General features: G+C 47.2%; 5 protein-coding genes across 8 annotated transcripts; all 5 read right to left on the bottom strand.

Annotated features, from left to right (window-relative positions):
* Positions 1-15,334: 15,334 nt before the first annotated feature.
* MRPL23 (mitochondrial ribosomal protein L23) lies at positions 15,335-27,020 on the bottom strand. 2 transcript variants are annotated; one of them, XM_065682762.1, is made up of 5 exons: positions 26,914-27,020; positions 26,600-26,722; positions 25,775-25,857; positions 23,845-23,918; positions 15,335-15,683 (listed from the first exon to the last, which is right to left on the bottom strand). In XM_065682762.1, exons 1-5 carry the CDS (start codon positions 26,940-26,942, stop codon positions 15,525-15,527), a joined length of 468 nt encoding a protein of 155 aa, XP_065538834.1. In that variant the 5' UTR covers positions 26,943-27,020; the 3' UTR covers positions 15,335-15,524. The 2 variants fall into 2 exon arrangements, with proteins under 2 accessions (XP_065538834.1, XP_065538835.1); XM_065682763.1 differs by lacking the exons at positions 26,600-26,722; positions 26,914-27,020 and adding an exon at positions 26,479-26,587.
* A 2,185-nt stretch (positions 27,021-29,205) lies between these two features.
* On the bottom strand, positions 29,206-55,904 carry TNNT3 (troponin T3, fast skeletal type). The gene is made up of 12 exons (XM_065685798.1): positions 55,885-55,904; positions 54,720-54,733; positions 43,496-43,507; positions 38,793-38,811; positions 37,942-37,987; positions 37,051-37,167; positions 36,646-36,723; positions 36,271-36,384; positions 35,957-36,066; positions 34,993-35,083; positions 32,050-32,090; positions 29,206-29,574 (listed from the first exon to the last, which is right to left on the bottom strand). The coding sequence occupies exons 1-12, from the start codon at positions 55,902-55,904 to the stop codon at positions 29,526-29,528; spliced, it is 711 nt and encodes a 236-aa protein (XP_065541870.1). The 3' UTR covers positions 29,206-29,525.
* A 15,571-nt stretch (positions 55,905-71,475) lies between these two features.
* LSP1 (lymphocyte specific protein 1) lies at positions 71,476-122,866 on the bottom strand. Of its 2 annotated transcripts, none has more exons than XM_065682760.1 (11): positions 122,704-122,866; positions 96,444-96,596; positions 93,008-93,097; positions 89,730-89,925; positions 88,615-88,740; positions 85,392-85,435; positions 85,134-85,215; positions 84,628-84,768; positions 83,758-83,838; positions 82,733-82,844; positions 71,476-72,860 (listed from the first exon to the last, which is right to left on the bottom strand). In XM_065682760.1, the coding sequence occupies exons 1-10, from the start codon at positions 122,781-122,783 to the stop codon at positions 82,758-82,760; spliced, it is 1,080 nt and encodes a 359-aa protein (XP_065538832.1). In that variant the 5' UTR covers positions 122,784-122,866; the 3' UTR covers positions 71,476-72,860; positions 82,733-82,757. The 2 variants fall into 2 exon arrangements, with proteins under 2 accessions (XP_065538832.1, XP_065538833.1); XM_065682761.1 differs by lacking the exon at positions 122,704-122,866 and adding an exon at positions 109,372-109,636.
* A 786-nt stretch (positions 122,867-123,652) lies between these two features.
* TNNI2 (troponin I2, fast skeletal type) lies at positions 123,653-128,735 on the bottom strand. 2 transcript variants are annotated; one of them, XM_065685687.1, is made up of 7 exons: positions 128,647-128,735; positions 126,873-126,902; positions 125,355-125,396; positions 124,959-125,087; positions 124,507-124,596; positions 124,196-124,372; positions 123,653-123,886 (listed from the first exon to the last, which is right to left on the bottom strand). In XM_065685687.1, exons 4-7 carry the CDS (start codon positions 125,079-125,081, stop codon positions 123,788-123,790), a joined length of 489 nt encoding a protein of 162 aa, XP_065541759.1. In that variant the 5' UTR covers positions 125,082-125,087; positions 125,355-125,396; positions 126,873-126,902; positions 128,647-128,735; the 3' UTR covers positions 123,653-123,787. The 2 variants fall into 2 exon arrangements, with proteins under 2 accessions (XP_065541759.1, XP_065541758.1); XM_065685686.1 differs by lacking the exons at positions 126,873-126,902; positions 128,647-128,735 and adding an exon at positions 125,609-125,860.
* A 7,588-nt stretch (positions 128,736-136,323) lies between these two features.
* Positions 136,324-141,277, bottom strand: SYT8 (synaptotagmin 8). Its single transcript, XM_065685685.1, has 10 exons — positions 141,066-141,277; positions 139,688-139,760; positions 139,329-139,463; positions 138,809-138,966; positions 138,568-138,663; positions 138,159-138,326; positions 137,776-137,943; positions 137,464-137,581; positions 136,943-137,076; positions 136,324-136,852 (listed from the first exon to the last, which is right to left on the bottom strand). The coding sequence occupies exons 3-10, from the start codon at positions 139,444-139,446 to the stop codon at positions 136,619-136,621; spliced, it is 1,194 nt and encodes a 397-aa protein (XP_065541757.1). The 5' UTR covers positions 139,447-139,463; positions 139,688-139,760; positions 141,066-141,277; the 3' UTR covers positions 136,324-136,618.
* Between the last annotated feature and the right edge of the window lie 543 nt (positions 141,278-141,820).

Below are 141,820 nucleotides of genomic sequence, written 5' to 3'. Positions count from 1 at the left end.
GCTCTGTGTGTAGAGTGTGGACAAGGAGGACAAGAGGTCCACCAAAAGCTGAGCTGCAGCAGGAGCCAAATGAATGCCAGCTTGAAACACAAGCCAGGATATCAGCTCCTCTTCTCTGTTGTTGCTGTGAAAAGATATTTGAGCCAAGGAGGTACCAAGAACCATGGGAGTATTCAGACACAGAGCCAACAGGCAAAAGGAGGAGATGGAAAACTCTGATGAAGCTCACTGAATAAAGACATGAAGTATACTGGAGAAAGGGCAAGCTTGAGTGGATTGGAAATAAGCATTTCTCTATTAACACCTCACAAGACACTACATTAAGATGTGGAGTTGTCCACAGGTAAAAATCGGGGAATGACAGATTAAAATCCTTCCCTTCATGATAAGGGCAAAATCGTAACAGCAGCAGTACTACTAGCCTTGTGGTTATCTGTAACATATGGAGTCTAGATAGAATGGTGTGGGAGGAGAGAAAATGAATTCATTTTGCATATAGGTCCAGCCAGCAGAATTATGTCCACTACCTTTACTTTGAAGAAGCCATCTACAAGGAGAAGACAGTGCAGAGCATTACCATAACAGGAATAAGAAAAACCATTGGGGATGTTTTCTTTTTGTTGTTCCTCCTTTCTCATCACATGCCTTTGCAGTTACTGTTTGCTCAGTGGCAGAATTCCTAGCAAGTACTGTCAGTGATGTAGAACAGGAGGGTTATTCACACAGAGATTTCTTTGAAAGAAGCTAGACTCCACACTGGAATTGCCTGTCACATTCCACATGGGGACTAGCATGTTCAGCACATGTTCTTGGCAAACTCAAGTCTGGAAGTTTTGCCAACAAAAGAGGTACTAAGGTACCAGATGTTACCATGCACCAGAGTCAGGAGAACTCAGTTCTTTGATCCATCTCACCCATCTAGATCACACTGCGACACACCGTGCTTCACAATGTCTTCCTCCCCTCACCACACATCCCATTTTCTGCTTGGTTACATGCTTTGCTCCTGCATCCCTTCTCTGCTAGTTTATATGAGGAACAGATTAGTTAAAGCAACACACTGAAACAATCCGGCAACTTGTTCACCTAACCCCAGAGACCTGACTAATAAAAGAGAGCTAACTGAAAACTCTGAAGACAGACATGTAAGAAAGATCACAGCGTTTCTTACCCAACCTTTCTCCTGGGATCAGAGTATGGTTGTGAAACATCAAAATTCCGTTTTCTTCCTTCCTTCTCTAAGTTTGTGTCTGAGGGCTTAATTTTTATTGGAATGGTGTTGCAAACAAGCCAGCTGGGGGCTTCAGGAAATGTCTCTATCCTTTATCCTTCACAAGTGAGTCCAAACATTCTCCAGTTGGTCTTTGGAAGTCACCTGAAGCAAGGGGCGCTAGCTCTGATATGGACATGGTTAAAAGCTACAAGAAGCTCCCTAGGCTGGAATGGCACCTACAGGCTTAACGTATTTAGATTAATCAAGATTCAGTCAAAGGCTTATTGGCACTCTCAGTCTGTGTGCCTGCATTACAAATAGCAAGAGAGATTTCTGGGAAGGTTTAGTCAAGGCCTTAGCATAACTTGCAGCTACAGTACAAAAATACATAAACCATATAAGGTTACACACTTCATTAAATGTTAGCAATATGCTTAAAACTAAAACTATGGCATGCACTTTATATACAATTTTGATTGTCTATAATCCGTGTCAACACAGCTGTGCTACAGACCTCCTAAGTCACTGTTAGCAAGTCCATCTGCTTCACTGAACTGTGTCTAGTTCTCAAATAATGGCAATTTCTGTAACATTTTATGATTCCTGACTGTGAAAACTGCCTCTTGCGTGAGCCAATGTCAAAATCTGACTAATGTTGCAAACTGTGTGGTGCAATGTGATTTTGTTGGCAGTTGGAGAAACATAAAAATGTTAAGACACTTCGCAAAAGTTTCAAAAAGGAGTCACTGAATAAATCTTTTAATCTCAAGTAGCACGTACTTCATTACATCAGCATTTTTCAAGGAATGTTCCTATTGTCAATGAAAATTAGCTCCAAGAATTTGAAAGCTTGAGGACTTAACAAGGGAACCAGAATCCCAGAATTATGGCTTTTGTGTCAAGCACTCTGTAAAAAATGACTTCTGAAAAGCTGGCTCTTCCTCTTTACAAACACGAGCCTTCACTACCCCAAGAAGACCAAAGCAGATAATCTTTACAGGAAGATTTTTCATAGTTCTCAGCTAGAGAAATGTCATCATGGCCATCTGTTTGGCTGTGTACTATAGCCATGGAAACTTCAATGGAAAAGAGAGGACAAAACAACTTCCATCATCAGTGATGGGACTAGTTTTGGGACCCTAACTCCCAGGCTAGGCTTCCTACACATTCTACAACAGTGTTCGTAACAGTGCTCAGGTTTTTTGTGTTTTCCTCAACAATAATCCAAGTTATTAAGAATATTTAGCTCTACGAAAACTTTGATGAGCTGGTGACAAGTTGCTCCTGAGCAGAAGATATATCAAATATCAAATTCTTATATCAAAATAAGTTTTCAGAACTTTGTGACTGACAAGCACATTGGCCAACCTTTTCCTCCCCTGACTTCATTCAAACGTTATCATTTGCTTTCGGAATATTCTAGCAAGTCCCAAACCAGACCTGGTTTTCCCAGGGATAGAGAAAAGCTGTACCAAAATATTGCATGGAAGCAGGTTGCAACTTGCCTTATAGAAAAGTTAGCATTTCTTCGTAACAACAAGATCTTTAAATAACTGTCACTTAAGACCACGTAGCTGCCAACTCTGAAAAGTATCCTTCATATTACAAACTAAAAAACAAATCCAACCTATTCACAGACTCAGCAGTGGCTGTGGACATTTGTCCCCCCTGATAACACAGGCACTTGCCAGTGCTGTAGGTGTGCTTTCAGAGACAGTGTGTTGCACAAGTTACTGTGTGCTTTTTAGATTTCACTCTGTTTCTGACAGGAAGCATAGACATTTATACCCTCAGCAGGCTTCTCAGTTATTATTTCAAGTAAAATGAATAATATCTGGCCAGCTCACTGCTCAAATGAGACAATCGAGAAAAGCAACATGCGTGAGTCAGCAACTAGGGCTATTGCTCATAAGTGGGTATTAAGTTTACATCTGAGACCAGCGTAATGAATACACTGAGGTCTGTCTTCCTGTGCCATGCACACAGTGGGCTGATCATTACTAAAAAGGCCTTTCAGTTCTCCTTTCGGTGTAAAGGCCAAGACAATGCTACAAGGGCTTCACAGCTTGGGAGGAGGTACCTTCACCCACAAAGCACCTCTGGTGAGAGGGTGTTTCTGTTGCCTCACCACTCTTTTCCTATTACTCCACTGCTTCATCCTTTCATGGAAAACAATCCCCCCACCACAGCCCTCCACTTTTCTCCTTAAGAAAAACAGGGGCAGAGCAGCCAGAGCAGAGGCCCTCTTCTGTCCTTCATCCACCTGGCTACTGCAGGGAGGCATTCCAGCCTTCAAGCTGTGCTGCGACCAGCGTTGTGCTCAGAGCAGGAGAGCAGAGGTCTTGCTTCCTGGCTCAGCTGTCAGGTGTGCTGACATAGCCCTTCACTACATCTGCTTTGTTGCACTCCAGTTCCCAAACACACACACACACACACACACAAACTAGACCATTAAAAAGGGATAATTCAGGGAAGAAAAAGTTTAAATGTCCACTTCTCTTCTGCTCTTCTACTTTCTCCACCTTCCCCCCATGGGAATAAACCCATCTATAATTTTCCCTACACTGACACTTGGGATACCCAAGGCAAACACTTCCTAGTCAGCTGGGGAGATACCTGCATGACAGCTACCATACAAGAGGAAAAGATCATGCACCGAAATCCATCACAAGATATAAAGCCACCTCTCCAAAAGGCTTTCACAGTTCTCAGAAAGACAATGTACTTGGATTAACTGGAAAGACCTTGACCTGGATGCAACGGCCCAGTGGTACTGCTCAGTCTGGGATCTGAAAGAGGCAGAGGCAGCACTCCAAGAGGACTGCACTGCGAGCCAAGATACACACTGAGACTTGGGACCTGTTTTAATTATTGTTTCATTTCTTTCACTGCTCAGGAACATGTAACAAGCTGAAATGTGCGTTGTGCCTGTAAACATTTACTTTCTTTTGGTCTTGTGCAATGCTATGTCTCATTCTCTTGGATGGTGCCTGGAATGCAGGAATAGCCATAACGCATCAGGCGAGTGACTGTCGACTCAACTGTCCATCTCCGACAGTGACCAGCACAAGCTGCTTCAAAGGAAGTTGCTAGAAACCGCACATCAGGCAATTGTGGATTAGATTGCCTGAAGGAAGCTTCTCCTTTCTGCCATGCGATTTGTGTTCAACTCATGCCCTAAAAAGCAGGAAAGCCTGCTTCTCCATCCGATAATTATTTTTTCCCATGCCAATTCAAGCACTTGGGGTGCTTTCCAGTGATGCATCTGCCAGTTCCTTTTGGTGGTGTGCTACACAGAGTTGCAAGGTTAACTATGCCCTGTAGAGAGGACCACATACCTGTCACAGTCACATACGAGGGGCTGTGGTTGCCGTAAGCCTGACATCACACAGACACAGAAGTCTGGGTCAGTCTCAGTGCGCTCTTCACAGACCACAGATGCACCCTGGCCCTTTGTACCCACACCCTGTGAGCACAAGCCGCTGGTGATCTACCCCTTCTGCTCACAAGCACAGTTGTTTTTGCACAGCGCAAGAGAAGGGGCATGCACACCATCAACAACTTGTGATGTTCTCCAGGCCTTCAGCAGAGAAATTATCTCGCAATTTGGCAAACCTCACCAGATGCACAAGAGGCCGGCAGGGGCAAGAGCAGAGTCGGCCACTCCGGGAGCACGCCGGCCTCTCCCACCCCTCCGGCAAGGCTGTCTGCCTCACACTGAAAAGGAAGAGAACCTTTGCCCCTTCTTCTTGGGTCCGAACGAGCATCTGCAGGACTGAAACCAATCAAAGCCAGCTGTGAAAAATGAAGGGGGGGGTGCAAGGCAGGGAAACGCTGATTATTATGACTAGGAAAAACACTATTAAAAAAAATAAAGAAAAGGGAAAAACTGATCCCATATGGGAGGCAAATGAAATACAAATTCAAAACAGGCCATTACGCAGTGTCTGTTGTAAGGCTCCTGTGCTGGGGGCTGCATTCACGTGTCAAGATGCAGTGCTCCTGGGACCTCTGGTGAAACCCGTCTGCTCTGTGGTGAGGTTAGTGTTACCTTGGAGCATCCCGAGCTGTGACCAGCACTGGGGCCATTGATTAGACAGCCTCTGCAGACTAACCAAGAAGGTATTCAACAACCCTGCAGACACACACACAGAATAACCTCAGGTCTGCCAGACCTAATCATTCCACCAGCCATTTTCTGCCTCAGCCGCTTATTCCAGGCAATTTTGCTGCTGGCCCCTCGCTCCTTTCAAGATGAGTTATTGCCCTCCTCTGCTCCCACAGGGTCGCCCACATGGCCGCCCTTTTATCGTTCCCCTTTTCACTCCATAATTCCCCTTCTTCAGCAGATCATCTCCATCACCTACTCCATCTACCTACCTAACATGTGCCCTTCAAGCTGTTCCTGAGCTACAGCCAAGCCCCTGCAGCCAGGCTCTCCCAGGCAAAACACCTTCAGCAATGAGGAGGCTTTTGGGTTGCAGGTGGCAAGCACAGTCCAAGCTCTGTCCCCTTTCACATTCCCAGAAGGGAAGAAAATGCCCACCTTGTACCACCTATACTGTGAGGCTCACTTATGATGTTATTGGACCATCAGGGCTCAAAGCCAGTTGTCTTCTCCTTCTCAGGTGTTTCTTCCACTGCTCTTGAAGCATAAGGAGAGTCAGTGCAATGGGGGCTTGTTTCTTTAGTGGTTGCGCTGATGAACACGCATCCACAGAAGGAAAAACTGGAGTACAGCAACATGACTTCCCTTGTCTAGGGGCTGTGCTCCCCAGTGTTAAAAGACTCTCCAGATCTCAAGGGACAGATGGTTAATGGGTGGGTGGCTCACCCTGTCTGCCCTGCTCTTGTGATTCTGTCAAGGATTCACAATATTTGGTACTTTTTTTTTTAAGGCCCCTGCCCATATGTGAGTCTCAAGTGTCTATTTAAAAGACGAAGTCATTTCTCGCATACTGTAATGGAGAGAAAACAAAAATATGAACTTCAGAGTTTAAACCACAGAAAGAAAAAGAGTCCTTTTAAGAAAATCCGCAGCAACCTCTCCCATTATAATCCAGTCTCACATTTTTGGAGTCCAGCTCAGCTGTAGTAAAATCCCTGTATCTGCTAATGTGAGGGCAGAAGGCACTTCAGCCATTCAGAGGCACAGCTCTATGGACAACCCTGTCTGTCTTCTTTGCCCACCCCATGCCAAGGTCTGGGCAACTTGGACCTGCTTTTTGAGAACCACCTCTCTAGTGTCTGGACTTGGGAGAGAAGCAGGAAGAGAGGAGGCCCTGAAGACACTCCATGTCTCAGTACTAGAGTGTTCCACAACACACCCAGGGCCACAGCCAAATCCATTAGACTGCAGCACTCCCAGATCCTACTCAACAGTCTTCATAATTCCTCCTCTCAAGCCAAGAAAAACAGAGCAAGCAGAAAACAAATAACAGTGGGCAAGCAGGAGTATTTGTCCCTTACTACAATGGCGTTAAGCAATCAGAGAGGTAGAGCTGATGAACCTTTAATTACTTGTGCAATAAGAACCTCTGTTTCCAGCATTCCTTGGCAGGCAGGAAGTGGCTGGAGCAGTCAGGGACCTGTTATGCTCTCCTCTCCACAGGCTTGAAACTGACATGAAGGCCCCTCACCCAGCTGGTCACAAGTTGCAAGACACTCCAAAGAGAGGTTGTTTATAGCTATTAAAAGCAGTTAAAACAAAATACAATAAAAATAAGCAGCTCTTTTACTGAGGCATCGTTACTGAACAGCCATGGCTCTACAGCTGAGGTGTTCAAAGCACCCTTACTACTTTTTCCAGACAGTTAAAAGAGTGATTGAAAAATCCACAACAAATTATCAAACCGGCCTTCAACCTCAGTATGTCAATATTGTGTGTAGTGTGTCATACTCAATTACAGAAGGAATTGAGGGGGCACTTTTCACTAAGGACCCCGAGATGTTAGCCAGAAAGACAAGTGGGGGCAGAGGAAAGGGACCACCCCTAGATTATTTCTGTGACACAAAATGAAGGCAGAAAGAGAGGTCAAGGAATGACTCAGGTTTAGCTGAATACAGTTTGGAAGTAAAGTTCGCTCTCCTAATTCCCAGGCCACATTACTGACCTTTCTTTGTGAGGCAGGGGAGAAAGCAAGTCTTTCACAACACACGGCTGAAGAATGCAGAAGGTGCTCTACCTTCCCACCAGGTCTAACACACAACTAGACATACTGCAGCTGAAACAGCTGCCAAGCTTGCCATCTTTCCAAGCTTCATCTCGGCTGGGATTCTGCAACACCACAGAGGCTGATCCAGGGTTCAGAATAAGAAACCCTGCAAGAGACAGCTTGCAGGCTATTTCACTTCCTAAGGAAAAACGTCTCTTCCTATCCCCACCTCCATCTGCTGGAGTCAGCTTGTGCCTTGACGCACGTGGCACTGACAACTTCCCAAAACTCTTGTTCTTGTAATATTACCATTAGCTCTTTGATATCTTGGTTATCCACAGAAACAGCCAGAGTGTGTCTGCATCCAGCACAGTTCTTGGCCCTGACATTTTGTGGCAAGGAATTGCACAACACTAATCTAACCCAATGTCGAGTGAAAATATTTCTGTGTCAGTTTCTATCTTGCCCTCTTTTTCGTTTCATTGACAGTCTCCACTCACATATATCATAACAGGATGTACTTCTGGGTAGCCCATCTCTAATCATGCTGTCTCTCGCTTCTCCCTTCTTTTAGAATTAGTATTTATAGGCTTTTCAACCTCTTTTCACAAGAGGCCTCTTTTTGTTTCCTTAACTAAAATCACAGCTGGCTCTTGAACTACTCTTCCTCTTGGAGACAAAATGGCCAAAACAACATGGTATCTCCCAGTATTTAAGGGATCCTTTACAACACAGAAAAATGTCCTGGGACTGCTGAGCAGCTTTCCTGTCAGTTAAAACAGGAAGTAAAGAGATAAAGGGAGGCAGTTCCCTCTGCCAATTGAAATTTCTCTGTTCTGCATTAGAGCAGTACAGAACTGACTTACTAGAAAATAGCAGCTTCAAATACAAGACTGAGGGTGTATGAGGGTATAGCAGTTCCTGTCCTCTGTCACCACTCAAAAAGAAAACTCCAAATGACAGAACACCACATAGCTCCAAAGTCTGCTCTAGTTGAATTACCCATCAACTATTCCCTTGACCTCCCTCACACTTGCATATCATGCATGACATCACATGCACCACTCTCACTGTCCAGAACCTAGAGGAATACCATTGAAAGAAGTATCCCCAGAAAGAAGTATCCCCAGAGATGTGGCCATCTGTTAATCTACAGACATTCACCCACCCTTGCACAGCATCCTTAGTTTTCTCCCTACTGTCCTTTCCTATTTGTTTCAGCATCGTAAGACATGAGGAAGATACAGCTGGACAAAGTTGCCTCATCCACTCAGATGCCAGCAAGAAGAAGTAATGCAGATCTCCCTCTCCTTCTGCTGGATCTCCAGCCGGGTCACAATCACTATTAAGGCCAGCTGGGGAAACTGAAGCATTCAGAAGTTGACTGAGTCATCTAAAGCAACAAAGATCAGCAGTATGCTGCCACACAGCTCTGGAAAAGTCCCCTTTAAAACACTAAATCCCTGGAAGGAAGGACGGCACTGGCTCATCATGAGAGTATTTTAATGGCACGGACGAAATCATCCCAAACTTCAGGGACAGTTTGTTCAGAAGGGTTAACAGAGAGGTGGTGGAGAGAGTAGGAACATCTTTGGTTTGAAAGCAACCAGAGAGATCCCACAGGCAAACTGGGTGCCACTGCTGCCTTAGATGGCTACTCAAGAGCTTCAACATCAAGCCTTAGGGTTTCTCAGGCCTCATCATGCTCACCCTGTAGAGATTTGCCAGATCAGCCCTTAAAAGCAGGACCCATCTTTGAAGTCCATGGGCCAGCTATGTCTGCATAACCAGTAGCAACATCAGGCCCAACAAGCATTGGGCAAAGAAGTGAAAGAAATAGCCTGCAAACTCTTTCACCTCTGTTTCAAAAGGCTTGGAAGTTCCTCCCCTTCTCTTCCCCTAGCCCCTTCCATAAAAGCTTCGCATGCAGAGCAGCGTCTCTTGGGTCCCTCATTCTCTTGAGCAAAGTAAACAGACCTCCCGTGCAGCAACAAATGAACAACAAGTAGAGGGGGAAGGAAAAAAGAAAAAAATCTCACTGCCAACTTGAAGAATTTTTTTTTCAGCATGCTTAATTTTTAAAACAAAAAGTTAAAATGTGCAAGCTTTGCCCCAAGGGTGACCCTGCACAAAGCTTTCTGGCAGCTCCAGTGTCCTCCATTCCCCCTGCACATCACCACAGACAGCCCATCTTCCCCCACGCTCTTCCCCTGACGCACGCGCACACATACGAAGCCCTAAGAATCCTGGCACCCGGACGGCTTTTTCTTTTTCAAGCATGCCAAAACAAGCTAAGCTCCTAAATCCCTTTTAGAATCTGGCCTCGTGTGGAAATGTGTTTGCCTCCATCCTATGTTTATTTTCTTTTGTTTTCAGGTTTGTTAGCCCAAGGGCAAATGTTGTCCCTAGCACCAGTCTTGGGGTTGGGGGTTTTTTTTTTGGTATTTATCTTTCAATCAAGTGTTCCTCCTTGCAAGGATAAACAGGATGTTTAGAGACTCTGGGTATGACGATCAGTCTTTGACAGCTGTTGTGACACACCACACACTGGGTCTGCCATGTATGTAAGCACTGGCACGGCTCAATCTGCAGCAGGCTCTCTTCATTTGAGGATGTAGACTACATGACTTAAGAGGCCTTCGGCAGTTCCATGTTTTCAGCACAGGCTTAAGAGAAACATGCCAGATGACCCAGAACAACTCCCTGGCCAATCCCAACACTAAAGAGGGTATCACCTGCCCACTCCACAGCCCCTCCATTTCTAGTCAGCTCCTGTCACTTGCTCAGCTGCATTAAACTATGCTCTCCCTCCAAATTTTAATTTTCCAGGTACGTCCATACAAACAGTCAACATACTTTCTAAACCATGCTGATTCATCACAGAGGGTTTCCCAAGCCTTTTCTGAGGAAAGGAGGTTTTCCAAGCCTTGAATCACTGACACTGATCTAACTCCTAAACCAAGAACTTTGGAAAATGAAATGTAGATAGCACCAAGGACCAGATTTACCTACCTAGAATACCATGTGTGACCTCAAAATGTTCTCCTAAGTCCCAGTTGCCACAAAACAAAATGCAGTGCCTAATTTTGCACTGCACAAATTCTCCGAAATTTTAATCAATTTTCATTTGCAGCATTTAGTAAAGCCACAAAAAGTCACCAGACTGATAATTAGGACTGGTTTGTAATTAAGAGCAACTAGTTTTGTACCAGGTCCTAGTTACTATGTTCTTATGCCACAGAGTAACTGTGGTACCTCTCCTCACTTCTGTAAGCTGGGTGTGTCCACAGCAGCAGCACACACTTTGATAAGCCAACAATATACACAAAGAGCCAAATTCTGTCTAAACAGCCATAAATCACTCTGTAAGAAATGGCTCAGCCAGGATGTCCTCTCAGCTAGTCTAAAACCTTTTGCATTTAAAGAAAATAATGTTTATGAGAATTACCTCTCTTCTCTACAAACACAAAATTCCTAAACAGCAATGCTTAGTTTTACCCGTTACAACCACTTCAAGAAATACACAGGACAGATGACAACGTGTTGCTGACCTTCATGCTGTTTGGGCCCTGATTATTCAAGGAAACTTACTTCGTCCTGCAACGCTTGTCAAGTTCAAGCCTTGAAAACCATCCCATGTAATATTCAACCACAAGCTTCCAGCCTACGCACAGAAACTACGACATGAAATTTTATGATCTGTGTTATTCAGGAGGTCAAAAGGGATTATCACAATGCTCCTTTTTGGCTGTGGTACCTATCAGCGTTGGCATATAAGCCACCCTAGAAAGCCATTCTCAGACAACTGTTTTAAATTGGACTCTGAAGCAGTCCTTGAATTCCACTTCAGGAGAAAGCAGCATTGTCAAGATAACAGTTTTACTGCTTTCAGTCCTCCTAGCAAAAATAGTGCTTGCTTTGTGTACCTCGCCCTGTTTCAAACACTAAGAAGCAACAGTCTGCCCTACAACCTGAAAGCTCAAGTAAGTGAAATAATTTTCCTGAAATAAGAAATTCATAACTTTGATATAATTAGAATAACTTGGATGGAGTGGGAATTCCCCAGCCATGAAGACATTTTCCACAGCAAGATGGTCTTGAATAAAGTAAGCAAAATTTTCCTACTGTTTCATTCATTCAGAAGTGCCAACAACAGTGATCAACAGTGGATCAAATTGTTGAATATCTCCTTCTGTCACCAGCTGCATAATTTGGGGGTCCCAGTATGGAAGCAAGTACCAGAAACTCTGGATTACCCATTCTCAGGCATGTTCAGCCATGAAGGCAAGCCACCTACCTGCCCTGTGATTTGGCTTTCCTTTGCTCAGGTAAGGAATACTCACTAAATGTAACAGCATATATCTTTCCTGGAATCCATCACATAGGTGTACTTCTTTCTACAGTGTATTTTATTTAGCCTTTTCTCATTTAACCACCAGCAGCCTCTGTATGGTGCACAGGACTCTACAACTAGCCACTTACATGTGAAACCACCACAGCTTTGTGTCTAACCACTTCACCAGCTGAGCTGCACTATGTGCCTTCCTACTTCAAGCAAACTGTGAAGACAAACATTTGCATTCTCTGAGGTCAGGTAGCAAGGATCAGGTGACAAGCAGTTACAAGACACAGTAATTTAGTCATCTGCAGACACCCACAGACTTTTATGTGACCCACTTCAACCACCAAGGAACCTGTCTCTAGCACCCAAATGCGCATGGCCTACAACACAAAACTCATTTCAAAGATGTAGTTGGAAGAGCCACTGGCTCAGTCACTTCACTGTCTCTTCAATTCATTCAGGTTTGTTTTAAAAATAAGAAACATGGGCAAACAAAAAAGCAACTGCGTGCTCCCTCTGAAGTGCACTGGTATTGCTGGGACAACGCTCACTGCAGCCAGATGCCTTTCTCCACCAGTGGCCAACACAGTCAGTTGCGCATCAGCTAACTGTTCCAGCTCGTTACTGTCTTTGGGGGGTTGCACACGTTCAGAGGGGAAAGAAACTGCGTCACTGTCTCCCTTGCACGTCAGAGAAGCCGGCAGCTGCAGAGCTGTGCACGCCAAGTGCAGGACGTGGCTTCTCCTGCACCACAGTGAACATCAGCCTCTTCACCACATCATTACTTTGGGCCTTGGAGAAGTTATTCACACATATATCCAACCCTTGGCCCACAGGTATGACTGCTGACATGGCCAAGGACAGCTCGACACGTCTGGTAGCAGGGCTAGATGTGACCTCATAGGATCTGCTGATCCCTTGTGTCAACCAAAATAAGTATCAGAATGTGCTGGAAGGAGCACAATTTAGTGAAGGAAACTACACAATTCTGAGTCCTCATCCTAGTTTTACCACTCACTTGCTGTACTTCTCTCTGGTACATGATACAACCTTTTCCTTTCATATTCAAGTATCATCTTCATTATCTTCTACCCTACCTGTAGAGTTGAGGGGGATGGGATTTGTTAAGCAATGAAGCACCAGATCATATTAAGCACTGGCACTTCCTCAGAAACACTAGCCAACAAGGAACTGGGAAAGACTCAAGATCTTTTTAATCTCACTTCATGGCAATCAGGAGTATTAAAGCAAAATAATGGACTTTCGAGTTTTCTTTTTTTAATCTTAATTTCACAGGAGTACTATTTTAGAGGTAGCTGGTAACGCTGCTCTCTTAAGCAGCTTGAATACCTGCCAGAATGTGGTTGCAACAACTTCATATAGATATGGGTATACTCATCTCTATTTGTTCCCTTTTGTGCCACTCCAGGCAGAAACCTGTCTTGAACATGAGCTAGAAATTAATAACCCACAGAGAAATAACAGAATAGCAAAGCATGATAGATCTATCCAGGGCTTTCAATACTCACTCAGCCTGGAGCATATCTGGGACTACAAATAAACTCCTCTCAGCTTGCGTCCTCAACGCCAGTACAGAGGCTGGTGACTCCAGCTTCTCAAGAGGACTGTTAACAGGGAAGGCAAGAGAGGCTGATGATCAATGTACCTCTTGCTGTTATGCCTAATACATGGAATATGGCTTCATTTATCCAGAACTATCACATACCTGACTGTTTGCTTGGTCAAAGCTGACTAGCCAGTTAGGAAGATATATGGCAGCACTAGATGAATTCTTTTCATTTTATCTTCACCATGGTGAAGAGGATGGAGTTACCTATATTGGGGGTGAACACAAAGTGAAGAAAAAAGAGCAAACTCCATATTATATTGTAGGAACAAAGCCCAGGCCCCAGTTTGGATCAGCTTCACACTGACCTGGAAGTTTGGGAAACAGCCCCTTTAAAAAAAATACATATAAAAAATGAGGGGAAGCAAAGAAGGATGTGTACCACAGAGGAGAAAACCTTGCGCTTAGACAAATTCAGTCATCCTACTTTAAACCTGCAGGCCAGCTCCTAATTTAACATGGAGTTTCACATGTCACTACAAAACTCTGGAAGTGTTGGCTCTGCAGATATGCCAAACATATGAACTGTTTTCAGTGAACTCAGTATTTTTCCACATCTACTTATTGTAACTCTGCTGGCAGGCTGGGAGTAGCAAATCCTCCCTTATCTCCCTCCCCTCCAAGAGCATCTCTCTGTTTAAGCATTGGCTAACTCTGTTCATGCATGATCCCTCCTGGAAACTGGACAAAAAGGGGGGGTGGGAGCATCACTGGGGTTGTAAGCACAAACCACAGGAGATGGACTGTCATGCAGGAGGGAAGTAGCAGGGGGAAAGAGGTGACTAATGAACAGAAGGGGGTGCGTAAAATCCTACTTGGATTGCCTCTCTGGGGAACAGCTGTTTCCTTGTAAACATCTTGCTAGCTGTCCAAACAAGAAGTTCAGACACGGAACAATAAAGGAGAGCACCCGGGTAGAAGTGTTCAAGACATGGGCTCATTCACTACCCTGCCAATTGCTCCAAATGGCAGAATTCAAAAGCCGGGGAAACATTAGCTGTATGTTTAACCCTGCATGTGCTTGTGTTATAGCCAGTGGCCTGCAGAAACACATCTTTCTGCCTCTGTGGTGAAGTCCTTCCTAATCCTCCTCTTCCTCCACCATTTCTGACACAACAGCAGAGCACACTGCTTGACCAAGGCAAAGAGGAAATACCCTCATCAGAGTAAGGACAAATTGCCGCAGAGCCAAGAAATTGAAAACCTGAACGTGGCAGCCCTGAAGGCCTAGAAAAGTTATACCACTGCCCTGGCATCAGCAACTTGGAAGTAGAGGGAACTGCACCAGAAAAAGTCAAAAGAGTCTTTTTACTAGAACTGAGCACAAAGCAGCCTACACTGGCAGAAGCATTTCTATGCCAATACAACTGTGTCCACACAGAGCTCTTGCCAGCACTGCAAGGTAGCTGCGGACAGGGGAAGGAATAGTAGTACAACAACATTCCTACATGCAGCTGGCCACAGAAGGCAACTACCTGCACTGCACCACAGCAAGCAAAGACCATGCACCACCTCTGTCTGTTCCTTGAAGCTTCTGGGGATCAAATGCACAGGTGCCTGGCCACAAGCCTATCTTACAAACCCTGCCTCCAAAACATCACAAAATCATTAAATGAGTGCAATCAGATCACACACACATCTCCAGGAAAGAAGGGGTGTCCTGGTTTCAGCTTAACCACAACAAGGGGTCACTTTGCAAGGAAGTTAATACATAGGATGGTAGGACACAATAACTGACAAATAGGGAATCCTATGTCCTGAGCCTGTAGTCCAGTTCTCTACGCCTTCATGTCCACCTCTGACTGACCTATACATTTTATCCATTCTACAGAATGCAACTACACTTACCCTGGGAAATTAAATGACTCCTACTCAAAACAACACATAGAAGCAGGAACAAAGTAAGCAAAATGACACTCTCATAGTCAGAAACAACGAGCAATTCCACATTTTAGAAATTGTCCACAAGTTCACAGGAAAGACCTGACGCAGTCAGATTTATTTTACCTTTTTTATTTCTTTACGGCCATTTTGTCGTAGTCGTGCACAAACAGCCAGGAAAAAAGACATGCTAGCAAGGGCTGCTCTAGAATAAACATTCAGTCACTACAAGAAGAAAAGAGTGCAAGTCTGCTGATCAAAATCCCTCTGAGCCTAAAGAAAGGCAGCTGGCTTGTTGCATCAAAGTCAAAACCAGTCGGGAACTCCACCTCGTCTGGGGTCACCTTCCTGCCTCTGCTTCTCTCTCTCCATATATTTATTTCTGAAGTCATCACGAGAGCGAGTTTCTTCATCTTCTTCTTTCTCTGGAAATAGGTTGGGAAACTGAAAGGTTTGTCCTTGGCCCTAAAGAGAAAACAAATGGTCAGAGAAACATTCCAGCCTTTCTGCAGTACCTATGATGAATGTACTTACAATGGAAGACCACCCTGAAGTTTCAACTAGTGCAAAATGGTACCTCCTAACCTCCCAAGACCTCTTTCTACCCCTCTCCCCCAAATACACATATATCCCTCCACCTCCCCAAGCTATCTTTCAGTCTCTCCTCTTTGTGTGCTAATTAAGACACTGGCATCTTTTTTTTGTTTGTTTTACACATGAATGGTCAGGAGACTGACACCTCTTCAAAGACTTTGTACCAGCTCAGAGATGTTGTATGAGTCATACAGTAAAAGCAAGATGAGCAAAATAGGTGATCTTGTTAAAGTAACACCACCAGGGAAATACATGGTGGAGCAGGCATTCATTATGTTAACACTCAGGGTATGAGCAGCAGTTATAGTTGTTTAGATCTCAGCTAAGGATAAGAGAGAACAGTCCTAGCAGCTGTTATTGTAGGGTGCAATGTGGGAATACAGAATAACAGATATCAGAGGTCTCTTATCAAGAGGAATAAAGATTATAGTGTAAAACAATTACAGTGGGAACAATCTGTCTAATACATCACTAATGAGATTAAAGTGATTACATCTGCATCAGTCATTCTGCCTAACAGACAAGTAATTTTAGTGAAACATCATCATCAGATCTATGTCTCCCACTTGAAAAATAAACACTTGCTTGGTCTCTGTTTTTTATCTAACAGCAGGAAATCATTATTCTGTGGCAATGTCCTATCCCATTAACATTACCTACCTACTTTTTAGTAGTGTTTGCACTAAGCACAACTTCATTAAACTCAGCAATAACAGTCCTTCTATTCTATATGGGTCTTTGCATAAAACTTACAACTGATAATTCTTAAGTCTAAAATTACTCTCCAAAACACATACAAACATTTCCATACATTAACTTCTTTGGCAGAATACCGCATACAGAAATCTTAAAAAAAAGCATTTAACTGCTTCAGATGAAAACAGTTGGGGGGGTGGGTTTTTGTCGGTATTGTTTTGTTTTTCAGATTAGCCATTCCTTGCATTTGTGCAATAAATGCAATCAAACAAGAGGCCCAGCTTTGAAGTAGTTCCATAAAGGACATGAAAGGAGCCCTTCCACAACACAGCTACCTATACTACATTTTGGGATCAGAAATGTGACATGATTAAATAAAAAAAAAAAACCCATCACCATGTCCCTGACCCAGCTGAATGTGCGCTATGTTTCATTTAGCCAAATACACTCGACCTGGTAATTTACAGGTGTGAAAGAATTTAAACCTCAAGCACACACTTTGGAAAGAAAAAAAAAAAAAAAGACTTATCCCAGTTGAGCTTATCCAGACTGGAATCTAGGAAATACCAACTCATACCCAGCAATGCTCTGGTTGTTTTCGTAGTGCATATTTCTTGGGGGTTTCCTCAGAGCCTGACCATACTACAAAAACAACAAGGGAGCTGCTGTATACATTACTCTTTCCTTGAATCTAGCCTGGATAAGATCAACTGGAACAAATCAAGGTTTTCCTTTCCATGGTGTACACTCTGAGGTTTCAACTCTTTTGTACCTTTAAATTACCAACAGGTATGTTTATATTAGCTGTCCTATGGCAATTAAAGTGTAGTTCCATTTCTAGGCACAGAAACTGGCCTTATCAATGTCCTTGAGCAATCCCAAAGCCATAGCCTACTGAAACCCTTCCTGTAGTAGGATCAGCAGCAAGCACCCTTGAGGCCAAGCACTGCCCAAGATTTTAGCACACTGAAGCATTTGGAAAAGAATCTGTTTATATTACAAAAAATTACTGTGTTTTAACTGCACTTTGAGTGGGTCACTCAGCCCTGTGGTATCTACAGGACAGACAGGGCTGATTCTAAGGACTTGTCTGCCCTGGAGAGGAAGCCATTTTAGTTGAATAAGTCAGAAAACAATTCAGGCTAACATGGTAGGCATACCACCTACACTGAAAACTTGAGAACTATTTATGTTGGTAACAGTGTAGTAAGGGACTGTTCTTGTTATGCAGCACTTCCATTCTGGTATGCTTCCAGGACCAATGCACTTCCCTTATTGGAGAATGAAGGAAAGCTGTCCCTAAAGCATACTAACAACATCCATGGTAATTCACTAAGCATTGCAAAACAGTTATTATTTTTAAAAGGTGGGGGAGGGAGAAGGCAAAACAATAAAAAAAAGATATGCACAGAGGCTTTAGCAAACCCAGACAAACCTCTCAGCTGTTTATCAAAGTGCTCACAGTTCCCATATCAAGGCTGGTGAAAGTCAAATATTGAGCTGAAAATGTCAATCTGTATCTGGAGTCTTTTAATAAATCAAAATCAGCACAGACAAGTTGGCTCTTTCCAGCTCTTGTTTTGTGAAGAAATTCTGACTTTGGCTGGCAGCCAGACACAGCTCAAAACAGCCAAGACATAACACCCTGAGAACTGAAGGTTGATAAATCTTAAGTAACAATACTATGCAGTAATACTGCACTGTAAGACTCTGGAGTGATGAAAGCTGTATGAAAAATAGCTGTTGTGCATGCTCAGTAGCTAATTTTCAGAAGAAGCCTGGATCTTGGGTATTTCAAAATTTCAAAAATACCAAAAGGCATCAACTTACATAAAGGACTGTGAGTCTGTCCAAGCATATTTACATTCAGTGCATTTTCCACACGATGCCAGAGGCTATGAGGTTCAAGCTCATATGCCATCTTCTCAAAAAATGCCTTCCAAAAGAATGGAGGGATTACCACTCCTTTACTTTGTGCTTTTTCTTACACATCTTCTAGGTAAACAGCAACCATTTGACAACCATGATAAATGCATCCTCAGAATGAAATCCTAACTGAAATAAAGCAAACAACTTTCTACTTAGTTCATCAGGGTCTTATCTGTTTTGCAAACTGCTAGAACATGAAATTCTGGCATATTCTATCAGAAAGCAAAATTCTGGCTTATTCATAAACCTTGGATTTGTTCACTGTTTTACCTTCTGTAAGCCATTTAACTCTTTTTAATTACTGAATTACTGAAATTCACATAAATTGAAATAAGCTCTAAAAAGGCTAGGGTTTGGTCCTCCCTTAAGAGTTTCTGCCAGCATAATCACCTTAGTTAGAAGCACACATAAAGCAGGAGAAAATATTAGTATCTTCCTACCTGACATATCTGTGCTAAAAGAAAATCCTGTGAAAAAAGACAGACACTGGCAAAAAAATCGTTTTGCTCAGATAATTTAGTCTGTCTTGGAACTGCATGCTGCACTTCCAGCAAAAGATCTTTTTCATCAATGTGAGGTGATACAGTGATACCCAGGAATTTGTCAGGATAAGCTCTACCACCACATGCTCTTAGATATAAGTGAGCCCTCACAATGTTAAAAAGAAGAAAAATAAAAACCAACCAAAGCAAGTCAGAGAGGTTATATTGAAACACCTAAAAAATAAAGGCAATGTGATGATTCTACACATTGCTATTCTCAATGTAGAGTCTTCCCAGAAACTTCCCTTTTCCCTACAAGTTCTACAGTTATGTACAAGTGAGATGTGTGGTCTAATGTTTAGATAACAGAAATGGGAGACATTAAACTTCTACTCCTGCACAACTCTAATCCTCACTTCAGCATTACCCAAATGTAAAACTGATTTATATACAAGGCCTTAGGAGGATTCACATGTTAAATGCTAACAGCTTTTGAGATAAAAAGTGACCTAAGCATTAAACATGTATTTTCCCCTTAGATTTCAAGCCTCTGTCACTAGAAAGGGTAAAACCACACCTTGTTCTCTGACTTTGTAGAAGTTATCACATGGAGTGGTACAAATTGCCTTCATTCATTTTAATGAGAGGTTAAGTGACCATAATTAGGCCTATGTAGTCAAGTGGTAGCCTTCCCACAGCTGAGCCTCAGGTCAGTAAATTGCTGGAAGGATTACCCAGCACAAACTCACTTATACTTCTCTGACCTTTGCTTCCCTTGAAAAGTTTAGGGATGGAAGGTCAGCACAGATATTATTCTGTAGGAATGATGCAGCAAACACTGATCATGTAAACAACTGGGAGATCTTCTGCTTACTTAGATAATTGAAGCACTTACTACTGTCCTTCAGAATTAGGAAAAGCAATGTTTATAGTATTGTTAACAAAAAATGTTGGACTCCCAACAGCACGGGATTCAGTCCAGCAGTTGCAGCAAATATAGCTAAGTTTAATAATTCAGTGCATTTGAACAATTCTCCTACTGTTGCAGTGGTAACATCTGATATTAAAATATGCTGCAAAGAGAACAGAAAGCAACTTCAAAAATCCACACAGGAATGGGACGGTGTATGGAGCATCCAAGTCTCCTATGAATTCACTACATGTCACAAAAAAATCACATCTGATGTGCAAACAGGTTAACTACTATAAATGTACTGGACACTCTACACAGGGTTTGAGGAGAAAGCATTTACAAAAGTGTTCCCACCAGTGCCATCATTCATGCAGCTAAATAGGTGTTAGTCCTAATGTTGACAAGGTCAGACTCCCTTTTACAGCCATCTCCATTAGATTTCTCAAAACAGGTTTAATTAAAAATAGGTCTGGATTCCAGAGGCCTGTCTACAGTTGTGCTCCCACGGGTGCTAAAACCTGTTGAGCTAAACCAGCAAGAACACTAAAGGAGGAGGAGGGGAGGGGATGTTGTTGTTTTTTAATTTCCCTGATGTTGATGCAACTATAAAGTTTCCCATTGGTTTTCTTTTCTCCTTTTTTCTTTAAGTAACATTAGGATAATTGTAACTGTATTGGAGTCAGGAGAGAGGCTGGAGGTTGCTGTTATTACGTTCATTTCATCTACTCTGCAAAGATACATAGCTTTGTTTTTAATTACAAAAAATAAAACAATGGAAAAGAGTAGCATTTGATACCCAAGGCTGTAAGTCTCCAAAACTTAAACCTTTCTCACTAAATTCCAAAAGGGGAAAAAAGGAAGACAGGCTCTGGAATAGCAAGATATTGTTGATCCACAGCCTTCTATGATTTGAGGTATTTTTTTAGAGTGAAAATATTATGCTTGGACAGACCATATATTTGTCCAGTTACTGCCTGAGAATAAAGTAAACAGCTCTGAATCTCCAAGAAATAGTATTTGGAAAAGAGAGGACAACAATTCTTACATGTGGAACAGCTGGGGCACTGATCTGACACCTAAGGGTATGTTGACTATGACTTCATACACCTTCCACCTTTGAGACACTTGCAGTAAGTTAATGGATATGTACGCTGCACTGGAACACATAAGGTGATGTTTTATAAAGCAGGGAAGCAAAACTGAAGAATATACTCAATTTCATTCAGGTAAAGCTCACAACTGCTACCAAGTCACACTGGGAAAAGCAATACTTCCACCTAGTGGGCAAATCAAAGAACAACTCAGGACCTTCCAAAAAACGTCCTTATTTTTCCAGTCATAAGCAGTTTTAACTTGAAACTGGATTAATGAAAGAAAACACAGCTGGTAAAAATGGTGGGAAAGCCCAGCTACTCTGACTCACGACAGATGCAAACTAATTCTCATGAAAATAAGGATTTTACAGTGGTTACCAAAGACTTTCCTAAATTAGACAGATATTCATAATGGACTGCATGGGGCCTGTTACAATCTAAATCACACCATGAATGAGAATGAAGGCAAAACCTTCAATTTCAGAAATTACACTGGGTTTCTGGCCTCACCCAGTGTTTAAAGCTGGTGTGAACACAGAACTGGGAGCTCATTGTCTGAGACAGAGCCAGCGATGAAAAGCAAAGAACAAAAGGAGAAAGGGGTGGGGAGGGAAGACACACACAAACCTAAATGTTAAAGGAATTACAGGCACCAACAGCAATAGGAAAAAAGAGAGCAAAGAGACCAGGAATGAGGTGAGGGGGAAATGCACAGACCAACATTAAATGACAAGAGTTTAGTAAACAGTCACAATTTCCTCACTTGCAATGAAATACACCACCAAAAGGTGGTCCCTTGATCCCATTAATAGGGCAGATGGAAAACATGGCCATGTCAACTTATGCTGACACTATACTATAGGGCAATGAAGTCAGGGACATTTGCTGTCCTGTATACCAAAAGTAGTCAGCCACAGTACCACAGCGCTCTGTGTGCTGCCCAGCAGACAAAATGAGAGGCTGGAGTGACTGCTTCCAGTACGAAGCTAGTTTGAGTAATTCTCCACTCCACTGTGGAGCTACCTTTAAGGTAATGGCAACTATTCTAGGATCAGAGGTTTGACGTAAAGGTACTGTGAATGGCTTGCTCCACAGTGCAGCTGCATTTTGCTTCCCACTCTTTCCCCATGAGTATCTGCGGGTTGCAGACTACCTCCTTAACTCAGCAGACAAAAGAGACATGAGCGAATAAAAGCAAAGTCACTAGCAAGAGGCCAAGACAATGGAAAGTGCCTGCATCCATCTACTAATGACACTTGAAGAAAGCCACTTTAAAGATGCAGCATCACTCCTGGCATATAATTCTTCAGCCATGTTCTCAATGAATCTTTCATACCTGATCTTTGGCAGACAAAAACCTAGCACAATCTATGTGGGAGAATTTTCCCATCAAAACAGAATCTTCCTTGAAAAAGGAATGTGTTTCTTAGCCATCATAATGCAAAACCCTCAGACACATGAGGTTGCCTTTAACATCACCACAGAAACATGGAGCTTAGTCCTTACCTAAATACAACACTGTTACTTTCTATTAATATTGTACTTTATACTGTTCTTTTAAAGGAAAGGGCTGTCTAGAAAAACACACTTCTCACTTCTGTTTCCAGAATCATAGACTTGATATGCATTTCTCTAAATCCTCTCAGAGCTGAAACTACATAGCTATCATGAAGAAATTCTAGTTTTGCCTTAAGCGGAGCCTTCTGCAACATCAAGTTACTATTTTGATTTAGAGCACTAATTTTAATAAAAATTTTCAGTTTTCAATTCTTATTGAATAGGTGAGCAGCAAACACAAAAATGTATGTACAAGTGTTAGTATACCACCAGAATGCTGTACTTCCTTCTTAAAAATGTCCTTAATAAAGCACTATGCGTGTCAAACAAACTTTTGTAAACAAATTACTCATGTTCTGCTCTGATTATAGCCACATACATATTCTCATAAAACAAACATTCTCTTGTCATTTTCCATGGCCCAGATATCCATATACATATGAGGTAAACCACTTCTGTTTTCACTCCCATTCTCAGAAGGGGCTTAGAGAAAAAACTTCTAAGCACATTTAAACTTTGAAAAATCATAAAGTCATCAGATTTTCCATTGTCCGTGCCTCTTTAGTTTAAGCCCAAGTCCACATGAAGTCTTTAAGATTACAGTGTTCTCCCCATACTGAATCCTTGTCCCAGGATGGAGTAATACTGAGGTTGTATTGTCAACAGCAATTTTGAGCTTATGGTTTTACAACCATAAATAGCATTCCTTTAATGTAATTTTGGCTATGTGAAGGGGGTTTCTGTCAGTGGCTGAATTTCTTTTTCACATAGAGACAGGTAAACCCAAGAGAAGTCTAAGCTATAATATGCTCCTGTTATGAAAGAAACTCGTAAGAACATGAAGCTCCTTTTCCACTGGGCAACCAACATAAGTTTCAGAACCTGGTTTAGCCACAATGCATGCTTGTTAAACATGACTAAGAGCTCTCCAAGGAATATGCCTTAGTCTTCTCTGAAATCCAAAAGCTTTAATAAGAAGTTTGCTACCCTTACAATATATTCTTTCACTTACTGGATGTTTCAGTAATCAACCACACAAGTCGTGAACCTTCCAGCACACAAGAGTACAGGGTCAGCATGAAACTCACTGGCAAAGCAGCACCATATGACATCAGACCATAACTTACACACAGACCTCAAACAAATACAGGACTTGAAAACTAACCATTTGTTTGAATTTGATTTTTAGACTAAATCATTTAAATGTCCTTATACATTCTGGAACATATTAAAGAAAATGTCATTATTAGAGGACTGGCAGAAATATTCAGCCAGACAAACAATTTATTGAATATTACTTCCAGATTGGCTAGATAACAGTCCCTTCCCTTTTTCCCCCACAAGCATTCCTGTTAACTCACCAGCTGTACATAGGCAACCTTATAATCTGGCTTCTTCACTCTTTGATTCTTGTGATTTCTCTTGCTGTTGGAACCTGCAGAAATTAAAAGAATCCCACCTTTTACTTCCCTGGATTTCCAAGCTTCCCAAAGCTAGGCCAAGCTGAAGGGAGGACTTCACTACTTCTGATTTACTGTTAAGAGGAATACTCTTTCTTCAGTACCAGTACAGCAACACAATCACTTAAGTGTGGCATCAACAGACTCAGGCTGCTGACAGCCATTGTGCCTTCACATTACACAAAGTCTGCAAAGAAGCAAGGAGGTAAGTCTCCTGCTCTCTAAGTAGGGGGCCTGGAGGGATAAAGAGTCCTTGCAACATCAACAGCTTCATGAAAACAAGCAGGAAATGATCACTAAACAGCTTCAAACTTGTCAATTTTTACTACTCAGCTGATGAGCTGGATCTACTGTTTATACCCCAGGAAATGACACTCCACATCCGAACAAACCAAGGTATTTCAACCTTCTGCAAGTATGCTGGTCACAGCTAAGTGGGAAGTTAAACTTATTCTCTGCATGTTAGGCAGACACTAAAGCTCTCAAATTATTAGACATTTAAACCACCTTTCATTTTTTATCCCTGAATATGTACATTCTACAATCACTTCCATTAGCAGTGTCGGATGAAACTGTTGTAAGAAACATGTTGTAACATTAATGTTTTCCAATGCTGTTTAGACCTTTGTGTTTGTTATTTAAGACTTTACTTAATTCTGGTGGTTTGTTTTTTTTCCACATAAGCATATTACAGATAATCTTTCTGTTTGCTTTTTCTCCTTTTGTATATTCTGAGTTCTACAATCTTATTTTAAAGCTTCTTCTTTCATTCTCCATTTTTCATTATTACAGTTTTTTTCCCTATCCCTTTCTTAACATCATCCCTACTCTTCCCATTATAAACACATCAAGCCTTTGCTAGTCACTGCATGAAAAAAAACAACCCACCCATCAAAGATGCCCTCACCAACAAGTCATTCTCCATTTGATCCACACACTGCCTGGTGATCAAAATGTAAAAAACCCGCGAAAAGTATATTCCTGACTTTGCACCGCATCCAAGCTGCAGTCAGAGAAACTCTGGAGATGGAAGCATTCATATGTAAAGATGACATTACATAAATTTAGCTTATTTCAGTTAGAGTTAGATCCCTCTCCTCCAAGTCAGAGTTCAGCATAACTTAAACTAGGAGTATTCTTTCTTTTTCTCTCGGGCTGGTTTTGCTGTGTTTGGTTTTGTTGTGGGCTTGTTTCGGTTGGGATTTTTGTAGGAATGGCACAGGGCAACACCATAAGTGGATGCATACAGGTCTGTAGTAGAAATGTGGTGACAAGTGATGAAAAACTGGAAGTTTTTCAAGATGTTTTTATGACAGTATCTACTGGTCTAACAGAGTATTTTTCTTTGCTCTACAAACTGCCTTTTTTTAGACCATAACACCTCCTCTGTGTGCATGCCAGGTAATCTCAACTCAGTTGGGGGTTCTTTTTAAGGCTATGGGGGAAATTAAATTTAATTACTGATTTTATTAAGACACATGAAGCAGTTCCTTCTGAAGTGAGACACCCACTGGTCTTCAAGGAGAAACAGTACCAACTACAAAAGCATGCAGCACAAGCTAGGCAAGTGTCAGGATGAAAAAGCTTTTAAAAATTCAGATTATTTTTTTTTTTAACTAAATTTATGTCATAATCTGACCAAAGCATTCAAGTATGAAGTGGTGCATTTTCATTCAAATGGAGAAATAAACAATTATACTGATGGACATCATCAGCTAAGCACCTGGAACCACAGTTTGTTGAGATCTAATGGACCTTTGGATAGTAAAAGTCTGTTCTGGCTGTGCACGGACGTTGTGGTCATCCCTTTGCACCACTCAACTGCACTTACCGTACTGTATCCTGGTCCTCACAGCAGCTACTGGCACATTGTATATTTTTTCAAGGTAATTCTTGACATCTGTTCTCGTCATTCTAGGCAATGCAAAAATATTTTGGGAAAAGAAGGAAAAGTATAAATATTTAAATAAAACACAACAGAGCCAGAGTATTTACAGAGTGGTTAATATTCTGGAATAAATACATCTTCTCCTTTTAAGAAAGGTAGCTCTAGTGCACAAAAGTATACACAACATAGATCGCACACTGCTACAGCAATTCATTATCCATAAACTGGAACAATAAATATTTTATCCCCTGTAGCCTCAACAGTCAAAATCCCAGATATATTCCTTGTTCAGCAAGAATAGGTAGCCTTTCTCACTGTCTGACCCTAGAACCCTTTCTAATCTTCTGAATAGCAGTTTCCAATCTTTCCAAGACCTGCCACAGGCCTGTGGATTTTGGTGTGTGCAACCAGACTGGTCAGGCTGAAAAAGTCCTCAGAAATACCTGGACATCACCTTGTTTCCTATGGATCTTCTTCCTAAGCCCACCCCTGGGTAGGCTGAGCCCCATTAACTCTCCGGAAGAGGCGCAAAGCAACGCTCGTAGTTAAATCAGTAAACCCAGGCTCTCTAAAAGTTGTCTCTGAGGCAGAAGACCCTTCCCCAGGCCCAAAGGGTGCTCTCTGGCACCTCATCTTCCCACCCCTACCAAGACAAGCTGCAGCCCAAAGGGCAGTGTGCGGGGACGGGTGTCACTGCGGGGAGGGTGTGTGATCCTCTGTACCCCGCGGCAGGCCCGGAGCCATGCGGTGCCCCGTCCCCGCACTCACTCCATGGAGATGCGGAACTGGACGGTGTCCTCGGGCTGCGGCACGCCGGGCCGCACCGCCAGCATGAAGAAGTTGGGCCGGAAGATCCGAAGCTGCGGGCCGCCCAGCTGGAACAGCGGGTACCTACGGCGACACGACTCCAGTGACCGACCGACCCACCGGCACCCCCCGCAGAGGCGGCCGGCCAGCCGGCCTCCCCCCGGCTCGGCCTCCCCCCAGCCCGGCCCGGCCTCCCCCACCACGGCCCGGCCCGGCCCGGCCCGGCCCGGCCCGGCCTCCCTCCACCACAACCCGGCCCGGCCAGCTCTGCTCACACGGCCCTCTTGGCGCCTATCTTTGCCATGGCTGAGGCTCGGCCCGATAGCGGTGCGGCGCCAGAGAGGCTCCCGGCTGGGCAGTGTCGGCCGCTCTCGCCCCCTGCTGGAGCGGAGGAGCGCGGTGAGGGCTGCGTGGAGGGGCTGTGGGGGAGCCCGGGGTGTCTGACCCCCTCATGGCGGTCCCCTCCTCCTAAGTGCCCCTCACAAAGATAGCTCGACCCGGGACCGCCGGCCCCTGGGCCCACTGGAAAGGGAATACAGCTTTAGGGCAGAGGAGGATCCCTCAGAGGAGCCGCAAGGGCGGGGAGGTGGGAGGTAGCACCTGCACAGTGGTCCCCATGTGGGACTCGGCAGCGGTGGCTGCGTTTGTGGAGGTCTTTTCCTCGTGTGAGACCCCAGCAGGGGTGCTGCGGCCAGCTCGGGGGGTTCCCAGCACAGAACAAGCATGAGGCTGTTAGAGGAGGGCCACGGAAATGGTGGGAGGGCTGGGATGCCTCCTCTGCAAAGAAAGGCAGAGCTGGTGTTGGTCAGCATGGGTAAGAGAAGGTGCTGGGGAGACCTGGTGGTGGCCTGAAAGGGGGCTTAACCAGAGAGAGGCTTTTTACCAGGGGCTGTCGTGACAGGACAGGGGGCAGAGGTTTTAAAATGAGGGGAGGTTTAGATCAGACACAAGGAGATAACTTTCTGTGATGGGGGGGTGGGGGGTGTGGGGTGATCAGAGAAGCTGTGGATGGCCCATCACACTGGAAATGTTCAAAGCCAGGTTGGATACAGCTTTGAGTAACCTGGTCTAGTGGAAGGTGTCATAGAATCATAAAATCAGCTAGGCCGGAAAAGACCTTTGCGAGCATCAAGTCCATCTGTTCCCCAGCACTGCCAAGGCCACACCAACCCGTGTCACTGGGGGCCTCATCTACACGGTGTGTGAACGCTTCCAGGACGGTGATTTCACCATGTCCTGGGCAGCCTGTGCCAATGCCTCACCACCCTCTCGGTGAAGAAATTTTTCCTCATATCCAGCCTAAACCTCCCCTGGCGCAGCTTGAGGCTGTTACTTCTTATCCTATCGCTTGTAACGTAGGAGAAGAGACTGACCCCCACCCCGCTGCAACCTCCTTTCAGGTAGCTATAGAGAGTGGTAAGGTCCCCCTGAGCCTCCTCCTCTCCAGACTAAACACCCCCAGTTCCCTCAGTTGCTCCTCATAAGATTCATTCTCCAGACCCTTCACCAGCTTTGTTGCCCTTTTCTGGACCCGCTCCAGCACCTCAATGTCTCTCTTGCAGTGAGGGGGCCCAGAACTGAACACAGGATTTGAGGTGTGGCCTCACCAGTGCTGAGTACAGGGGGACAATCCCTGTCCTGGCTCTGCTGGCTGTGCTGTTTCTGATACAGGCCGGGGTGCTGTTGTCCTTCTTGGCTGCCTGGGCACAAGCTGGCTCATGTTCAGCGACCGCCAGTCAGCACCCTCAGGTCCTTTTCCACCAAGCAGCTTTCCAGCCACTCTTCCCCAAGCCTGTAGCATTGCAAAACTGTCCCTGCCAGTGGTACAGGGGTTGGAACTAGATGATCCTATGAGTATATGATGGTGTAGCCTGCGCTAACAGAGAGACAGAGTGTGAACATAGGCACCAGAAGCAGCCACAAGTTTGGGAACATGAGGAAAACATTTTGGAAACATGATGGAAACCCTGGTGGACTTCCCTCCAAGAGGGCATTTCAAGGATTGGGAAAAGGCAAGAGGTCCTACAGAACAGCTCGCATCCCAAATGTAATAACATCCATTTGTGTTTTGACATCTACACTGAATTAACCAGGTAATTCACACTTTAGTATTGGGCTTTAATATTATATGTAGGTTAATAGCCTTGATAAATGTTTTGATACAAATATTTGAATTAATCATTCTCTGTATTCTACTGTGACTTGTCTGCATTTAAGAAATGCTGTGCGCTGAAGACTACCACTTCTATGGATTTGGCTCCTTATTCACGATTCTTTGATTCCCTCCATCACTTGAACTTTTAAGTCAATTTCAGTGGTATTCGGCATCCAGATTACAAGCTCCCCCAGAACAGCCAGCTTGTATGGTGGCTGTAAAATAGGCGCCCAGTCCTGGGTCTTTGTTGGTGATACTGAGCCTCATTCCCAGTTGTAGAGCTGGATCAAATGATATTAAAGGATTTGGAGCAACTCCCAAATCCTTACAAAATGGGATGCCATTAAATAAAGTGTGAAACACCATTCCAGAAGGCTGTCATTGGAGTAGGTACTAGTTGTGCTTTATTTACAAAATCCAGAGATTTGTACACAGCAATCTACAGGACAGCATAGGGATGGTATCAGGAGGATAAAGGACATGCTCAGCAGAAATTGAAGATGCCAGCAAGGAGTCATTTCAGTTCCACAGGGAACCTGCTTCCTTTTGACTGAGGAAGCCGACAGACCCCTCCAGGAAGAAAAAGAAGAGAAGCAGCAGCAATAGCCAATGCAGGCTGATGTTGTGATTTTTGTTAGCGTTGATGCGTAGGAATACAAGTAATTGGTGAAGGAAGAAAGAGGAGACCAGCAGGGTTTTGGCACTCCACTAAGGGCCATCCTGCCTGGTTCTTTACTTCCAGCGCCCGCCAACCTTGCCCTTGGGTGGTCCTGCCTTCTTGCTGATATAATACAAAAGGAAAGAAAAACACGTCAGCATGATGGAAGCGGTGGGACTCTGTGACCACTTGTGCATTTCTGACTCTTAGATTAGGTTCGAGCTGCTTTCAGTTCTCACATGTTGGGCACATTTGCCATAGAGCATGCCCTGAGAAAAATACTGTTGCTATTGTAGGAAGAGACTCCTCCTCAAGCTTTCAGTGAAAGGCTAGGTTGTGCATGCCTGAAAGAGATGAACCCTTCCAGATTCCTGCATTATCACGAGAGAAGTCTATGTGGTCTTGAAACTAAATGGCTGGACTATCCAGCCACAGACTTGATGTGTCCTGAATTCAAATCTGCTGTTTTAGGATTTAGGGCTTTTTCTGGATAAAATTTCCTCATTATCAGGAAGCCCTGGACAAATTTCCCAGATGTTCTAGTCATCTAGTAGTGGAGGCAAAAAGCCGAGCAATAATTTAAATATGACTAAGAATTGCTTTGCTCTGGTAAAGGCAGAATGGCTTCTTCCTTATACAGAGCAAGAGCCTCCAAAACAGTCCAAACAACTTTTTAGGCCTCCCCTTATATCAGTGTCCCCATCTTGCTCATGACGTGTGTGGGATCAGTCCACCTACACCCCACACACAAAGCACCTGGGGCAAACTCTCCATATAGTACCTTCCTGCACACAGAAGGGCAATCCTACATGCAAGCCACTTACCTTCTGACCAAGAAGCAGGCATGCCTGGAGTCAAAGAGGGGCCAGGCATGAAGTTAGTTGAGTTAGATTCTGCACTGGCTCCCATGGGCAGCACCTTGGCTTCGGGGGCTCAGCACACCACCAAACCTTTCCATCTCACACACATGATGATGAGGCTGCTTCTTGAACCAAAGCTCATGCAAACTGAGGGCAGCTCTTTGACATGGCAGAGAAGGGGGTTGGGGCACAAGGTGGTAGAGCCTTGCTATCAGCAGAGAGGCCTTCTTCAAAACCACTCTTTCCTCCAGGAAGCAGAAAAAAGATATGGACAACACATCTGGGGAGATTTTTGTGGGCCTGCCCCATGAATTGGTTCAAGAGCACTAGCCATATTTACAGAAGGATGTAGCACAGTGACACAGACATACATATAGTGGATACTTTACCTTTTGACTAAGTTAGACTTGGTCGATTTGAAAAATTGACCTTTTACATGCCAGAGAGCAGAGCATTTTCTGCTTCTCTTAAATTCATCTCAGTGTCCCATTTGCCAGCCTTTCTGCAGGTTCAAAACCCAGTATAGACTTGTGTAGCTCCTCAAATGAAGGCAGAGTCCTTTTATCTCCACAAGCACCTGTGATGTTTGATGTTATGCCTAACCTTTTAGAGTGTGCTTAAGGAGACTTAATAAAGTCTGAAGCAAAGGATCACTTGATCCTCGTATAACACATTCAGCAGGCGCTGCTTTGGAATGATAGCATCTAGTGTGGATACAAATTTAAGTACACAGAAATCTCATGAACTGTGGGCTTCTCAGTGTAACCTTTTCAAATTATGTCCTAAGATAATATCATGTCTTTCGGGGGAATAAACATGCAGTAATGGTGCAGTCTGTTGTGCATGGTATGGTAGTGCCCCTCAGAAGAGCAGCAGCACCCAGACAAACCATGATATCCTTCTGCAGCTGCACATTCTGGTGATGTTTATCAGCCTACGGCTGTTTACAGAAAATAACATGGGAAGGTCAAGCTGTATGTTTGGCATCTACAGACAACTGAGGCCCCAGCCCTACATTCATCTGATAAGCCAGGGTGGCTTGGGGAAGTGGGAAGGCAATGTCTGGTCACTCCTGTCATCCGAAGATGTCTCCAAAGAACACCACTTCTTTCCTGACATGACTTTTCTAAGGCGATACAGAAGCACGGTGAAGATCACCACTGGAGAGCTCTCTTCTCTTGCTTCCCTGCTCTTCCTTCTCTGTGTCTGCTGGTTTTCTACACCCCTAGCCCTGAGGCTTGGTCTAGCCCTGGTCTCTCCTAAGTCCACTGTAGAATAGTTACAGATACACAACTCAAAAATCTAATGAAATAGAAGTCTTGTGGGGGAGGAAAGTGAGGGAAAGATGATGAGTGACAAGAACACACAACAGTAATCCCATTATGTTAGTCTTGTTACACACCATTCCTTATAATCTTAGCAACCACTTGTTTATGCTTTGTAAACAAAGGTTGTATTCCCTCACGTATTCAAAGCACCTCAGTCAGGTGTTTGAAAACCCCAGCAATAAGCAGATGGAAATCTTGCAGACATGGTATGAAGAAACATTATTTTTCTTGTTAGCTGTTACATTCACTTCAGTTTCCCCTTCATTTTCTCAATGTGAGGCAGGATGGTAGTTGCCCTTCCATCTCTAGCCTCATTTCATTGCAATAAGAAAATGTCGGTGTTGAGGCTGAAGCGACTACTTTGAACACTGAGAAGATATGCCCAAGCCAGGAGCTTGGAAGGTACTTACTGCTTCTGAGCCTGATCGATCCGGTTCCTGAGGGTGACAATCTGCAAACAACATACATGACCAGGGTTTTTAGAGATAAAGAAACCTTGTTCCCTCATGGAGAGGGGAGTTTTACCTGCTGAAATGCTGGAAACAGGTGGCTGAGGTAGAGATTAATACTTCCTCGGAAATAAAAGCTCACCCTTGCTTGAAGGAGAGAATGTTGCTTCTTGGCAATAAATCTGCAAACCAATTTGATATATCCAGGGAAAGAGGAACTAGAGTTTTATAACCCTTTTAGAAGAGTTCTGACATATACAAATTAATCTCCTATGAACTCTTATGTCAAACTGCAGGCAAGCAAACTGGAATGAGTGTCACCCTGGCCAACTGGAAAGCTCTTGGATGGCTCCATCACCTTACCTTCTCACTGTTCTCCTACTCCTACACATTAGGAAGTGTATAAGCTCAAAGAGCTTCAGTGATTTTTGGATGGAGACCTCAAGAATGGAAGATAGGTTTCAGTTACCAGCTTCCCAGCAGCTCATTTAATAAGAAAAGATGACTTTAGAAAAGGGTCTAAAGAAGAAAATATTCAAGAAGAGCTTCAGCAACCACAAAGGAAAAGGTTGAAGTGAGGGCTCTGAAGACCTTCCCCAGATCTGTTGATGACTGAAAGCCACTAGAGAGTCTGTCCTACAAGATGGAACATCTTTTAGTTTAGCCGTGAGTAAATTTCATATTCCAGCCTGATGCATGGGAAAGTAAACACGTACCTTGCACAAGATGAACACCTTATGGTCCAACTTACCACTTCAGTCCTGGCCCATAGCCCTGGACTCACTACTGAAAATCCTAGGACTGTCCCAGTGGAGGTACTGGAAAAGCCCACAAGAACTAGGGTGTGATAGAGAGTTCTCTTTTGCCCCTCAAACTTCTCATTTGTAACTGAGTCAGGGTTCTGCCTAGCTTTCCTGGGGTTGAAAAACACACTTGCCAAGACATATGCTTTGCTTCTGCTTTTGGCTCTACAAGTCCAAGAACTGATGACCCAACATCTGAGTATTTGAAGTGATGCTTGACATTCTCAAGTCCAAAACAAGTAAAACCAAAAGTCGTACATTCCAATTGGCCTGACATCCAGTCTTTCGTGGCTCGTTTCTTTCCGTGGCAAACAGAAACAAAGTAAGAGACTGAAACATTAGGGGAAACAAGACAACATAAGGAATGAAGGATTAGCATATCACCTGCTTTTGTACTTACTCATGAAAGTTTTAATATCTGCTGCAGTGGTTTAAATTATTGTTTGCAACCAAGTTTTTCTCCCAAGTGTGGAGGAGGACCAGCGGTCACCAGTTTGACCCAAGGACTTAAGACTTACCTTCAGTGATAACTTTGTGATAGTGACTATAACACTAACTCTCCAATGAAGCACCAAAGAGCAACAGGCACTAGAGCTAAAGAACAGCTCCACTCCTGTGTGTCCCAGTTCCTTCCTTTGTCTCTCCCTTGCATACTTGCTTGTATCTCTTTCATTCTCTTTGCTCTTCTCACTTATCTTTCTCCTCACTTTTTTTCCCTGACATCATCTTCCCTTTGGTTTTCTCACACTTTTTTTTCTCCCAACTCAGCAGTGCATTTTCCTTCTACTTTGCCCATTCTTTGTATTTTCTCCCCTTGCTTTTCATCAGCAGCCACACAGCTTTTTTTTTTATGCAGAGGCTTCATTACCATAGCATGTAAATATTCCCTGGCATTTCTTTAATTCCTGTTTTCCCACACCCAATTGACTGTTACCAGTATTTGGGATCTGGATAAGCATGTGCCGCAAGGTGGAAAATCCTTCCAAAGCCCACACCATTCTTTTCTGTGAAATCCAAGCCTCTGCGTGTATCCCAGGTACATCAAGGTGGTTTCCCCATGCACGCAATACCAGAGGTTTGGATAGGGTATTATTTTAGATATGGTCTGAGTGGGTTGCATACTCTGTTCTTTAGCCACATCCTTGTTGGACCCTGACTCTTTTCCTGAATCACCACTTCATCTCTTTTAAATGAATGGAAGGGGAGAGAAAAAGGAAGGGAGAGACACAAGATCCAGTTTTCTCTTTTCTCTCTACACTTGAAGCCAAGCACCAGTTTCTGCCTGGCACCGGGCCTCTGACCATGCGGCAGTCTCATGCATTTGGTAGCCTTTGCTGCTGCAGTTACACAGGCAAGTTCATTGTACTTACAATTTGGAAAGCTCCTGCAGCCTGCAACGCATTGTTAAAAGCTAAGAGAGATTGAGAGAGTTACAATGGTGTTGTTCATTCTCTGTCAGTATGTGTCTGTGTGATTGAGAATTAAAAGGAGAGTGAGACCGAGATCCAGTAGGATTTCTCAGCCACTGAATCCTGATGTAGGTGAGTGCAGCCCTGTCCTGTGACTGTGAAGGAAATACATCCACTTTCTGTTACCATATGACACTTCAGCCAGATGCTCCTGTCTGGAGACAGTTTTCGGTGACTCCAGAGAGCTCAAGTCCACAAGGAATCTGTCTGGGATGGGAATAAAACTTGCAACGTTCAAGTGTGAAAGCAAAGATGGATTTAAAAATATTACTTTGCAATAGGGAGAAGTGATTTGAGAGTCATTGAATTTTCAGGCCACTGTTACCTATAGATAAACAAAAATGAACAAGATATGTTTGAGCAGAGAATGGGGAGTCCATTTTCCATTTGGATTGCCTTTGCATGGGGCACTGAAAACCTTGAGAGTGATTTATTCAATTTTAGCCTAAAATGTGAAATCCAGACCAACTATGTATGTGAGGGGAATGCAGTTCCAGGTGTCTTGCTGCTTAAATACGGGAAAAGGGCATTGGAGACCCAAATGATGTCACCAGATGGCTTTTGCTAGAGGAGTCCCAGAAATGTTTACATTTTGGACCCAGAGCCATTAGCAAAATGGCTTATCAACTCACCTCATATTTTTTCCTCTTGATCTGTTCTGTAAAGTCATACTTTTCAGTCTCCAGCTGGTATAACCAGTCCCACAGTTCCTTAGCCTTGTCCCTGTGTGTTTACGGGGAAAGGAAGATAGGAAAAATACATCACATCATATATTTTCTATAGTTTTTATGGCACTAGTAATGAGGCTTTTTAGGTTTTATTCGATGTAATTCACATATCTGCCTGCAAATCCTTTCCATCTCTGAGAGCTACTCACCATTTTCTCAGTCACATTTTTCTCACCTTCTCACCTTTTACACTTGCACTGCTGCATGAGTCACACACTAACATATTTCCTATAGATTTAATTTCCTCTATAACTCTTAATGAAAGAAAAGAGTCCACGTGGATCAGATGAGAAGGAAAGAGGACTCTGAAGGCCACTCAGATGAGCAGAGCAGCTGCCATTGTTCAATCTCATCTGTTTCAGGGCTGAGGTAAGCCAGCCTCATTTTCAGGTATATGTAAACTTCAATGTGTGTAATTCAGACTATCACCTGATGACTGCTCTGTCTGCAGCAGAGCAATCAGTTCCCAAGCCTCCAGCCTTAGTAGAAATATGTACTCATAACTTAGCAGCAATAATTCCCGCCTGGGAATGCTGCAGATACCAATCTATACGTTTGTTCAGCTAAACTCAGAATTGGTTTTAAAGTTTGGACCTAGTTGCATAAGTGAATAATTCTAATTAGCAGGAGAGGCTAACTGAGCGACACCAGGAGCATGGCTAGGTGGCTACCAAACCATTTCAGGAATTCCCACATCTCCATTTCCCCACCATTCTCCAGATCAAGTAAGAGCAAAACTTCACATTGTTCCTGATGAATTTCATGGAAGACACTCTCCTGTATGTCCTCTTTTCACTAGGGAAGTCTCCATGACCATAAGACCGAATTTCAGTGGATTACATTCAGTAAGTTAGGATAAGCATGTTACCTCAGCTTGTCTTCGCTAAGATGGTCGATGTTCAAGGGCTTGCGCCTCTCTGCCAGGACCTTCTTCTTTGTCTCTCTAGCTGTTTGCTTCTTTCCTCTCTTCTGATCAGCCTATTTTCAGAACATCAATTAATGTCAGACTGCAGAAATTCAGTCTGAATGAAACAATCTCAGTGACAGAGCATGTAAGACAATGTGCTAGGGATCCAGAAGAAGGGAATTTGAGCTCTTTTCTCAAATTGTAATAAAGACTGTTCCCAGTCAACCCTGTGGTTTAACTATGCCATATTTCTTCCTCCAATCCATGCTTTTTACCTTAGCCAGGTAGCTGCTGTATGTGGCACCCATGGAGGACAGAGCCTTTTTCTTCTTGAGATCATCCTCAGCTTTTCTTTTGGCATCTTCTTCCTCTCTCCGTGCCTTTTCCTCCTGTGGAGTGCAACACACAAAAGCAGCAAGTTACCCTAAGGGAGGGTAACTGTGCAACTTTCACAGCAGCCACTTTCACTGCAGCGAATGTGATCAGGTAAGCATGTTAATGAAAACTGGCTGCTCCTGTTTCCTGCACTTGCTTTAAGGGTGGTCATTTCTTCTTTCGACTGAGACAGGCAGAACCTGTAGGTTTTTCTCTCTCTAGAGATCACCTTCAATTTGATGCTGAGACAAGGAGAGAGATGCAAAGACGCTTACCGCAAGCCTTGCCTGACGCTCCTTCTCCTTCTCAGCCCGGATTCTCTGTTGCTCTGCTCTTTCAGCTCTACGCTTCTCCTGCAAGAGGCAGTGGCAGAGGCATTGAGTCATTATTGCTGCTTTATCTGCCTCCAGTATTATGCCCCACCGCCCAGAGCTTTGATCTGTTAGAAAGTGAGCCACCTGCTCCCTAGCCAGAACATGCAGAAGGGTCCCCTGTGCAATTCCCAGGTGTAAAACAAGAGGCTGAGAGAGGAAACGTCGGGGGAGGAGCCATTTGTTGTTGACTAGAGCAGTCAGTTCTGTACATAGCAATACAGCTTTCTGCCAAACTCTGATTGTGGACTAATGGATTCTCACCTACAGAGGATTTCTCAGTTTAGTACAGGGAAATGGCAGACTCACAATTCTCTCCTTGAGGGCAACCAGCTCTTCCTCTTCCTTTCTCCTGGCTTCAAAGTGGCTGTCAATCAAGGCTTGTAGTTCAATCAGGTCTTTGTTCTGCCTTTTCTTTTGGATGTCCTAGAAGAGCAAGAAAATGCATTAAGCAAGCCCATATTGCTCTGTGAACATGCCCTGGACATTCCTAGCATCCTGCCTACACAGAGAAACAAAAGCAGAAAATGTCTGCTGATATCCATGGAAAACCATAGGATTAGCTTAAACAGTTGTTGATGAAGGTCAGAGACAGTCAGAAGCCCAGAAGGGAACAGAATCTGTATCTCCCATCACACCATATTTTATCCCTGGCTTTGCTTAGCTACCTCCTCTTTGCTTTGAGATATGAATCTTACCTAGATATGTTCCTGCATTTTTGGCAAAGCAGATATTTCTGTGGAGATGTTCAACACCAGAGTATCTATCAACTTTCTAGGAAGGTACTTGGATCTCTGTCTATTATTGTCATTTTAGGTAGTATTTCACAGAAACAGATGTGCATACGCCTGTTCTATTTCAGTGTGTAACTTTCAGACCATTTACAACAACGGGACAGGGAATCTGAGATCTCCTAAACCACTGACTTTCTCCTTTCTTCATAAGTTAGCTTAGAATATTCAAGGAAAACAAAAAAGAAATACATGACTTTAGCTTAATCACATTATCAACATATCCATCCGGAGAGTTTCAGGGAGAAGAGAGTAGTTTTTCACTGAAAACAGGTGGCAAAGCATTCATGCTTTTGTCCTTGACTTTATCCTCAGCAATATCCACTACAAGATGAGTTATGCAGGTTTGCACACATGTGTATAGCTCAGGTACAGACAGACAAACACAGCCAGTTTCAAGAATACTCACATCAAAATCTACTTTCTCACCCTCTGGTATTTTAGGAGCAGTTAGTCTGCAGAGAGTTAAAACCAAAACAAACAAAAAAGAAAGAAAAAAAAAGAGAAGGATTTGAATCTTAAAGAACAGGTGGGGTTTTAAATAGCACATCCTGCCCTGTCCTGCCCTCAGGAATGATGTTGACAAAGAGGAATGTTGATGGAGATACAGGGGGGTTAAACAGCAAGTCAATGGAAAACTACTCCAGGACAGCACTGAGGATCATTGTCCTTCCTGGAAGGTCAGGCAGGGCAGGGAGTTACCCCTAAAAATGCTTCTCATTCCCAAAGCCTACGGTCATTCCCTACCACACAGAAAGACATTGGTCCACAAGGCTGTCAGCACAGTGCTGCACCCTCCATTCTGGGCAGCTGGCAGAGTGGGAAGGGAAGGTGCTGGGGCCCAGAGTTAGAAGGTCCATTAGGAAACCTTAGTTAAACTCAGGTCATCCCACCCAGCATTTGCAACCCTCTTCCTACTGTCAGCAGTCCTGGACAGATAGGTGTTTTCCCAGCCATAGCCTCTCACGGAAGATTTGCTGTTGTGTCACCTGCTGTGGGACTGCTGTATCTTGGTCAGTTCACGAGTCCTCTGACTCTGTCAAGAGCTGGTCTCAAGACCCTGGCTGGTAAGTACTGCTAAGGCATCCTCTGGTTGAAGCAGACGTCCTGGAAGGGCATGCAGCAACAGCTGGATGTTGCACAAGGGAGGTTTGGATAAAGGCTTCTAGTGGCCATTTGCTTAAATAGGCAATCTAAGGGTTTCTGCTAGATAAGAAAAATGATTCCAAGGTTTTCAAACTCTCTGCCCCTCATACTTACTTTATTCTAGGCCTCTCCTCTGTATTTGGAAACATGGCCCAAAACAGGAAGGGAAAAAGAAGGAGAACAGTTAGAACAACAGACATCACACCAGCTGCTAAAGTTAAAAGGAGGGAAGGGAAATTTAACCTCAGGGGAAACATCCCAGAGAAACTGGTTAAATCTCAAGCACTTCCAAAAGAAATACACACACTCGCATACCCCTTTTGCTAGGAGTGAATCTGTTTTTACCCTTGAAACAGAATTTGGCAGAAAAGAATCAAGAGACTGTATAAAAGTCCCAAACATAGGATCTGGAAAGCAATGGTTTCATGTAAATATAAAATTATTTTTCTCAAACCACCCTGACAAAAGCTGTAAGGAGGACAGCTGGGCTAGAGGGTAGAAGAAAAAGTTGCCTCTTCCAAGTCAGCACTTCTTTTGCTAACGTTAACCTGAGTTAACAGTTGTGCCAATGATAACTAGGCTCTCACAGTTTTGATCAAGCACCTTACTTGTAGGCCGGGAGGGAAAAAGCTTCATGACACACATTTTCCCCAAGTTCATTGACTCCCAGGATAGCTTAGGGCACACATCCCTGAGGTACCTTGGTGCCATAGGGATGTTGCTTATTCTTCTGCACTGTGTGATGCTCCTCAAACCCAGCTTGGAAAGGCCATCCTCTCTTAGCAGGCACCCTCTCCTGCTGAGGCACATGCAAAATTCCCATAGGCATTAATGGGAATGATCTTTGCATCTCCAAGAGAGGTATAATGCCCTGATACATGCACTAAACCATCACACAGACTGTCAGCTTGGGCCCTCTGGCAGTCAGCAGTGTTCCCCTGCAACAAGTGACCTTTCCCTGGCTCTCATAAGTGTGCTGTCTTATGAGTTACTTGCTTAACATTTGTGCTGTGATCAATTCCCCTCCCTATTATGCTTTTTAAACTTTAGTTATTAACTCCAGTGTAATGCCAGTAAGTTCAGCACTGTTATTCTCACTAACAGAAGTAAATTAAACCTGTGTGTTTATTCTGGCCCAGTCTCACAGGGACCCAGGTTGACTTTCATAACCACACACTATGTTTGAACTTTCAGGATGCTGCTGGATCCTACAATACAAGACTCTCCCTGTGCTGGTTCAGTGAGAGGAACTGAGGTAAAAAGCTCACTGCCTATTGAATCTGGTAAAAAAAGAAAACAAACCAAAACCAAACCCAGCAGCATTTTTAAGTAAAGGTAAAAGCAGCCTCCCTCAGAAGTGCGTACATGAGCCCTGCTATCCATATCATGATACAGAAAGCTATACTTTTCAAATGTTTATTTGCATCCAGCTATTTCGGGATTGATGGAGGAAATTGGGAATAACAAATGGAACAGAGTAGGATAAAGTAAAAGAAAACATTGTAGGAAAAAATAGCAAAAACTGATAATGGAAAATATTTGGTGGAGACCTCAGTTATAAGGATGTTGGATAATAAAAAATTAGAAAGTGCCTGGAAATGAGTTATTGGGATAATTAAGAGAAAAGAATTTAGAGATGCTTAAAAGAGATCAGAACCCAACCTTTCCTTTCTTTCACACTTTCCCACATCAATGTCAGGAATGAAATTTTGGGGGGTAGACTTTCCTCATTTACTGCGAGATCACTGCCTACCAGAACAGATCTCAGTTGAGGCCTTTAGATGCTAGAGCAATGCTAATAAAATAAACAACACGTAATTAAAAGAGTGGTGTAGACCACTCATATAAAGGAAGTCACAAACCACTCCTGAAAAAAATACCTTTAGCCAACAGCATACATGTATATTTCTCCAGTTATTTTTCAAATTGTTTTGCTTTTAAATAGCCAGTGAGCTTCTTGACACATTAGTTTAATTGTTTTCTATCTGGAGAAAGGAAAATTAATTACAATTAACCAGTGTATCAGGGATGTTATTCACACAGGATTCCCTTCCTTCATGTTATACCCAGATAATTCTCATAAACATTCCTGTTTAAGTTAAAGCTGCCAGTTAGTTACACTTCAGAGAGAGGGGGGAGGAAAAATTAAGTAGACAGGAAATGGCTGCGTTTGTTTGTTGACCTTGGTTGCCAGGATCAACACCTGTCTGTCAATAACTGTGTGAATTTGGTTTCAGCTGCCACCAAATCAGCACTCTGAGCTTAATTAAACCAACAAACAATTGTAAAAATAAAAGGAAAAATTAAGGTTAGTTTTGTTCTTGAAATAAAAAATTGTAGTTAGAATATTTAAAGGGACCTCCAGAAAACCAGAAAAGGGGACAACAAAGAAATAGAAGCCATTATTAAAACATTAAGAGCAATGAATCTTTCCATTGCAGTGCATGACCCAGCATCGGTCCATACTGTATGCATCAAAAGCAGCTCAGGGATGTGATTTATTTTGAAATGCCCCTTCTTTCAAGACACTGAGTCAAGGAACTGAGCCAAAAAATTTTGACAAGCAGGAATTGTCATGGCAAATTCCTGTTCCTGTGGTGGATTTTGACTGACATTCCAGTCATTCTGCCGATGCACCATGGGGCTGTGACAAAATCCCCACATACAACCCTGCCAAAAGAAGGCAAGAGCCACTGGAAATCCAAGTACATTGCCCTGGTGATTAGAGAGTCTCTGAGTTTCTGGTTTCCAAAAGGGTTAGCACAGGAAGAGTACACACCACCATAAATACAATCTTGGTTTCTCCTGCCCTGTCTATGAAATATTCACACGGTGCTCCCCTTTTCTGTGAATCCATCTGAACTGCCTTTACTTGGTTCAGAAATCCCTAAACACCCTCCCTTAATCCCACTTCTCAGAAGTAACATATCTAACTCACACTGTCTCCTTGGGGGAGGGCGGAAAAATCAATATGTTATTAAAAATAAAAGGAAGGAAATAAAGAGAAAAAGAAGGAGAGAAAGGGGCTCAGAAAAGGTCCTCAGGGTATTTCCCTAAGAAAAAAGCCTGTAAAATGAGAAAGAAAAATAAAAAAGGAATGAACAAAAAGAAAAAATCTACAAAAAAGCTACAAAACAAAACAAACAAAACAAGGAAACAAGAAAATGCAGAGTAGTTTCACGTGGCGATGGGCTTTGTCTTTCGAAACAGCTGGCCAGGTGTTGTAGGGGTTGGTGCAGTCAGAACACAACTGAGCTTTTTCAAAGGCCTGTAAAAGTCTGTGAGCATCTTTCTATACATTTAAACTGGTTTTGAATTTGGTCCACAGGTTCTCAGTTGTCTTGCCCGCCTACAGGAGCAAAACTGACTTTGCAAACATTTAGATTTGGTCCTTTCACATGAGTCCTGTCCCCACCCATGTGCTCCAGTGGCCATTCAACCAGGTATTATGAACACACTCTATTATGCCCATGGCCTGCCCCACCAGTCTGAACAAATTTATTCATGTGCTTGATGTTGAGCACAATTTTAAATGCATGGCTGAAGCAGAAGTTTAAATATCTGTACATTCAGGCCTGAAGACTATGACCTCCCAAAGTTTAGTGAGGAAGGCACATCTGTGCAGGGCTAATCTCCATTTTCAAGTAAGTGCCGTGATTTAAAAGACTTTCCTGATTTTGTGTGTATAGAGAAGGTTTGCAGCTGAGAGCTATGACACAACGGGTCCTAGCTAAAAGACAAGTCCAGAGCAAGCTTCTAGAGCTTGGTTTTCACCATTACTATCCTAATAAGAATGTACAAGCTTCTTTATACAACAGTGACCCCCCTGAGAGTGATTGGATATGCACAGTGAGCAATTCTTTGTGGCAGAGATGTTTTGGCCCAGTTCCTGAGTTCAAACTCAAGTGAGAAACAAATACAAAAGTAGGAGTGAGATGTTAGAAAGATTACTTTGTTGTCCTAAGACAACACTGAACTACCATCATAGTATTCGCCGCCTTCATCAGCTGTAGGTTGAAGGATAAAAGCAAAAGAGAAGCACAATAGTGAATCCATGACAAGCACTGTTCTCCTAAGAGCAACTGTCCCCACTCCCTCCCTTCTATGCTGGGAACTTTGGACTCTCTGGAGATTGAACAAGAAGAAAGAAGACCTTTTTGGTAATTTGGCAAACATACAGGCCTTTTCTCCATGTTCATCCAAAGCCATCCAGAGAGACCATTTCCCTCCCATACTCTCTTTGTTCTTGAACAAGGTCAGTGTTCTTAACACTGCTTCCCCAGCGCTGAAAGAGAAAAAGGATGAAAGTCTGTATGTGCATCACATACCTTCTTCAGGGGCTTCTTCTGCTGGTGTCATGGTGAAAGCAGTGATGGGAAGACAGGAAACAGAAAAAAAGAAGAAACAGAAGAGGTAATTAAAGGTCTTGGAAGCCTGAGAAAGAGACCAGGGAATGCATGAAGGGAGGCTGGGGGAATGAATAAAGGAAGAAAAACAAAAAAAGGAATTAGTGAATTAAGGCAGAGAGAAAAGGTATCTGGAGAGTCTGTCAGGAGTTAAAAATGCTGTAAGGTTAAAATAGTAGTAAGTATGGAGATTAAAGGAGAAAAGGGCTGCAAGTGATCACTGTGGTTAATATTTGTTTTTCTTGGTTTGCTCTCTTCTTCCAACCCAGGGCTCCTGTTTTCTCTCTCTCACACACACACATATACACATACACATACACATACACATACATATACACATACACACACACATACACATACACACACTCGTGTTGCAACTAGGTAGAGTAAATCAGAAGTCATGTCACATACCTGGCTCTTGAACTTCAGGTGTGAAGTGTCATGGAACAAGATGCAATGGAAAATAAGAGAATGAGAATGAGAAAACCGTTATTGCACATACCAAAAGAGCTTTCGAGCCAAATGGGAAGAGGGGCAGAGAGGAAAAGGGGAGAGGGTAATGATATTGAGAAGTAAACCTGAAGTAAAATAAATCAATTAAATTTGAAACAGCATATAAACAGAAGTCACAGCATAGGAAAGGAATTCAGTTAGGTGAAACAGGCAGATTCATGAGAATAGCACATTGCTTAGAAAAAGCTTTTGAGCATTATATGACATAAAATACAACCTGAAAGCACAGAGTACCAAGGTTTATGTTGATTTGAAATATGCACATGAACACTGTCAGCACTCTCAAACCGCGATTGGATCCATCCTTTTTTACAGTAGTGTTTCAGTCATTTGAAATAAATACAGTGTGGTTCCAAAACCTACTGAAATGCCTGCTGTAACTTATCATCAGCGTTCAGCTAATTTCCAAAGAAGCTTGGTTCTCTTTTCTAGATCTACGACTCAGGCCATTTTCTTCCTTGAAGACAACTTTGATGTCTGTATACATGTACTGCTATTCTTCACATCCATTTGTAATGTAGAATTACAAACAGATTACTTCATAGGAAGAAAGGGTTCATTAAAAGTCTGTGCAGGTCTACATTGCATTCTTCTGGGGTTTTTTTGGCAAAGCAGAAATATATCAACAATATAGATTTGCAGGGCAGATTTTGCTTTTCCAGCCATACATGGATCACTATTTTGCAAAGCAAGCATAAAAGTAATGCAGAATCTTGCAGTATTTATATTCCCTGTATACAGTCAATAGATTAAAATCTGCCCCAAGGTTTGAAACAAAGCTTTCTCATACCACCGTGCAGAATTTAACCCTTTCCACATGGACACTTTTTGCTGAGCTACTCTTTCGTAATAGCATATGGGTTCCCCTAGTGTTTAGTAAAATGTGCATGTAGCAGGTGAGTTTCCTCCTCCTTACTGCTGCTTACATTTCACTGAGGAAAAAAACCCCAAACAAACATTAAAATAAAACAACCCCAAAAGCATGCAAGTTACAAGCTACCATTAACAGATAGGTTGCCTTGCATTCATTTTCCACACACACTGTCCCAGCAGATGGACACTGGGGAGTTTAGAAGTTAAATCACATACCTGGAGGGGGGGCTTCATTTAGTAGGAAGTGTCAGGGGAAAAAACATAGGAAAGGAAGATAAAAGAATTAGAAATAAGTTATTCAGGAAGGGATCACCTCAAACTTTGGTAAGACAGGGTTGAAGGAGTATCGTTTGCAGACTAGGTTATAGGGATAAAGTGTTAACAAGAGTGGAAAAGAATAATTACAGTGGGGTGTGGAGCAGAGAGAAAGGGGATGCCATAGAAAAGGAAGATACAGGGAATTTGAATGTTGATGAATTGCAGCAGTTTATATCATGCAAATACATTAACAGTGGGCAATAATGGTAATACTGGTGATCTGTAAATTTGAAGGAAAATGTACCCAAGAAGAGAGTTTTAAAAGTGTGTAGTGAAACCTGTGTTTCAGCTATGCACATGCCCTTTTAGCTACCAGTGCAGGTACGGGGATATCAGAGGTACTGAAGGAAGTACTGGTTTGGATATATCTCTATGTTTGCATGTGAAGCTCTACCATCTAAGAACCTCCATTGTCAGATTTGGAGCTTAGTCAGGTCTACACAAGAGCTTGTCTCTGCTGCAGAGGTGTAGAAACTGCTTGAGGCTGCATGCCATGATCCTGCTGCAGGCGATACCTGCAAGTGGAAGCAGCTTGTGTTTCAGCAGCTCAGGTACCTGCTCTCTGCCCTGGCAGAGTAACAGCCCTAAGAGTTTTCAGGGGCACTAAAATCATAGAATCATAGAGCAGCTAGGGTTGGAAGGGACCTTAAAGATTATCTAGTTCCATTGTTTCTTCTAAGCTTCTTAGAAGGTTACTCTTCAGTTACAAACAATAATTATACTTTCCTATGTAAATTTTAGGGATTTAAATTAGGGAAATAAATTTTAGGGAATCTTACAAGTGGATTGATTCTTCATGACTGTTTTTCATCAATATCTTCAAATTCCTATGTATTGATTTATACTAATGCTTCAGATTAATACATAGGAATTTAGATGTCACGCATGTGCCTTTGGTTAGGTGGAAAATGTCAGCCAATAAAAATAAAGGAATTAGAGCAAGAACAACACAAAAGCAACAACTCTGAACTCCACAGTCACACCAAAGCTGTGACTTGGAATATGTGTTAGACAAAAGACAGCATGAATAACAGAGAAACTAAATAATCAGACAGTGATATAAAAAGCTGGGGCAGTCTCCCTCTGACATAAATGTTTTCTTTTAAGCTTGCTATGTTTACATCTTCTTTATAAACTTTCCTGTTTGTTCTGCTTTATGTTACAGAGGGAAAAGAAAATATGGAAAGGCTGTAGGCATGGCTTTATTGTTAATCAGATTGCATCAGTATGTGGTGTTTTGCACATATTTCAAGCTCATATGTATGTCGAAGCTTGAGACGAACACTCAAGTAGTAAGTAGCAGTGAGTAAGCAGTTCAATAAATACCAGGGAAAAGAGATACAGAGGCGGGCAAAGCAGCTGTGATGGTAGTAATGACCTGTAACTTGTGCAAAACAAGGGCAGAAAAAACTTGGGATCAGGTAACAAACAAGAATGAATATGGGTAAAAGGAGGAGACAAGGGTGTGAAATGAGAAGCGGTGAGAACAGGAAGGAAATGGGAAGCAGCATACAGATTAATGCTGAATTGTGAAGTCAAGTCATGCAAAAATCAATCAATGAGATGATAGCTTTCACCTCACTCACTCCAACCCTAGCTGAAGTACTGATCTAAACTAAGAGGCTGGTCTCCATCTGTGGACAGCAGAGTGAAATAGCTGGGACGGATAGCTGCTGAGATGTGGCTGCTTTAATAAAGATACTCCAAATGGCACAGACTTATTCTCACAGACAGTTCGAAGGATGCTGTAAGTTCGGTTTCTGCTTTCCCAAATAATAAACATTGTAACGTTCCTGTGTGCAGTGTAAGGATGGCTGAGTCCAGTCAGTGGCTATTATTACAGCTTATACATTTAGATACGTGTTTACAAAGATGTTATTACGGTTTTCATGCAACAGTTAGCTCTTATCCTCACTATTACGCGTCACAGCAGAGGAAATTATTACTGGTGGAAGGTGTAAGGAAGCTGCAAGTTATAGTTTATCATTAATATTTGATTTTCATCTCTTTTCTTCCACCATCTTTGAATTCCTGAGTATAATATTAGAGTTACTGGTATCATTTTCCAATAGAAATCGTAGTTTCGATTAAATCTCATTATTTCAAATCTCATGTAGATTTAGCTACAATTTTGGTTAAAAAAAACAGAAACAGTTTCATAACCATAAAAGGTTTCACAGATATTAACATCTCTAGAACAAAACTTTTCCATTTTTTGCCTGGTGACAATCTCTCATTCCAGATTTATTCTTGCATTACACTATATATACCCCACATTATCCATAAAGTAGTGCTTCAGAAGCATCTAAGGTAGAATTTTCATTTCAGAATTTGGAAGTCTTCCATAAAGGAAAGAGGGGGGAGGGAAGTTGGAACAAAATGTTTTGTTTTGGCAAAATAAAAAAAAACAGAAAGAAAGGAAGTTTTGAATAGCTGCCAGACGTGGCATTCCTCCTTTTTTGTTGCTGCTGTTGTTTGTTTGAAAAGTTTTCATTTTGTCCCAATTCAGAACATGACCCAATTGTGAAATTGCCAAGCACAATTGAATTGCCAGCACACAATAACCCTTCAGATTGATGCAGAGGAATTCAGAAGTCACATACCTGGTTCATGGACTTCTTTAAGAGGGAAGTAGCAGGGAAGGAAATGCAAAGAAAGATAAGAGAATTAGAGCAAGAAACAAAGGATGATTAAAAAAGACCTTACACTTTTTTTTTTTAGCCAGGGTGGAAGGGTTAAAAGGGTAGAAAAACATTAATAAAATTAAAAGAGAAATTGAGGGCAAATAGGGATATCAATTAGAAAGTCATGGAGAGGAAGGACAAGGGGATGTTGGGAGCTAAAAGATACAGATGACTAACATATATTCATAATGTTATAAATCAAGTACCATTGGTAGCCGGTGTTTGACATAAATATTTACTTGTATTTAAATCCAGTCCATTACCCATAGGTTTGAATGTGCAAAATGTGTATAGACAACCTGTTCTTATTCATGTGCATACAAATCCCAGCCTCTGCAGAAACCAATGGGCTCAGAGGAGCTCTCATTGATTTCCTTAGTGCCCAGGATTTCACCACTGGTGTTGTAGCACCATTCACCAATGTGGGAAGGTAAGTACAAGCATGTTACTGCTCTCTGACCTGCAGGATAAAGTCTCTGATGAAAGCCTAGCTGGACATGCAGAGAGGGGAGGCGGAAGGACAACTGAAAGTTAAAGGTTTTGGACATGGTAAATGGGTTTGGGCTGGCAGGCTGATGCTTTCATAAGTATGACTTATTATTTTGCTGATCACACAGACTGTCATACCAGATTTGGACTTCAATTCACATTATAAAATCAAGCAGCAATGCAACCCTGCTACCCCTGGTTTTGCATAATGCACATTAACAGAGAAAAATACCAATATTTATGGCAAAAGCATGCAACTACATTTTTGTTCTGAAATGGCATTTTCTGCAAATATGCTACAACTAAACCGATTACACTCAATCTAATTCTTAGCCCAACAGAAAAACTGGGTATGCCTTGGTGTCACTTGTTGCTCGCGACTTCAGGTGTGTCTCCACATCCTCATACATTGCTGCAAGAGCAGGTTTTGTCACTGCACTATTGGAGGGGTGGGTGGGGAGACAGGAGGAAAAGGTGCGCGCAACCAAGGGACGTAGCATTGCCACCGAGCACGGCTGTCCCACCTCCAGCCCTGGTGCATGGTGGAGAAGAAGTAGTTTCAGGAACCCTATCCCCATACCAACTGGTATCTGTACTGATAGCCTGGTTAGAGACATCGGAGTGCTGGGGAACATATACACAATGCCCAGCTTGTGCCTCGGGCATTGTTTCCAGAGCAGCGGTTAATACTTATTACTCATCACGCCTTTTATCCTACGAGTGCGAAGCAGCTGTCAGCAAGCATGCAGAGGATATTTTTGCATCCTCTCTTCAACCACCTCCAGACAGAAACAGAGGAATTTGCAAGTCATGGCACATATCTTCCTCATGAGCTTTGGTGGGCGGGAAGAGTCACAGAGCAAGATGCAAAGGAAGACAAGAGTGTTAGAAATGTCAGAACAACTTTTCACTCATATAAAATGGAGGGGGAGGAAAAGCCTAAGAATATATTGCAAGGAAATAAGATGAATATGGATATGAAAAGCACTACCGGAATAAGGGCGCAAGTGGTCTGAGAAATTAAACACATAAAGCTGATTTAAGTGGCCGTATCAGATGACATTTGTCTGATATGCACATCCCGCAATCCTGCATAAAGCCCAGAGCAGCATGCTGTTTCACAACCCTGATGCTTGCCCAAGTGGATTTACAACCTGCAGCCATCAGGTTTCTAGTGGCACTTGGCTGCACATACAGCCATGTATATTCAACCACAGTGAAACAATGATCAAGAAACATTGCATGAAGACAAAAACCGTCTTCAATCATTTGCAAAGCTAAAGCATCAAAATTATCACCAGTTGCTTTGTATAACAAAGTTAAAGCTGAACGAAGGGGCAGGTGGAAGGGCTACTGTAAGAACATCAGCCCAGCAAAGGAGAACAAATCCTCACCACATCTGCAGTGTCAGCAGCTGCTGTGACAGCAGACCAATCATGGGCAGATCTGCACATCATCCAGAGACCTGACCCACCCTAAATGGTCCAAAATAAGCCACCTAGTATGGCCCAATCAGTCCCAGAGTGAAGGCTTTTCCACCTTCGATCTTTTAAGAGGTTTACATTTTGCAGCAGTTTCTATACTTCTCTATTTTTCATGCAACAATTACCACATAGCATTGCCAGCCAGTGCACTTATTGTTAAAACAGAACAGGAAGAAAAGGAGTACAACAAACAAAATAAGTTTTATCCTATATTAATATGCCTATCTTTCTCTACTGTTTCCTTTTAACATCTTATGGCTTATTGGCTAAACCAGAGCTTACTCTGAAAGATGTGAGTTCAGGAGTCATGTCACATACCTTCCTCCTGAGCTTCTTTAGGTGGGAAGAGCCACAAGGCAGGATGCAAAGGAACATTAGGAGAAATACATTATTACATGAACTGATTTTACACAGGCTGAAAACACTGTTAAGCCAAAGGGACAAGTTCTATCCCAGTAAATGATGCACTATAGGCCAGGAGGGGAGGGAATTTGAGACACATGAGGTTGGGAAACAACTTGAGCATGTGAAAGGAAGAGGCAAAAACGTATTGGAGAGGGAAAATCTCACAGTAAGGTCAAATATCACAGGCTGAAATTTCTCTCTAGTTGTAGTTTTAGAGGAACAACCTCCTGCCATTGCCAGGATGGGCTTCATGGCAAGCCCTGCACAGAGCAGGAGGGATAGAGAGGCTGCATTACCACCTAGCTAACATCTGCAAGACCTTGCACTGAATGGGACCGTTCCTGGTTGTTAGCCTGTGCAGAGCTAGTTACAGAGGAGAGGTGGAAAGACAACAGGAGGGATAAGGCAAAGTAACAGAGTTCTGCTTCTCTTGTACCACCCTTGAATCCCCATCACCACCAAGGAGATGGCAGGGAGCAATTTGGAAGCTGATGGCACGTACCTGCTTCTTGAGCTTCATAAGGTGGACATGACAGGGAGCAAGAGCAATGAGATGGAAAACAAGAACAGTTAGATTAAAGAGTGTGTGAGTGCAACAGGGGGTCTAAAAATAAACCACATGGGGTATGGAATAGAGGAATAGAGGAGGAGATGAAACGGAGACAGGCAAGCAAAGCTCGCACAGGTAAAGAAGTGTAAAACCTTCACGATCTGGATGCTGTAAAAACCCTGCAAACTGCTCAGGGTGGGTCTCCCATGGCATTATAAACAGGTTTACCCTTTCTTCAAATATGCCCATAGCTTAAAGCTTTGCAAATGTAGAACCAACACACCCTTTGGCTCCTCATACCTGGAGCACCACATCTTGAACCTCTCAAATGCAAAGGGTGGCTTTTTGTTCCAGCCCTTCTTCTACCCTATCTGTCCCACCTTGCAAATGCTTCATGCAATGTAGGGAGCCAGCTGGGGTTGCTTGCCAGCATCTATACAAATACAATTAATAAGATCTGCATTCTACAGGATTATTATTTATGTTATAAATAATATTATATATATTAGGATATATTATAGTCTATAAACCTATAATATATACAATACACTATATATAATATTACATATTATAGAATATGTACTATGTGACATATGGCTACACACATACCTTACCACAGATGGATTTTGATTTCAAAATCCATCTGATCATTATCTGCCAAGCTACATACGAGGAACCAGTTGATACCTAATAGAAACCTCTCTAGGCAGACCTCAGTTATTCCACAACGGGCATTACCCACACCCAGGGCTATAAATCAGCCTTGGAATCTACTGTGGCTTGGATGAAGGGATGGTATCTGTATTTCCTCTGCCATTCCCTCCCCAAAACCAGAGCAGGCATGTCCGCACAGATACGTTCTGCAAGGATATGGGTCACCCTCAATGAAACTTCTGCAAGGGATAAGAAAAGCCCTCTGCCTGCAGGTCATCTGTCACAGCATCTTTGTCTTGCTTTCTTCTACCACCTTGCAAAATCAAGGCGTACATCGGCACCGAGCCCTGCTGCAGGAAAGAGCGGGGCTAAGAAGTGTTTCACATACCTTCTTCTTGAACCTCTTCTGCAGATAGGAAAAGTCACACAGCAAAGGGAATGGGAGAAGAAAGTTAAAACAGGAAATAACTTATTGGAACATTCTTGAGGTTTGCGAGGCTCCCAGGCCATTATGGTTAAGAATACACAATGATGGGATTACAGGGTGAGAGAGAATGAAAAATAATAATTTTATGGGCATGTGATGGGGTTATAAATGTTACTGAAATATGGGAACATGACCACAAATGAAAACCACATTAAAAAAGGCATTCACTATTTTATTCTTTATTAGAGCTGGCTAAAATTTCCTAAAACTGACTTTTGGTGAATTTTTAACCAAAAATAAAATTTCTGTATTTGTTCTAGTTTACTTTTTTTTCCCTCTCAAATGTCAAAAACTTTTCACCACCATTTATCAATTTTTGACATTTCAAAGAAATTAATTCCTGATTTTCAACACATGGATATAAACTTCTCAGGGCATTCCCCTCCCTTTTAAAAACAAAGGCTTTCAGAAAGAAAGGAGGAGCCTTGACACTGTTGAGACAAAACTGTCAAGCAGTTCATTAAAATGGTAAACCAAAACAAATACTGTTTGTTTCCATATACACAAATACATATAGATTGTATATATATTATATATGTGTGTGTATTATATACTTTTTTCTTTTATATATGTGTGTATTTTATCTCTTATACATAAGTATATCTAACTGTTTTGGGTTGCATTTTTAGACAAAAAACCCCCCAAAAACCAGGCCAAATTTCCTACCAGCTCAATAAGTGACATCAATGTCCATCATTGCATTGATGTCTGTGGCTTGGGACCAAGTCCTGGCTACTGGGTGTGAACCATTTGATCTGTATTTCCTCACACACATTCTTCCTCCGCACTGAGAGAGAAAGAAAGTGAAGCCATGCCACATACCTTCTTCCTGAGCTTCAGGTGGCAAGTGTCATGGAACAAGAAGCAACAGCAAGCAAGAAAATGAAAACAGAAAACTGTTAGAAGCTGGTATTGGGGTGAGCCAAGGCCTGGAGGAAAAAAGTGGTTAGAAAGTGATGGAGAAAAGTTATATGGAAAGGAAGTGGATGACTTTGGAAGAGAATGCAAAAGTCACACAAGAGTGGGGAGCAAGAAGATAACACCTCAGAGGAGATAGTCATGCAGATTAAAGGAATAGGAAGTCACCTGCCTATTAATTTCACATTAATCATTAAATTCTTGAAACCCAAAAGTAGACAGTTAGGGAAGAAAGGAGAAAGGCAAGAAATGCTTCTCCTTTAAAGAAGGCTTGTCTGTAAGACCATCACCCTTTGCTTACTCTTTGGACATTTGACAAGGCATGAAGGATGGAGCATGAATAGCACCTTCACGTCCCTGGCTCTGCCTCTCCAGGCAGGACTAGACACACGATGATGACCAAAAGCAGCTCTACAGCCCATTTAACAACTCTGCTTTCTTTCAGGTTTGTTTTTTTTTTTTTTTGAGGCCTTGACTCCCTTAGAACCCATGATGGGGAATTAGAGACATAGGATAATGTACCTTAGGGCAGGAACTACCCTCAGCATGGCCACAGCCACATCTCTGTTCCTGCTACTGATGGGCACTGGCCAGTTGCAGCAATCTGGGGAATACACAGCAAAAAAGAAAGGCAGCTGTGTGTAAAATCCCCTGTAGGGCCATTTCTACACAGGGGCATGTCTCTGTCTCTGAACTGGCCTTACACCCTCCACATGCAAATATTTTACTTCCTAGTAAATGGTCTTGCTCTTGATCCCTTAGCAGACGTCTTGGACACTAAGGGCAGATCCTGGGAAACAGCCCCAGAGTTTGTCCCTTGGTCCCAGCCACCTTGGGAAAAGGCAGGATGACAACTGGCAGCTACACTAGCCTGAACTGAGCCAGTGTGTCAAAAGTGCCCAGCAAAGACAGCGATACATCTCCATATCTTCCTCTCCCCACTGCCTACAAAAGGTGAAACAACTCAGGTGAGAAACGCTTTTCATGCTCCATCTTTCCAGATCGGCTCTAGCAGCTTGTCAAATCACCTTTTGCCAGCCAAAGGCACGTTAAAAAACTTCATCTTTGTCAGTCAGTTCTCTGTCTCACCTCTTCCATCCATAGCAGCACCCTGTTGGGTGCTTCTTGGGAGCTGGGCAACCTGCTCTTCTTTTCAGTTTCAATAGCTAAACTCAATCTGTGGACATTGCCAAAGTGAGAGTGGCAGGGTTTCAATGATGATACGTTGTGTGGGCTCTGTGCTAATCGCTGCTCTAAAAGTTTACAGTCAGGTTAGCTCCCAGGTTTACAACCATCCCTATGGCTCACAGAAATCTGCCATAATGGGAAGGCTTTGCACATCACAGCCCAAATCTAGGTGGTTTTATAATTTCTGACTGATTTACTGATCAAGTCTTTCAGATCACCTTTAGCAGCAAGCACCAAAGAGAAGGGTGAAATACGGACAAGGAAAAAGCAGGACCAAGAATCAAAGAAAGAAAAATTACGTTCCAAGGTTTTTTGTTACCTTCTTCTTCGTATTCCTCTGCATTGAAATAGGGGAGGGAAAAAAGAGCAGACAAATCAACCATCAGCCTTGACAGATTGGTAAGACGTTACCCATGGCAGAGCCCTTTGCCCTCACATGGATGCTGGGCAAGAAGGTCTTTAAGAGGCCATTTGCAAGTCACCAAGTAAAACAGCAAGTAAAATGACTTTGAGAAAAAGGGGAGGTATAAAATGGGAGGAAGGCCTTATTGTCGTGAATCTTTTCTTGGGCGAGGGGAACTCAGGTGTACACACACCTTAGAAGGAAAAACGTGTCAGAGAAGGCCTCAAGGTAAAAGAAAAAACAGCGAAAAAAGCCCCATGTATGTTTCTATGTGTACTGCTTGTATATACTGAGGGGGTGGGGGGTGTGCGTTGTAAGACAGAAAATACTGTGTACACAAAAGCCTCAAAACGAATTGCCAGCAGATGGCAGTGCCCCTACGAAAAACAGCAGCGTCCCCTGCAAACAGGGCACCGGTGCGGGGCTGAAACCCCGAGGGCTGCCTGCAGCACAGCCAGCCAAGTCTTCCTGTGCTACAAGGGGTGTGAGATCACCAGAAGCTGGTGATAGTCAGACAGACACACACAGAGAAGAGAAAATGCTGATTTGCCTAACCATAGTGGGACTTTTTGTTAAAATCTCAACAGCGGGCAGAGAGGAGAAGATGGACACGGCCAGCGAATGCTGAAGGCTTGCATGAAAGCAATTAGAGACAGAATTAAGACTTACCCTCTCCTTGCTCCCTGTGAGAGAGGGGGAAAAAAAAGGTTATTGAAACCACAAAAATATTTCTTCCACTCTGTGTTGTTGCCAAGCTTTAAACAATACATATACTGAAGCAACCCAATGCACGGAACCCAATGCACTGTTGTTTGAAGTCTGTTTGTTTCTTCTTTCCCCCATTCTCCCTCTGCTCTCCCAGGAGCCATTTGGTTTTAAAAGAAGTAAAATGACTGGGTCTGGGTTTTATTTTAAATAGCGTTCCCAATGCTGCAGGTGTGTACGGTTCTATATCCAGGAACAATCTTACCACCACAGATTTACAACATGATATCCATATCTGAGCACTGTGCAGGGACTGATGAAGCTGGACCTCAGCCCCGCTGTGCTGGGCAAGCCAGCCTGCAGCTGATGGCCCACATCAATCCAGATGTGCTACAATGCTTCACGAACCCTGAGGCTGTCTAATAAAAATTTGGCACAAACCAGATGCTGCTCAGTGTTCAGCCTGTGGCCATTCCAAAACCAGTCGTGTGGTCTGTCCCCATTCCTTGCCCCCACTTCCCAGCTTCTCCTGTTTTACCATCACCTTGCAAGAAACCCAAACCCCAGAGCAGCCCTGGGGCCAGACCCTGAATGAAGGATGTGTTAGAGATTGTCTGAAAAAGGTGCCAAACCTTATCTTTGGAATTTGTTTTTGAGAGCAGGCTGGACAAAATGACACAGGTTGAGCTGAGTTGAAAGGAGGAGGCTTAGTGATCACTGCAAGTCTGTTCATGATCCCATGATTATCCTAAATCTCCCCCCTGTACCTACTGATGCATAAATGCCCAATGACCCCTTTGGGTTTCATTATATTACTCTAGATTTATTAAACCAGGGCATAAAGTGGCTCCTCCGCCACACTGTGTGTTTTATTTCCCCTCTCCAGGTAGGGCCACAGGGTGAGCTGTGTAGAAGTATTTGGAGGATGTCCTGTGTTAGACAGGGAGAGTAACAGGTGAACTTTGATGGACCCTTTGACACTCAAAGCCAAGACACCCCTTCCCCATTTCCTCAGGGGGCTTTAGGCTGAGCACAGAGTGGCACCCAGCCTCTCCTCCCCACAGGCATGCCCTCACTGCTGCATGGAGCCAAGCTGAACAGATATGCAGGCAGCTTTCTCTCTACTTACACTTCCTCGGTATCAGACATGTTGGCAATGAGTTTCTAGACAAAAGATAAAGAGAAAAAAAGAAGTGATGTTAGTGAGAGCATCTCCTAAAAAAATGCCAAGGCAGGAGCAGATGGGTTGACATTTGAGGGCAAAAAATCCCAGGCACCTGCTTTCCCACACAGCAGCCAATCCCCTACCAACACTGCCATTTTGGGAGCATCACAAACCTTTGCCAGCCAGGTCAGAGGAGAGGAGGAAAGACGTGTCCTATCAACCCAATTGCTTCCCACAGGCAGGCCCAGGGGAAACCTGGTCCTGGCTTTGAGTAGTAAAATATCCAGAGCCCAGGAGATGAGCAGAGACCAGGGTGTCCTCTTGCACCCATCTGACATTTCCATCACTCCAGCAAGGACAGGTTTTTCCTTCTACGCTTCCACAAGTGGGAAGGTGCCAGCTCCAAAGCATCAGTCAGAGCCAAAAAGAAAATAACTGAAACTACCAGTATACCCAGATAGCTACTTATTTGCTAGCACCCAGAAGCGTGTTTGGTTTATACAGCTGATGAATGAATGAACAATTAGCTGTTAATTAGCTGAAGATGAAAACTGGCCAAATGCCTGGATAGGCAATTCACATTGGTATAACCGGCTGCTTTTATTGCAACCAATCCTTGCACTGCGGAGCAGAAGTGAACTTATCCATGGTGCTGTTGTGGCTGGCATTTCTATGCAGCCTGAGTCAGGGCTGCGTGCAGACCACCACCCGCAGAGAGCTACAGCATGGAAGGAACCCCAGATGAAGTCAGAAGGAGCAACATTGCTATACGGAGCATCATGGTAATATCAGAATGTGCTGGGTTCAGCGCAGACTGTGATATTGGTGTGATACTGTGATGGCAGTGGTGAAACACTGGGGTTTGCCTAAAAGCATCAGCTGCCCTGAGGCTAAGGGATGAGGTGGGGAAGGGCCCCTCAAAACTTCCTCCAAATCCACAGCAGGTCTTAAATTAGAAAGCCAGGCTCCTCCTCACTGGGAAACCCAAACTGTGACTTCCATGACTTGATTACTCAGCTGATACATGAGAGATGTCTTGAAGGAGCAGGTGGGCTGACTTATGTTCAAAAGGAACAACTGCAGCTTGGCAGCTTTCTATTTCAGAGGAAGGCAGTAATCCCTTAGGCTCCAACCCTGCCCTATAAGGGATTCTCTCCCTTCCCCAGCAATGACCCTAGGCACCATATATTAACACCAACAGGATTTAAACCCCCCGTATTCTAAGCTGTGCTAAACAGCTCGCATTTTTTTTCTTCTAGTTCCTCATTTCTCTTCTATCTGAAATTCAGCATTGCCCTGGAAGTAGTGGCAGCAATGGCTGTGCTATGACCCAGCATGAACAGCTTGATGGGAGGATGATGTACTGCTAGGACACATGAGATTTGGGTTCAGTAATCTCTTGGTCCCAGGCTGCTTTTAACTTGGTAGCTGTGACTGCCCACTCTTCAAGTGCAACAGCCAGTGTATCAGGACTACTTTGGGTACTCTAAACCCAAGAGGCAAGAGGAATCTGGGAGGAACTTTGAGAGGAATTTCAGCTCCGCAGAAGGCGCTTCTGCTGCATCGGTTCCTGCTGCTTCTTCTGTTACTTATTTGAATGCTACACCGCCACTGATCTCTATCCCTTGGTCATTTTTATCTGGATCATCCAATCTTCCAGATAAAGACTTTCACTGGCTATTTGCAGAGCAGCTAGCAGGTCTGCAATCCCATTTCAGCCTCCAAAAATTATTCAGTCTATTAGTAATACATACAGTAACATATTATGTTGGTTTATGCAGTGGGATAGCAGAGCTACCCCTGGAAAAAGCATGGAAAGGGAACCTGCCAGATGCCCAGCTGCTGGCTTCTTCCAAAATGTGTGATCTGTAAAGACTCAAGGCAATGGCCAATCCTCCCATAGATTCTGCCTTTAACGTGTAAATTCAGATTTCTTTCTTGCCAAGGTGGAGAGGAAAAAGAGGACTTTTAAAGAGTGCTGGGCTAAACTCTTCTTCCCTCACACTCCAGTGAGAAGTAATACTGCTCAGTGGTGGAGAAGAAATCAGCTCAAGAGCCCTGCGTATGCATAGGGAGAACAAACGTCTGCTCGATGTCTGGTGTAGGGTAGGCACGTAACGCAGTGTATGCTGTTCTTTCCAAGGCAATTGAAGTCAACGGGAGTCTTTGCAATCAGGCTTTCCATTAACAGTTATTGGAATGAGCTCATCTAGTCTCCAATTTAGCTCTAAGGAGATCTTGCCGACGGTTGTCACGTTGGCTGTTCCCCTACACCCTTCCATATTTGTTAATCCAAGCGCTGCAAATGCGAATGGGATTTTGCATGGCATCTGTCTGCATGCTATAAAAGCCAAGCGAGAATGCCAGCATCCCTGACACCATAAGACCCCAACCCTGAGGGGGTTTCTGGGCCCCGGGTAAAATGAATTAATAACAAGTGCATTGGCAGACTTTGTGCAGACAAGCCAGACAGAAACCCCCAGGCTAGGGCAAGGGGGACAAAAAAAAATCCGGGGGACATGGAGATTTCAGCCTTGCAAGGGCCAAACATTCAGCCAAGTTCAGTCACTTCACTGGGAGGAGCTGGCATTTAAGGCTGTAGCTGACTGCCACTGCCCTGGCTGGAAAGCCAGAAAGGTCTCACATCAAGGAGAACAAGGTGTCTGTGCACTTTGCAGCATTCAAAAGCCATCTGGTCCCTCAAAGCCAGGGGCAAACACACAGACCATCATAGCAACAGCCACCCGAGATGAGAGAAAGGCTGTTGGATGCCCAGCACTGTCCACGTAGCTAAATCTGTCACCAAAGCAGCCAACAAAACCAAACCATATTTACATCCACAAGGCAATAAAGCAAGCAATCTGCTCAGAGTGGTGTTTTTTGCAGTTAGGATTAAGTTCACTGAAGGCAACAGAAAGTGTCCAGCTGGCTCGAGATTACCCTTCTGTGGAAAATTACTTTACACGCAGCAAATGCAGCCTCGGATTAAGGCTGTTAGCACCTTACAGCAATAACTGGGCTTTGTTTGTACAGTGGCAGCAAAAATGGGATCTGGTCTTGACTGAGGCTTAAGGATGTAATAAAACTGATTAGTTAATACTGCCAACCATTTGGAGGGAAATCAAAACACATGGGAAAGTTTCACCAGACCAAAAACTTCCTGCCAACTCCCACCCTCAAAGGTGAAATCAAAGGTTATTTCCTGCATTTGGTTCAAACTGAGCAGGTCATGTCTGGAAGGACAAATGCCCCAGTCTTTGTTAGTCCCAGGTAGGCAGGAATGCCATGTCCCTTTTGGCCCCAGATGCTCTTGCCCTTGGCTGTAAGAGCAGAGCCAGCACATCCCAAGAAGCCTCTTAGCAGCTGAGAATGCACCAGGGAGGGGGAATGGGCTGCCTTGCACCTCCCGGCCATCCCTGGAAATAACCCGCCCATCAATCATCCATTCCCAAGCCAGGCCATACAAGGGAGGCAAGGTAGCAAGAGCCGTATGAAAAGGGAGGGAGGACAAAAGTGGCCATGCATGGTCAGTGGGACCTGGCAGGGACAGCTATCAGGCAAGGACTAGGAGTATGGTCCATTAGGCACCACATGTCCATGCTTTCCCAGCAGGAGCCTCTGCAAACCCACTGCATCTACTTTTGTACATACATGTATATACACTAAAAAATACATGTTCTGTATAGCTATTAAATATATACATATACTTTTCTATATATAAAGTATAAACATATACCTTTTAAAACCTATATTTCTTCTATCCCTCTGCCTCCACCCTTTGTTTCTGAACCGCACAGCACTTTCCAGCAGAAAGTGTTTCTCTCCCCATGGGCTGGAAAGTGAAGCACCTACTGCAGTGCTGCTGCTGAAACAGGGTAGCAGAGCCCAAGTGCTGCTGCAAGCTCCACTGACGCATAGCAAAATCCTGATTCCCTGCCCCAAAATGTGCCCTTTATCCTTGTCTTTCGTGTGTTACAATTTGGCCAGTCCCTGCATGGGGCTTGCTAGGAGCAAGGCCAAGATATCCCCCAGAGGAGGTGGGAGTCCACCATACCAAGTGCAGGGGTTTGAAGCATAGAGATGCATACAGGGAGCATCCCACCACCACTCTGAATTAACCCCATGCTCCTGCCCCTCCATGAGCACAAGGAGGTTCTCTCCCAGTTTTCTTCTTTTCCATGGGATGGGGCAGTTTTTCATGACCACATTTGTGTTTCTCAGGTCTCCCTCTGGCCCCACACCCCACAGCCCTCCTCGCCTGCCAGCAGCTCCCCAACAGTCCTGTCGTGCCTCCCTCCCACCTCAGCCATCCTTTTCTCTGGGTGACAGGGAGGGAGGGTCAGCGCTTCCCTCCTGCTACTGAAGAGAGTTTTGCCAAGTCCCCCAAGAGATGCCATGTCACTCCCAGCCCCACACTTTGGTTTTGGAAGGGTCTTTTCTCCTACCACTGACCCTTGAGACTTCAGAGCACCTGAGTCTCTGCAGGTGACACGAGCATCATGCAGTGCCTAACCAAAGCCAGGAAGGAAAAGTGCCTTATGATCCTGTGCCAGATCCTAGATCCTGTGGACCCCAACCCTCCCCTGATGCTTCTCCATTCAAAGCAAGACCCAGCCCCTTTGCAGCTTTATCCCCGCAGCAGCATCCCTTGCTGTGGCTCCTGCTTACCTGGGAGGAACAGAGAGAAGCACCGAGCTCCCTGCTGAAGGGGACAGGCAGGCTGGGATCTGCGAGCCTTCCAAGGTGGTGCAGCTCTCAACTTATAGTGACATTTGATCGTATGGAGGAGCCAATTGGCCCCAGGCTCCCTGTCCTGGGCAGGGAAGGGAGCAGGGACTGGGCGGGGGGTTGGAGGGCGAAGCGAGGGAAGGGGATAAAAAGGTCATACCATGTATAGGAGCAGCTGGAGGAACCGCACAGATGAGGCTAAGATGGGAGGGACATGTTTGGAGGAAAAAGAAAACCCAACTCCAGGGCTTGTGTTTCTATATTTACAGCCCCAGCAGGCAGGCAGGCAGAACCTAAAGAGGGGTATCTGAGGCAAAGGCACCTCAGAAACAAACTGTGGGTCTCCTGCAACTCCATGGTGCATGGTTAAAACCCGGTTGTGGCATCCTGGCTCTTGTAATCCTAACACAAAGCAGCAGCCTCTCCTCTCCTGGCTGGGCAGGGTTTCTTCCCTGCTGCCCCACTACACGTGAATGGGTTAGAGCGTGTGATGGGCTTGGGGACCTTCTGCTGTCTGACACAAGTGGTCACAGGCATGTAAGAATTCAGAGGCACATAGCACATGTCATGTGTGGGCTTGTGTGTGGCACACTCTGACCTGTCGCTAAGACTGCCAGGGCTCTGCCATGCATCAGGGCTTGAGGAGACCTGGAACAAGAAGCAGGAGAACAGTGTGCAACAAGAGAGCTTGTCTGACTCAAGCCATGCTCAAAGCATAATATGAAACCAGTATCTAAGTAAGGACATCTTACAGACAGCAAATCCCAGATGGCTGTACCCCACCAACAACCTAGGTGCCCCAGGGGTTTTGCTGCCCGAGCACCCTCCACAGTTGCCTGGCTCTGCCGGCAGAGGATTGCAGTGCCTTGCACAATCCTCTGGCTCATGGTTTCCATTTCACTAACCCTCTCAGGCTTCAGCTCCCCATGCCCTTCCTTGGCAGGGTTCCCTGGTGATGCAGAGCGTGCCCTCCAGTGTCCCTGGCAACTCCAGCACCCATGTTCCCCCAGCCTGTAGGAACAGAGAACAGCTTTAGTAGCTGCAGGGGAGGCGTTGTTTCTGGCCTGGGTCACAGATTGATTCCTGCCCTCTCTTTCCCTGCTGCTTGCAAGAAGGGGTCCCCAACCGAGGATGTAGACAAGTTTTTAAAGCTGTGGAGCAGGAGCTGCAGCCTCCCATTCACCAGGTAACATGCATGAGCAGAAACCTCCTTCTCCAGCTTCTATTCTCCAGCTCTCAGGCAGCTTATCCCCTCGCCTCCCTCCTGCAATCCAGCTCAAGGCAACGCTTTTGTTACTTGTTGGGTAAGAGGGGGACAGTGCATCCTCAGACCCCTGGCTTTGGCTGGGAGTTTGCTGGGTGGGGGAGCTGGGGTGGGCACCCCACACTGCTTTGGAGAATAGCACCTGCATGGGGACACAGGGCCGGACCAAGTATGGTGGCCTCCACACCCCTTCCCCAGGTCGCTCAAAGGCACTAACACAGCAAACCAGCTTCCACACTGCGTTCTCAGCCCCATTGAGCGTTTCTGCCACCTTCCCTTGGCTCATTTTCCTCGGACACTCACCAGCTGGGCACATCTCCAAGCAATACTGTATTTGTCCAAACTGGCTGCAGAGGGGGGATGTGCGGAGGGGAGATGTACGGAGGGGAGCCCCCCAGCCGTTTCTCCTTTTACGTCCCCGGTGGACCTGATTTGGCAATGGCATTCACCAGACTCCTTTGCCTGCCTGCTGTTATAGACTGACAGGGCATCGTGACTCAGGTCTCTGCACCAAGGACTAGATCAATCTGTTAACAAGAAAGCATGTGTGTGCAAGTGCACGTGAAGCCCTGGCTTAGAGCAGGGTGGTTCTCAGCAGATGCGAGGCTGTACACTCCTGTGGTTCCGTCTGGCCCATTTGCTGCTAGTCAGTTGGCAGGAGCCATGTGAGCATCTTGAAGGGCTGCACAGCCTCTGCCGGAGTAGTGCTGCTTGTGCACCAGTGGCACTTCACATCACTCAAATTCCCCTCTAGGCACCTTGACAAATGTGATGTTGATGCAAGCTGCTGGAGGTAACCAGAGGTTTCTACCTGCTGCAGCTCTATTTTCAAATAGATGAGATGCAAACATTACCGCCTGCAGCATCTCATTTAGTTCCTATATACTCAGCTCAGTTCCTGATCTGGACATGCTGGATTACTGCTCCACACAATGTCTGTCTTTACATTATGCATCATGTCCACGCTCTGTCTTCCCCATCGCCACCCCTTGGAAGCATAGCCCATTACTTCATACTGTCTCAAAGGATGTCTGTGCATCCTATAGGCTGCCTGTGTCAAAGCGCTCGTGTCAATGTCTTGCATACTGTTTCCAGTCCCAGCATGATCCAGGTCCCTCTATGCATAGGACTGAGGGTATCTGATGCTCATCCCTCTGGAAAGATTGTTTACCTGATGCTCACATCCTCTGTTTGCGCTGCTGTCATCTAGCTCACAACTGAGGTTCATTCCTCACAGCCCATTTTATGTTTGCCCTTCCTTCCCTTTGTGGATCTCTCTATCCACTTCAGCACACAACTATAATCCTCTCCAATATGTGCTTCTCACATATACCCTACACCTAGTCCTTATTTCATCTCTTGATGCCATTGCACACCAGTTTTAGTCACAGCCTGCAACATTTTCATCATCAGCTCTGCCTCTCTTTACTGTAATTGTCCTGCTCTGGGATATATATTTTGCTGTCTTGAAATCATCTGTTCTCCCTGCATCAGCAGCAAGGTGTACTTGGGCTCCCCTCTGAGCTGCTGCAGCACAGCCACGCAAGCCTTGAGAGCAAGCAAACCAACAGCTACACCTCATGCTTCCTACTGGTAGCATGGACCCCATGAGAGAGAGTTGATCCCATCTATAGCCACATTTCTACCAAAAATTATCAGATTTTGTTATGCGAGGGTGCAGTGAGCACCTGTCTTTGGAGAAGCCACTCTCGCCAGCTGCCAGGTTAGGAGACAGCATGCAAGCCAAAGGGAGCATGCGTGCAGGTCACAGACATGAGCCAGGGCCTCAAACTGCATGAAGTCCATCCACCTGCTGAACTCAAGCCAGAACCTGGCATGCTTTTACAGTGACAGTATCTCTACCTGGGAGAGGATACAGCAAACCAGTGTTCCTCCTTGAATAGCAACTAGAGGCTGGGGCAGAGATCTACAGAAGTTTCCACTAGGTAACGTAGACCAATATCACCTTTCTTTTTGATAGGTAGGAGCACCCAGACTGGTTATTTGAGATGGGCCACAGGAATATATGGCATAGCAGGGCCACTTGCAGGGGAGCTGCAATCGGCCCTGCTCATCTTTTCTGGCTTTTGGCTGACCTATTGCAGCAGCTAATGCACTCAGAGCAACAAGAGCTTAAATACAGTGCACACACATTAGCCTTGATACAGTGCACACACATTAGCCTTGATAACTTTATGGATTGCATAAAGATGGGCACTTTGGCCAAATGCTTGTGGGTTTGGTTGTTTTTTTAATACCCACCATGCTCACTGCACACCAGGCAGTATTTCCATGGATCATTGCTCCTCCGACACTCAGCTAGCAAAACAAAAGGAGTGCTGGAAAACTGCATCTGAAAACCTCTGCAGCTCTGGAAGTCTGAAATCATCTGTGGCTTCACATTCATTAAAGACTACAGAGTTTGTAAATAAAATCATCTATGTCCTTCCCATAAAACAGGTGCCCGAGAGGTACCTACCCCTTATTCACCAGCACTGACCATCACTGAGCAAATCAATCTCATACCGAAGCAGGTCCTGCTATTAGCCTGGGAGTTGGGCCAGAGAACCTCCTGAGTTCCTTCCTCACCCAAACCTGTCCATGACTCTGCACTTACATCTCCATGCTTGAGCTACAAAGGAACTTTCACTGACATTTTCTGTCATCCAAAAACAGTTACATTATCCAAAGTGAATTTGTTGCAAGGGAAGTATGTTTTACTTGAGTTGTTCTATCACCCACAAAGCCTAACTGTTTCTTTTATCCTCCCTGTCAATTTGAGTGCTTGCAAAACAACATCTTTTGATTTTTTTGCATGATACAGCTATTTTGGTTTTGACATCCACTTACACAGACATCAGCACTGAAACACTTGATGTTACCCAGGAAAACGTGTTGATTAAGCTGACTGGAGAAGGGTGAGGATGTGTTTTTCTGGTTTGTGACACTCAATTATAAACCTTTTACCATGATTCAGGACAGGTGGGAAATGATAATCACAAAAGTCATTCAGGAAGGAAAAGTAAATTCTCATCCGCTTCTCCTCTCCTTTCTTCTCTTTATTGCACCCCAGAGAAAAGGATTCTGCGGTGGGGTTTAATCAGCAGTTCAAGGTTAAAGTAGATGGCCTACGTTCACTGAAGCACTCTTTCCAACTTATTGAAATAGCTGTCAATAAAGAGGCAGATCAGATAGTGACCGAGTAAGTACAAGAGAAAAAGAATATATATATATATATAACTAATTTCTGTTCCTGGGTAAAATCCAATGACCTGTTTTATGCAGCCAGTCAAGCAGAGATCAGAATAGCCTGAAACTTTAAAATCACCTCCTCTATTTTAAGTATCAGTACACCACTGCCATTTTATGGGCAGTGACAGGATCCTAAGGAAACTGAAACACAACTGAAATGGACTGAGCGAAGACTGCTTCCTCTTTGGCTCCTCCAATACCCTTGTTTGGCATTTGGGCTCAGGATCTCAGTCCTCAGTTTGTCTCTTCCTCCCCTAGACAAAAGACACCCGATGCCATGTTTGCGATGAAGAGCGATGAACCACTTGCAGCAGCCACTCAGATACAGGGGCAAGCAAGCATTCACCAGGTTGGGGATTCACCTACCTGAATCCTGGAGTGAGGCTGGGAAACGTCAGGGTGACAATAACTTCTCCTGATGGCGGCTCCTTGATATCTCAAAGGCTCAGGGGCATACATGGGAGAACAAAGGGCAACAAACAAGCTTACTCTTGTTAATGACCAAATTACCTATGCATGCCTCCATCTGCCTTCCCAATACTGCTCTCCTCCTCTTTGCATCTGAGGGAGTCAATCAACTTTTCCATGGAGGATTCTAATGTGTCATTCCTTCTGTGAAACTTGGTTGGTAGAAGAACGTACCCCTTCTTATCTCCTCTTAGACTGCAAGACCAGAAACTCTACATCTCTGCATAAGAAAGCTGAGGGATCTGAACATCTCCTGCTTCAGCATCAGATGCAGACATAACCCAGCCTCGTATGTCATTCATACAGTGTGTGCTGCAAATAAACTCATTAGGCTGGCGTGGTTTTGGTGGTGACAGCAGCAGAGCAGGGTACAACATGTTCTTGAGCATTTTTAAATCCTGTTGAAGTTTTCTTATTCATAATGGTTTATTCTGTTTCCAGTTGGTTTGGCTCTGGTTGTGATTATCTGGGCTTTTATTCCCCAGCAACATTTTCAGTGTTGGAGACACATAAAGTCACTAGTACTGCTAAACAACAATGGCAGTTTTGAGATGTTGAAGTCATCGGACAGAGGAATTAATTGCATTAGGGTATTTGCATGGAGCACCTACCCCCCGATCCTTCCATAGGTTGGCATTGTCCAAGCCCTGCAGAGCCTGTCATGATCCCAAATCATGACACTCTCTGCCGGAGAAACCTCCCAGTACCAACCCAGAAATAACAGCATCTGCATCCCTTCCATGAGAACTGGCCTCATCAGATGGGCCACAACTCGGATGGATGTGGGAAAGGCTTTGCTACCTTGATCCACAGAGTGGCTCAAAGTCAAATTACAGATACATTAGCACACAGGGACAGTGAGACACAAGGCTTGCAGGACAGTCCTGGAAAAGAAGCAAGAATTTGCCTTCAAATTTGGCTTTCTGTCACAGCTTCAAAAGCCAGATGGAAGAGTCCAAGCTTAACCCAGGTGTAAAGCTGCTTTGTAGACTTCCAAAGAAGCTGCTCTTGCATGCCCCCATCTCCCTGCAAGCATGTTTAACCTACCAGCTGCCTTGGCACCTACACTACAAAGGCTTCTGAAAGGTTGTGAGAAAGCAAAGCCCAAACTGGGATGACAGCTGGAAAAGGGGATGAAACACCCCAGGGCTAAGAGGTGATAAATAACTGTCTGGCATTTGGGCAGCTCACACATTCAGCCACAGCAAAGGCAGGTATTGAGGCCATCCCTTGCCAGCTCACTTCAGCAGCCTCAGCCCTGATCTTCAAGCCAAATTGCACACAAACCCCCAACCAAATTCACCAAACCAATCAACTCCAAATCCCCTCTTGCTCCCAGCACAGCACTTGCCATGCTGGCACCCTGCACTTACAGCACATCCCTCACCAAGAACAACCAGCGACAGAGCCAAAATTTGCACTCTTCCTCTCTAGGGACAATCAATCAAACAAGGCAACAATCAGAGCACAGCTCCAAATTTGCATTTTGCAACCCTGACTTTTGCAAAACAGCAAATCTGACCAGCAAACGTGGAAAGCCTCCAACTGGTTTCACTGCCTGGAGCGCCTCTGCTAAAATATCTGTCCTGGCAACATCACCATTCTCTGCCCTTCACCTCTCCGGTACTTTAGATGCCGAACTTTGCAGGGCCAAGGTTGGGAGCATGCAGTGGTGTTACTCGATAGCCCTACTTCATGCTAATTTTAGGTGATGGAATTTTTCATGCTTTCAAAAAAAAAAATTAGTTTCATTAGCTTCTGAGAAACCTCTTGTACCTACTGGCCACTGTAATTACTCTTTTTCCATCTGATGCTTTGAACTTATCTACAGGGCTCTAAAAATCACATGAAAACAACACCCAAAATGATCCCCAAGAAGCAATGACCTGTTAATCTTGTAAACTGAACTGAGGAACACGATGTACCCAACATGCAAGTGATTGCAGATGGAAACAAATTACACATCAGTAAGTACTGACTTTCATCTTTCTTCAGTTAATATTGATTCCTGATTTTTGTGGTAGACTGTTGCTGCATCACTTAGTTATTCACTTTGGGAGATGTGCTTGCTCCATGTGCTTTAACCATCTAAGGCACAATCACTGTGGGATTCAGAAGATCCTCCTTGGACACCCTAGATCTAGCCTAGACATGCCCCTGAAGATAAGGAATCAGGCTGGACCATTCAAGACGCAGCTTGTGTCTCATCCTCAAGCTATTTACAAGCTATTTACACCTAAATGGATGACAGTCTGACAGAGAGGACAAAGTCTGAAGAGCAGGATGGGGGCCAGGACCCTATCAGAGCTGCTGTTTTGGGCTGTCCCCAGAGGACAGAGGTGAGGCAGATCAGCCAGGGGGCTCACAGCAGCTGCGCAGCCTCTCCACAACCTTAGGGAAGGACTACCTACCCAAAAAAGCACTTCTGATTCACTAACTACACTTGCAGTTTGCTTTCATGTTTTAAAGTGCTTGCTCATATTAATCCCAATGATATTTTCCCCATATTTTGCTTCAACCTCCCCCCATTCTTCCTATCACCCTCAGAAGCCCTCAGCCTGTGACACATTTTTCCTATTTATTCAAAGGATGAAGAGTACCTGTCCTTAGCATTGTTAAACCACTATTACTTAGAGTTACCCTGAAGAGATTAAACACCTTTCTAAATCTGTCATCTAAATCAAATTGTTCCACTGAAACCAGTACCCTCAGGGGAACAAAGGCAAAATCACATGGAAATGCTTGTGGTCTGTCTATTTATCATTATCAGGATCCTTGCAATGGGTCCACTGTTTCTGAAGCAAATGCTGGCTCCCGTTGCACTTCCTGTCACTGTCAGATCCATTCTTCACCTGCTTTAAAATATATATAAATATATACACTTGTATGCCCCTCCGCATTAGGGAGGGCGTGTTGAGCTGGCAAGAGTTCCCAACAGACTAACCTCAGAGCCGTGTTCAGCAGCACATCAGCTGCCACCTCATTATTTATAGCCACCCCGCTCTTTGCGCTTGTTTACTTTCTTTCCCTAAGGTGGTGGTGGCAGGAGGGGAAGCTCTGACATCCAGCCCCAGGTGTCTCCGAGTCTGACCTTTCCCGCAAAGAGCAGGAACTGCAGACACATTTCAAGGAACAAAGTTATTTGGGAACTCCAGGCTCTTGTGTACACCACCTCACCTCACCGGAGACCCAGTGCAGAGCTGCAAGCAAGGGTTGAGCAGAGCTCTGCTAATTAGCCAGCATATACACATAAGCATGGCCATAAAAGTAAGCCTATAATTATTTTATATCCAGAAAAAGAACCAGATGAAGTTTAGCGCCTAGTCTTGAAGCAGAAGAAATGCTATATTAAGACATAACAAACTTGAGGTTTGCATCAGCTAAGCTTTCCCCAAATTTAAACAACGCTAGTTTATGGTGTGCAGGAAACAGGCATTGCAATGGTCGTGGACCATGTTTTTCAATCCCCTCTCATATATGCTCATATAGAATCGTCTGTCAAACTTTGTTGGAAAAAAAGCAGCCCTGAAACACGGTACAGAATATAAGCACAGCACATTTCATGGCTACTGTAGCTCCCACAGATTTAAAACTAGCTGCTGTACCGAAGGACATCCACTTCCGCACAATCTAAACAAGCAGGACAGTGAAGGAGAAACTGGAAAGAGGCAACACCTTGAGATATGGCTCAAGGTCAGAGCACTGACAGCCCACACAGGGCCCTTTTTTTGGGCACCACTGGCCTGCAAAGGGGACGGTAATCTGGGATAGGATGGCGGCACAGAAAACAGAGATAGGCAGCCAACAGATACAGGGGCCCAGAAAGCATCACTCTTCTCCACCAGGCTTTGCGGATAAGCTTAATCCTGCAAGAAAGATTCACTTAATGCCTCAATTTGTCCTTCCTACACTCAAAATAAAACAGTCCCAGGAAAAGATAGAGCTGAAGTATCATAACAAAAGCCTAAGAGATGCCAATGCTGAAAAAAATACAATACGAACATAGGAAAGATACAGAGTAGTCAGCTACTCAATAAAACCAGACCAGTAATTATTATAGACAGAACACCCTGCTCTGCTTTACTCACATGAGCAAGATGAGTCCCAGAGCACTCTTCACATCCCTAGGAGTGTGGAGGGCCCAGCAACACAGAGAGATGCACAGGAGAGCTGGAAGCAGGCTGACTTTGTAAAGATTGCAGCATAACTTCACTACCACATGCTGTGGTTTCTCCACAGTGAATTCGCCAGCAGGAACTTCTCATTTTAGCAAGACATGAGCAGAAGCATTTGACAGATATGTTTCAAGACGTTTTCTTCTGACATGAGCAATGAAATCAGCCACATTGCCCAGTGCTTGCTGCTGAGGGGAGAAATGAGCTTTCATCCCCAATTTGCATTGCCCAAGATGCACATCCAGAACACCTGGGCTGCAGCATTCCTTTCGGTGGGGGTCTCTCACCATTCTGGTAACCGCACTGCTGCTCCCATCACTAAATGCACACCGTGTTACTTTACAAGCAGAAACAGCAAACCATACAGTTAATTTAACTGCAGGAAAACTTCCCCTGGCAGAAAAAGCTACACGCACATGCTCCAAACCAGGCCTTTCCCTGGTTCCCCAGCACCACTAGAGCGCTCTGGCCTCCCAAGAGACCTTCCGCATAACATGGTCACTTCTGTGCTGTGACCAGAACCTGAGTTATGCTGTTGTTTCTGTTGAAACCACATCTAGGTCCAAGTGGGATTTAGGTGAGGAAAACATGCCCTGAAGATTAACCCTCCTCAGGACGGGAATCCCATACAAGCAGCCTTTGGGGCTCTTTCTGCACTCCCCAAGCTGTCAGGCACAGGAATAGTAACAGGTCAAATTCCTGGCCATCCTTTCCATCAGCAAACTGCAAAATAAAGTTGCAAACAAATTGGTGGAACCAGTTTGCATGCATGCAAGGGCACAGTAGCACTGCTTTTGCATCAGGCCAGAACATCTCCATACACAACATTAGTATGCCTCACTTGAAAACCCCAGCACAGCAGAGGAAGGGCTGAAAGGAGGAAGAGCTGAAAGAAGGAAGATGGGGCCAGACGGTGTCCACACTCCTCAGTGCTCTCTGAGGAACATTCTCCTTGAATTCTTACCTCCAGGACCTGAAGCAGAGGATGAAGAGGACAAGGGTACCAATAAAAAAAGATGACAGTAAGAAGTGGTATCTGAGAACTTTCCTCTTCCTAACAGTTTAAGAAAGTGTAGGTAAGGGCAGCACAAACTATTTTCTGTCTCTGCACCATAGAAATGTTATTACCTGCAAGGTCACCTCCATGGAAAGGTTTCTTCATTAGATGGTTCCAAATAGGACAGCCAGCTCATTAGTGCTGGGTTCCTGTACAGACAACTATATTGATCTCATCTAAACTGTATAAGCAGGCTATAGAGGATTTTTCAATTATTTTTCTAACGGTTAACATTGCCAGTGCTTTTGGTTGAATCTTGTGATGTTCTCAGGTCCATTAGCTGAGGAGCTAAGCTCTGTGCTTCGCTTATCTGATCACTCCATGGGTAGTGTTCTGCATGCTGCTCCATCTCTCACCCAAACACCACCCATCCCCATTTTACAGTCAATTACCCCCAGTAACAATGAAGAATGCAGCAAGATGACAAGGATCTCCTAAATGGGACAGGCACACAGACAGCCCCTTTCCTGCATATGTTAAGCTACTTTTCTTCTTGTTAGTCTGATGTTTCTTCGCCTCCACTTTCCACTCAAGCAGAGGGTTGCAAGGTGCTGGAAAACAGCTTTGCTGCAGGAGCTCCCGTATCAATAAACTCCTCACAGTTGCCATCATTACAACATCTTCCTCAAATTTTATTAAATGCTTACAAAAAGAAAAAAGAAACCAATGCAGGATGCAGTAAATGGAAGCAGAAAGCACACTGATGCAGGAGAGAGAGAAGCTGCCCTCCCTCCAGGAGAGCAGAAACAAGATGCAAAATTATGTTGACATTAGAAAAGGGTAGGAATAAGAATACAAAGAGGGGATGGGGGCATGCTAACACCATGACATATGAAGACATGGGAGAGTTCAGAAACAGCCCTTGAAGCTGATTTACAGACCACAGGCCCAAGGCCAGAGCAACACTCTTTAGGGGCTTAGTTTCCCCATGTTCACAGCAAGCTCTGACCTCTTCAAACAACTCACTAGGATGCCCTTTCACTGAGGCAGCTTTCAGTGTAAGAACAGCCGCTGTTTCCCAGTTATCCTGTCCTCCTTCAGGAGCACTGCGGGTGGACTGTCAACATGCCCACCATCACTGACATTCAGAAAAAGTGTTTCAATCACTGGCACTGGAGCCTGCAGGTTAGGAACAAACAAGTCTCTTTCACAGAGAAAGGAGCTAATACTAGCAGCCAGCACTCCTTACCTGGGAAAGGAGACTTCCAATCCATGTTAGGGAGAGGAAGGCAGCAGCTATTCGAAACAAAGCTGCTATTGATACTGTCGAGACTGAAAAGTGGCAGGAACATTTTGGCATGAGTATGTAACTGTGATTAAAGGATGATCTGGGAAATAGAATAAAAAAACAGGACTAAGTTGAATGTGATTTGATGTACACATAATCCCGTAGATGGAAATCCCTCAAAGCAGATGTTGTAGAGGGATAGAGGCTGCATTGTAAACAGGGGAAGACTTTACCCACAGCTGGCATCAACACAGTGACAAGTGGTCCTTGCAGTCCCTCGCGCTCAGGTTATGCCCACTGCTTTCCTTCCAAACACTGATTCTTTTGCCAGGTTTCTGTTGAGCTCCATCTCTCCCACCACCAACCACCAAGAACCACAAAGGTAGAAGTTCTTCATCACATAGCAAAAGCCCTGACAGCTCAACAGATCCCTCTCTTCCAACACTTGGATGGAAGAGAGGGAGCAGAGCACAGCCTCCCATCTCCATAGCAGAGCCAGATTGAAAAAAAAAAAAAAAAGGAAAAAAAGGAAAATGAAAAAAATGCCAGAGTCACATTGAAGGTTATAACAGGGATAGGCTTTTCCAGCTGATCTAGTTCCTTCCATCCATCCGGAGGCAGCATGGGGTATTACTCATATCCTGAGAACAGTCAGGCTGTACCAAAGCAGGCTGGCATCAGGCAGAAGAGAAACATCCTTCAATTATCTTCTATGGAGCAGAGGAAATAGTGGCATTGAGAGTTTCATCGAGCCAGGACCAAGCTCAGCTGCAAGACAAGAAATCAACAGGTTTATTCATACCATTTGGCCTGCCACCAGCCATACCCTGGGCTGTACAGAGGCTGCATCTTGACAGCAGTTACAGGTGGTTTTGTCCCACCCATGTAACAGAGCCCTGTGAAACATCCCATAAAGCTTCAGCACTGCAGGACAGCCAACCGTGCCACGTGCCCACGGCAGAGGAGGTGCTGAGGGCTGCGCACCCGGAAGAGGTCACGGCTGCCCAGGAACATAATCCTGCCCAGCCATCTCCTCCCAAGAAGGAGGAGATGAGCAGGTTTCCTTCCAAGCCTGACAAAGCCACTGAAATGGAGAGCATGCTTCTGCAGCCTCCGGCAGCCATAGCTCACTGCTTGGGACCATCTGCAGCAGTATCGGATTCCTGCAGCTCTCCATCTGCTCCATGCATAACAGCTGGTGCAGCCGAGGGGCTCCACGTGCAAATGACTTTTCCATCACGTGATAAATGACTCCTCCATGCTGACACCCTCCCCACCATTCCTACTTTAAGGTTGATGCAGAGAGAGTGAAGTTCAGGAGAACAGTTGGGCTCCAAAGGTGGGCGACCTCCCCTCCACCCACAGACATTCAACCAGTAGCAGGAAGCTTAACCCTTTGAAAGCTTCTTGACTCAGCTTCTAGCTCAATTTCCTTCCAGCTTATCACAAACACACCCAAGTTCCCATCCAGTTTCCCCTGGATTATCAGCTCTGGCCTTTCCAATGGCAATAAAGCAAGTCTGTCTGTCCCTTCGCTTTTGCTTCGCTATGCAGCAAGAGGGAAGATGCTCACAAGTCTTGCTCATTGCAGAATTTCTCCTGAGCACAAAGCTCTGAAGGAGACTCAAACAAAGCCAAGCATGACAGAGACGGCAAAGAAATTAAAAGCTGATTTCCTTTTTTCTGTCTCTTAGCATCTCTCTGCCTCACTAATCAAACACAAAGATGCCAGCACAGTCACATGCCATGGAAGTTACCACCCACAAGTTCTCCAGGGCCACAGAACAGCAGGTTTCAAGTAAGATGAGATGCTGAGATGGTAGCAAAAGTGATTGAGAGCACTAGTGTAAGACACCAAAAATCTGAGGCTGTAGGGCATAAAGCAGCCTTGAACTTTGGGAACAGAGGGAAACCCTTCCTAATGCATGCAGATTATATCTAAACTTCTTACTCCAAGAACCCCCGTGCCCTCCTCAGTAGCACCTGGTAGTCTGCAGCAAGTCCCAGGCAAAATCCTGCTATGACCTGTACAGGAAGCTGCCTTTTTGTGGGGTACAGCAGCCCATAGAAAACACTCAAACAGGTCATCAGTATTTGGGAAGTTCACTATCCTGCCTTTTCAATATTCCCAACACAAGCCTGATGCAGATCAACCTTGTAATTCTGGTTTACTGGTGCTGCTAGACCACAGCTCATCTTGTAGGACAGGCTGTCCATGGGACCACACTGAACAGGAGCAGATGAAATCAGTCCACAATCAATCCTAACAGATGTATGTAGTAGCTCACCTCGCAGCAGATAAAAATCACACAAGCAATTACCAATTCCTACACAATCTGAACCACAGCAGTGATGCACAAAAGCAAGTATGCACCTCTCCAACTGAGGCATTTTGACTTTCTGACCCAGAAGAATCTAGAATATCCACAAGGCTAGGGAGGAGAACAGGTATATGATAAACGAATGGGCTCTCAGCCTTTATTTCAGGCTAGTGCAGACTTGTTTCTAAGAGTAGCTCCTGGAATAGAGCAAGTCCTAATCCCAGCCTTGTGCCTAAGGCATGATGCTGATAAGCCACTGGGAATGCCCAACAGTTGTCACCCCCAGCTGGCATAAATCCCCTCTGAGTCCCCTCACCAAAACAAGAGGAGGATTCTCATGCCTGTAGCCAAAATAAATCCTAGAATCACAAAATAGTTTGTGTTGGAAGGGACCTTTAAAGGTCATCTAGTCCAATCCTCCTGCAATGAGCAAGGACATCTTCAACTAGAGGTGGTTGCGCAGAGCCCCATCCAGACTGACCTTGAATGTCTCCAGGGATGGGGCTTCTACAACCTCCCTGGGCAACCTGGTGGAGTGTTTCACCACCATCATTGTAAAGAATTTCTTCCTTATATTCAGTCTGAATCCACCCATATTCAGTCTGAATCCACCCTCTTTCAATTTAAAACCATTACCCCTTGTCCTATCACAACAGGCCCTACTAAAAAGTCTGTCCCAAATTTCTTATAGGAAAAGTATAAGAAAAGTTTTAAGTACTGAAAGGCCACAATAAGATCTCCCTGGAGCCTTCTCTTGTCCAGGCTGAACAACCCCAGCTCTCTCAGCCTCTTCTCACAGGAGAGGTGCTCCCATCTGGACCTGCTCCAACAGGTCTGTGTCTTCCCTGTACTTCAGAAATCAGTTGGTAGAAGTACCACTTGCTAGAAATTTCCTATGTCCAGCCCATCACAGCCTATGCTATGGATCACAGCTCATCCACCGTGGTGAAAACTTCATCTTGAAGGCTTTGTGCCCCAAATGCCACCTCTTCAGTGCTTTCATTTGCTGCTGCATTTGTTGGAGTTGGTTTGTTCTGGGTGGTGGTTAATTTGGGGAGTTTCCGGTTGTTTGGAGTTTTGTTGTTTAATAGCAGTCATCTTTCCATGCCCATCCACAATCAGTCTTGTCAGATACACCAAATGCGTGTTCAGTACAGATCAGCTTCCCAGCCCAGTGCTGACAGCAGCACTGCAAGCCCAAAAGCAACACTGAGCAGTCAAGCACAAAAAGCTGTTCTGCACTTTTGAGAGTCGAGTTATATTCTGGATAGTTTTCTGCAGAGCAGGAATGCTACACACCCACACTAACCAAAGCAGGTTAGGAGCCACCAGGAAACAAGCAGAGCCAGTAGTCCCTCTGGGCAGCCCAGACATCATCCCACCTCCTCTTCCTTGTTTTGGGATGCTCAGTTGCATCCCACATAGGGGACTAAGGGGCTCAGTGATTTACGCCTAGTTTCACAGCAAAAGTCAGCAACTCTGTGCTGAGTGAGAACCAGAGTAGAGTCAGATTTTCTTCTGTGGGCTGTCAAAGAATCATTGCAGGTCAGATGCTGAGTGTTTGGTGCTCCCCAGCCTTGTTCAGGAAGAGAAAGAAGAGAAGAGAGACTAGTTTCATCTTCCTATCCCCAACACAGACCCTTAGCTCCACTCTGTAGGTAATCTAATTGGTGCTCACCAGAAAGGATTTGGTGGCAAGTTAGCAACAGAGAGCAGTTGTGCATCTCCCCAGGAGCAGCACAGTGTTGGCTAAAGGTTGTCCAGCTGCAATTGCCACTGGGGATAAGACCTGACTCAGATCACACCCCATTTCCGTTTCACTGAAGAATGAGTGATACAGGCAGGACAGTGGCAATGCTCCCCAATGGAAAGGGAAAACTAGGCTTTAAGTTGAGTGCAGGAAAAGATTGCTACTGTGCTTGGTGCAACAAGGAAATTACAATCAGAGTTAGTTTTGTGACAAAGCACTAACTTGCCAGATAAACACAGCTTTTTAAAGCCCTGCATTTCACAGGGATGTCTTTATGCCAGCTGAAATTAATCAAGGCCAGTGCTGATTTTGATTCAAATGACACATGTAGTTTATGACTTATGTTGTACATTACATTGTATCAGAGTATTAATAATGGGAATTTTGAAAGCCATGAAGTGGTATCAGTTTATGGCTCTGGAGAATGTTTTAAAGCTTCAGAATTTCAGACCTGCTCTGTTTCTCTTGACAGTTCCTTCTAAATTGCATTAGGAGTTGCCAAGACACAAATGTCTGGGGTCCCAAGGAGCTCTCACTGGCGTTTGCTCTAACACCAGGATAGAGAAGGCTACAGATTCAGTAGTACTGCTTCCCTCACTACATCTCTACATCTACATCCACACTACCACATCCCCCATCTATATCCCGCACTACTCTCAAGACTGGATAAGGGTTCCTTGGGAGATTAAGGAAACCAAGACAGATGCTTTTCTTCCACAATTCTGACTCTATAGTCATAGCTTTTGGAGAGAGGGAAAGGAGGCCTTATGTATGAATATTTCAGATATAGCCCAACACTAAGCCCATGTCAACTCCAAGATTTTTGTTTTCTTTCAGGAGATGCCAATGCTGATAACAGTAACATCCTCCACCCAGCCTGCTCCCATTCACCACCACCACCACCTTTCTCCCCCTCCCACCCTGCCAAAGCCCAGTAAGGACAACCTGCAGCTCCAGCGGCTGCTGAAGAAGGCAGCCAAGAAGAACGCTATCCGAGCGTCGGAGCAAGCCAAGTCCTTTCGGTCCAGCCTCTCACCTGTGAATGAGGCCAGCTCTGACCTAGAGCACAATGACAGCGCTCCCCCAGCGGAGACCCTCAAAACCACCATGCCTGCCTCCACCAGCCTCCCAACCCGACTCTCCATCAAGCCCATCATTCACCGCATCCCCTCCCCTTTCCGAAAGGGCAAGCCTTTCACACTGAAGGTCACTGAGCAGAGGCGCATTGCCGAACACCTCATGCTCACAAACTCGCCAGCTATGCCCCTGCTGCACAGGCCAGAAGCTCCTGAGGCTCCACAACATCCTGAAGGCACGGACACCCACCTTCCCTCTCTACATGACCCTCCGGCATCCATTTTCCCCCAGCCTCCTCCTACCAGCACACACAGTGAAGAAAGGGCACCAGAGGTTACCTACATCACCAAGGTGCACACTTATTTCCACAGTGTCAAGCCACCCAGAGCTAAGACAGCCACATCAAATCAGACCCAAGGAACCATCAGCCATGAAGACAACAGGCTTTCTTCACCAGCACCTGAAACAAGCTGCCCTCAACCATACCCAGGGCAGATACCTACCCTGCTCAATGACAGCAAGGCCACATCTACCACACTGGAGCCTCCCCTCCTTTCTGCTGCAGAGGCAGAGCAAGCTCCTAGGCCTGCTCTTACTAAAGATTCCATCAAGACCTCTTCACCCAAGCCCAGCATTGCCAGTGGTCAGACTGATAAGCCAATGACCCATGGAAGCAACACTGAAATGTCTGAATCAGAGACAGCACCCAAATTACCCAAGCAAGACCAGGACATCCAAAGACCATCAACACCCAGCACTCCCTGCATGCAAGCACACCCAGCAACAGAGACCCCAGAACAAGCTGACAGTACCAGTGCCACCTCCACAGACACCAAAGCAGAATATGTCATTCAACCTCAGTTGACCTCCAGCTTGCCAAACACCAGCCCTCCCCTCAAAGCTGAACCAACGCTATCACCAACAGAAGAAGCAAGACCTCCCGGAGCTAGTGCCAGTGGCTGGCATCGCCTCAGGAAGCACTTAATGGTGCAGCCAGAAGCACCCAGCTTCCCAGAGTCTGAGCCAGAAAAGTTGGGACAGGAGGAAGAGAGCAAGGAGAAGGAGGAGAACAGCTCTCAAGCAATCATACAAGACTGCAGCCTGTTTAAATCAAAGGCCACAAGGATGTGGGATGCTATTTTATACCAGATGACAGTCAACAAGGAGAGGAAGCAGCAAGCAGAAGAGAAGAAGCTGCGAAAGGAAGAAAGCATATTTCTTCCCCGCCGCTTACCCATCCTTCTACACAAGCCACGTTTTGATGCCCGAAAACTGAGGGAACTGGCTACCAGACCCATGACAAAGGTTACCACTGCTTTTGAGGTGAGCCGGTTTAGACCCAAAGCAGCTGAGGAGCACACCGAGAGCTTTAACAGAACAGCATCAGGATGGTCAGCCAACTGAAGCCAGGCTGCTTCAACAGGCCCACATCCCTGGAGGTTCTTACATGGCACCAAGCAAGAGAACACCTATGACTAAGGTTTACTGCCCAGAGCCAAGCATAAGGAAAAAATAAAATGAAATAAAACCCCTTCAAGCCAGCAGCCTCATGCTGTGGGTTTAAGGATTACTCTCCATGTGTATATAAACTTAAATGCATAACATACCACATCCACAAGTCATGAGCCAGGAAAACAAACATACACATGCACTTGCTCTAAAAAAAGCAAGCAACAGCCACTGTACACAATAGCACAGGGAAGAGAAGGGAGGCACACAGTGAAGAGGACAAACAGCCTCTAGGAAAAGCTCAATTTAGAGGAGGATGGTGACATTTGTATTTATTTTGTTGTGTTTATTTAAGACCAAGATAAATTCTAGAAAGAGAAGCAGCTGTAGATAAGACAACATGAAGGAATCTGTGTCACTCCACATCTCCTCTAGAGAATCTTAGAAACCGAACTCCAAGAAGATACACATCTCCAGCTTCACCACTGAAAGTGCACCCCACACCATTCACCAAAACCAAGGTGGAAACTCATCCTTCCACCACATGCACAGACAAGGGACTCCATAAGATATCCTTCCAGCTCTCACATAGCGGTTCCCCTGCCTAAAAAAGAATGGACATCATCATTTGATGTCTGCCTTGCTCAGTCTACTAAAAGGTAGTGCACAGAGCAACAATTTCATTGCAGTAAATCAAGTTTTACTATTTATTTGACCATGCTTTTAAAGTACAGCTGGGGGTTAGTGTTTTCATGATAACCAACAAGAGCCTCTGTAAGCATGTGGGTATCCAACTATGTATTTAACAAGGTGCTGTTTTGAGGGGTTCTGCTAACCCCAAGTAGTCTTGTTTTCAGGGGTAACATCATGATAGTTGTGTACCTACTGGTGCCTGATGTCTTGAGAAAAAGCATATTTAAAACAAAATCCCCAACTCTGCCCATCCACAGAAGACAACTGTGCTTTCCTTCATTACAGTTACTCTTTGCATCTCCATTGGCAACAGGCTTATGAGCATGAAAGCTGGAGATCAGCTATTTCTGTTTCACAAGGAACTCTGTCATATGCTGGGATGTTCCTACACAGCTAATATAGAATTGCTATGTTTAGTCCAAATAAGAAACTTGATACACAGCTCTTTACATTCTCTTCATGCGCAGAGGATATGGAGCTGACCAAAAATTTCCCCAAGCCCAACTTCAAACAGACTTGGAAACAAAACCAAGAGCCACTTATTCTTCTTTGAAGTCCTCCAATTTTGTGATTATGCTATAAGAAGAGCTCAGTTATCAAACCTTCCCTGAAGTTTTCACTTTGCTGATCTTATTCTGTTTTGCAACCCCTTCCCTATTCCAAGAAAATAAAAGAGAAGGAAGAATAAACCAAGTATCTAAATTTTGGACTTCAACATCCCAGTTTTCCAAGAAAAAGCTGAAAAGAGGTAGGTTGGAAATGCACCAGTCATCATGAGCGGATCCCAGGTAAGCCTCTGCAGGATAATTCAGCATGCTGCAAGAGAAGGCTATAAGGACAGCAGCAATACAAAATCAAGAGGAGTGCAGCATAAAATATGTAGAATGCCTAATGCAGATAAAGATGACCTTACACACAGTGATAAAATGGCACTTTCATGTAGCACAGCTAGATGGATGTCTATGCACGAGTCTGCATTTACAAGATCACAGCACCAGCATGAGGCAGAACAGCCAATATTGATTACCCTTGAGAAACTAAGTGAATCCAGCCAGAGAAGATGGTTTCAGAACCAATTCTGCTTTAATCCACTTTGTCCTGCAGTGAGGACAACCACCCAAAACAAAACGGGGATTCTCACATAAGGCTTATGTTTTGCATCTGCTGGGCTTCCCACCAGGCTGCATCCACAATCCATCCCTACTGCACAGGGATGGAGACTGGCTAGTGAGGGGAGCAGCTCCCACAGTGGGAAGCAGAGCAAGGCAGATCTGCTTGCATGGGTTAGTCCTCTTGCCCCAAGAGTGAAGGGCAGGGGCATAGGCAGGCATGGCTAGTCCTGCAGAGACAGACCCTGGCATGAGAGCACCACAGAAGAGAGAACAGATACCTGGAGACAAAAGATTTCCACTAGCAGCTCTGCACTGGGACTCAGTGCAGCATTTCCCAGCCCAAGTTGCCATGCTGAGCAAGGGAAGCGGAATGCCACTGGGCACAGAGTTTGGTTGTTTTCAATGTCAAACTGCCTCAGGCAGCTGCTAAGAGACCAAATTACCATGTAGAGAAAACCTGCAGCCTGTTCAGAGATCTTGCAGCTCATGAAGAGAAGGGAAGAGGAAGAACTGTATACCTGTGCTCAAGCAACTAGAAAGCTGATAAGGTGGTGTTGAGTGAGAGACATGAGGGTGAGGCAGAAGGGTTTGGGAGCGGAAAGGCAACCACAAAGGGATCTGGCAGGATGAACATAGTTAAAGGGGGTTGGAAAGGAGCTGGGACCTCACAGCACACAAAACAGCTAAAAACCCAAGAAATGAGCCAATATCCTTCAGCTATTGCAGTCATTTTGCTATTCAGAGTCAAAAAACCTTACTTGTGAATGAGCCCATAGGGCAGCAGTGTTCTGCCACGGCTATTTCGAGCGCTGGGTGGATCCTAAAGGACATCCCATGACAGTCAATGGCCTTTCAAGAAAGGATGCTAGAGAAAGGGCAGAGTCACTTGCCTTTGAACTGCTTGCAGGAGCTCAGGTAGGGCAAATAAAGCCTGCTGACATCCTAGCAATGCCTATTTGCTATAAAGAACTAAAGCTCAGTAGGATCCCACTCGGTGCATCAAAGCAGACTTCAGGAAAAAGACTGATCAAAAAGACCTTAAAATATGTTTCTGAAAGCCATAGGCAGAGAACCAAGTTGAGGATATAAGTCCTGTAGGCTCCTCCTTCACATCTAAAACCATAGCTTTGGCCAGGCTTGGGTTTGTACTGCTGCCCATCTCAAAGTGGCGTTTAAGAGACCTCCTGTTCTAAATGGGCACCACAAAAGGGGAAAAAACCTTAAATCAAACAACAAAATGTGCTGCACTCAGAAGCCAGCTTCTTGAAAGAAGGAAAGGGGAAAAAAGAAAAAGGAACATGGCTTCCAGAAGAATTCAGAGACAAAAGGTGGCTTGTAGTACACAGAGCTATTTATAAGCTTGGCTACGAAATAAAGCTTCTTTTTTTATAGTAGGAAAAATGAGAATGAGCTTGTTTTCACCCCCAACAACTTCCTCTCCTCTCACTGTGCCAGATGCTGCTCAGTTGGATCCAACTAGTTATCACAGCCCTGTACAACATTCCTCCTTATTGCTGCAACCCTCTACTATCATCCACTCAAGATAACACCAGGAAATCTATTAACATAAACATAATATGAGCACGAGATCCAAAGACTGTTTCAAGAGGGCACAGAAACAGCAACCCAGCTCTGCTTTCCCCCTTGCTGCACATCAGAGGACAGTCCTTTCTGCTCTGTTGGTCTATCCAGCACAGCAGATGTGCATGTCCTCCCCACTACAACCCTATTATAGACTGGTTCTAAGAGGTTACTGAAATCAGTAGAAGTTCTTCCCCTGATTAATTCCGTAAATCTGGGAATTAGACCCCAGAAGCATCTGAATTTCAGAACTGTATCAGATCCCATGCTCAGCCAGAATGACCTTCAGCTAGCTACTTATCCTTGCAACATAAGAGAGCATAAGAAAAGACAGCAGATAGAGACTGTTCCTTTGAACTAGCAAAGGCAAGCACATCTTCACCCAAACAGCAGTAGCTAAGGGACTTACTCTGCAGATTAATTCAGGTATCGAGCTTCCTAGCAGCATCAGAAAGGCAGAGACCAAAACAAACCCCTACTGTGTACTCACTCCTTCCCAGCTCACAAAGTCAGGCGCTTGCCCAGAAGCAAGGCTCCAGCTGTTACCATACGGTACCTTCCAACTCACCCAAAGCGTAGCTGGCAGAAATAGCCCCAGTGCCCTGCCAGAACAGCACCAGGAGCTTGTAATGCAGTGCAAGGTCATACCCCACCTACCTGGTTAATGAGTTCTCCAGGCATGCTATTTCTCTGCAGCATCATCTATCAACACCTTCTTGTACTGGCCATGGCCTGTTGCAATGAATTTATACTTTTTGCCAGGAGTGGACTGAACAGGAGAGAAAGAAAGAGCCAAAGTCAACAATTTTCTCTCTCAAATAGACAGGCAAGATTAAGTAACTGAAGTCAGAGGAGCATGTGATATGGTTGTCTGTAATCCCACAGGACTTTGAGACAGCCTACCCTGTACTCCCTTCCTGCCCTTCAACGTAAACTCCTTGAGCAGACCAACCTCCACTTTTTACAGGCATAAGGTAACACAGCAAGCACAGGATGCGTACTATTAGCAAAGGGAAGATGCAATGCAAGGCATCATGAGGGAGGGCTCATCTAAAACCCAGACCTCCCAAACCAGAGTTAATTTCACCCATGGAAAAAGCTAGTTTCATTTACCACATACTGGCAGCATAGTGACCCAGGAGCAGGCAAGATGCTTTGATCTTCCTCTTCCAGCCTGGAAAGTTTGAACAGCAGCTGCTTGCTGCATTTTAAAAGGCATTCCCACAGACATACTGTAGGCACAAAACATCAGATTCATCTGCAAGTATCGATGCTGCTGTAGATTCACTTCCACTTGATTTTGCATGGTTTTTTCTACTCTCAAGATTAAAAGCTATAACAAGAATAAAGTAACGCACCTATGCGGTTCAATTTGAGCCTAGAATGCTGGGGCTTCCAACGCATGGGCCAAGAGCAACATATTACTCAAGAGATCCCTCAGTGTTATTACTTATACAATGGGGTTTGCCCCCATTTTCACTAGGGCTGAAGCGATTGCTGCTCACTGTTGGGACAAGCTTTTAAGGTAAGCAATGGCATTGATAGGTACTGCTTGTATCTATCCATGCAGTTGCATGCCTACAGAACACCACCATTTTCTCAACACTTCCAACCCAGTCAAGAGCTCTATTCTTTTTCACAACAGATCAAGTACTTTCATGCTCACACAGATGCTAACTCACCTTGGTACTGGTCTCCGGTTTGGGACTGCCCTTCTGTTCCCAAAGGCTTCTTTTACTCACAATGTCTCCAGCCACAATATCCTGAGAAAATTATGCTCTTATTAGTATTCTCTGCTAACATTGCTGAACATGATTTTGTTCACATATCTTTCAAGCCCACGTTTGACTTTTTTATTTATAATAATCACATCTTCTGGCCTATGACAAGAGCAGCTAAAACCCATGACTATGAAAACTTCTTCCTATTACCAGTATACCCTCTGTTTTCCTCTCTCACTCTCTTCAACAAAAGCCTGGATCAGAGATCCAAGATGTTTATTTTCTTAAGTTCATTAAGTATTTAAGACATGTTAACATCAAGCCTTTTTTTATGTGGAAGGAATTTTGCTCACATAAACACAGATTTGCAACCAGTGTGTTACAGAATCAACCTCACTCAAAATGACCAGAAAGTGAAATTAAGAGAGCAATGCGTTATACTCTCTGCTTTTTTCAAGTTTACAAGATTTATCATCTTGGTACAAGATGCAGCTTTGTACTCAACAACTGGAGCTCAGCCCTAGCCCTTGCAGAAGACATACACATTCTCCCCACCAGCTGATTTGATTCCTAGTTCTAAATAGAACCTCAACCAGCATCACAGAGGATTCCCTAGGCATACTACCAAGGAACAACTTGGGATCCTAGCACAAGTGAAGCAAAGCTCTGAGGTATGAGGCCTTGCATCCTGAAGGAGAAAATTAGATCTCTAATATAGATATCTTTAAAGCTGGTACCAACAACAAGCTAACACAAGTGTAATGCATATTGTGCCCAGAGGCCAGTTGCTCTTCCCCTACACAAGCAACACAAGTCCTGTAAGTGCCATACCTTACAGGGCAAGGACTTCACGGCAGACTGAGCCGTGACCTCTCCAGTCTCCCAGAGGCTTTTTGTGCTGGCTACCATCATGCTTGTGGTGGGAAGGTCAAGAACAGGTTGCCGAACAGGTTTTGGAGCCTTTGTGGATGTCTGGAAAGTAAATGGAGAGAGATTACCCTCAAGGAGCATGTGCTTTCTTTCCCCACCCCTGTAACTGGAGGTACTCGGGGATGAGGGATTGTAAAAGACAGCTTATAGGGTCTTGCTAGCTCCTGCCAGATGCTCCCACCCTTTAAGCAGGGAACATGCAGAAACTGGGATAGGACAGCTCATCAAAGAAACCTACTTTATGCTGTGGAAGGAGACAGAGACAGGAGAAAGGGCTGCTCCCATCTAAGGTGAGACCGTTCAGTTGTCCCTCCCCAGATGGTAAGACTAAGAGGCACAGTAGGAAATCAATGTCTAGCAGAGAGGGCTCCATGGAGACTGGGGACAGAGACAACACAGCAGCCCACCTCAATAGCCTGTGTGTACTGCTCCAGCCTGTCATCAATCTTCGACACAGGGAGGGGCGGCTGACTCTTCTTTATGCTGTTACTGGAAAGCAGAAGAGAGAAGAGTATTAAGGTGGTCCCCCAGCGCTTCAAGGAAAGGGAGGACTTTCAGGGCCACAGGCAGCCTCTCACTCCTGCCCTACCCAACAGGGGGACCTTCCAGCATGCTCCACTTGCAGGAAGGGACCTGCTTTACCCTGAGATCAACCCTAGAAATACCTTTTCTCTATTGAGCGATTCAGCGACTCGGTTCTGTCCGTGATCTAAAGTGTGAGAGAAAAGACAAAGACATTACTTTTGCCTACGGAACTCAGATGGATGTAAGTCACCTCCACTGACCATAATTCGACTATTTCTCTGCTCTAACTCCTCACCCAGATTTTGTTAGAAATGCCTTGTCCAATTCCATGTCCCCACACTGGTTGGAAGACACTGTCATCCCCTTTCCTTCTCCCTTCCCAGGCGGGTGAGCAGAATCTCACAGTTTCAGGCACAAAACAACAACATGCACCTTGACTGACAGCTGAAACAGCAACCAAGACCATTTTCTCTATTCCCTCTGCCCAAGGGCTAGGCATCTTTCTCAGACACTTGGTTTTCTAGACAGACACAACAGAGAACATAGCAAGTGTGGAAAGACAAGGGGGAAAAACTAGAGGTACTGCCAGCTAAGCCTGTAGAAGAGTAGCCAAGCTTGAGAGCAGCACAGGTACGAGTTACATTGACTTATCCACACCAGAGAAGCACACAGGGCAAGTCAGCACATGAAGCCACCTGCAAGGCAGCCCTTCAGGTCAAGCCATCGGGAAAGTGAGTTTTGCATAAGAGGCCCCTGTGCAAGAACTCTTTGGCCAAAGCAAAGGAAGGCAAACACTTCCTAACCACCGAGTAAAGGAAAGCTGAAATGTTCTCAGCTAAACTGCACAGCTTTTGCATGCCCCCCAAAACAAGGATACAGCGAGAAAAATCACTTTCAAGTTAAGAGGGAGCCTTTTGTCAACACCACCTTCTACAGAGCCAAGGAGCAGCAACCAAGTAACAAGGAGCCTTCTCTCCCTGTATAACTGCTGTCTGTGCCATGGGAAACATCACCTACCAAGTTAGCAGATAGAAAGTAGCACTAGGCGCTCATTTTAAGATGCTTTCAGGATGCCAGAGCTAAATTTTACCTAAGCAGAAGACAAAACGGTGTCACAGAGAGCATACATTTAACAGCTGTGCTCAAGAGCACAGGGACCATTAGAGATGAGCACAACCATCAAAGAGTGCAACCCTGGCTGATAGAGATGCACTAAGAGTCGTCACTCTGCAGGGTCACAGCACAGCATCATGGCAGATATCCATCCCATCACCCAGCTTTTCCTGCTGGCCAGGCTGTCTGCCTGCTGCTAGGTTACTCCTTTGCTTGGTGCCATGAGAATTATGCTTGTCTCTGAGCCATGAGTCCAGAGACTGGGTTACTCATTCTTCTGGGACATTGATGGGCAGGCTGGCACCTCATGGGACATAAAAGCATCCAAAAGGTGGAATCTGGTAGATCCCTGCCTATACTTCAGCTGTTCAACCACAAGTCAATGAGATATCAGTAGGAAGAAGGCTTGCCAACCCTGCCAACAGAGAGATGCTGTGCAGGTGCAAACCACCCACAGGTGCTTCCAAAATGTCATAAATGATCATCAAGTTACATAGAAGGGTCTAGGAAAGGCTGTAGGTGACAGCAGATCTCAGCACAACAGCCTAGGTGTGAACAAACTTTTCCTAAGCTATTTGGAGACCACCTCCCCATGCCTCATAGGGCAATGCCTTGCCGTGAGAGTCATGCGTTTCTCTGGTCCAAAGCACTTTCTGAAGGTCAGAAGAAACCACAGTTGCTCACTCAGCCAACCTTAAAACTCATAATTCAGAAGAAGCCTGGGACAAAATGGGGCTGATACAGTGCTTCACCCCTGCCACCACACATCTATTTCAGCCCCCAGGCCACACTGGCCCTCTGAACCCCAAAGAGCTGCCTGCCTCAGATGTGTACCTGGCCTCCACCACCCATGGCAAATGCTCTCATCTTTCTACTACAAGCAGTGTTTGTGCTGAGCGATCCTGTGCCAAAACACCTCCTTGGTGGTCAACACGTCTAATTCTTCGTGTTCACATAAAGCCCTCCTAGCTGGGGTGTAAAGATCCTCCTTCCTTTGAAAGGATCCCAAGCTCTTATTTTTCCTGGACTGCTTTACATTAGGCTTTGTGTACTGATGAGCTCTGACATCACCATTATAAAACAGAGACTATATTTTTAAACCTTCCCCAGGGCTAATCCTAGCAGCAGCAGGTAAGCTAAGAAAACTATCTGTGTTTTGGGGTTGTAATGACAGAACTTCCAGCATATAAAAGGTGTTGGAAGTGTTTCTCATATTTCCCCACCAGTCCCACTCCAGGGATGTGTTTTGACCACCCCACCCCACTTTTCAGACCCAACATTAGCACATGGCCTGCCTCCAAACCCAGCCCTTCTCTCTTTTTATTTGACTTTAAAAAGGCTTCTCCGTAAAGAGCAAGAATCTGTAAGAAGGTTTCATCATCTACAACCATCAATCTGTTTACTTTTGCAAGAGGGAGTGCTCATAAAATCACTCCCTCCAGCTAGGAAATTTTGACCGAGAAGCAAAGAGCACAGATCTAAATGTAAGAAAGCAAAGATACTAACAGCAGATTAGCAGGCTACACAGGCTTCTCACTATTTCCCTCATTGATATAATCAACAAGCTTAGAGCTTACAAAGACAAAAAGCCATTCACTACAGAAATCACTTATCTGTATCTATTGTATTTAAAAGGACATACATAGAACTGAGGATTTGCAGTAAGTGCAAAAGAAGTCATAAGATGCAATTCAGGTGGTGTTAAAAATGGAAGCTTTGCAAGAGCATCAATGCAGAGAGATGTCATTGGGAAGGACTCTACGCTTCACAGATCCAGAATCCCAGCTTGTTTAAGGAAACTTAAGTCATACTTTCCAATTTTATTCTAAGTAAGATTGGGAAGTTCCAGTGCTTTGGTTCTGGGGATTTTTTGGGGAAGGGAAATTTAGTTTTCTGATTAGGTTCACATGTAGTTTTTGACCAAATGCACAAGCTGAAAGCACAGACATCTTTCTCAGTATTACAATATTCCCTGGAGTCCTCAATGAACTTTAGATTTTTATGGTGATTGGCAAAGTATACACAGAGACAGTTACAGTCTCCAACAGCTCAAGCAAGAAAAGAGGAAGTTAACAACCAAGGAAGATGAGAGAAACAGATCATATTATTTGCCCCAGCCTGTAGTGGGAGTGGGATATCGGGATTCACACCCTGCACTGCTGTAAGCCCTGGATCCTCTTTCCTCATCATTAGTTAGGTGCTCTATTGCAATAGCTGTCATGCCTCTAATGGGGCCCCAGGAACACAAACCTTGGTGGAGCAGACTAAAGTGTGGTCAGGGCACAGCTCCTCCTCTTCCAGGCTAGCAGAGCTTGGGGCCTTCTGGCGTTTTTCTGGTATCGTTTCTTCTTCCTCATTTCTCCTTCTCTTCTTTTCCTGATTGCAGAAAATGAGCAAGCCAGAAAGTGAGCTGGTCAAACTGCTTACTATGCAACAAAAGTGACTTTTGCCCTGTCCCACAGGCTTCCTGCTTTACACTAAACAAGCACAGGAGCAAAGAAACTTTGAGTTCACATTATCTAATTATAAAGCATCCAGGAAGCAGCTCATGTGTCACATAGCGGGAGGGAAATCTGAGAAATTCTGCAGGTTCAGGGTTCCAAAATTATATGGGAAGAGGTCCTTGCATCAATCAGTAAAGATTTTCTACCACTATTCAGGATAGCAAAACATGAATTTCTCTTTTAGAGGCCACAGGGAAACAGAGCAGCTGCCTTTAGAATGAAGGGCTAGAAAGAGCCACACCGTTCAAGTGTCAAAAGCATACTAGCCTCAGCAAGTCAAAATCTATGAAATCATTTACAACAACAAAATCTACTTGAAGCTCAGTCGCCCTAATGGACTTGCACACCATTCAAGTTCCAGCTTTGTCTCTCTCACTAACCAGGAATGACACCTTCTCAGAAGAGCAAAAAAGAAAACCTCATCTGGGAGCAATGCAGTATTTAGCAATGCATCAAGACAAAGTGCTCCGAAGGTGCAACAAAGACTGGGGAGGGAAAAACAAGTAGTAAAACTTAAATTTGAGCTCTAAAGAGCTACTCACTGCTCACAAAACCACAGGAGAAATAGTAGAACTTTGCTTCTTGGTATTCCGGGGACATGACTAAACCGCCACACACTCTGGGAGCAAACTCACTACCTTTGCAAGAGGCCAGAGGCTGCCTACAGTGACCTCAATAAGGCACACAAGCAAGAGTGACACTGGGCCCAGGTCTTGCCATGAAGACCGGCCATGTTTACTTGGGCTCTGCAGCCAATGGTGTCAACAGCAGTGGTGAGCTGGGTTCCTAGAGAGCAGCCCCCAGCCACAGCTCTCCCACCACTCCCGGGGAGAGGAGGAGGTCAGCCCCTCCTGATCTCACCTCTTGCTCAGCTCTCTCTTCTTCTTCCTGCTCTTGGACCTGTTCTTCCTCCTGGCACAGTCTCTCTTCCTCCCCAGGAACTACATTCTCCTCCCGGATCTCCTCCGGGCTTTCCTGATCCAGCTGGATCTGCTCCAGTTTGACTTTTGCTTCCCTCACACGACTGTCCTCCTCTTCATATGACTGTCGTGGAGATCTGGAGGGAGAGGAAAGAGGTCAAAGAAGCAAAATACATTTTTTATGAACCTACAGACACTATCAAGTGTGTCAGACCTCTAGAAATCTGGTTTGATCGCTTCCCCAAGTTTACAACTTGCTAAGTGTTTTACACCAGGGTCACAGCCACTTCACGATCCAGTTCCAGGCCCCCAGATGTAACAGCAGTCTCAACACACTCCCACACTTTGAATGTCTGAGTCTCAGCTCAGCTAAGAGCTGTAGCAGATCTGAAAGCATCTGCACCTTTCCACCCCCACCACAGACAAGACCCACAGGAAAACAGAGATCAGACCTCCACTCAGACCCCAAGCACGGAGGGCACTACCAACCATTGCATGGTGCTGGCTCAATTCTCTGCTGAGCTACAGCCTAAGTATCAGGAGAACCAGCATGTTCAGTGGTCCCAATGCACAAACACAGACCCGACACTGCCCACTTGGTTCCCAGCATCAATTCAACTTGGAGCACCAAGCACAGCTTTTCTCTGCCTAAATTCAATTTCCATGTTAACAGAGCCTCTCGCTGGAGAAGGATCCAACCAGTGACACATGAATACAATTCCCAAGATTCCCATTCTCTGCAGCTGAAACTAAACTTTAGGGCAAGGCTGTACAGCCATTCACATAGGGTTTGGAGTTTTTGCAAGGCACAGTGCTTCACAAGCAATGCTGTATCTACATCTGACCCCATGCCTCTGTTTTGCCCGCTGGAATAAATTACACCTCTACTCATGCACTCATGTCATAGCCCAGAAAAACAGAGTCATCCCAAAGCAGGGTTTGTACAAGAGGATTCCTCCTGGTCTCCAAGACCCAGGAGCATGTTTAAGCAATGAGCTTTGTGAAAGCAGAGCAGTCCATGTCTTTGGTCACTGAGTCAATGAGAGCTTGTAACCCCAGAGTTCCCACTGGCTCACAGCCACTCATCAAGGTGTTATTGCCATCTTACTTTCCCTGGCCAGAAAACAGCTGTCTCCTCCTGCACATTTCTTGGAAAACCACCTGGCTTGTGACAGCAAGGCAGGATTGCTGCTAGCAGGCAGCAGCCAAAGCATGAGGCTGACTCACCGCTTCTGCTCCACCAGCCAGCACCAAGGCATGACAGAAAGTTCAAGCAAGGCTTTCCCACCCACCTCTCTGCTGCTGGGAAGGCAGCTCACAGGACAGCCCTCCTCACTGACCACATGGGGAAAAACACTGATGCATATGCTGGCTCACTTGGCTTGCTACTAATCATCCTCCCACGACAGCACAAGCACTGACAGCAAACAGGCTCCAAGTAACTAGCTACTCTCAACCAGGATGCCAGCTATGCCTCCAAGCTGAAGTGCAAGCTCATATTGAAAACTAGGGCCAGCAGATATGGTACAGTCTATAGAATGCCTTTCACACCATAGCAGTGTTATATGAGAGACAGCTAGTCTGACACAGCCCCCACATTCTTGCACATCACCGATAGCATGGATCTCCCTCCACAAAGCAGGGAGCCAGAACCAAAAAGACAATTCACCTTAGCACCAGTGCCCTCAGGGGATGCATAAGCTGTTTCAGTTCCATTCAACAGAGAATAACTGTCTCCACCTCATTTGTATCCGTTCACCTGAATACCCTTCAAATGAAAAAACAGGGTTTGCTCCATATTCAGTTAAGAGAGAACAGAACTGGGAAGCCCTGGCAACAGAACTGCTTGTCCCAGCGTGGGGCATCCCAGCCAGACACAACCTACCTGTGCTCACACCACACAGGAAAATGAGCAAGGACAAAGCTGCTGAAGGGACTTAAAGGGCACAGCCACCCACTAAGGAAGCAAGTCCAGAATTTGCAAGAAGCCTACTCGCAGCAAGCCCACAGAGTCTGAGCCCCTTCAGCTACCTCTCCCAACCAGCCTCTAACCACAGGAGTGCTCTAGCTACAGCCACTATATTTAAAGTACCATCCCTCTCTGATGGGCTCCACCTGCCATGCATGGCACCTCTGCTGCTCAGCACCTTCCTGCCCCACTACAGAACAAATCACATGAAAACTCAAGGAGCAATTTCTGTAGAGGATAGCACAACCCTCCCAGCTAAGCTTCTTTTTAAGTCCAAAGAGGGAACAGCTGCCACCTTTCCTTCTGGACAAGCTCTTCGCAAGGGGGTGGAAAAAAGGCAGCATGCCGAAAAGCAGAGGGGGCTGATTTCTAATTGCTTCCACAGATGTGATAATCAACATCACAGAGAGGTGCTTGAGCAATGCTTCTGGGTCAGGGCTGCAAAGGTGAAGCTTACAGAGTGCTTCAGCTACAGTGTTTGGAAAGAAGTAAGAAAGAGAGAAGCTCTATTTATTTGTTCAGCTTTAAATATTAATCTTAGGAATTTTTTCAGGCTTGGGAGTAAAGAAGAGGCTGTGTCATCACAGGGGAAAAATTCCCTATAAAATCAAGCTGCCAAGAGAGCTGAATCACAAGAGGTCACATGCAGGTAGATGGTGTCCAAGGGAAGTGGTTAAAGCAGGAGTTTGGTTCAGCTCTGCAAAGGGAGAGTCATGGAAGATAGGGACTAAACAGCTGGCACACAAGCACCTCTCAGGGCTCTTTGCTGCCTGTTTTCCCCTGCTGAAAGAGGAGCCAAGCACAAGGTGTGCTGGGGACATAACACCCACTATGCTGACATGAGCCAGGAAGTAGCAATAACTTAGAGCAGCGTTTTAGGCTGGCCTGGATTACGTTAGAGGCCATTTCAGCCCCTGCAGCAGCTCAGGTGGCTTAAATCCACCATTGTCACTCCTCCAAACCCAGGCGTTCTAGCAGGCTGCAACTGTCTGGAGTGCAAGGCTCCATCCAAACATCCCCAAAACCTGGGGCTGTCCATGAGCCTTGCTCCTCCATGTTAGTCCAAATGGCAGGCAGAGAGTATCCATCCCAGCAGGGTGAGGCCCATCCTGTCCTGATGATGTTCCAGTCTCTGGCTTCATGCTTATACATGTGAGGCTTGACCTGGGCTTGGTCACCCCTCCTCAGGGATGGTCCTTTTGCTGGGCATGTTGGATCCCCTCCCCTCAGTCTGGCTGTGTCCTACCCACCTCTGTTTGCGCTGCTCAAGCTTCTGAGACCAGTCACTGAACCCCTCATCCTCCTCCAGCTCCGAAGTCCCAGATGGCTTAAAGTCATAGCTGAAACACAGCAAGAAGGAAAATTAGAGTGAGAGATGCAAAAAACCCAAACCTGTCCTGAAAGAGCCCTAAGCTGACACCATTCTTCTCTCCCTCCAGTTATTGCATCTTCTTTCCTCTGGCTGCTCCCAAATTGCACTTGAAGCCTTACCCTTGATTACAGAAAAGACATATTTGCCACATGCTTAGAAGCACCCTTACACAAAGGTGGTTTCTTGGGGCATCACTGCAAGATGGAGAGGTAAAAGGAGCAGTTCCATGTCTCCAGCAAGAGCACCCCACTGCCTGCCTGCACTCCGGGGCTGCACACAGGCAAGCAAAAGACAAGCAGCACATCAAAACCATAAAGTCAATGCACCATGGTTATTCTGCACCAGAGCTGGCCTTAGCTTGTTTGGACCAGTGGTGTTTCAAACGTAGTTGCTGCTTGTCATATGCTTGTACACAGGCCCATAGAAAAGACATGAGCAGGAGCCAGCCTCAACAGACTGCTGAATAAGGAAGGCATGAAGATCCAAAGACTAGGACACTGGCTCAAGTTCTGGATTGGGTCTTCATGTTCCCCTACAACTCTGACCCAGTCACAAGCACTTGCATGACTATGTCTCCCCACCTCTGTATACGGCAGCACTGGCAGGGCACACAGCTGCCAGCACCAGATGCAGGCTGCCAGAGCATGGGGATTGTTGGGTTCTCCCTATTTTTTTCGGTGTGTTTGCAAGGAGACTTGCCTCCCAAGCAGAAGTCCTGTGGGAGCAGCCACATTGCAAGCATCGGCCCGAGGAGGTTGTCTTTGCAGATGTTTTTCAGACGTAGGGCAGTCACATTGCTTGGGAATGGGAATTAGGAAGTGGGACCCACAGATTAATTTAAAGCTCAGAGGTTCAAAATAAGTAACAAACATGAGTGAGCCTTTTCTTTGCCTTCCTGGGCTCTCAGGAGGTATCAGAAGGTACTTAGCCTCCTAAGTGGGGCCCTTTTTTGAGTTTTGGGAGTCTCATATTGAACTGACTGCAGGAGCTGAAGATTTACAGAAAACACATCTCCACTAGGCTCACCAGGAAGGGTAGCAGGGGATGCACACTGAAAACAGTTGTTCAGCCACAAGTCTGAGCATAGCCCAGCTCCTGCTGTAGTTCAGCATCCCCTTTGGCTGCCAAAGAGTGAGGCCACATAAGTCTAGGACACTCCAGCCCAGGCTGGATTATTTTCCACCGTGTGTGTAGTAGGAGCTTGTGGATGCCCCAGGATAACACTCAGGAAACTTGATGAGGAGCCAGGATGGGACCACAGACCTGGTAGGGCTTCAGGTTAGCTGCAGCACTGATGATGCCCAAGGCAGAATTGCTCCAGTATTTGTGGCCACAGCTACAAATGTGCTCAGGCTACCAGCAAAGCTATCAGGGAGCAAGGGACACCAGCCAAATGCTATCTGAAAACTGGTCCCTTCCCTGTGCCCCTCTGCAAATACAGCCCCAGGGGAAGCAGTGAGCCAGGAGAGCCCCATCTGCACTGCTTATGATGACCTCCACCCCCCTGGCTCTCAAGGCCACTGTTCTGCAGGTTATTTCTCTTTTTCCTTAGTAGGGGGAAAGGAGCAGAGGAGCTTTACTCTGTCCCTCTGGTGCAAGGAAATGCCGAGGGTGGGTTTGCACAAACAAGAGTGACATGGATGGGACGAGTCCAAGTGTGGGAAGAGCGGACGGAAGGAGGGGGCAGTGTTTACACAAGAGAGAGCAAAGCTCTTCAGAGTAATAGCTGGGGCTGACCATGGCTGCATAAGCAAGCCCAGGTGGCTGTGAGCAGCTGCAGAAGAAACCAGGGGGTAGCCAGAGAGCAAATATTCTTCTGGTGAAGTGTGGCCCAGCAAGCTCGAGCATCGTGGAGGAAAGAGCAAAACCCCTTGGTTCAGTTATTGTTATTGCCCCCTTTGCAGACGCTTAAGCACTCAGCTAAAATGGGGCAATGCCAGTGGCCCTGTGGAGTCAGCAGCATGTCTGTGCCTATGCCCACAGAGCTTGCAAGCTGGGTTACTGGGGCTGCTGCATGCTGCTCTGTGCCGGAGGCCACTTACAGCATCTCCCAGCAAAGCAGAGACCAGAGATCTGGTCTGCTGGTTTTAGGACCTTTATGAATTATTTTCCGGTCCTGATGTGAAGCCGGGTTTGGAAAAGCTAATGATTATTATTACTTTTCAGATCTTCTATTTGCTTTAAGGGCAGACTACAGAGGCTTTGTTTGCGGGATATCACTGGATAAGATTTTGAAACTTCTTTGCAACATTTTTAGACCCCCTTCAAAAAAAGTCCTAAATAATTTTGAAAGTATCTGAGGAAAAAAAAAATAAAATCTTTTAATGGAAAAAATATATTTTTATGAATAGCCTTTTCTATTTTTCCAGTAAAATGAAGCTGCTGCTTCTCTCTGGCTGTAATCCCCAATCCTGCTGCCACTTTTCCATTGTGTTTAATATAGTTAGAAATAAGTTGTACACACAAATAGTGGGAAGACTGGAGTCTTCAAGACAGGGTTTGGGGACTCAAGAGTGCAGACTGGTTTTTGTGCCAGCCCCAGTGCTGCACAGCACCTGGGCTGAACTGTGAACACAGGGAGGCTGTGGTGGGATACCGCAGTGGGATACTGGGGATGTGACTGGTCACCCTATCACTTCCCCAGGGCTTTCCTCTCTAACAGCAGATTGCTCAGCATCACCATAAATACCTCCTGAGCTATTTCCATTTAGGACCTGCCCCATTAAAGCATCAAGTTAACTTTAACCCTTGGAGCTGCGAACTGCACCAGCTGGAGAGCTACTCCATGCTCCCCACTGCTGGGCAGCATCCTCCAAGGGAAGAGCAGGGAGCCCAGCTGGGAAAGATGATGGCTTGCTCTGCCACGTGATCTGCTTGGGGGTTGTGTGTCACATCCTCAGGCACATGTCTGTCTTCGCACGTATCAGGGATTTCCATTAGTTTCGGTGTAGGATGATTCACAAGCTGAAATGCAACCAGGCAGTGGAATCCCTGGCAATGGGGACTCCCTGCCTGAGCTCAGCCTTACCCAAGCTGTCCTAGTTTAAACTCTCAGGCAATGAAACACCCAGCATCCGCCAGAAAAAAAAAAAAATAGAGCAAAGCAGATATTCTGGCTTTTTCTGCCCAAACTAGAAACACACTTTTTGTTAGTCTGGGCTAAATCCCCCAACCCAAATCATTAGGGAACTTCCCCACCTCCCCAAACCAGCCTGAGCAACAGAGACGCAGAGACACCGCTCTGTGGACACAGGAGGGGTTTGCTGCAAGGAAAGAGTATGCCACTGGAGCATTTATCCACAGGTATTTCTTACTGGTTTTCCTGTGCTGGACCCGAGCTCTCTGAGCAGGAGATGGTGCCATTCAAGCCCTCTTCTGCCTGGGACCTCAGCTGCTTCTCCCTCTCCCGCCGCCGCCGCTCTCTCGCCGCCTCTTCCTCGTCTTCCACACTCCACTGTGCTGTCAGCCTGCCAAGCCAGAGGGAAAACCCATCCTTAATGCTGGGCAGTGCCTGTGAAACCTGGCAATAACCCTCTGAGGTGCCTGGACGTCCCCCAGCAAACAGGAGGCTCCAGCAGAGGAGGCCTCCCACCATGAGCCATGGTCCTCAAACCAACATCCCCAACCTCCATCGGCACAGCTCCACCGCAGGATCGACCAACGTGCAACAATAAGGTGGGCCACATGCACTAGGAAAGGGCTGCAGGAAAGCCTTTTCCAATACCAAGGAAGAAGTGGTATGTAAAAAATCTCAATCCCACACCCTCATCTTGAGCTTTGGCCCAGGGAGGGCAAAATCTTCACCTTGAGGGTGTTCCCTTAAGCAGCTGAGATGCTCCTGCCTGGCCAGGAGCAGAGGGAGCAGTGGCAGAGGGCAGTGACTGTGTCCTCCTCTGCCCTGCCCAGCTTCCTTCCACCCCTGCAGAGAAGAAAAACCTGCCATGGCTTCTCCCAGACATCTCAGGTGCTGGATAATAGTGCCTCTGTCAGCAGAATGGCCTCTTACACCCCTGAGGAAGTGAAAAGGCAGCTGCCACACTCCTGCATCAATGCTGGTCCCCACACAGGACCAGCTCCCGCTGCACAGTGGCAGCACCAGCCAGGATGCAGGCAGAAAGGGACATGACATGACAGCGTGATCACTGCTCACCCAAAGCGTCTGTGATGGCAGCTGCAGCAAGGCAGGTCTGACTTGTGGTACCTGGGGCTGATGCTGGGGCAGATTTTCCCTCACCCCACTCCATGAAGGCTGTTTTCCAGGCTGCTTGCAAGTCTATTTAGAGAAACGCTCTTGTGCAAGGCATGGACATGGGGATCAGGAAGGCGATCTCCCACCAGCAGCAGCACCCCTTCGCGTAGTGGTCCCCCCGCCACCCTGGCAGGAGGCTAGGGCTGATCCCGCAACCCTGAGCTGGACAGAGACAGGCCGCCCATCCCGGCCAAGCTCACGGGGGAGCAGGGGGCGAAGCACATCCCATAACCAGGCCAAGAGACGGCTCCATGGCAGTGTAATTACTGCTTGCCTCATTTTGGGTGGGGTCTTTGGCAAGCAGCAAATTCAGCCATCCTTTCCCCTTCTCCCCGCTCTCGCCCCTGGCCACCTTGAGCAAAGTGGACCCAGACTAGAGCTTGGGCTCCCCTCCTCCCTTCCCTACTCGTCCCACACTCCTATTTATTATTTCCCCCCAGGTTCCCATAGAAACCCTTGTCTGTGGGCCTGGCAGGAAGCCACTGTGTTGTTGTTGGGTTTTTTTAATATATAAATGAAGTCATTCATTAAACTCTGCCATGATCTCCCTCCCTTGTGCGACAGCTCCAGATAGTCTCCGATCTGGAAAGGCTCTTAACCCCCTCTCGCCCATATCACCCCAGTTACGAGAAGCAAGGTCCATGCTTATGCCAGAACAAGTTAGATTTTGATTTAATTCCCTAGCCCCCTCCTCCAGCTCCTTGGGAAGCTGCTGCAGAGGCAGCGCTGCACCAACCCCCTGGCTTGGCCAGGGTGCTGGGGGGAGCCAGAAGGGGGTCCCCTCCGAACCGCATGAGCTTCCTGCAGTGTGAGAGCAACGCTGGTTGGCAGCCCTCTCCCTTTCCCAGTTGGATGTGACTAACTCTCTCTCCATGACCTCACCGGCTCGCTATTCTGTCCCTGCATCCTCCAAACAGGCTGAGGACAGAGCTGGGGGCGACCGTTTTGGGGGGACGGACTTTTCTGCAAAAGCAGGGAAAGAACTTTCCCAGCTCCTTTTGTCACAGAGCAAACCAGCCTGCAAGATGCCCACCACCATCCCGGGATGCGGCTCAGGCACACATCAGGGCTGGGCTGCGATGCTGGGAGCTCCATATCTGCTCCTCTCAGCAATAGTTGCATCCTTCAGCAAACACCTAAACCAGTTTATTAGCAGATTCAGAGCTCCAACAGGCTGGCAGCAGAGCAAGGTTTAATAAGAAGTGCTTTGGGGTTCAGTGGTCACACCAACAAGCTGAGGGAAAAGGACAATTCCTACTTGACTGACCCAGCAGAACAAACATTTGTGAAATCTTCAGGGGAAAAAAATTAAAGGAAACAAAAAAATACCCGAAACGGATGAGAAAGTAAACCTCACCAAAGGCCCTGCCTTTGGGTCCGCTACAAGGGTTTGTTGGGCCGGAGAGAGACCGTGCCATTTCGATTCAGACAAGCCCAAGTGTGAGGAGGGGGTCAGCTGTTAAATTGCTTTTCAAAGCAAAATGGTGGAAAGATTTAATTTGCAAACAGCTCCATTCTCTAAGAAGGGGCCGCAGACTCCCGTTTGTTCTAATTGCTCGTAATCACATTCCGCAGCCCAGTGTGCTCAGCCCACAGCAGGATTGCACAACCATCTTTCCCATTTCTAGAAATAATCTCCCAGCACCTCGGGATCCAGCTGATACCACGTATCACTCTGCCTTCACCTCCAGCCAGCACTTCCCCAGGTCAGTCCCAGGCCAGAGAAGTCTGGGGAAGAAATAGGCTCATAGCTACGGCTGGGTCAGAGAGCTCCTCGCTTCATTTCACCCAGCACAAGATAGGGAAATGGTAAATAAGAAGACTTAAAGCTTAAAGGCTTGCAAGAGGAGCAACAGAGTACTACACCCCTGCGTTCAGTCACCCCCTATGCAGAGCAATTTCCATGTGAGGCGAAAGGAAATTCATTCCCTCAAAACATAAGGGGAACTAGAGAAGGGAGGATAGAAAAAACACTTTGTTGGCCCTGCAGCTAGGAGCTGTGGCAAGGCTTGCTCCAGCAAGACCTCATCATAGGATTGGATCATTTCTCTTTATGCAGTCCTTAACCATCCAGCAGCTTTTGGAGGTCTTGACCGGGGGTGTTGGTGGATGAGAAAATGAACATGAGCTGGCTTCAGTGTGTGCTTGCAGCCCAGAAAGCCAACCGCATCCTGGGCTGCATCAAAAGGAGCATGACCAGAAGGTCGAAGGAGTTGATCCTGCCCCTCTGCTCTGCTCTTGTGAGACCTCACCTGGAGTATTGTGTGCGGTTCTGGTGTCCTCAACATAAAAAGGACATGGAGCTGTTGGAACAAGTCCAGAGGAGGGCCACGAGGATGATCAGGGGACTGGAGCACCTCCCGTATGAAGACAGGCTGAGAAAGTTGGGGCTGTTCAGCCTGGAGAAGAGAAGGCTGCGTGGAGACCTCGTAGCAGCCTTCCAGTACCTGAAGGGGGCCTATAGGGATGCTGGGGAGGGACTCTTCGTCAGGGACTGCAGTGACAGGACAAGGGGTAATGGGCTAAAACTTAAACAGGGGAAGTTTAGATTGGATATAAGGAGGAAATTCTTTACTGTGAGGGTGGTGAGGCACTGGAATGGGTTACCCAGGGAAGTCGTGAATGCTCCATCCCTGGAAGTGTTCAAGGCCAGGTTGGACAGAGCCTTGGGTGACATGGTTTAGTGTGAGGTGTCCCTGCCCATGTCAGGGGGATTGGAACTAGATGATCTTAAGGTCCTTTCCAACCCAAACCATTCCGTGATTCTGTGATTTGGGGCAAAACGCTCTTTGTGGAAGGGGCTTATCTCTTCCTGAGAAGGTGAGGAGATCCTGCAAGCCTACAGATAGGCAGAAAACACCTTGGTTCAGCTTTGGCCATAGAGTCACAGCTTGCCAAGCATCTGGGATGCTTAGGCTTCTTCTCTGACTGGGTCCAGTGACTCACTTCAGATCTAGCTCTTGACTTCACCTCTCTCCAGACTCCCAGCCAAGGGAGGGTTTTTATTTCCATCTGCCCTACAAAACACCTCCTCCTGCAGAACAATGTCACAGGCACCCACACTCTGGCTGCACTGTTCCGCGTGGCCATGAATGCCCACTCCAGACAACCTAGCGTTGATGGAAAGGTCAAGTTTCCTTTGGGCATTTCCTCACCAGCACTTGAGGAGATTATAAGATTCAGGCAAGCAAAATTTCTGGCACCAGTTGAGCTGTGTTTAAGGGAAATGTTGCAGACTTGAGGAGTCTTCTGCACGGCTGACGGCTCAAAGGAAGCTTTTCTGGCTCAAACCCAACCTTCAGCACTAAAGCTAATTCCAGAAAGGAAAACTAAATGCCTCCCAGAGGGTTTGAGCTTTGCAGACCCATGCCAGACAAACCCAGGAACCCTCTACCAGCACACTGGACATTCCTGTCTCCTGAGCTCGCTGGGGTACCGAGGCCAGGACAGTGTTGACTTTGGTCGCTGCCTCTGTCGTGTAGGCTGCCCTTGCAGAGCCAAGGTTCATGAGGGAAGAGTTTTTGGAAACAGGGTTTAGAAGGAGCCATGTGCAGCCCATGGAATGATGGACACTGTTTTCCCAGAAGACATACTGCCCCATCACCTGCAAAAGCATCTACCACCATCACTCACAAGAGATGGGGCTACATGAACTAGAGGAGAACTGGGAAGGGTAGCCCTGTATGCCCCAGCAGACTTCCCTTTGGTCTCTCTCTTGAGGTTAGGAGAAAGGGAGATGCCAGAAACCTATGCAAGAGTCCTTCCCCTCTAATCCCCTGCAGCCTCCCCTGCCTTGTCATGGTGCTAGATATAATATGGCCTGGGGCTGTCAACAAGTTCATCCTGCTGCCATATATAAAGGGCCCAGACATGACTGGCAGGAATATGGGGATGTGCAGCTCACCCTTCATGGCTGAAGATATTTGCATGCAATGCATGGTCATGCTGCCATGGCTCAGTTTCTCTTCATCCTTGCAAATCAATACAGGGATGCATCAACACAGTGTCCCAAAGGATGCATCACACCACAGGCATCAGTATTAAGTGTCAGAATTCAGCATCTCAGCCCCTTCCAGAGATCCATCTAAGGCCCAGGTTTACCTCTACCAATCAAGAGACCTTCAAAAACCTGTCCCTAACCCAACGACTTGTCCAAGGTCACCACAAAGCCAGAAGACACAGGGAATGGAGCTGAAGCCCAGCTGGTATCCCAACACCCTGATCAATGTTCTGCCAAGAGGCTGCTCCTGAAAATCAGCAACCACAGGGACCATGTACTCCCTCACACCAGGGGACATGGGCTGGCAAAGCAACCATGGTATGACCATCACCATGTCAGACAACAAGCAACAGTTACACTTCTTGATGGATGGGTTTCTGTGGCTTCAGAGTAATGCAGCAAAGACTACAGCTGGGTAACCATCCCATTGGATAAAGAAGGGGGTGTGGATAGTGGTATGATACAGGGATACTGCAAAAATAAATAAAGTAAAATATTATGTCACAGCTGGAGTTTATTTCAGCCTAGTCTCAGGAGAGATGGTTATCCTGGCTCTGAAAGATCAGCTTGTCAGTCACAGACATCCAGAGATGCTGCACAAGCCGCTCCTTCCCATACATTCATGTAATTCCTCAGCTGCATTGCTCTGTTCGCAGTCCGGGCTATGCAGTTTGAACAAGAAGGGGGGGTGGGGGTAGGGCAAGCTAAAAAATGTGCCTATATGCTTCACCCTCAGCCTTTCTCTCATACCAAGCTTCCCCACCCACCCATAGCTGCGCAGTCTCAGCCACGTCTCCCTGTTTCTGCTATAAATCACGGCTCGCCTTCAAGATGTGAACAGCAGGATAGAGCTGCTTCACACCCAGGAGCAGCCACGGACCCTGGCCCTGCTGACCCGCTGGAGCTGGGGGTTGGTGCAGACAGGCATCATGGATGGGGCGATAAGGACACAGCAAGGCGCCTGAGGGGAACATGATACAGCCCAAACTTTCATCAGGCAGGAACAGGAGAAAAAAAACACATGCAGCTCCTCTTTTTTAGATGAATCTTGGATTTTTTCCACAAAAGCATATCCCATTTCTGCCCAAAGAAGGATATGCAGATGTACAGCCATGCATCCACACGTGCCAGGTATAAAACTTTGCCTGGTTTAGCCTTCACTTAATTCCCTGCTAAGACTGACCTTTCACTGTGGCATGATAGGCAGGGAATACCCCAAGCTGGTAATTTACCACTTCCACAAGAAAAATGAGAGACATTTTGAGAAACCCGGTGGTGAACGGCAGGAGCAGACCTTGGAGGAGGGACACAGGCAGGGCTGGTCCTTCATCACGAGCCTCATCTGTCCCCTCCTGCCTCTCACAGGATGGCAGCTCCTGAAAGACACAGGGGATGGCCCACGCTTCCAGATATCGTGGGTGATGCACAGCCCACTCATAGAGGCACAAGGCAGCAGATGGGAGCAACTGCTTCTTTTTATTATTATTGGGTTTAATCGTAGCAGACAGAATCCAAACGAATCCTTTACAAGATGACGGATTGCACCCCGAGGACCATGGGTCCTTAGCACACAGATAGGCTGGTGCGGTAATGTATTAACATCACCAGTCAGGAATTTGGCAAGGGGGAGGAAAGGGCTGGAGTTCGAGCCCTTCCAGCGATCCATGGTATTCAGTAGGTGTGAGAAATCGGTGCTGTGTACAACCTCAAACCGTGGCCCTTTCTCACAGTCTCTCCATCTCAGGCCTAAGGTTCAAGAAATCAGCTTTTTTCTAAAGAGCAGGAAGTCTAGGCTCTGTTTTTGCAGGGGAGAAGCATGCCAGAAGAGAAAATAAGACTTGTCAGAGAGGTTCAGGCTGCCTTGCCCAGCTTTTCTATTGTACTTTTCTCCTGTCTCAGAGGGAAGCAAGCTTCCATAGCTTTCTCGCCTTGGCTACAGTCAGCCAGCATCCTTCTTGATACACTCATGCTAGAAAACAAGTCTGAATCTAGGGAGGTGAGAAATAGCCTTACCTCTGCTTCAAGCTGGGATTTAGACTGAGATTCAAACCAGACATGCTGCTTTTTATAGCACTGCTGTCTTGGCCACAAGTCCTTCATTTTGCAGCCCTTGGGGAGATGTGGTCCCCCCATCCCTTGCAGCCCCCAGCAGCAGAAGGGAGTTTGCTACCCAAGCACTGACAGGAGGCAGCAGGGAGGCCGTGAGAACGTGCTGCTCTGCTCCATGGGAGAGTTGAGGCTCTCTTCGTTTATAGCCATCGCTGCTGAGTTGTGCTGCAACAGGAACTGGAGTCAGCAGCGAGCCCTCGGTCCCTGCTGTGCTAAAGCAGCATGTCTTCATGAGAAAATACAGCCTTTGCCCCAGAATACTGATAGCAACCCCTGTGCTTAAGGGCATGGTCACCCCCAGGCTCTTGCTGTGGGACAGAGGCACTTGGCAGCCCAAGTTGCCACTGCCTGACATAGAGCTGATGGACAGTGCTGATGATGTTTGGTGCCCTCTTTAGTGTTCTCCATCAGAAAGGTTCAGTCATACAAATGGTGGGAGAAGGGGAAAAAAAAGCAGTCTGGAAGCTGAAGATTTGTTCTTACACACCATCCCAGCTGCAAAGCTTCAGACCTCGGCTTCCCCATTCAGTGCCCTTTCCAGCTGAACTATGCTCAGATGCACGTAGCAATCCTCCACCCTTCTAAAGGATACGGATAACCTGCAGCTGCAGCCCCAAGGGGCTCAGAGGCTCACTACAGCTCACAGAAATGTTCATGGGCTCACGTTCAGGCCCTGAACATCCAATTGCTTGAGAACAGGTAGAAGTCCGAGACAAGCAACGCTAAAAGCAAACAAAAAAAAATCAGCTGACTTCTGGGAAAAGTCAGTGTTAGGTGGAGTGTTGCTGAAGAAACAAGCCTCAGGGCTGGGAAAATCTGGGAATGGAGGAGACACCGCAACTGCAGAAGGATGAGCTGCCCTCCTCGGAGTAAAAGCAGAGGGTGAGCATCCCACAAGGCACACAGGCAGGAGGTACACACCACGTACTGGCCCACCCAGCCCTACGCTCAGCTGGGCTGCAAAGCCCCGCGTCTCTCCTGGCTTCCAAAATGCAGTGACATAGCTCTGCAAGCAGCTGGCACCATCTAAGCTGAGCCTCAATGGGATATGGAAAGACCCCAAGCATGCCTTTGCCTGAGCTGGGTGATCAGTCTGGCATAAAAAGCTCTCCCGGTCACTCCTCCCAACCAGCAGCTCTGGTCACTTCTCTCTTCCCATCTGCCCTCCACTCCTGAGGTTCGCAAAGGTGCCTATAAACTCCTCCCTGGCCCCAGTGATGGGATGCAGAGGAATAAAGAGCACAAATAAAAGCATCAAAATAGGGAGGATTTGGGAAAGGGGAGCACCATGGTGGGTAAACCCTGCAGGGACCATGGGTTCCTCATCACAGGTTGAGGCAGCACTGCAAAGCATGAATTGCACAGATGAAGGTTTCGTGTCCCCTGCAGTCCCCATGCTAGCATCCCTCCCTTCTCCCCAGCCCAGCAGCTCTGCTACTGGTTCAATCTTGCACGTTCATTTTCCCTATCTCCCCCAAAAAGCTGCCCCACTTCTTCACAGCAAGCTTTCCTCACTCACCGAACCTACCCACAAACCAGGGAGGTGGAGTAAAGAGATGCTACAATAGCCCCCAGAGGGAGTAGCTACATTCCAGGCAACAAACTGTGTCCAGACCATGTCCTGCCATCAACCACCCCCCCCCCCCAATCCCCCCCCGCCAAAAAATGCCCTCCACACTCAAAACATCATCCAGCCTTCCCAAGCATTCCAAGCTCCTTGTTCCCAGCTCAGCATTCGGAAGGTCAAGACAGAAATACTGGAGTAGCATCTTCCCTGCTGAGACACATCCTGGCAAGCTCCAGGAAATGCAGGCGGAAAGGAAGGCATCCCACAGAGGTGGGCAAAGCCCCCGGATCCCAATCAAACTAAATATTACACTCATGATATACACCAAAATTCAACGAGTTTGGAGAATTTTAAAGCTACCCTTAACACTGGGGAACAATGAGCACCACCAGGACATTGCTCAACAATGCAGCAGCACGTTGCAGGGAGAAAGAAGGGACATGCAATCGCCTGGTCCACCAGGACCATGAGTGCTGACATCAGCTGGAGGCTGAGAGCATCTCATCATGTATGGCAGGCCAAAACACAGGGGTGTGCAAGCATGATTGCAGATCTCATGGTTCAGCTTCCCATGTTAATGACTCCATGGAAAATGAAGAAGCAAAAGGCACATCCCAGGAGGAAATAACTAGGTTTATCACCCAATCCAATTTTCCAACTCATTTTCTTCCCTGAGGTTTTTCATCCTGAAGATTCAACCCCCCTTCCCCACAGCATTATTTGCACTTGAGACTCAACAGCATTGCAGAGACATGTAATTATAGACACTTGTTTATTTGGTGCCTGCGCAGCAGCCATGCTTTGGAACCCCTGTCCTGGCCCAGGTCCCCCATTGTGCCTGGAGGCATACAAGCAGCGTGCAAGAAAACTGTCCTTTATCCCCAAGACTAGACCGCAGTTCACTTCCTAATGTCACCCGAGATTCACCCACATGCTGGCTAAAAACCACACCAGCTGAGACAAGAGTGGTAGTGCTTTTAACACACATCCATCTGTAAGCACACTTGACCCCCCCTTACCCCACCCAGAGCCCAGCTATAGGGATGTGACTGCAGTCAGCCGCTGCAGCGCTCAGCGGGAACAGTGTCAACCAAGAGGCCTGATTATCCAGTTTCGAGGAGCAGCAAAGCCAAGTCACAGAGAGGCTGATTTGTAGGTTAATTAAACAGCCATATTCTTCCGTGAAACACTCGATAAATAGAGGGAGAGTAAAATTCCAGCGGGAGCAGATAACGAACTGAATGAATCGACATGACAGGGGCTGGATCCCTATCTTATTTATTGGAATTCATTAGAAAGATAAGGAAAACCAGACCACAATAACAAGATTAAGCAGCTCATGTTTGGAGAGGTCTTAAAACAAAAAAGAAGTCTTGTGGGCATGTGAAGGATCGCTGCTGTTCATGTGCCACAAAGGGAGAAATCTTTCCCCAGGGATATCCTGATAGACTATGTGGATGAGGAGAGTGCCTGGGCACATGGTGCAAAGGAGGGGAGGCAGATAACCCTGATACCACCCATTCTTTCCCAGGTAATCACTCAGCCACTCAGGGCATAGCCCTGAGCAATCTTCAGGCTCCAGCCTTTCAGATGTAAATGGCATGCTCCTGCATGCACTTTCTGCAGAGCCAGGGAGGAACAAGGAGGGCTAATTTTTCCGGCCTGCCTCTCTATCCATGCTGGGAAGAGGTGAAGGATGTTTCCCAGAGCGCTGACTCAGCACTTCAGCCTGTGGTGCCTTTGACACCCTAAAGCACAGTGTGCACTAATCCTGTCAGGATGGTCCACAGAAAAGCCATTCCATGCGAATTTGGCTCCTGGGACAGATGTTCGGGTGATGGCAGCCAGGCACTCCTGCTCAGCACATGGGCAGAGGCCACTTCATCTGAAATGCTGGGATTTTGTCTCAAGCACAAAGTTGGATGCCTAAGCACTGGGACTCCGCTCTTCAACCCAAAACCATCAAGATTTTTACACTGCTTTCAGTTCAGGATCCTTTAACCCTGCTGTAGGACAGCCTGGCAAGCAGCACCCTTGGCTGAGCAATGCTCAGAGAAAGTAATTCCCTGGTTATCCCTGCTGATGCTCTGCAGCAGTGTAACCTGTCGTTCTGATTACAGAGTTTATTCCCCAGATCTTGGTGACAGCAGGAGCAGCTAGGTAAATCTCAGCATCACACCAAAATCCCCAGTGCTCACAAACGTGTGTCTGGGCAGCCGTTTTCACTCTTGGGCGCCGGATCTCCGATGCACTTGGGTACATCAGAAGAGCCTAGGACCTGCACTCTGTAACCACTCTGCCTGCATTCACCTTGGGACAGATATAAGCAGAGCATGGCAATCTTGACAGCGATATATCTTCAAGCCAGGAGCCTCAAGCCATTATTCAATAACTGAAGGAGCTTGTTCCTGCACCTCAAGTGGCAGGTCTTGCAGAGCGAGCCTCGTGGCCAGGCTTAGGAGGGAAACTGCTGGGAAAAAATACAACCCAGGCTGTGCTTTGCAAGGAGCAGATCCTGCCTATCCTCCTGTTGATTTATGTGAGGATTAATGGGGTTATTTTGGTGTAAACCATGGATGAAATCCCTCATACATCTTCACACACCACCTCCCTGTCTGTAAGTAGGACTGGAAAACACAGCCACAAAGCCAAACCTCAGCCAGATAAACGGGTAATAACCCCACTCTCATGTCATCCCAGAGTTCCTCTAGTAAAAAACCCTGTGAGTCTCTGCAGCACCAGAAGTCCCATATCCACAGCAGGAGGAACTAGGAGACACCATTAAGGACAGGTAAATGCCCCTGGCTTGGGCTATGCCAAGGGCAGCTCTTTGGACACTGCTTTTCTGTGTATGAGGCACACGTACCTCCGCCACAACTCCCCACCTGATACCCTGCAAAGTAAGTTGCCACCCAGCTGTAAGCAGGGGATTGCCACCCCAGTTCATTTGCCTGGACCTCCTCAGTACTAGCTGGCCCCAAATCTGAGCCAATCCCTGCCTGCTGTACACCTAACATAGAGATTTCCATACTGCTCATGAGTCCCTGACCAAGCCCTGTTCTGAAACAGAGAGGCGTAACGGAGATCCCAGTCCCTCTGGGCTGAGACCAAGGAAAGAGTGCAACTGGCCAAACAGGAGAGGACTTGGCTCCTCCTGCCCACTTTCCATCCCATGCAAACAGTGGGAGCTTTCCTGACAACTCCCCTTTGTCCAGAAAGGGCCCAGGGAGAAGGCAGGGGGAACTGGATGGCTGTAGAAGCCAGCTCCCTTTCCAAGGCAAGCAACTCACCTGAGAGGTGAGGTTTAGAGGCTGCATTGCCAGCCAGGGAAATCCCAAAATTGACAGGGAAACACCTGTCCAAATAAATCCCACGCTGACATCTCCCACCTTCTGGCTGGAGACCAGCAGACACCAGCGGCCACAAGGGAGCCAAGAGGTGCCCAAGGCACAGGATGGGAGTCCAACACTCCCTAATTCCATTTGCGCTCATCCAGCTGCTCAATTAAACATAAAGAGGCGAGGAGTGCCTCTCTTCTGCCCAGTCAGAGCCAGCAGCATGGCACACCACCATCAGCCAGAGGAGGATCCCAGAAACCCACAGAGAAAAGCGGCATTTCCAGCCCCCGAGGAAGAGCAGGGTGACCGCATGGAAGGGAATCCCAGCGCCAGCAGACAATGTAGCCGTCCTCCCGGGCTCAGCTCTGGCTGACAAATGGGAATAACCCAGCTGAACCATCCACCTCCCGGCCCTGGGAATTACACTCCGAGGGAAAGGTTCAGAGCACTATTGCAATTAATTGAATCGGAAGAGAGCGATGTCAGCTTGCAGCCCTGGGAGGATCTGGCTCTTTACAGATCTCTGAATTGAAAATGCACATGCAGCATGCACAACGTACGTTTCCAACCCCCAAATAAATAAATAAATCATTTTTCTAGGCAGAAGCCTTCAGCCCTCAGGGGACACAAAAAGACACACACTGAGACATCCCTTGCCGAGAAAGCAGGGGGGGGAAGTCAGCCGGCTCAGGTGAGTGTCACAGCACAGTTGTGCTCAGTTCTGTGCTCCTGGAAAAGCCATCAGCAAGTTCAAATCTGCTTTTCTCATATTGCTTTTGGGGAGGGAGGGTATCTATTTGGGTATCTATCTTCCTTCCATCCAACGCATCGTGTCTGCAGAAGCAGCGGGGTGAGGGAGAAATTCAGCCGGTTTAAAGGGACTCGAAAGCGATCGATCCGGAGCACGTTTCCTTTCGCCCACCCGGCACCCCCCACCCGCGGGCCGGGTCGGGGTCCCCACGGGCAGGTGTGCGCTCACCTGATGAGATTCTGCAGGCCCTGCTTGCTGGAGTTCCTCCTCAGGATTGCGCTGGTCATGGTGGCTGCGGCTGGCTGGCGGCAGGGTCCCGCTGCCGCCCCTTCCCCAGTGCCGCAGGCAGCTGCCTGCCTGCCTGCCTGCCTGCGCGCTGCCGCGTCCCCCCTCTCCGCCTTCAGGAAGTTCTGCAGCTGGTTTCCTTTTGTTTCTGCTACCCCCCCTGCTCCACACCCCCGGCTTGGCTTCTCCACCTCCTCCTCTTCCTCCTCCTCCTCGTGGAAGTGTCACGGGAGAATCGGGAGAACCGCTCGGAGCGGGTCCCGCAGTACAAAGACCGGCGCTCCCCACTCCCTAGCGAGGGGGGCTTCTCCCGCGCCCTTCTCTGCTTTAACTCTTCTCTCCCTCCTTCATCTTCTCCAGCCCCCTCCTCCTTCCCTTCTTCAATTCTCCCCCCGCCCCCCCTTCTTTTTTTTCCACCTTTACCACTGCTTACACAAAGCAACTTGGGAGCAGAAATCCAGGTTGGCAACCCGGAGGGCTGTAAAGCTCTGCTGGTCATTCACAGCAGAAGTCTTCCGTAAAGGGCTCACCTCCCAACGATCCCCGAACGCCCGGAGGTGAACCAAGAGCCAGATTAATGCGAGATGGGCTTTGCGCTGGGAAACACTGCACTGGACAAAAAACGTTCTCCTGTGATGGAGGTAGCAGATGGGTTTTGGGGGAAGCCACTGGGCTGCAGCCCTGGGCAGACAAGCAGCATGCATCCTGCTCCCACTCTCAAACTTCCCCCTCACCTGCTCAAGTGACTGACTCTTCCGTACCTCAGTTTCCCCAGCCATCAAATTGGGTAAGAGCAAAAAAAAAGTGGCTTGCCTCCTTGAAACACTGGTATTTTGGGAGACAAAAGAAGTGTGTGAGCGTTTGATGAAGGACTAACAACGCTGCCGCCTGCTAAAACAAAATGCCCATCTGCCATGCCTTCAAGAGGATTGTTCTTCATGCTATCTCATCGTGAGAACAGGCTTAGAAAGAAAGAACAAACAGTCTTTGTTTTTTCCCCAGCCTGCATCTCCTGGTCCCTGTGTGTTGGTTTTGGGGGAAAAGATATTCCTCTATAGCAAACCAACAGGTGCCTGAACTCATACGTTGCAAGTTCTAGCCTTACCTTGTACTTGCACATCACGGTGTTCATGGCATAGCTTGTCCAGGTTTCCCTGCAGTCAGTGGCAATGTTCCTCTGGCTGTCTTTGAGATGGGAGCTGTTATGATAGGATCTTCCTGCTTAGACCCTCACCTTCTCCCTGCTTTCAGTGCCCTTCATCTCATTTACATGTTTCCCTTCAATCACTTCTGCAGGAGCGCTTCTTGCCTCCTGGTAAGTTGAAATAGGGAAGTTGCCCATAAAAGACACCTAGAATCTCAATAACAAGGCAGTGCTTTAAAGTCAGACAAGAAGGAAGCGCCTGTCTTCTTCCCACTGTCTCTTCATTTCAGAACAGCTTATTTTTTTTCCTGCAGGTATTTACTAAGCATCCCCTAAGTGGTCAGGAGCAACAAAACCCACCAGGCACAGATATTGATGCTGGCCCCACTCTGGGCTGCTCACTTGCTCTCACACCGCTTTTGTTTTTCTTTATCAATTTTTCTTTTACAATTTGGTGAGAAGATGCAAGAGATCCACCATAAAAGGTCTCTTGCTGAAAAAAAGAGCCTGTCCCAGCCCTGCAAGTACTTACAGGAATAATTAGGTTTAAGCATGTGAACACGCCTATTGACTTCACCACAACTGCCCACAGAGTTGAAGTGAAATATGCACCTACAGGGTTTTCTCTTTGGAGAGAATCAGCCCAAACCTTCCAGCTTCTCCCACCATCTGAGCAAGCCAAAGGTGCACAACGGAGGAGCCCTGGCAGGCAGGGACGTAGCTGGTACCCATGGGCCAGCAACAACTGGGTGCCGAACGAAATCACAGCAGCACTCTTATTTCAGGCAGAGATGCCAGGCAATCCGCAGGGAGCTGAGGAGGGTCAAGGAGGAATGCAGCCATTGTTGCCAGGAGAAGGCAGGAGCTTGCTACATGTGGGGAGCAGAAAAGGCAATGGCACACCACTACCTAGCAGAGGCGAGATCCTCTGTGTAAATAGACAGGGGGAAAAGCTGTTGATTCCCCCAGCAAGAGACCCTTGCCTCCACACCTGGGCTTGTCTCTCTGAGGGTGCCAGTGTGAGCTCCTCATCTTGCAAGCAGACTTTCACCCCAAGCCCGGGACTGACTGCCTCTCAGACATGGGGGCCTTCGATGAACAGAGCTGCCAAAACCCGTGCTTGGGTGATGAAATCCAGGACCAGAGAGAGATTGTGACACTAGCTCTTCCTGGTCTAAGGTGCTGCTGTCATTTGGAAACACCAGAAGTGAAGCATCCCTACATCGGAACAGGCAGCAGGCTGACCTCTGCATTGCTCCCAGGGAAAGATGTTTTTGGTACTGAATTCCACCTGGAAAATCCTCCTGCCTTCATAAGGTTGCTGTGGTATTCAACCTCTGGGGAAGGTTTCCTGCCCTTCTCCCTGGCTTTCATCTTTGAGAAAGACATCAGATATGACAAGAAAACTCATCCTTCATCCAGCATCAGCAGGGTCCTGCAGGACCACAGGGAAAGGAGAGCAGAGCAGGATTCTCTTTCTAAACTCACAGCTTGCAGGAAGGGAGGGAACTGTGCGCTGACACATGGACAGAGTCGCTATCCCCATCTCCATGGAGAGAATTTAAATCCACTATTCAAGAGCGCAAAGGCTGGGCCTAAAGGACCACGGAAAAAGAGCAGTGCAGCAGAATCCCCACACCATCACCCTGCATAACAGAGGCGCCTTCTGTCCCCTCTCCTCCCTTGCTTGCTGCCGAGCCCAGGTGCATCAGTCTGAGTCATACCACATATCCAAGTACAGTAAGGTCAGCATCAGTTCCACTGCTGCTCCTAATCCCTTCACAGAAACAAACCTCCTGGTCCCTTCAGGAAGCGGGTAGGAGTACAGCGGACACAGGAAGAAAAACAAAGAATTAATTCATCTGTTATTTTTTGGCACAGTTTAAGCTAGGAGAACCACCATAAATCTCCACAGCAAAACTGCACCCCACTACAGGAGCAGGGATGCCTGGAGCGCCCAGAAACATAGTGCAGGGGACCAGAGAGCTTCCCAGAGCTCTTCCCAGCAGCAGGGAAAGCAGAGGAGGTGAGGGAGTGAATCTGCCTCCATCACTGTGGGGAGGAGGGCGGGAGTCCCAGAGAGATAGGGCCGCACCAGTTCCTGTTAATTACACAATCACTCTGCTATGTAGCACTAGTTGCAAAATCAGTTGGAGGCTAACACATGGTCTAGGGAAAAAGAAACAAAAAGACCCAAGCCCTGCTAGGAAAGAAATGCAGCCAAAGTTATTTTCTGCAACGTTGCTGGGATGCACAGCACTGTCAGCATCAGCTCCAACATACAACATACAGTCCGTTATAGGTGCCATCAGCTGACAACATGGTCCATGCCTGCGTGTCAATGGTGGAAACCCATCCATAGAAGATGTTCTCACAGGAACAGCCTAACCCCTTCAGCAAGGACTGCGTAGCCCTGCCTCAGCCACAGACCTGCACTTCCACCAGCAGCTCCCCTAGGACAATGGAGTAGATGGGGTCTTTCTGTTTAGCTTTCTAAGTGATGCATCCTTCCCTCTGCCACCCCAAACCTCTGTCCCTCTCCTGACACCCCCAACCTCTCCAACATGCACATGCAACCCCCACTTTGAAACTGGCCTGGCGGACATCAGCACTTGCCTAGCCCACTAGGAGCCTCAGTTCAGTGAAAGGGGCACACCAGTTGGTATGTCAGCTGTGTAGATGGTGGGGTTTACACGTTAGCCTGATGGATCGGGTTGTTCATCTCACCTTCATCCCTAATAACCAGTTAGCTCAGCCCCGCTTTCACTGCCAGCACTCGCTTTTGGGCAGCTAAATTCAGAGGCCAAAACAGGCAGCCAGAGATAATCCCAAGGAAACAGGGTGTCAGCAGCTAAAAGCAGCACGTTGTCTCCTTCACACCAGAACAGCTAGTTATAAGCTCCAGACATGTGCTGTCAATAGGGCAGGGCATCTCAACTGTGCAATTAGCTCAGGGTGCAGGGGAAGGAGTCCCATCCCAATGATGCTCCCAGCAAGCCTTCCCCTGCCCTGGCCATGAGTCAGGAGGGGACATTCCGAAGCCAACGCGTGACCCCAAGCGTGTCGAGGGAGGGGGTGCTGTAGGCGGGAGCTGTCTTGGCTCAGAGCTGTTTCCTGGCCCACACTCTCAGAGGAGCACCATGAAGAACATGCATAATTGTGGGCTGCATTCAAAGAGTCAACAAACACCATGTCATGCTAAGTCTGAAGTACTTGGCTTGGGCTCAACAATTACTTTCTTCCTATGACATCCAAAGATCCAGAAATGAGAAGGAGAGGAAGCCAGGTCGAGAAGGAGCATTCCCTCTTCCTCTATCCCACCACTACCCCTCACCTTCACGCAGAATGGAGGGACTCTCCCTGTGGTGCACTTCATGGGTACATGCATAAACCTAATATCCCCAAAGTTTGGTTCATCTTCCAGTGAGAGGGGAAGATGCAAGTTTTCCCTGCCTTGTAAGAGAAGATGCTCCAAGGGTAATACAAACAAGGACAAAGGATGAGGGGACTGAGGAAGAAGGAACCAAAAGGAACATCTGAAAGCTGGATTTAAGAAAGCGAGAGGAGGGAAGCAAAGGGAGGTGGTGTAAGCATTAACTGGGCAGCCCTGCATGGTTAAAGTTGCTCAGAGTCCCTGTTACACTAGGTGCTGTGCAAACAGGGAGAGATATCACCTGAGCCACTGCAGTGAGCTACCGTCCGGTTTTACAGACCAGGGCCAAGGCCAAGTGACTCAGCCAAGCCCTGGAGGGGTGCAGCTGGTCCAGCACATGCAGCCAGCATGGTTACTGCAGCCTACACCGTACCTATATATTAGGTTAAACAAACAAAGCCATTGGGAAAGAGACAGGAAGACAAAACAATGGCTGCAGATAAGACGTTCCCAGCCCACGCAGGAGGGTCAATACAGGACAAGAGGAGAACCATTGGCCCCAAGTACCGGCTCCATCTCTCTGGGATGCCTCTCTAGGGCAGGGCCAAGAAGCAGGACAAAGAACTCCAGCCGGCATGAATAATCCATAGGCAACTGCTGCCAAGGGGTTGTCCCCCCACCAGCAGACACTGTAAGAAATGTCCAAAACAGACCTTCTTACAGCATCATATCACCTTGCCACGGGTTTTTGTTCACCAAGGTTTGGAAGCTGCTGACTGAATCTGAACTTTAAATGTCCATTTAAAATAAATGGAGTAGCCTTTGCTTTGGCTAGGTGGATTAGATGGACACTGGGCAGCCGGAGACACCTTCAGACTTCTCTCATGTTTTGCATAATAGGGGCACTACCTGTAATAGAGGCACCACCTTCTTTCAGCAAGTAAGTGGCACATGAGATGTGTTTAAGCATCCTCCAAAGCCAAGCAATACATTTTCTTGATAGGCTTGTAGGATAGTGCCGCTGTGCGAGTACAGCTCTGCCCAAGCCATGCTGCTCAGCTGACCAGCACAGCTTTCAAGAGGTAAAATACAGCTTCTGCCCAATATAAACTTATTAGTATATCTGCAGCCGGCTCGAGACTCTGATGCAGCACTGCATTGTGCAACACAAGCAGTTTTAGCAACCATTAATCCCTGCCTCACACTGCCAGGCTGGTTACTCCAGCTGGGGTCAGGGCAGACTAATGGATAAGAAGGATCCCCAGCATCGTCTGACAGTTCCTGCTCTCAGGCAATACCCTCGCTTCAAGATGCACCTTGTGTGGGGAAAGGCATTGAATATCAGCTTGCCAATAACACCCATGTCCCCCTCACCAAGCTGGGCAAAAGATGGGAGCTGTTATGAAAGGTCAGGCAAAAGTATCATCATGTATCCAAAACACCTGAAACCCAACACATAGCTCCATCGAGGAGGAAGCTGCCCCTCTACTCTGCTCTCGTGAGACCTCACCTGGAGTATTGTGTGCAGTTCTGGTGTCCTCAACATAAAAAGGACATGGAACTGCTGGAACAAGTCCAGAGGAGGGCCACTAGGATGATCAGGGGACTGGAGCACCTCCCGTATGAAGACAGGCTGAGGAAGTTGGGGCTGTTCAGCCTGGAGAAGAGAAGGCTGCGTGGAGACCTCGTAGCAGCCTTCCAGTACCTGAAGGGGGCCTATAGGGATGCTGGGGAAGGACTCTTCATCAGGGACTGTAGTGATAGGACAAGGGGTAACGGGTTCAAACTTAAACAGGCAAAGTTTAAATTGGATATAAGGAAGAAGTTATTTCCTGTTAGGGTGGTGAGGCACTGGAATGGGTTGCCCAGGGAGGTTGTGAGTGCTCCATCCCTGGCGGTGTTCAAGGCCAGGTTGGATAGAGCCTTGGGTGGGATGGTTTAGTGTGAGGCGTCCCTGCCCATGGCAGGTGGGCTGGAACTTGATGATCTTAAGGTCCTTTCCAACCCTAACTATTCTATAATTCTATGATTAATGCTCCAGAGCAAGGCCCAACATAAAGTTAAGACAAGCCTTTCTGCAAAAGGGGCAGCTAAGGCTGTATGCAGAAAGATGGCAACTGAGTGAAGAAGCAGCAGAAGACATGAATGGCACCTGAAGGAAGGAAAAGCCCCACAATAGCAAGAGTGTACATCCTGTATAACACATCAGTCTGTCCTTCAAGACAGCTCAGCTCAGACACACTGCTGTCAGCTCCTGTTACGTGATGCTATGTGACAACAGCAAGGAGGCTCTTATTCTAAGAGGAAATAGTTACTGACAACAATTTTATTGAGGGAGAACTTTGCTCCCCTCCCAAAAGGCTGGCAGTCATGATTGTTTGGGGTCTGTCAATAGTTCAGAGTTTGTTGATGCTAATGGCTCTGGAGCAAGCTTTCACTGGAAACTGCTTTTGCAGCAGTAAAGCACATGCATGCACAAGCACGGAAGAAGAGATCGTATTTTCCAAAGTGTCTGGCAAGGGCTTGATAAAAGGCATTGCACATACTGTCTATTTAGCTGCAGCAAGCAACAGATACCTAGAGCTGGGAGAGAGGCTTCTTCGTAATGCAGAACTAATCCCTAGCAAAGGATCTATTTTCAAAATGAGCATGTAAGCAAAAGAACTGAAGACCTCCAGCTGATGCAAACTGGCACAGCTTTATGGCAGACAGTGGGGTGGTGCTGATGTACACTAACATTTGGGCCTACAGGTCTGTGCAATAGCAAGAGAAATCCAAGTAAACTGAGCTCCAAATAAACCAAGTCTTTCACATCTCAGACCAGTTGCTCCAAGATGGCTCCAAGTCTTTAGACTACCGGGTGCAAGTCACCAATCAAGCTAATAATAGATGCCCACTGACTGCCATTTCCATTCATTAATAAATCCTGCCGGGTTTGCTCATCTGTCTTCCTCTTTACCCATGTATTCCCTGGGCAGTTATCAGACACACCAGGTTTGTATGAAGCACACTGCTCCTTTGAGATAGGGTGAACCCAAGGAGCTCCTGCATTTAACACTCACCCCATATGACTCCAGACGGAGCTATCAGCATCAGCTCTGCTGCCAGCCCCTGCAACCCATCCCAGGAGTGACTTGTTTAAACCAGCAAATAAGAGAAGACGTTTGAACCTGCCTTGCAAATCCTCCTGCAGAGGATGGGGTCTGCCAGCCTCCCTGCTCAGCCATTGCAAGAGCACGGGCAGAGCCCTCAGAAAGCTGCTGCAGACCTGCCCATGAGAAAGACAACCGAGTGCCGAAACCTGGGATTAAGACACTCCAGCGGCTGCCTCACACATCTGGTGTGTGTTAGGAGGGATACACTGGCAAGGAAAACACACATAGCTCCAAGTGGGGCTGGTTAACCCATTTGTGACTGAGCCTCTGCGGAGCACCCAGACAAGCTGAGGACTGCCAAGCCTCAGGAGAGCTCAACTCCAATCTCAGCAGTGGCCTGTGTTTCCTACATGATATTTGGAAACCAGGGAGTAATTCAGGTGCCAAGTGTCGCTGAGGATGCCTTGGGTTACCCAAGACACCAGCCAAGGCCTGGCAGATGTCACATGGGTCCAGTAGGAAACTTCCTCTTCTGGGTACCCAATCCACAGTGGGCAAGTCCAATGGCTGGAGCATCTCTTCCCCTTCCTAAACATCTCAACCTCAGCTGTCTGGTCTTGCAGCAGAGATAACCTGTCCTCTTTTCCCTGAGGCACTAGGCCATTGGGATAGCCACAGAGCACTCACCATGGTGACACCCTGACTTTGGCTGGGCACTGTAGGTGCCGCTCTAGTACCAATCATCCTGCAGTCATGTCATGGAGGACAGCTGCCTTCCCAGCACATGCAGCATCCCTGAGGGCATATTCTTGACCCATATACCAGATGACCATGATGCAGAACACAGTCTGGGTAAAGAGGCCCCTGAGTCCCTATCATACAAATACCCATGTCTTCTTTTCACTGATGTACATCCTCAAGGTTTCTCCTCATAAATAGCTTAAGGAGAACAGAACCACCCCATGAGAACCCATTCCCTGTGCTTTTGGCTTCAAAGGATGCCAAAGCATCTTCTCAGTGAGCCCAAAGACAGCCTGATGAGGAGCTTGGTGGACTCATATTAAGAGAATGGGAAATGCAACTATGGGACATCGAAGCTGCTGCACAAGATGGATGTTGGGCAAAGCAGAACCCTCCCTTGCCTGCACCGCCTTTCCCAGGCAGGTTCACTAGTCAGACTGTACTGGGAGGGCTGCACGTGGAGGATGAAGTGAGAGGCATTTCCTTGTGAGAAGTAAGAAGCAAATCCTTGTGGCATTTCCTCTGAGCCAGAGGGTGTCAGCAGGTTTGTACCATCAGTCAGAGCCAGTTTACAGCCATAGGAGCCCAGCAGCCACCAATCCCCCCTGGAGCCTGGGCAACAACCTTCTCCAGGCTAGGAATCCCACTCCCCTAAAGAGATAGCTGTTCCCAACCAAAATGCAGTGCCAACAATGCCTTGGAGCACCTCCCAGCCAGGCGGTCTTCCCAGATGCGAGTCAGTGTCCCGATAAAGTCAGCACCCAGGCTGGATGAGTGCCCCACTGGGAGAATACCCAGCTCTGGGGAGAGCAAGGAGGCAGCAAGGGGCCCGCTCAGCTGCTGTGCAGACCCCGCAGCCAGGCACATGGATCACAGGGGTGATAGATGTGAAGGGGAGGGATGCAGGCAGAGCATCAGCCAGGGCTGGGTTAGCAGGGTCAGTGGGGGTCAGAGCAGAGGGGCCCAGGATCCCCAGGTCATGCTGAGGTTAACCACTTCACTGCCACAAAGCCAGCTGTCAAATACCTTCTGCCCTTCCAGTTACTGCTAGGAAAAAGGCTTTCACGTTTTGGGAATAGCCTGAAACACTCTGAAGCAGCATACCACACAAAACACGTATGTCCAGGGAGGATGCCCAGACCAGGCAGGTGGAAGAAAATCCCTCTTTTTTCCCCACCTTCCCAAACCAGCCCTCCACACACCTCACACATATCTAAGTTGAACTCGGCTGTGCCCATGGAGCAGCACTTGTCTTCTTCCAGCTGCAGCGAACTTGGGAAAGCCCATGCACTTTTAACCCATGTGGGGAGCATGGCTGCAAACAGACCCTAAGCTGTCCCAGGGCCAGGACCCTAGCCTGTCCCCAGGTGTCATCCTATCCCCCAGTATGATGATCCTCCCTTGGGGACATTTCCACCCTGGGGGAAGCTTGCCTGCTCTAAGTAAGCAGTAAAGCCCAGCCGTGCCCCAAAACTCTGCCTGGACATCTCCACTTTCCTCACTGCTGCAGATGTAGAAACGCTGTTGGACAAACCGGGGTAAGCAGAGCTTGCCCCATTGTGGGGTGCGGGCAAGGGGATGCCTGGGCTCCTGGAGCCAGAGGGGTTGGGTGCCCCAGGGTGCAGGCGAGGCTGTGCCTCTGCTCCCTTTCCCCCAGGGCAGCAGGAGCCCCAGCACCACCTCAGACAGCAGAACTGCTTTTTTCACCCCACACCAGCAATACTGGTCTGGCAAAACCTCCTCCTAGCAGCCCTCAAGGATGGTCCCTGGGTCAGCCAACCCAGCCTTCCCCACAGCCAGGCCTCCAAAATCCAGGGGCGAGGGATTCCCACAAGCTTCAGAGCCAGACTTCACCCCGAGGGTTTTAAAACAGCCAGCAGAGAGTCTTCTGTGGTTTAAAAACTGTAAAATTCAAATAACTGCTGCTGGGCTGCTTTAACGCTCACACCTCCAAACCCATGGGTTTACATGGCAAAATAAGCTCAGAGGCAAGGCAAGGGCCTTGTTGTTATTCTTCAAGGAGAAAGGGGCAGTGAAGGCACTTGATACCTCCCTATAATTAGAGACAGTTCTTTATCCCTAATGCCACTGCCAGAGCACCTACGTTGAATTTGGAAACACTAAAGCATTGCCCAGTTCTGCTAAATTATCCATCTGGCCCATGTTCTCTCTTCCCTACTATTTTTCCACTTTAATGAGCCCAGCTGGGTCAAACAAACCAGCTACTCCTGAGCAGAGATCAGCCATCTCTCCCATCCCTCCCCCAAGGAATTCAGTGCACCAAGGTGTCCAAAGACTCTCCACGTATCAGTTTTCCTAAACAACCTCCTTCCAACCATGGGTATACTTAGCAACAGCAGTCACCCTAGCAAGGACCCTCAAGATGCCTCCAGGGATCTGGAGAATTCAGGACAGCTGGGGATAGGCATGGCAAAGAAAAGCCTGGGGCTTGCTAGCACAGCAGAGCCAGTCCACAGGCAGTGACCATACATGGGCTGTCAAAGTCTCCCTGTAGCTCACAGCATGAGAAGCCCCAGAAGGAAGGAGATGGGGGAATGTGGGAGAAGCCAATCTCTCACCTCATACCCCGCAGACAAGAGAAACCTGCCTCATGAGCCATGCTGCTGCTCAGGGACAAACAGCCTGTGGAGCCCAGCCCAAGCTGTAGGGACACACACAGCCATGGATGTGGAAACCACGGTCAAGGGCTGCCTGAAGCTTCCAGAGCGTTATGGAGAGTGCTCATAGTACAAGACCCACAGTACACAGTGGGCTCCCAACCTCCCATCATCAAGGCAGGACAAACCAAGCAGTCTGCCACAGCTTCTTGCTGCTTTTGGGAAGGTGCTGCACCAGGCCCACAACTCAGTGCTTTCCTATACAGCAGTTACAGTTCATGGAAGAGAGCATAGCACCAGTTTGGTTTAAGTGGTGTTACAATTGGCGCCAGCAAGACTTTGACAGCATGTTCCAATTTGTACAGGAAAATAGAGTACAGTATGCCCAAATTAGGATTTCTAAGACATTTTCTAATGCAAGCTTCTCTATATATACACTGGGCACAGTTAAGTAGACAATCTTCATTATTTAAGCACACCCAGCACTTTTTTTCTCCCCATATCTCCTCACTGTGCATTTCTACCAGGGAGCCCTGGGATTTCCTTTCCTGGAAGCTCAGTCGCAAGATTCACTGCTCATACCTCCAGCACACTTTATGCTGCCTTAGGAGCACTGTCCTGACTCCATCCATACACAGGTCAGCTTAACAAGAGCTTTAGCCTCAAGGAAGGGAGACCACAGAGCTGAGCTAGCCACAGGGTGAGAAAAGGTAGCCCCAAACAGCAAGTAAACACTCCCTTCCTCCATTTTGGGAGCAGAAATCCCCAGAGCCTAGCAAGCCTTTTAGTAGCACAAGTAAAAGCAGGAGAAGTTTAGAGCTGCACATGAGACTGGCAGATGAACCGGGAGGGAAAGTAATTCCCCATATTTTAGAAATGGAAAGGAAGTTATTTTTGCTCACTGCTTGTGCCATCAAGTTTCGTATTTCAATACAATTCTAAAATGCAGCTAGGGAGGAAGGGCTGTGCCATCCTGCCATCAGTATTCACAGACACACTCCTTAAACATGTCTCTGAAGGCTGTAAGAGTTGGAGTGCTACAGAACAGACCCCTACAGACAGCCCCTTATCCAGCTGAAACTTCAGCAGGGAACAGAGGAAAGAACAAGGCTGATACTGCCTCCACAGCAGCCCCACTGCTGGCCCTGGCTGCATCAACTTACCTGTGTCTGCCACAGCAAGAGGGAAGTGGCAAGTCCCAATCACCTTGGGTCACCCCAGCATCTGCTCCTTGCTCGTGCAAGGTGAGCTGAGCCCATGGTGGAGGCACAGCCAGGCTGGAGTGATGCTGGGAATCACATGGATCACCCTGCACTCCCCCAGCAGCCAAGGCTCCCGCTTTGTATCAGCAGAGAGTCATGCACAGAGCCTTCCAGCACCTTTTGAAGCTTCCAGTCAAGCCTTCAGCTAAGGCTAATTGCTGTCAAGTGTCAGCCAAAACACTTAACTGCAACCATTAGTGACAGGAGATGGCACACCTTTCTCCTCTCATCCTCACTCAAGGGTCTGGGTTTTTTTCCCCCCATCAATATTAACTTAGCTGGCTTTCAGAAGCCTTGGGGAGAAATGCTAATGCAAGCTTTGAAGCTGGAGGTGAAAAATCAAGCAACCCCCCAACTCCCTGGATGCTCAGCCTGAATCCAGTCTAAATCTGAGTACTTCTGGGTGATATACCTCAGCCAAGCTTATCTCAGTCTGCCTCCACCACAGACAGATGTGATCTCTGCTACTGATCTGTCTTCTTTTAACCTGCATTGAAAGCTGTCTGTGTGTTAGAGTGAACAGACTCCAAATTTTAGTCTCTGCTGATAAAGCAACAAAGCCGAGCGGAGGCACGGGGAGATGCATAACCTCACGGCAACTAGCCTGCAACATTGCCACATTAATTTGGTTATAAACATAGGGGATACAGCAAGAAACCAGTTGTGCCCAGCGATTGCTGCAAGGAGAGGAGGCAGCTGATGTTCACCCGCTGGCCTTAAAGATGGGGCTGATTTTAGCTGCAGAGCAGGTCCAGGTTGCCAGGCTCCTCGCTGAGTTTGCGGGCTGCTGGAGCTGTGGTTCCCCACTTTATCAACCCCTCCCAAGGGCTTTGAAGTTCAAAGGAGATGAGACCTTTAGGAAGTCTAAGTCTCTCCCTAGCTGGAGGAACTGGTCAAAAGCCAGCCAGAGCAACTGACCCATTTCAGCCTCATGGGTCATTACCATTCTGGCTGCGCATCCTCCTTTCCTACCATCACCCTCCCAGTCCCCCGTGACTGGAAGGCAGCCGTGGCATTGGGGTGCCGGGTCCCCAGGCCTCACCTCTCGCTGTCCCCAGGGTTTTCATCTCCCACTTGGTTCACACCTTCTGCGCCCTCCTGGCATCCCTCCAAGTCTGACATCTTCTCCCCCTGTCCAGCACAGTGGTCCTGCAGACAGCTCCGGTGCGAGGGTGCTGCTGCCGTTTCACTTTTCCTGTGCTAAGCAGAAGTGAGCTGTGCCGGAAACTTCATGGGCTGAGGGTTTTGGGGGGATGGGAGAGGGAAGTCAGATCTGGGGGGTTTTTGTTTGTTTTTATAAAACCAGTGGGACTATTTTAAGGTTTTGCCACTGCCGGCAGCTCAAAATTGGGAAGTACTGGGCTAGCCCAAAGGCAAAGCGAGGGGCACAGACATCCCCACCATGGCAGGGAGAAGAGTGATCTGCCACTCTCCAGTTGCTTACAGAGCTTTGGGGACAGCCAGCACCTCTAAACTGGGGCAACCTACACTGCACCGGTACTGGGGCACTGCTGCAGGAGCTGATGAGGTTGCCCTGACTCTGCACCTCTCAAAGCCCAGTGAAGCCAAAGGTCCCACTTCTGCCCTGCAGCCCTCACTCCTCAGCATCCTGCCCAGCTCTTCTCCTTCCCCATGGCTTCCTGCTGTTGCCACTGTGGGAGGAGGTTCTGCAACACCTCCTGGAGCTTGGACTCTTGCCTTTGTTTCTTTGCCTCTAGTGAAAGACATGGCCAGGAGGTGGTGGTACAGCATGGAGGGAGGATGCCAGCAGAGCATGGTGGCATGGCCTTACCCTTTCCTCTCCACAATGAGGGGATAAGCATCCCAGCTTTGTAGGGAGACCAACAGTAGAGAGATCCTTCACACCCACAGCACAGCCCCTCCAAAGCCTCCCTGTCTTCACCAGGAGCCCCACAATGGGGGAAGACCTACTGGCACCATGGCGCAGGTTGGAATCTGGCTCCCCAGGCAGGCAACACCCACCTCTCCCACCAAAGCTTTATTTACACCACTGCTGCCAGGATGCAGCTCTTCCAAAATCAGAGAGAAATGGCACCTAGCAGGTGCCCCTGAACCTAGGGGGACGGCGGGGACAGGAGGGAGGAGAGGACAGGTGATGCAGGTGCTTAGGACTCGCCAGCCTCGAACATCTTCTTCCTGCCCTCCATGCCGGACTTCTCCTCAATGTTCTTCCTCCAGTCACCAACATCACGGAGGTCCTTCTCCTGGGGAAAGGATGGGTGCGTTGGTGCGCAGTGCCTTCCGGGGTGAGAACCCACCCAGGCAGGGCCCTTCACCTGTCCACCCGTGGAAAACCCTGTGCCAGCTAGAGGAACCCAATTCCTCCCATGCTATGCATCTTTTCAGGCTGTACCCTCCTTTTTCAACATGATGGGTGCCAGAGGAGGAAATGCCAAGCAGGAAGAACTTTACAGAAAGGCTCATGCTCAACTTTATCTATTACACAGTGAGGCATGAGCCCCCCAAAATGGGGGACAAATCCTATATGGGCCCAGGGGAGAGGGAAAGAGTACCTTCTCAGTGTCTTCCTTCTTGACTTGCTTCAGGTTGGCTCGGAGATCCATGCAGACCTTGTGCTTGGAGCCCAGCAGGGCCCGCAGCATCGCATCAGCAGACATGCGCACCCTGCGCAGGGGCGGCCTCTTGAACTTGCCCTTCAGGTCAAAGAGCTTCAGGCTCAAGTCTTCCAGCTACAGGGGGATGAAATGAGGAGGGAAAGAGAGAGAGCAGGGCATGGATTTCATAACACAGACCCAAGCGGCATAGGGAGGCATGAAGGATGGACTGGAGACTCCCCTGAAGGATGGCTCTGGAGAAAACTCACCTCCTTGTTAGTCTTCTGTAGCTTCACCTCTATGTCATACCTCTCCTCATCCACTGACTCTATCTTGCCATGAAGCTTTCTGCACAGATCCTGCAAAGAAAAGCAGAGAGAGATGTTGACTTCAAGGACGTACCTGTGATTCCTCTCTCCTGACCACTCTGGCTCTGAAAGACCCCAGTCCAGTAGACCAGATGGGGTCAACACCAGTTGGGTAGCTTGCAGGCCAGCTCCTGGTCCCCATGCTGCTGGCTTCACACAAATGCTGCCTCAACACATTGTTAGAAATGCAACTCTCTTGCCAGCCAGACCCTCTTTCTTATCCAGCCAGCTCCAGGGCACCCACAGGTGAGAACGGGGTCAAGATGGGAAGGCCAATCTATATTCATCAGGCTGACTGATGAAGCAAGATCTTTTCTGCTCCGGCACAATGAAAGGGTTACAGAAGTCTTTACCTGAAGTTCCTGCATGGATCCTGGGAGAGACAGAGGAGGGCAATGCTCTGCCAGGTAGTTTTGCTTTTCCACTTCTTTAGCAGCTGCTTCTTTTTCTATTTCAGTGACAGCAAGTTGGAGCATAGCACTCTGGAAGACATCAGGAAGATGGTCAGCATAGGGTGGAGGCAAGGGAGGGAGAACCCTGATGAAGAGGCAGCTTGGGGAGCTCCCCATCAATACCAGCATCTCTAAGCAAGCGATACTGATGGGGACCCAGTAAGGAGTGGGATGGGGGGCTTTCACACTGTGCATTATTGTCTTTTCCAGGAGGAAGAGTGCCAAGAGCTGTCAGGCTCAGGATGGCAGATAGGCTGGTCAGCACACACCTCACCCAGCCCCAGCAGTGCCACATACCTTCAGGTGCTGCCGACGGGCAGTGGCTGCCCTCCTTTTTTTCTGCAAGTGGAAGGAACAAGACAAAAGCAGGTTATCAGGTGCCTTTTCCTCTTTCTGTTCCCCTTCCCCATGGAACCCCACAGTCCCCCGAGGTCCTGCAGCCCTGCCAGTGAGTTGGCTCCAGCCAGCATGGATGGCTTGACACACAGTTGGTCCCCAAACCAGTGGCACTCAAAGAAGAGGCTTCCTGCCACACTCTGAAATGGCACAACCTGGCATTTGATATGGGGGAGTTGAAAGCAGCATTTGAGTGTGAGACTGTGTTGCATAGAGGAGGAAGTGGATAAGGATCTGCAGAGCAAAATGTAACAAGATCTGACATGGTTTGCATATGCAAATGGTGCCAATGCCCTCCTTGACAGGGCTGGAGGGCTCTGCAGAGAAAAGGCATCCAGCTCAGAGATGCAATGCACCATGAACTGATTTTGGTCATGTGAATCCAGGTATGGGCCATGACACAGCAGATCCCTTGAGCACTGTTGGCCCAGGCTTATTCTCCATCTGAAGACCAGTGCCTAAGCACAGAGTGCCCTCCCTGCCTTTTCTGGGGGGCACTGGGCTTGATGGGGAATAAAAGCACCTGTTGGACATCAGCACCATACTGTGGAGTTTCTCTCTGTCCCTGAAATCCTCCTTTCTCTCAGTGTGGACAAGCTTGAGCTTGTGGTATTTTGGACGCATGGGGAGATGCCAAGCAGAGACGAAGGATGGAGCAACTTGCTAAGAGGTGATGCAGAGTGAGAAAGCCATGCACAGCCCTTTCACACCAGCCACCCCCAGGCTTCGAGCTCAGCACCACTCCAGCTCTTCCAGAAGCCAGAGGGAACTAGTTAAGAATGTAAACTCTACTCTGTTCATGCTTCCATGTCTCCCTGGACTGCCCTTGCAAAACGATTCGGCAGTGCTTGGTGGGCAGAGAAAGAGAGGCTAGGTGTGGGGAAGGATGAGAGCATACTAGGCCGAGGGCTGGGTGGTGGATTGGTGATGGAGAGCCAGCTCTATACCACCGCCTTCCCAGCACCATCTCGTGGCTGGCTGGGGAAGCAGGAAAGGAGGGAAAAAGCATCTTAACTCCAAGCCAGGAGGCAGAAACGACGTTTAAAAGGGATTTTTCTCCTCCTCCCCATCTTTACCAGGAGGAGTCAGCAAGCGGCAAGCCTTGCCATGAACTGTTTTTACACACACACAGCCAGCAGGTGCTTGTCCTAAGGAGGAATGGTGAAGCCAGGATTGGCTTCACCATGAGCATCACTAAAGGAAAAACCCCAGCAAGACACACTTACCTCTTCACTGTTCAGGAAGAGCAGATGGACAACGAAGGGAAGGAAGAGAAAGAGGAAAGGGGGAAGAGAAAGGGGAAAGTTAGCATCCTAATTGGAAACAAGCAGAGGAATAGTAACAAGCATCAAAAGTTGGCAGTCAAACAAAGTTCTTAAATGCCAACAACATATCAGAGACAGAAAAATGGGAACTTACTCAGACATCTTGCTTTAAATGGTTGTGAGCCTGCAGTGAAAACCAAGAAAAAAGGTTCACAGTTATTCATGCTGGTGGGGACTTTCTTGGGTTTAAAAACAAAGCAAGATTCCTCTAAAAGAAAGCAAAAAAAGAGGAACAGGTTTGCTCTTATTTCCCAATTTCTCCTAATTCTCATCATATAGGGAACTAGACTGCTGTTTGTGGATGAGAGCCAAACACGTGCCTACGCACAGCCACACAAACCTCAGCATCGGAATTTCTGGACCAGACCAAATAGTGCTGGGCCAGAAGAGAGAGATTTGCGATACTAATTCCTTCAGGTATGTCTCTTGTTTGACCCCCAGCAAACCATTTTATGGAATGAAGACAAGGAAAAGGCAATTTTCAGTTCACTGCTTCACTTTGCCATGCAGCCTTTCTCCCACTCCATGAATAAGAAATACCCCAAAGCCTGCGGACGGGTGGCAGGGACCCCAGATGATGAGGAAAGACTTTAGAGGATGCTGCTGCCAGTATATGCACCCATTGCATGGGGCAGGGGAACCTGTTGCAACAACCTCGCCACAGATGACATAGAACGGGGTTGTTGTTGAGTTGGTAAAGGCACAGCAAGCTTCCCCAGACAATTCCTTGCATTTCCTTTAAGTGGAAATTTTACAGGTACAACGCAGCATACTAGGGAAGAGATGGAAAAGCACCTTTGTTTTGCTGTAAATCATTTCCCTGTAAACAGAATTTGACTTTTCTAGCAGAGCAATATCTCCTGCTCATGTCTCCTAATGGAAGGATGCAGAAGCGCTGCTGAGCCCAAAATAAGATAGCCCTTTGCAGAGCAAAAGAGCCCCCATAACACATCCATCTGCAGACGGGGGAGGCTCCGTCGGGAGGTGAAGTGTTAATGGGGGCTCATGCCCAGGGAGGAGGCACAGCTTAGAGGGCCAAGGAAACTTTATCCTGGAAAATGTGCAGGCCCATCACATTACTTCAGGGAGGAGGGGGGGAAAGTGCTTCTAAAAATGGCCAGGGAGCTGCAGAAGGAGCTGCAGCTGTCTCCTCGGGCAGCAGCGTGTCCCCACTGCCAGCCCCGTGACTCAGGGAGGTCAGGGCGATGCAAAGCAAAAGCCACCGCAGGTGCCGGGCTGCAGCTGAGGGACAGGGCGGCCGAGGAACGCCAGCTATTTTTACTGACACCCCTGCCCCATGCGCACACGCACCCGCCTCAGCGGCAGCAATGCCAAGGAAGAGAGGGGACAACGCCAGGCTGCGGCTCGCTGCCTGCAACGTGGGCTTTAAATCACCTGTTCTGGGGGGAGGACACCGTAAATCTGGATGTCGGCCCTGTCCGAGAGGGGTTTTGGGGAGGAAGGCACTGCAAGGACCGGGTTGGGAGATGGAGGAACGGGTGTAAGTAGGGAACATTGCCAAGGTACCACAGACAAGGATCCCGCATCCCATGTCCCACGGAAGGTCAGCATTAGGGAGCCTGCGGCTCCATTTGCCCTCACCACTCAAGCTGGAGAGCAAGAACCAACCAAAGGAAGAGAAGGCATGAAACCAAAGAGAAAGGTCACAGGAAAAGATGAAGACTTTCCAAGGCACAGACCTTCTCTAACAGGCAAAGGATGGAGCATGCTTTATTAGCACCCACGTTTCTCCCAGCAGGTCATCCCCACCTGGTATTTATCTCCCTAGAACTCAGGTGAGTGAATTTACTCCCCCATTACCCCCTAAGAGCAAGCTGGGTCAGTAAGAGACATGCAAAACGGCTCACCCGGCTGGAGGAGAAAATCAGGGAGTCCCACTGGCTGGACAGGACAGACTGGCGGGCTGCAGGCAGCTGCCTGAGTAAGGAGGTATAAAAGGGCTTCTCGGGTGGCTCAGCAGAAAATCCACCTTCTCTTTAAGGGCATGGAGACCTTCTCAGACCAATGATGTGCAAGAGTCCCCTGTGCACCTCCCTTGGCTGGGCCAGGCCAGGCAGGCAGCCCCAGAGGAGAGGGCAGCCACCAGGATGGAGGGGTGGGAAAGGGGAGGACATCTTCTGGCCGTGGGGTGGGCAAGTGGAGCCATCCCAGGGGAGCCAGAGAGGTGCTTTCCCTTGCAAGTGCTGAGGAGGGAGCCTTCCTCTCCCTTTTCCTCCCACCAACCAGCCACACCAGATACGCCTTCAAGGTTGCGGGGAGCCTGGGCTCCCTGCACACAGCCATCCAGCTGCAAGGCCTCTAGTAAAATTTCCCCTTGGACACACAGAGTGACTCATCCATGGACAGGGCACAGCTCTGTTCACCTCCAAGGGCTTGGGAGCAGCCCTTCATGAATGAAGAGGGGAAAGAGCCTGCACCCCACAATCCATTGTCAATAGCATGTGCAAGAGCAATCTCTGAGTGAGCCACCCATCGCTAGCATGCTCTTTCAACCTCACCACACAGGAAACCTCTGCAGCTCCTCCCCATGTGAAGCATTGCAACACAACAAAGGTTTTGTTTAAAAATAAACCTCAGGAGCTGCTGCAGGCAGCCCCAAGGCTCCCTGCACTGCAGGGGCTGGCGAGAGGCAGCAAAGCATGGCGGAGCAGCCCCACACTGCCAGCAAGAAAGATAAGCACCCCATGGGATGACCCAGACCTGTATCTCCATGGCTCCAAAGGAGAGCTTGGTGGAAGGTAGCTGAAAATATTCACCAGCCCTAGACACAGCACATGCAGTGTGTGTGTGTAGGGGATCCCATGGAGACAGGAGCCCAAACACCTCCCACCCTCCTCCTCGCCCAGGTCCTCCCTCCCCTTTTAACAGGGACTTTTTAGGCTGATCGAGACATATCTTCCAGGCACCTCTCAGACATTATATAGACAACAGCAACTCCAATGCTGCTGGCTTCCTGTTTCACCACCTTCAGCATCGTGCAAGTAATGCTGCAGATGCCAGTGAAGGAAGAGCAAGTCCTTGAAACTGAGCTGGAGTCTCACAGGGGTTTGCCCCATAGTAAGCGGAGGACGGAGAAGTCCCAGGTGTGGGCAAGACTGGGTCTACTCAGGCTTTGTTCCTCTGGAGCGTCAAGAGGTAGATGGTTTGGGTAGTGAACATCTTGGTGTCGATGTATGCCGGCCTGTAGATCTGAGCTACCCACCTTGAGGCCCCTTGCTACCCCTTCCACCATGAGATTCCTGGAAATGCACAGTGAAGGTGCAGTTCAGCAGAGGTTTTGGCTGCTTTTGCCCTCATCATCATTTGTTCCCTTGCAACAGCTGTTGGCCAGCACCTTGTGAGGGAGCTGGGGTGGGAAGAGCTGTAATGAGGATCAGCCAGATTCAACCCTTTTCCCTACCCACCTCAGGCACAACCATGTTCCCCAGATGGTGAGCTCTACTGGAGACAGACCTAGAAAACACAGAGGTTAAAATCCAGCAGGATCGGTCCTCAGAAGCATCCCTCACTGCAGCCACTGAGGAAGAGCCATGGGTAGTGGTATCACTGCACCCAGCACCCACGTCCCATCTGGACTTCAGCAAAAAGCAGACAGTTTGGCAGGAGGAATGTCTGCTGGTTACAGCTAAAGCCACTTTCTCAGAAGATGAAAACCACAGACCAAAGCAAGCACATTTGCAGGCCACAGTGGCCGCCCTCCACAGCCAGCAGTCAAAATCACCTGTTCAGGGACAGCTTAGCTGCTCACTTCTCTCAGTGCAAACTCCATAGGCCATGTTTGACTCTAAACTGACTCCTTATTCTTTCCAAAGTCTCTACAGCCATTTTCTTAGCTCCCTACACAGCTGCACACATTCTGGCCACTGCTAGCTCACCAGTCCTCCAGAGAGCAGCTCAGCTCTTGGCAGAGGGATCAGAACTGCGGGAGTTCTCCATTCAAAAATTCCCCACAGCCAAAGAGTTTCCTTCAGCCCCATGAAAGGAAGACTTCCTGAACCTCCCGGAGTCCAAGCATGCAGCACAGCAAGAGATTTGCTCCAAGTTCAGGGGTCTGGTTATCACCCTGTGATAGAGAAGTGTTGGCTTGAAATAGTTGCATGAAGAAGTTCAAAGAAAGAGCAAAATTTTAGGTAACAGATGTGGTTTTGGATACGGAAGAAGGGGACGGTGAGGTGTGATAATAGGATGAGCAGAAGGTTGAGCCTCCGAGTCTGCATAACGTTTTCCATGGAGCTGATCTGCACAGAGTTTAAGTTGTAGAGCAGCTCTCGCAGAAAAAAAGAGGCTTCAGACCTAGAATGTCATGAGGAAGAAAGCCAGTGAAGACCATGAAGGGCAGAAGCCCAAAACCATCCCAAAATTAAGAGCTATGGTTAACATTAAGAAAGGTGGAGAAGTGGTGTGAGTGAGTTATGAATTAACAAGCTCTTTGCAGAAAACCTCAAAGCAGACATAAGGAAGCTCCAGGCAAGTCCTTCAAAGAGGTGCTTTGCTCTGTGAATATCAAGTATGACTGAGGGTATTGCACTGCTCATGCCTTGTCCTCTTTCCTCATTCCCCTCCACTTGTGCTAGAGGAATGTGCCATGGGTACTGTCCACTACTCCCAGAGAACTTCAGCTCTCCTGCAAGGCCAGACTGAGGGAAGACCTCACACACGTAGGAGGTTCTGCCCTACTCTTTTGGTGTAAACACTGGCCTTGAAGAGAAACAAGTGTGGGCTACTTGTGGAGGGGTTTGCAACTCATTGCAAACCAGAGCCAGGAGGAAGGGCAGCATGTCAGACTGAAAACACAAAGCAGTGAAGAGCAGCTTCAGGGAGAGGGCAAGTGACAGGAAACCCCTCTGGATGAAGCCCCTTCTGACCATGGTAGCCACTGGGAGCTTCATTCAGTCTCCAGCAATGGGGAGGCTGTGTTCATAGCCAGGGTTAGGATCTCTTGGTTCCCAGTTCAGCCCTGGGCACACACCTCACTCCTCGGAGAAGCTTTTCCCACTTCCACACAGTACACTTGGCACAGAAGGTGCCTCAGACCCTACCACAGCATGGCCCTGTCTCCATGGCCGCAGGCTGACCTGGCAGGCCATTTGAAAAGCCAGAACTTCTGCCCAATGCTGTTCCATGCCCAGCAGCTGATGCATCCAGGAGGTGATCCCTGTGGCATTCCCACCAAGCCTGCTCTGGATAGTATTACCACAGTGAGCTGACACCTGATCACAATCCCCTGTGTGTCTGCACATCCTCAAAGCCTGCTAAAGACCAGGACATGACCCAGAACATGTGTGGAGAACAGGTTGAGACCTCTGAGTGCTCAAAAGAGTACAATTGCAACATGTCTCTGCTCTCAAAGGATCCTTCAGGCTCTCTGTGCCAAAACGAACCAGCAGTGAGAACACGGTGTCAGTCAAAAACAAAACCAAAAAGTGGCCAAGAGCTCTAGAAAGAGAGCGATAAATCACAGATCTCTTCTCTCACAAGGTCAGCACCAACCCACAGCCCACCTCTCATTCCCCCCTCCACTCTCACCCATGCACCCCCTTGGAGACCCCAGCACCCAGGCACAACCTCTCCCATCCACCCTCTACCATTGGCACCCAGTAGGGTGGCTTTCCCAGCACCCCTCTTTCCCACTAGAGTTTCCCCAAGGCCAATTGGCTGAGAGCAGCCATCCCTCCTGCCCTGCACTGCGCAGGACCCTCAGCAAGGTTTCCCCCCACCACCACAGTGCTTACTGTAGGCAAGGGCAGGATGATGCGTCCAGCATCCACCATCCTCTCACTTTTCCTCTGGGTTTTGAGCTGGAAGAGACCCTCAGGTATCTCCTCACCCACAAAGGATAAAAGCGTTCTTTAAAAGAAAGAGGTGCAAACCTGCACATGACAAACCCAGAAGCTGGAGCTTCTAAAAGAGAAACCCAGGCATGGCAAAGTACACGTTTTGCCCATAAAATGGCAAGATGTAATGATACTAGCTAACGAATATTTATAATACAGGCACGCGTGCTGCTGGTGAGAAGAGCTTAGATACTCTCCAGCTCTCAAAAACTGTGAGACTAGCCAAAAAATCTGTGGCTGGAGGACAGCCAGCCCATACCCAGGCTGAAAGATGACAGCCCATAATCGTTTCTGTCTCACGGCAGGCAACTGGTGACAAGCATGTATAAGGCTCAGCCTTCTCCTGGTGCAGTGCTCTCACTTCATTTCCTGAAGTGCAGGGACAAATATCGTAAAAATCACTGAACAGGGGAATAAGCTGCTTTGGGAGGGACTTCAGGAGGTCAGGAGTCTTGGATCTGGATGCAAATAATGGAGATTATAAATCTCAATAGAAAACACCTCAATTGTCAGTACTTCTTGCTTCCTTTAACAGACCTCTGTCTGGCCCAAGCGCTACTTTTCCTCTTGCTACTGACCTGCATAGCTGCTAATTAAATGCAGAGGGACTGTCGCTTGTGTGAAGCAGAGGAACGAACACCTCACCCAGCACTCGTGCACCTTGCACGCTGCGGACTGGGTTTGGATACCTGCTTTTGACCCCATTAACCCACCAGCAAAACCTCCTTTACCCTGGCAGTGCAGGATCAGGCAAGGGGCTGGCTCCTGGCTCCTGCCTCCTGGAAGAGGCCACCTTGGACTCCCCCAGCATCACTGAACTGCTGCCAATGGCTCTGTGGCAATGGGAACGTGCTTGCACCACAGCATCGCAGCTTGCTCTCCCTCTCCCACACACACTCGATCTACAGAAGAAATCCTTGCTGTGGAGGCTCTAAGGAGGCCACAGACCAGATGACACCAAGACCCAGCTCACAGCATGTACCTGCCCTGCCCTCTAGATGCAGACGTGGGAATCCAGCACAGACACAAGCTGAGGAGGAGCTGATTTTCCCCTCCTTTTAATTTCTCTTCTTGTCACACCTTCCACAAGGGAATCCTCCTGCTGCAGGACCCTCCAAGTACACGAGGAGCATTGGTCAGGCAAAAGGTGCTTGGACATCTGGTCTTGGTAGATGAGGGACAACTAACCTTACCAAGGCAAAAGGAGGTGAAATGAGATGCTTGCACGCAAGACACAGCTGTCCACCTCCGTGTGAATAGGCTCACAAGCTGACTGTGCTCACTTTCATCGAATCATAGAATAGAATCACAGAATAGTTTGGGTTGGAAAGGACTTTCAAAGGTCATCTAGTCCAACCCCTGCAATGAGCATGGACACCTTGAACTAGAGCATGTTGCTCAGAGCCACATCCAGCCTGGCCTTGAATGTCTCCAGGGATGGCGCTTCTACAGCCTCTGTGGGTAACCTGTGGCAGTGTTTTACTACCCTCATTATAAAGAATTTTCTCCTCACATCCAGCCTAAATCTCCCTTCTTTTATTTTAAAACCATCACCCTTTATCCTATCACAACAGCCCCTGGTAAAAAGTCTCTCCCCATCTTTCTTATAGGCCCCTTTTAAGAACTGAAAGGCCATGGCTTATTTCACCCAAACAAAGCCCAGCTCCACCAGCCCTGCTTCAAACAGCTACCAGCAGATGCTAAGAGGATCCTGCCAGAAGAGGAGAGTGCTCAAAGCCCTCTTACAAGAGCACCAGGCAGATTGAGAAGGAAAAGCAATGACGGAGGAAGAAAGCAGCCTTGGCAGTGCAGTAAAAACTGGAGCTGGGCCCACCCGATCACCCCTCCCTCTTCAGCAAACAAATGGGTCTGCTGAGTTTTACCACACAAAGGCTCGCTCGAGGCTACCCAGAGCCAGACCAGGGAGGTGCTCGGCCCTAGTTTCCCTGGCTTCCCTCCTAAATGTACCATGGGCTTCCCTTGTCTGTGGGACTGTGCTGGTGAATTGGGCTCCAAGCAGAGCCAAAGCTGTAGAGAAGAGTGATGGGCACTGGTACTGGGGGTAACATTTCTCAAGGAGGGGACATCCCTGCACCTTCTTCAACCATGTCCATTTTGGGACTAATAACCATGTGCTTTTATTGCCTGGCCACATAAATTATGCAGTGAACCTCAAGGCCATGACTTCAGAAAAGGGAGCTGGAAAAAACATACACGAATAAAAAATGCCTGTTCCTAAAGCCCTTCTGGGCTCTGCATGGCCCTAAATCATCACACAGCATCACCAAAAAAACAACCTGGCAATGGATTTGGGACCCCAAACCCAATTCAGAAATGCTCCCTTCTTCACAGCCTTTTCCAGCCTGATTTAAGGCTGAGGCTGAAGGTTGAGGCTTTAAAGCATCCATTTACACGTCTTTCTCAGGTGACTGATTTCCTCCTCCATCTCATTAGCGGCTGCCAGCAGATGCTATTTCTCCAGCAGAAGGCACACTCCACTTGTTACAGCCATCTCAAAACCACCCTGTCATTTCTTCTCTTCTCACAGCCAGGGAGAAGCCTGGAGAATATTTATCAAGAAGCAGACACAGCAGCTTTTTATGCTCAGGCCATTTATCTCTATCAAGAGTTTTCATAATCTTCCTCAGCTTCACTATGTTTGTTTAACTCTCAGATGGTCGCTCCATGGAGCTCCGGGTAATTGCAGATTAACTGCTTTCCAATATTAATGGCTCTTCATTAATGCACCAGGCACTCTCCCCTCCAGAGCTCAGGCAATAGCTATTAGAGTTGTGCCCACAGCTCCCCACGGTGCAAATTACTTTTGTCTTTTGGGCTACAATTACATTATATGAACCCAAATCTTCTGGTGCTGTGGCTGCTTTGTAGCTGAAGTACTTCAGAGCAAGGGTGATTTGCTCCTCCAGCCCAAGGCAGTGAGCTTCCTCCTGCAGGTGACTCAAGGGAGCTGCTCTCAAGCCACACCAAACTACAGCAATACTCAAGGACAGATGGCCCTCATCCTTCTAGGAAGGCTGTTTACTACACAGGTCTCACCCCAAGGCCCCATAAAGCAGGGCAGGGCAGGACATGGGGCCACAAAAACCTCCCAGATTACATGAAACCTGCTCAGAAGTGACACAAGGTCTGCAACCAAGCCCTCATCAGGGTAGTGTGATCATGACATGAAAAGTGAGAGCCTCAGCCCCTCCACCCTGGCAGCAGCTCCAGCAAACCTTGCTGCACTAGTACTGTGGGACCACGTAAGGTGGATGGAGCTGAGGCTGGGTATCCTTATCTGCATGGTCCACGAAGATGCTTGCTGATGAACCCCATACCCTGAGTCACACCTTGCCAGCACAAGTTAGCATGGGCTGGAAATTGACTAAGAGTGAAGCCATGTGGACAAACAGTGGGTGACTCTGCTGTCTCATTTAGCCTTTAGCCAGAACACAGAGCACACATATTACAGAGGCATTAAAGAACTAGTCCTGTATCTCCAACACCTTCTTCATTAGCATGTCCTCTTTCTCTCCTTTTAGCCTCTTAGGGAGATTCAAGACCTTCATGGGACACATAAAGCCTTCCCAAAAACTCACCTCTTGCCAAGTTACTCAAAACCAAAGAAACTGCCCACCACAGGCTGCTGGCATATTAATCCTCCACTTGAAAAATATCAATGGACTCTGATTTTGCATGTGCTTGAAGCTCTGTGTATTTATGCCCCGGATGAGCCGGCTCCTGCACCCACACGATCCCTTCTAGTATCCTCTGCTCCACTTCAGCCTTGCCCTGGGTGCCAAGCCCTGCTCCGGGCACCACACAGGGTACCAGCACCAAGATCATCTCTTGGCCAGAAAGAGCCTCCGGTCCCCTCTTTGCTGACACGGAGCAGGGAAAATGTACCCAGATGTTGCTGAGCAGAAGCCTCCCACCTGCCTGCAAGCCCTGTGCCCTGCCCCCTGGATGGAGGAGGGGACCCACACTATCTTGGGGGCAGGGGCAGCTTGAGGTGGGACTTCAGCCCCAGGGCTTTGTCAACCACATCAGGGGGCTGCAGGCTGTGCCACTGGGCGAGGGGCCGGCGGGGGTTGGACAGCATGTCGGACCAGTGCCGCAGCTGGTTGCCCGTGGCTCGGCACCCCACGAAGAGCTTGCCAATAGGCTCATTCTTGGTCACTTTGTCGTGATCCCAGATGGAGATGACCACATCCACGTTCTGGAGGGGGGACACAAGAAAAAGGGTCAGTGGGAGGGGTCTCACCACAGTGGAGACCCGCTCAGCACTGGGCGCAGTAGGGAAACCCACCTGGATCTGATTGAAAGGCACCTGAAAAACAAACACCTCATTGAAGTAAGGGCTTAAAGTGTTTTTCTTCACACTTGTTGTCTTCTTCTTCCATTTCTTCCTGTTCAGGATGAGATGCACCTTCACAAAAGGATCTGAGAAGAGAGAAGACACAGCTGGCACAAGTGACAATTTTTGACTGAGGAGCTCAGCCATGAAACAGCTTCCTTGGGCTATTCCCAGACAGAGCATGACATCCCATTTGTCACTCCTCACGTTGACCATTCACCCCTTTTTCCCTTGCCAGCCACCCCAGAGCTCATTTCCTCCTGCCACAAGCTCCCCATACCACCCAGTCATGACATCTCCTCCTGGCAGATACCTCCAGCTCTGCCAGAAGCCAGAGCATCTGAGCTGGGCAAGGCTGGTTGCTCGGCAAGAGCTGAGCATGGTGGTGGCAGCAGGAAGCAGGTCTTGGCACAAAAAGCTTGGTGCCAGCGTTAAGGAGTAGGGAGATCTGAGCATGAGCAGCCCCCGCTGACCTGAGAGCCCGTGAGAATCCATCCGCTTCAGCTTCTTGGCTTCCAGGATGAGCACCGTCAGCTTGCCAGTGCTGGGGACATAGCGCAAAGAGAAGCAGATCTCACCCAGCTGTTCTTCCTGATGGAGAGATGCCAGTGATGAGAACCCAGCAGAGGAGCCAGCTCACCTGAGGCTGCAGCACCAGGCTGGCCCCAGGTTTCCTGGGTCTCCCCACCCTCATGTTTGCTCTTAAGAGCCTGCTTCTCAGGGTGGTAGCAAGAGAAGCAACAGTGCATCCCCCCCGGCAGAGTTTCCCACCCACCAGGACCGACCTCCACTTTACTGGCTGCCACCAGGTCACTCCACTGCTCAATGACATGCTGCAGGCTGACACCGGCCAGGGGCAGCCGGACCTCGCCAATGATGTCGTGCTTGGTAAAGCGGTTGAAGTCATAGATCTGCATCACCAGCGTGGATTCGGGCACCTCTGCTTGGGGTACCTGACAGGAAGACCCGAAAGCCTGGACTCACTCCTTGGTGGCAGCCCTGTCCCACTGGACAAAGCAGCAGATGCAATAAAAGGTCTTGCCCTCTGATGCTTCCCGATCCTGATTTCGAAGGCACCTCCCTGCCTGGAGAGGTTTTTGCCCACGGAGCAATGCCCATGCAACACTCTTGATGGGACAAAAATACATGATCAGCTGTAGTTTCCTACCTGGAAAGTGAAGCTCTCGTTGAAGACAGGGTTCAGGGTCTTGCGGTAAACCTTGGTCTCATACCTCTTCTTCATATCGGACGTCAGGTAGACGATCACATATGGATCGGATGTGCCTCCACTGTCCATGGCCTTCAGCTCAGCTGCCTGCTTCACGCCAACCTTCAACTTAAAAGGAGTGATCCACAAGGTCACCAGATGGAGGAGGATGGGGCCAGAGGACTGGGGGCTTCGTGAAAGCAAGCGAATGCAGAAGGGAGGATGCCTACATGCCACACAGGTGTGAGAGCCAGCAGGCTGCAGGCAGGGGAAGGGATGCAAGAGGGTAGAGTGCACCTCAGTAGGCAGCAAAAATTCATGCATGAATAAAGCCTTTTCACTGCCGAGCCGTGGCCATGAGCATCCCCACCTCCTGTGCACGGAAGTTGTACTCCAGGGAGTACTGCAGCTTTCCTCGCCCTGTCTGCTCCACACCCCGCTCCAGGTCCTCCATCTCGGGCTGGACCTGTGGCAGAGAGCAGGACTACCTTCATGATGTGTTCAGCTACATCCTTGACCATGCCATGCTCCCATCACCCCCAGACCAGGCAGCATGGCAGCAAACCCCTCAGGGAGGAGGGAGGTGGAGGAGAGGGGAAAGCAGGACATACAAGGCTGGCCAGGGTGGAGCTGCTGACAGCATGCAAGCTGACTCTCTCCTTCTTCTTGGGCTTCTTCTTGCTGCAGCAGCACCTGATGATGCAGATGAGGAAGAGGAGGAGGAGAATGGCCGCTGCCACAGCCACAGCGATGAGTGCCCATTTGGGTACTGGTGTGACATTTAGGGAGCAGAGATGGACAGAAGAGTTAAAACCCAGCAGAAACATATCAAGTGCATTTAAATCCCTTCCTGGTGCTGCAGCATCAAGGACCTATACCTTCAAAACTGCCCCTATAATCCTGGACAGGCCCCATGCAGGGAGGCTGTGGCTGGAGACCATTCCCCAAATGGGCATCAAGGATGCCCTGTACTCCTGAAGCACTGCAGCACCACTCTGCAGCATCCCCACCCTGATGGACCCCTCTGAAAAAAGAGATTTGGAGGGAAGAAGTAGATACACAGCCTCAGAGTGCAGGAGCCCTGCCAGACAACACTGCCTGAGAGAGCAGGGCAAGCGTCACCATACTCACGCGGGATGCGGCTAAGCCAGCCACCCAGGAAGCCTGGCTGAACCATGGTGGTGGTGGCCACGGGGCTGCCAGTGAGTGTGGAGGCTGTCGCTCTGCTTTTGCTGGCTGCCAGCGCCATGGCTAAGCTGGGGTGACCTGGGGACGCAAGCAAAATTAACAGGGCGGGGATTTCCTTTCCGGTACCAGTGGCCCAGAGCTCTAATAAGAGCAAACACAATAAAAACATAGAGGCCAGTGTAAGCATTTAGGGCTTGGCCACCTTGGCAATGAGGTGTGAAACAGAGGGAGCCATGGGCAGGGAGGGCTCTGGGCCAGACAGCCCCTTGCCCACAGCCTTATTTATGTCCTTGTAAACTTGCCTTCAGAAAGGTAAGGGAGTGGGTAACTGGATAACGGAGTTTTCCTTTGGTCTTCAGAAAAGGGATCACCAGGCTGTAGGGGAAAAAAACAAGAGCTGTTTTATGTCAGCTCCTCCCTGGCCAGGCACGTGAAGGGTTTGCTCAGCCCCAACAATAGCTAACACCCTTTTCCCACTATTTTCCACCCTCTCACAGGGCTGAGGAATGGGAGGATTTGTCCATGGGCTTGCAGCAGGGCTCGTGCCTTCACTGCAGGTGACAGTGATGCCTCCAGGCTGGGGTCATGCTGGCTGGAAAACTGCATAAGCTCAACCTGTGCACATGGCAACACTGACGCAGCTTAGGGAGGCTTCAAATTTAAAGCAGAATGTTTTTCCACTACTGCTCTCTGCACAGCAAGGCTCTTACTCTAACGTGAACACTTCCTCATAGCTAAGACTTCCTTCTTGCCTCTTTCATGTGAGGAGCGGCAGCAGGAGAGGTGTGCCAGGAGCAGCCAGCAGGTCTGCAGCTATCATGGCACTGGTGGCACCTGGTCCCAGTGCCATGACTGAGGCTGGCAGGTATGTGCCTATTTGCCTTGGCTGTCCCAGCTGCCTGCCCCATACCCCTGCGGGTCCCTGCCCAAGCAGCCAACACCAACTTGCTCTGCCTGTGCTCTGCCCACCCCATGGGGACATGGATCCCTCCCTTGCAGAGGGACCGTACGGGAAGAAACCATTTCTGCGCTTCCCTTCACTCAGTCTGTAAAGCCAGCCAAAGCCTTTAATTTTTCCAACAATGGGCTTTGCCACATGCAGGCATAGGGTTGGAGGGACACAAGAATTGCTGTCATCCCTGCAGCATCATCACTGGGGCAATGAGGTGCATGTTAAGTGACCTGCCCAGGGCCACCTGAGAGGTCTGTGCGGTTGGATACTCAAGCTCTACCCGCAGCCTCACCACCAGCAGCTTTAATGATCGGTTTCTCCCTGCATGTGGAAAGGGGTGACTGGTGACGTGCCTGTGGTGTTTAGGAGGTGCCAGGCTGTGGCTTCAGGCTGTGGAGGTGGGTGGACACAACAGCACAGGCAAGCAGTCACCCACCCAGCAGAGAATTAGGTGTCTCAGCACATTCTCCCTGCCAGCCCCCCCCATGGACTGTGTCACATTGGTGTGACATTGGCCCTGGTTTAAAACCAGCACATCCCAGCTCCATGGCATGAATTGAGCCACTCCAATTTGGGGGCAATGGGGACAGTGCTGCTGTGGACCAGGAGAGGCACTGCAGCCCCAGTGGGCCTTGCAGGGCGCATCAACTATCCCTGGAAAAGGGGTTTGGGGAGCCTTGCTTCTCACTCCCACCTGGTGCTGACTCGATTCCCAAAACCAGACTTACCAACAAGTCTCCTTCCCAGCCTCAGTCTCTCCTCCCTGTTGCGCAGGCTCTGGGCACATCCACTGCGTGTGGCAGGGGCATGCTGCGGGTGAGATGGGACCCCAGTGGGTGCAGAGCAGAGTGTGCAGCGAGGATGGTGGCTGCACGGCATGGACAAAACTGGAAAGTCTGCTTTGCCAGCCCAGGAAACGGGCAGCCCCAGCAGCACCATCAGCCCCACCTCGCCGCTGACCGAAGCACTGCTCACGCAGGTGAAAAGCCAGAGGGGAACTCCCTGACAGACCAGGAAGCAAAAGCTGCCCTCCTGCTTGTAAGAATCCTGTGGGCATCACTGCTTGGCTCTGTGCCACAGCAGATTTGCTTCTCCAAGTTACCCCTGCAGCGATGCTAGGACGGATCATGTGGCTGTGGGCACTTAGCACGAGGGGACAGATACCTGCAAGGGGATGAGTGGCATGCTGCATCCATCACTGGTGAGCTCTGCACTTGAGGAGCCCAGCTCATTGGTCCACAGGGGCACACATGGCACACCATGCGAGGGCCTGTGAAATGCATGTGGCAGCAGGGATGAACAGGGATGTTCTACTCCAACACAGCAAGACAGAGCAAGGGGATACTGCTTAGGTGGCTCCATTCCCCAGTACCAACAGGAGCAGCACCAGGCACGCGGCCAGGAGTAACTCCACCAGCATCCCTGTCATAATAAATTTATGCTTGCACACTTCTTCCCTTGCTGCCGGTTCAGCCATGTTAGC

The sequence above is a fragment of the Lathamus discolor genome, chromosome 6, assembly GCF_037157495.1.
Source record: "Lathamus discolor isolate bLatDis1 chromosome 6, bLatDis1.hap1, whole genome shotgun sequence".
NCBI lineage: Eukaryota > Metazoa > Chordata > Aves > Psittaciformes > Psittacidae > Lathamus > Lathamus discolor.
The sequence above is the reverse complement of the archived record's forward strand: the minus strand, read 5'-3'. Positions and strand labels throughout refer to the sequence as shown.

Coding starts and splice junctions, on each gene's coding strand:
- MRPL23 (XM_065682762.1), bottom strand. CDS start 26,942: ATGGCAAAGATAGGCGCCAAGAGGGCCGT. Junction 26,723..26,913: donor ATAGGCGCCAAGAGGGCCGT/GTGAGCAGAGCT, acceptor GTGTCGCCGTAG/GTACCCGCTGTTCCAGCTGG. Junction 15,684..23,844: donor AGGTTGCCTATGTACAGCTG/GTGAGTTAACAG, acceptor TTTTCTCTTTAG/GGCCAAGGACAAACCTTTCA.
- TNNT3 (XM_065685798.1), bottom strand. CDS start 55,904: ATGTCTGATACCGAGGAAGT. Junction 36,067..36,270: donor ACAGCAGCTACCTGGCTAAG/GTAAAAAGCATG, acceptor TTCTGAAAATAG/GCTGATCAGAAGAGAGGAAA. Junction 32,091..34,992: donor TCAAGAGGAAAAAATATGAG/GTGAGTTGATAA, acceptor TGTTGTTTGCAG/ATTGTCACCCTCAGGAACCG.
- LSP1 (XM_065682760.1), bottom strand. CDS start 122,783: ATGTCAGACTTGGAGGGATGCCAGGAGGGCGCAGAAGGTGTGAACCAA. Junction 84,769..85,133: donor AGTACACACAGGCTATTGAG/GTGGGCTGCTGT, acceptor TTTACTTTCCAG/ACATCCACAAAGGCTCCAAA. Junction 82,845..83,757: donor AACCGGAGACCAGTACCAAG/GTGAGTTAGCAT, acceptor TCTCCTGTTCAG/TCCACTCCTGGCAAAAAGTA.
- TNNI2 (XM_065685686.1), bottom strand. CDS start 125,812: ATGGTGCATTGCATCTCTGAGCTGGATGCCTTTTCTCTGCAGAGCCCT. Junction 125,397..125,608: donor TCCCCCATATCAAATGCCAG/GTTGTGCCATTT, acceptor TTCCACTTGCAG/AAAAAAAGGAGGGCAGCCAC. Junction 124,373..124,506: donor TACAGAAGACTAACAAGGAG/GTGAGTTTTCTC, acceptor ATCCCCCTGTAG/CTGGAAGACTTGAGCCTGAA.
- SYT8 (XM_065685685.1), bottom strand. CDS start 139,446: ATGGCGCTGGCAGCCAGCAAAAGCAGAGCGACAGCCTCCACACTCACT. Junction 138,967..139,328: donor CTGGCTTAGCCGCATCCCGC/GTGAGTATGGTG, acceptor ATGTCACACCAG/TACCCAAATGGGCACTCATC. Junction 138,664..138,808: donor GCTCCACCCTGGCCAGCCTT/GTATGTCCTGCT, acceptor TCTCTGCCACAG/GTCCAGCCCGAGATGGAGGA.